This window comes from Eupeodes corollae, chromosome 3 (genome assembly GCF_945859685.1).
Source record: "Eupeodes corollae chromosome 3, idEupCoro1.1, whole genome shotgun sequence".
In the NCBI taxonomy this organism is placed as follows: domain Eukaryota; kingdom Metazoa; phylum Arthropoda; class Insecta; order Diptera; family Syrphidae; genus Eupeodes; species Eupeodes corollae.
The window spans coordinates 102,389,902-102,527,820 of record NC_079149.1 but is presented as its reverse complement, the minus strand read 5'-3'; the positions used below and the strand labels follow the sequence as shown (position 1 = coordinate 102,527,820).

The 137,919-nt window shown below is 33.9% G+C and overlaps 7 protein-coding genes across 8 annotated transcripts; 4 read left to right on the top strand and 3 right to left on the bottom strand.

The window, feature by feature from the left end:
- Positions 1 to 3,686: 3,686 nt before the first annotated feature.
- On the top strand, positions 3,687 to 9,612 carry LOC129949944 (malate dehydrogenase, cytoplasmic). Its single transcript, XM_056061692.1, has 2 exons — positions 3,687 to 3,836; positions 8,321 to 9,612. The coding sequence occupies exons 1-2, from the start codon at positions 3,834 to 3,836 to the stop codon at positions 9,317 to 9,319; spliced, it is 1,002 nt and encodes a 333-aa protein (XP_055917667.1). The 5' UTR covers positions 3,687 to 3,833; the 3' UTR covers positions 9,320 to 9,612.
- A 7,119-nt stretch (positions 9,613 to 16,731) lies between these two features.
- On the bottom strand, positions 16,732 to 17,898 carry LOC129950048 (ubiquitin thioesterase otubain-like). Its single transcript, XM_056061826.1, has 3 exons — positions 17,653 to 17,898; positions 17,273 to 17,572; positions 16,732 to 17,195 (listed from the first exon to the last, which is right to left on the bottom strand). Exons 1-3 carry the CDS (start codon positions 17,728 to 17,730, stop codon positions 16,779 to 16,781), a joined length of 795 nt encoding a protein of 264 aa, XP_055917801.1. The 5' UTR covers positions 17,731 to 17,898; the 3' UTR covers positions 16,732 to 16,778.
- Positions 17,899 to 21,496: 3,598 nt separating this feature from the next.
- On the top strand, positions 21,497 to 22,707 carry LOC129952123 (60S ribosomal protein L9). Its single transcript, XM_056064567.1, has 3 exons — positions 21,497 to 21,629; positions 22,019 to 22,266; positions 22,334 to 22,707. Exons 2-3 carry the CDS (start codon positions 22,026 to 22,028, stop codon positions 22,663 to 22,665), a joined length of 573 nt encoding a protein of 190 aa, XP_055920542.1. The 5' UTR covers positions 21,497 to 21,629; positions 22,019 to 22,025; the 3' UTR covers positions 22,666 to 22,707.
- A 4,805-nt stretch (positions 22,708 to 27,512) lies between these two features.
- Positions 27,513 to 30,681, top strand: LOC129949197 (26S proteasome non-ATPase regulatory subunit 9). Its single transcript, XM_056060487.1, has 2 exons — positions 27,513 to 27,651; positions 29,836 to 30,681. The coding sequence occupies exon 2, from the start codon at positions 29,844 to 29,846 to the stop codon at positions 30,492 to 30,494; it is 651 nt and encodes a 216-aa protein (XP_055916462.1). The 5' UTR covers positions 27,513 to 27,651; positions 29,836 to 29,843; the 3' UTR covers positions 30,495 to 30,681.
- Positions 27,517 to 57,014, top strand: LOC129949196 (protein aubergine). 2 transcript variants are annotated; one of them, XM_056060486.1, is made up of 11 exons: positions 27,517 to 27,651; positions 33,053 to 33,269; positions 48,030 to 48,462; positions 48,538 to 49,025; positions 49,097 to 49,289; positions 49,355 to 49,482; positions 49,556 to 49,710; positions 49,773 to 49,976; positions 50,048 to 50,233; positions 55,326 to 55,436; positions 55,527 to 57,014. In XM_056060486.1, exons 2-11 carry the CDS (start codon positions 33,135 to 33,137, stop codon positions 56,422 to 56,424), a joined length of 2,931 nt encoding a protein of 976 aa, XP_055916461.1. In that variant the 5' UTR covers positions 27,517 to 27,651; positions 33,053 to 33,134; the 3' UTR covers positions 56,425 to 57,014. The 2 variants fall into 2 exon arrangements, with proteins under 2 accessions (XP_055916461.1, XP_055916460.1); XM_056060485.1 differs by lacking the exon at positions 27,517 to 27,651 and adding an exon at positions 32,817 to 32,968.
- Positions 57,015 to 59,571: 2,557 nt separating this feature from the next.
- On the bottom strand, positions 59,572 to 60,211 carry LOC129950035 (uncharacterized). The gene is made up of 2 exons (XM_056061804.1): positions 60,055 to 60,211; positions 59,572 to 59,983 (listed from the first exon to the last, which is right to left on the bottom strand). The coding sequence occupies exons 1-2, from the start codon at positions 60,105 to 60,107 to the stop codon at positions 59,725 to 59,727; spliced, it is 312 nt and encodes a 103-aa protein (XP_055917779.1). The 5' UTR covers positions 60,108 to 60,211; the 3' UTR covers positions 59,572 to 59,724.
- A 7,281-nt stretch (positions 60,212 to 67,492) lies between these two features.
- LOC129951634 (dipeptidase 1-like) lies at positions 67,493 to 96,415 on the bottom strand. Its single transcript, XM_056063879.1, has 3 exons — positions 96,160 to 96,415; positions 95,500 to 95,575; positions 67,493 to 67,728 (listed from the first exon to the last, which is right to left on the bottom strand). The coding sequence occupies exons 1-3, from the start codon at positions 96,404 to 96,406 to the stop codon at positions 67,500 to 67,502; spliced, it is 552 nt and encodes a 183-aa protein (XP_055919854.1). The 5' UTR covers positions 96,407 to 96,415; the 3' UTR covers positions 67,493 to 67,499.
- Between the last annotated feature and the right edge of the window lie 41,504 nt (positions 96,416 to 137,919).

Here is a 137,919-nt window from a genome sequence, read left to right as displayed (position 1 = left end):
TTAGTAAAATCGTTGAGTATTCATAATTCGAAAAATTGGTTGGGTATTATATATTCTACAATTGGTGTTATATTTTGTTTTGAAGATACTTCATGTTTTGAAGTCAACTTTCTCAGAAATGAAACAATTTAAGAAAGTAATGAAGGATGAAAACATCGGTATTCAGTCCAAAGTAATGTAAAGGTCAAATATGTAAACAAAATTAAGGAAATATAAAGTAAAAATCACATTAACTCAGAATCAGATTTCACTTGCTTGTTCGAAAAATATGTTTGTTACGAAAATAACTCTTAATAAATATTCCCATCTTTTTAATAGATAGATTTTACGGATATACAAAATGTCCCTCTCCCTTTTAAATCAAGGTGTCCAGAAATTAATAAATTTATATAAAAATTAAATAAAATTTGTAATCTATTTTATGAGTTGCATTTCGCCCAAATTGATGCTCATAATAAGAGACATTTTCGAACATAAATTTTGTTCGGGTAGAACTTATAATAAGGGAAAATAAAAGAAAAACAGTAGGATTTTGAATAGCCTCCAAGAAACTAGGCAGACATTCCTCTTTTTCGAGTCAAACTAGTGGTAAAAAAAAAGTGAAATGAAATTTGTCAGTGAAATATTTTTTGGATCACTAAACTCAGAAATGTTGAATGTATTCGAATTTTATTATATTTTTTAAGACATTTTTTCGAACGAGCGATTTTGTCCAAGCCACCCTGAAATTTAGGATTTTGACCATCAAAATCCAATTTCCTCTTAATGATTCGATATAGTCCAATAACACTTGTCAAACTGGCTCATCAAACAATTTGGACGAAACCGTCTCGTGTGAAAGAGGCCTTAGGACATCTTGAATCTTAAACAGTGACTACGGGATACATTGTTCCGTTTTATAAATATTTGCAACAATAAAAGTGGAAACAGATGTGTTCGATAAAATAATTGCGTATACGCCAAAGTGCACACATCTGTTTGCTTTTGTGATACAATTTTTTCTTATCTTGCCTACCTCTTCAATGCGGAACGTTTTACACTACACGATTTTGACCGTACAGCAAAAAACCGGATGGCGTACACCGGCTGAATGGCTAATTACACATTATACCGTTTTAACTGTACGGTAAAACACGATATAATCAGGGTTCCTGTGAGTATCGTATGATGTGAAAACATGCATTTCGTCACGTATGCCACTAAGCTTTTTGCTCCGTCCGGATGCCGTATGCTGTAGTGGCAGCAGACGAGTGCTACATTTTGCCGTGACCGTATAATATGAAAGCGTATATGCTCTTCCTCGCGCCTCTAACAAAATGTCACCGTCCGATTTTTTGTCGTACTGTCAAAACCATGTAGTGTGAAACGAGCCTTAGGCTTGTTAAACACACCTAACAGAAACCCATGATAGGAAGGCGAAGACACGGTTGCAGTATGTAACAGTCGTTGTAGTAAACTTATAAAAACAACTGTATTGTTTACGTGATTTTACGGATTTTAATCGTACGGACTAAACCGTACTGTGCGTAGTTTGTTAAATTGTTCGTTATTAATTTACTACCAATTTCGAGTAAAACCGAACAACTGTTGGATGTTGATAAAATAATATTCAGGTCTATCACAAATTCCATCGTAATCAGAAACTTTTACGAATACCGAAAAACTGTATCCTGAAATCCGTTCGTAATGCAAAATAATTGTATGAGATTTTCCATTACGAACGTATTCGGTAATGGTTTTTTCGCGATTCGTTTAAGATTCCGATTGCTATTACTATAGAATTCATGATAGGGCTCATAAGCTATTGGTTTAAAGAGGTTTAAAAGAGAGTTTTAAAAAGAAAACAAATTATTAAGTTTATCTACAAAAAAAAAAATATTTAAAAAAAAACATAACTTACTATACAAAAAAAAAACAATAACTTATCTCTATTTTTCATCTGTGTGTACAAAGTATTACCTATGAATATTTTCAAACTAACACAATTTCCGACTTTTGTATGCAAAGTTCTGAAAGCGGCTACTTTTATAGTATACAAAACAACAATTTTTGCTAAATCTAAGGTTAATACTTAAATAGCAACCGGTTCAAAGAATACTCTCATAGTTAACACATTTTTGAAAAAAATAGGATGAAAGAGTTTTTAAACTATTTTCCTCATTTGTTACCGCATCTCATTATTGGTAGTCAAATTTGGTAACCACTAAACTCTCCGTCCTTTTGTGGCAGGCGTTTAATTCAATTCAAACATTGATTGCCACAGGAAATATTTTAAATAATTCAAAAAAGATATGGTAATCGAAGCACCAAATTAATTTCTTTTGTGATAATAACTCGATAAAAATGTCGACTTCGTTAAAATTGACTACGTTGCAGCAGCTGTTTAGATTTGCACTTATCCCGAAATGTGTTGAAACGATTCCACCCCTAAGCTCTTAACTAAAGCGCTAAGGCTCGTGAAGGACCAAGTACTAGTCACTTACAACACTTAACCATTCCTGTGAGGAAGTTGTGTCAGTGATGAAGGGGACTTACTGTGTTTATCCTGAATCCGAACGGCAATTTTAAGAAGCACTTTTTATGACCAGAATTATTAAAGAAGAATCTTACAATTTTTTTTTAAGAAACAATACACGGTAGTACCCGTGGCATGATGGTTAGTGCGTTGGACTGTCATGCAAGGGGTCTTGGGTTCAATCCCTACTTATGCCACCTTAATTTTTAAAAAATAATGTTAGCGGGTACTGCCTCTTGCGAGGAATTGACAAATCCTTTAAGAGTAATTCTTGTCATGAAAAAGTGCTTTCTCAAACTAGCCGTTCGGATTCGGCCCAAAATTGTAGGTCCCTTCCATTCCTGGCAACAGTACTCGCACACAGGAATGGTTGGGAGTTGTAAGTCACTAGGCCCTCGTTCACAACGGACCCCATTTGATTTGAATACACATGAAAAAAAATCTGTGAGTTTTTGAGTAATTTGATTAATTTATTTATCAATAATTTAAATTTTATTTATTTTGATCATGACTAACACTACTCGAACAAAAGGACATTTTATAGTTCTGTTTTAGTGAAATCTTTGTAAGTATATATTTAAATCTATAAGCAGAAGCAATTTTTTTTACTTTCGTCGTAGCCGCACTGTGGTTTTACATAGTTTACAAACAAAGGTTAACTTAACTGCCGATCTCGTAATATCCCGATGATAGTTTTTAAATGTTAAATTTAATTTGTATAGTTCTGGCAATGCTGATTTACGCACCTGTCGTCATGTCATTTTGAAATAAAGTACCAAAAGCTTTGAAAGTTTAGTGAAGATGAACCAGGCTAACAGGGCTGTCGTTGTAGAAGGTATTCTTTTTGTGACGTTTCATTTTTAAACCATTAACCACATAATATTTCATGAACTAGTGCAAAGTTGTGATCGCGTAGTGTTTTATGATAACCATAATTGCTCTTATTGGTGTACAGATATCAGAAATTCAAATCTTCGTCCCATAAATGGCTTTAGTTTATTATTTCCAAAAAAAAACGTACCTCACCCATGTTAAACTGTCAAAAATCCGGTTATTCCGTGAAAGCTGTCACCTGCTAGTTCCATGAAAAATAAAAAAACATACATAAAGCTTTCAAATCACCAGAGATAAGCTCAATTCATTTTAAGTTTTTGTTCAACTTTTCTTCTAGTTCCATTTTGAAAGTTGAGGCGTGTGGTGTGTGAGTGGAATACTTCTCCAACAATTGTCACAAAAATAAACTTACAACAAAGCAGTATTTCCCTTTTGCATTTATCACAAATTGTGAAGATATTATTCTATCATAAATAAAGTAAAAATGGTAAGTAAACTACTTCATATTTTCCTTCAAAAACAAAACCTTATTAATTCTATTTTGATTAAAATCAAAGCATTTTCATAACTTTCATTTGACCTTTCATAGTGAATAGAAAAATTAATATAAGAATAAGAAAGATGAAAAGGAAGGAATGACAAATCTGGAACATTTGTTTTGCTTCTGATCTGAGGTGACACGGACGGACACCGTGCCGCACTCAGCACCGACACGAATATGACAAAACAAAAAAGCTTTTATCGTCGTAAATTTGTTCATTGTTATTTTTTTTAATTCTGTTTCTGTATTGTGTTGCTGTTGAGATTTTTTTAACAATGTTTTTTCTTTTCTACCGGCCCGGCAATGGAATTGAAATAAAGGGACGTGGGGTGATTTTTGGAGACAAAAACAAAACACTGTTATGAGTTGCGTAACATGTTATCAGGATTAACGCGTTTATTTAGTAAAAACAATACTTTGTTAGCTATTGATTAAACATGTGACGTAGGTTAATTTACTTTACGCAATTCAATAAAATGTGTATGTACATCGTACAATAGATACACCATCATCGTAATCTTGGTCAAGTAGCTCAATTAAGTTCTCTTCATTCCTAAATACACAGTAGGTACACACTTGTTTAGAAGAGCAGGAATGCATTAACTTGATGCTACGATGCGAAACAGATCCAAATGGTTGTGTGGAATCAACTGGATAGTGACGTCTTTGGCATCCGGCCAATTGACAAGTGGGTTCTAGTTTTACATAAATATAGGTACATACTATTATTAATATTAAATAGGGGGGCTACCCCTGTTTATGCAGAGGGACACAATTCTGTATCGTGCTAATAAATTGCAATTCGATTTAGTGTGTTAGTAAATCACAAGTTTCCTGAATAGAAATAGAAAAACAATACGTATAGAAAGGTGCATATATGCTTTTATAGGAAGCACTTCTGCTAAGTTGGCGAAATATCAATTTCCATGACTGAACAAACAAAAAAAAACAATGAACTCTGATAAGGAAAGTCGAGATATTGAAATATACCTTTAAACCTACCCATAAACAGATTTGTTGACTCAACTTGAAACTTCAATCAGTGCAATGGGGAAAGTTCAATGTATGTTTGCTTTGATGATAGACAGGGCGGAATAAGTGCGTTCATTTTTAAGCGAAATGCAAACAAAAAGTAAATTAGATAAGAAACGAATGTTTGAATAAACTGTAATAATATTACAGTCACGATATATAGAGGCTGCGTAAGGCACCAGTTACAGCTATCATTGGTTTTCATCATTGAAAACAAACATTGTCATTGAACAAATTTTAAGGATTGAAATTCTCCGACAAATTTTTACTGACTGGAAAACACCGTCAAATATCGATTCAAATTTTGTCGGGATCGATTTCAATAAAAGCTAAAAGGGCCGGTTATAGCTATCAGTAAAATTTGAAACAGGGGGAATCTGTTTTACTGATGACCGTTTATGGCAATCAGTAAATTTACGTCATTAAATGTTGATTTCTTTTGATCATAACATCGAGCTTTGCGCCTCAGACAATTTTTTTTACTGTTGTAATATTTTTAATGATGTGATCGGAACAGTAAAAATTGGAACACCAACATTAATAGCCAGTTATAGCTTTCATTGGTTTCCATCATTGAAAAGAAACATTGGAATTTTTTTGGCATGTCGTTTATAGCTATCATTAAAAGTTTCTGTCATTGAAAAAAATTTCCGGATTGAAATGCACCGAAAAACTTTTACTGACAGAAATCTGCCATTGGAATTGTGTGAAATTGGAACACAAATCGGTGGAACGATTCGTTTCACTTTCGAACATAAAAGTATCATGGCTGAAACACATACGCGCTTCAGCTTCGTCTGCGTTACGTTAGGCCTGCTTGGTGGTTGCTTTTCTATTTCTATTATTTCATTCCTCCAAAGAGCAAATATTTTGTTTGTTGACATTTTTTTACAGCTGATGAGCTGTCAGACAAAGCAAATGTTCAGATAATTGAACTAGAGCTTCCGTTTGGAGTCACATTACGTTACATTACATTCTTTTCCTTACGATTGTCAAACGAAACGTGAGGTCGAAGCTCCATTGTGATAGCTTGCATTGAATTCCTATGGCTGAACTGAAGCGTGTTTGTGTTTCAGCCATAAAGGAACTTGGGAGAAAGGCAATTTCTAGTGTCGTAATTAATGGATAAAAAAAAAATTCGGTGGCGCAACAATCCGTTGAGGACTAGGGCTTAGTGACTTAAAACTCCAACCATTTCTGTGTGTGAGTACTGTTTTCAGGGATAAAAAGAACCTGCAGTTTTAAACCGGATCCGAACGGCTAATTTGAGAAAGCAGTTTTTATGACAAGAATTACTCTTCGAGAATTTGTCAAATCGAACCGAAGACCCATGACAGTCTAACGCACTAACCATCATGACACGGGTACTACACTTATTTAATGGAGAGCTTACAAAAAATTAGCTTCTATGATTTTTGAATACATAACAGTTTACTGAATCGGTTTTTTTTTTGGGTAAAATAAATTAATTTATTCTTTGTCTAGATCTGTCAAAACACACATTTTCCATGTAGTTTATTCCATGGGGCAAAAATGAATTGATTTATTTTTTTTTTAATTAAGATCAAATTTGCAGATCAGTCAATTTGACAGCTCTATTGCACATATACACTAAGTTTCACAAATACAATGATTAAAAAAAATCGTGTTCTAAAATCTGAAATCTGAATTTACCCATGCAAAACCCAATAAGGAATAATTTTCATAGCATGAGGATGTATCATTTCCCCTCAGACGAATAAAGAGAAAAAATGATAATAACTGTCAAATTAATTGGAAATTAATCATTCCAGATTATCTATCAAGTATACTCTGTCCGATAAAAATTGTCACCACCCGGAAAGATAGAGATGTTTGTCTTTGATTCGCAATCTGTTTGTAAGTGCTATGTTTACTAATACTGAGCATTTCGATTTAAACTCAAGCACATTTTTTCTACTGATTTTGAAAAAGCTGTGCTATAAGGCTTGTACTGCCTTATTCTTCAAACAGATTAAAGTTATCCGAACTGCAAGAACATGCTCTTTGTATTAAAAAAAGCACGTGTAACCTTAGCTTTTCCAAACTTAGCACGAAATTAATTCATCAAATTTCAAGGGATAACTCAAACTGAGTTTCGTTAGATAGAGCAAAAATGATCTTTGCCATATTTTAAGGCTCTAATTAAAAGTGCACAAACACATATTGGTTCACTCTGGCGTATAGGTTAGGTAATTATTTGAATAACAAAAAAACTTTGTATTTGTGCTACACTTGTTTATTGAGTTACTGCCTTTCCAGCTATTGTTTAATAGTTCAAATTAAATGTTTTCATTCGCTAAATTATTTGTCGGTGATTTTTATCACTTCTAAAAAAATAGATTATTTAGCATGCATAATATATGTTAAGGAGATATGGTAGCACAAAACAACTTTTAAACAAAGCTTTCATAACGCTGAAAACAGTGCAAATATATTTTAAAAGAAGATTGACTTCTAAAAAAATAATTCTTTGAAAAAAGTAATTTCAGAAAGACGACCTGTTGCTTTTGCCAAATTTCTACAATTTCTAGTTTATTGTACATACTTTATACAACATTCAATTAGTTTATTGAGGACATACATAATATACATGTTTTATGGTCATATAAATAACAGATCTTAAACAAATTATGTACTTTAAAAATGCAAACAATAAGATAATAATTAAACTAACAAGAAAGTTGTTTTTAAACGGCAAACATGAAGCATCTGAAAAATCTATAAAAAGCTGAGTGACAAATTATATCTTACTACTTTTAGTATTTGTTGGATGACATGACTCTAGAAATGTTCTTCCTTCTTATTGAATACATTCGGATTTCCTAACAAGGAATACTTCTTCAGGAATACTTCTTAATTATTATGTAACTTAAAAATTATGTAACTTCTGCAGAAATTATTGAGCATACGTCTAGACGCGTAGAAATCAAGCAGTTAAAAACAGTTAGGGATAGTCTGATAGTCTGAAAAAATGCATTTATCAGATGTTGAAAACGTAACCTTTTAGACAAAAGCATAGGGAATTAAATCAGAACTCTTAATGTAAAATAATTACAGTAGTCTCTCAATATACTTGAGAACTTTAAAATGCGCGAACCAAATGAAATATAAAGTAAAACCTAACACAAAAGCCTTAAGCACTATTAACGCTAACAGAACGTTCAAATAGATCGACAATACACATTTCATATTTGTTGCTTTTATTCACTAGCTCTATAAGAAACTTTCTTAAATAAACTCAATCATCTTTTCTATTTCAAAAACAAGTTTTCCACTTTTTCTTTTACACTTAAATCCTTTTTGGCTCAAAACAAATACGCAAGCTTTTTTCCATCATGAATGAAAACTTATTTATTTGTTTTAATTTTATTTTCCAGAGTGAACCAATTCGTGTTGTTGTTACTGGCGCTGCCGGTCAGATCGCCTATTCCCTGCTCTACATGGTTGCCCGTGGTGAAGTTTTTGGCAGGGAACAGCCCCTAATTTTGCATTTGTTAGACATTCCACCAATGGCTGGTGTCTTGCAGGGAGTTGTCATGGAATTGGCTGATTGTGCTCTTCCATTGGTGCGCGAAGTAATTCCCACAACAGATCCAGCTGTTGCATTCAAGGATGTATCGGCTGCATTCCTCGTTGGCTCAATGCCACGCAAAGAAGGAATGGAACGCAAAGACCTTCTCTCCGCCAACGTGAAGATCTTCAAAGTCCAGGGACAAGCCCTGGACCAGTATGCCCGTAAAGATATCAAGGTACTAGTTGTTGGTAACCCAGCCAACACGAATGCTCTGGTTTGCTCCCACTATGCCCCATCAATCCCAAAGGAGAACTTCAGTGCAATGACACGTTTGGATCAGAACCGTGGAACAGCACAAATTGCAGCTAAGCTGTCGGTGCCAATTAGTGCCGTAAGCAATGTCATCATCTGGGGTAACCACTCGGCCACACAATTCCCTGATGCCAGAAATGCTAAGGTAACAGTAGGTGGAGCTGAGAAGGCCGCCTGGGATGCTATCGGCGATACATCCTTCTTGGAGGGACCTTTCGTTGAGATTGTTCAGAAGCGTGGTGCTGCTGTTATTTCTGCACGCAAAATGTCTTCAGCGATGTCTGCTGCCAAGGCTGCCTGCGATCACATGCACGACTGGTGGAATGGAACTAAGCCCGGTCAATTTGTTTCAATGGGAGTTATTTCCGATGGCAGCTATGGTGCCCCCAAGGATGTCGTCTATTCATTCCCAGTTGAAATCAAGAACAAGCAATGGAGTATCGTTCAAGGATTAACTCTTGACGATTTTGCTAAATCAAAGCTGGCCATAACCAGCAAGGAATTGCTCGAAGAAAAGACAGAAGCTATGGCTGTTTGTAACGCAGATTGACTGCTCGGCGAGGCAAAATTGTAGTAAAATAGTTTTGTTTCCTCGGATTTTTCTTTCGCTTTTGTATTTTTTTTTTTGGTTCGTTAGAAAAGTTTATCGCACTATTTTATTTTAAAATAAATATAATTTCATTATGTACTTTTATTTTGTTTTTTGATACGAGGAAGTTGCATTGAAACTTTAAACTTAATGCGGATATTAGTTCTTAATGAATTGTTTGTTCTTATAATTAAAAAAAGTGGAATAATTGTTAAAATTATAATTGTAAATAAATTCAAATGCATTTTATAGAGCGTAATTTGTTTATATTAAATGATAAAGGGATACATTTTTAAGTTGAGAAGGAAGGAGACAATTTAATAACTTTCTAAATCAAAGATAAATTGTCGTTTGGATTCGGCTTAAATATTGTAGGTTCCCTCTATCCCTGACAAAATTACTCGCACAAAGGAATGGTCTAGAGTTGTAAGTCACTAGGACCTAGTTCTCAACGGACTGTAAAGACCTAATTTATTTTTAAAATGGTGAAAGTATTGTTATTTCAGATTTACAAACTTACAAACGAAACTCTTGATACTTCTGAAAAGTCATCGGTTGTATTATCACCAATGCTTTTCACTCCATACATACATTTAGGAGTATGATGAAAACCAACGTTTAGTAAGTCAGTTTAATAAGAGCATTAATTAGGTTAAAGGATCCTGCTTCGCAAATAATGTCATTTTAATTAATTCAAACCACCTTCATTTTTAAAGCCCCTTCCAACATTCTTATTCTTAACCGTTTAAACCATTCCCAAAGTGCAATATTGTTCTCGAATGTTTTAATGGTTAGATAGATTAGATAAAATTGCTTAATTTCGGAAGAAAAAAATTCAGTTAACTTTATTCATCTATTGGAGGGCTGTCATTACCGAGAGTCAGTAATTGGTAGGAGAACATTTGAATAGATCGTTCAGAATTAAGCTAAGCCACTCTCAAGTTTGATGCCGTTTGAAGTTTCTTCGATATATATTTTCTTTAAATTAAATAACGTTTATTCAAAAATCAACAAGAACAAATTGCTTATTGTTTTATTGATGTTTTGTGTGTCTCATTTGAACATAAATGCATTTTTCAAATAAAAATACTTCAAACGGGCACACGGCACAATCTTTACTACCTTTCTTACAAATGAAATCAAAAACAAAGTAGCTCCGCTAATTTCCAAGCCGAAATATAGAACCTTATAAATATGATGGTAGAAATGGCGATCTCAAGGCAACCTAGCCTGAGGTCGAATTAGCGTAGTAGTGCGCCGTTTTGATATATAAATATGAAACAAATACCTACAAATTTGTTAAACTTTGCGAATCAAATTGTTATTTTTATATTTTTGCCTTAAAACTTACCTATCTCGTCTCTATTGTTCTATCATCTAAGGATCAGCATCGTTATATATAATTTTTTATAAGGGACTTGAAAGTATAGCAAGTTCAATGGCGGATACAGGGGGGGGGGGGGGTCATAGGGGTCATGACCCCCCCTGGGAGATAATTTGTTTTGCTTTTTCGTAGGAATTCCCTTCAATTCAAAACTAATCGTATGAAACTATATGAAAACAACATTTGTATTTTACTTCATTAAACTTTGTTGCTTAAAGTACTATTTTTGACAGAAGATTGGACCAGAAAATAATATGAATCGAATATTCAGCCCTATTCCAAAAACACAGCACAAGTTTGGTTGGTCAAGTTTTGACCAATTGACGATCCGGGGGGGGGGTCATATGAGCCGAAAAGCTTATACAGTTAAGTTTGTTAAGTAAAGATTTATTAGTAATTTAACAAAATTGCTGTCAAAAACAACTCAAATTTTGATTTTCGCTCAATTTAGAACTTGAAAAAACTTTAAATTTAAATTATTTTTTAGGTTCTTAAGAAGAAACCTTGGATAAGAGATCATCAATTTTATATTAAGTTGCCTTTGAATTCCTTAAACTAGCCTTCAATTTTATTATTACATTTTTTTGACACACATAATTCCGACATTTTTACATATCAGATCCTCCATCATTTTCTGGATTTTTAAATTTTTGCAGCGGTCTTCGCATCAATAGAAATGAAAACAAGAAAAGTGTGTTTTGTTTTTGGAAAAAAGCAACGTTTCAAAACAATTTCCTACATTTCTGCGCGAAATGCACCAAAAACCCTATAAGCTATTGTATTTTAGCTTTTAAATATGGCATGTTTAGACAACTGTTCGAATTTTGGAGTGTTTTTATATGAGTCATCCAAATTAAATAGTTAGACCATAACTTGCTGGACAACAGTGTTCTAAATAATTTGATAACTAAAGTTGTCATTTTAGCAATTATAAATTTTTTTTACAATCTTTTACAAAACATTAAAGAAAATTTTTAAGCCGTGAGTCATCTAAGTGTGTGACAAACCCCCCCTCCCCCCTGATGAAAAGTCTGGATCCGCTCTTGGGCAAGTTTATAGCATCTAATTGGCCAGCTGTCAAAAAAATGTCTGGAAAGTAAGTCAAAAAATTTTTCTTACTATAAAGTCAAGTCAACTTATGTCAAAATGACAACTGATCATGTTTTTTCATTAAGGTGAAAGCTGAGCTTTATTACTCTATAATTTATTTATTTTCTGCACAATGCCATTTAATGTTTTCTGTAAAAGGACTAATTGTCAATTTAAAAAAGTAAATAAGTAATATTTCTCTACAATACAAAAGACAAATCGTAATGGACTTGTAGCTTGTCTGGGGAGTGTTTTGTAGACAATAATGTATTTGTTAGGTTTTGTAATATGAACTTAATGTAGAGGTTTGTGAAGTAAAGTTCTGAATTTGAAATTCATGCCCAATGTCCATTTTTTCGAACTTATCGCTAAGGATCCAAAAGAGTTAGATCGAAAAGTCTCTTGGGAGCTCCTATAGGAAATAAATATTACCGAAATATAAACTGGTCAAATGATTGTTAAAATTCCCATATGAAGCTATTGTAATCGACCCGACTTGTTGAATTGAAAATTTTAAAATTTCTCTACGTTTCAAAGTCGCTAGAATCCAAATCAAAGGTTCGAGGAGAGATATCTGTGTGCGCGTGCGAACATACGTTCGGAATGCATTTATTCGTCCTCGATATCTCAACAACTAATAGAGATATCTCAAAAATTTCATAGTTTTTCGTAAAAGAGAGCGCTCACGAGAGAGTAAAATATTTCTCCAACCTACGAATTTTAGCCCAAGAAATTTCTTTGGTCCGATTTGTGAAAAGTGTTAAATTTGATAGAACTTCAAGTAAATTACTCGCTTAGCTGTCACTCATAAAATTAAAAATTCTTTTCCCAAAGAACAGCAACAAGATTGCAATTTTTTCAATTTAATCAAGTTTTCTCATAACAAAAACAATGGGCCAGCACGATGTTGCTTGAAGTTCATGTTGTCTTAATTTATCCATTTACAAAAAAATAAATGCATTCTAAACACAAAATGAAATGAAGATGTTTCAAAATTTATAATTTTTTGACAGTTGTTTTGTTGTTTTCCCGTTCGCTTACTTTTTTGTAGCTTCATCTTTTTGTGAGAGAATGGGCGCATTCACAAAGCTAGTGGCTACGTAGTCAAAATTCAACTAGCGTTGTGAATGCAAAACTACACTACAAAGCTAGTCAATCTGGAGCTGTCATATTATTGGCAAATGCAAATATATAAAATAGGAAACATTTTTGATTTTATAACTTTAACTTATCTTTTGTGTTTTAAATTCAATAAAATCAAATTTAAGACACAATTTGAATGATTTATATTTGTATTTAAATACTGAACGATTTATTTTATTTTGAATTCCTGCGTTTTTACCGAGCAGCTGATTGTGAAACGTCAAAATTATCCTCCACTAACTTTGTAGCCGAATTTTTTACACTACGTCTGAGGGGAAATTTCAACTGCTTTTGTAGTTAGATTTAGCCAATCAGAATACCTTGACTACGTAGCCACTAGCTTTGTGAATGCGACCAATTTTGCCCCCAACTCTTTAAACTATTTCTTTTTACGAGTTTTAGTGCAGAAAGTAAGCGACCAGACTTATAGTTATCTAACAAATTCTGATTTTGTTGTTGCAAAACTTAACTTCTGTTTATGTTACCCATAGAAAATTAAAGCCACTTTTAGACGATAACCTTATGAATAGACAGAAATGTTGTTGTTGCAATTTTTAATTTTATAAAGCTATAAATATATAAAATAAACAGAGAAGAAATCGAATTTTTTGAGATGAGTGATTACACTTGATTTTAGTCTTAATGATTTAAATATTGATGAAGAAATTGACATGATTCCTTTCAGTTAAAAAAAACCGCATCGATCCCTTTAACATGGTCGAAAAGGACTTTTATGAGGATACTTTGTCATCTTCGACAACAATTTTCAAAAGCAACCCTTGGTCTGTTAAAATTTTTGTTTATATTAATCTGCTATTATGTATTTATATCACCAAAACAAGCATTTCTTTGGCTCATCTAAATATTTTCAACGGATGAAATAGAATAAGATTTATTTTACCCTTTTGTATTGTATGATTATTTAAGAGAAGTTAAAAATGAATGTTGCCACCTCTTTTTAATATAGCCTCGTAAATTCGATTTGGAATGGAACTATACAATGTTTCCAGGTATTGAAGCGAAATTTCTGACTAGGCTTTTTTAATAGCTGCGATTAAAGACTTTTTGCCTTCGAATTGCCTCCCTGACTCGTATACTTTACGTGAGAAAGTTCCAACACATTCTCTATTATATTTAGGTAAGGTGAGTACGGAGGCCACACCACCATCTCGCATTTTGACTCTCAATCCACTGCCTTACTATCCTCGCTGTATGGATAGGGCCATTATCATGTTGGAATGTTCACGATATTGATCCAAACAGGAAAAGTCTTTTCACTCACCTTTATAAGAATTTGCATTTATTCTCGATGTACAAAATTGAAGCTCCAAGGCTCCTTAGAAAAAAATCACATTTTGCCACTCTGAGTTCCACAAAATGTATTCGAATTTCTTACCCAGATTCGTAAAGTGGTGGTTTGTTCTGATTTGTTTCTCTTTTCAACTAAGAAGCACTATTAATTACGCGTATTACCTTAGCTAAACTGCAGTTGACACCGGTTTTTATTTTTATTTTTGACTCGGGATCATGAGATCCGATGATAGCACGTCTGTATAAGTTCCTCCTTTCATATTTTTTTTATAATTTTGGATATTTAGCAAGTAATTGCATACCAAATTTGTACTTCTTTAAATTTTCTTCGCTAAAAGTCGTTGGCTTAAGCCTAATTCCCGAAATGCTTTTATTTTGCCTTTTTCTTCCTCGCTTATAGATTTTCCGCGACCCATTTTTACTGTTAATAGGGAAAAACACTCTGACTTTATTGACAGATGAGATTTCAATTATAAAAAGAGGCTGGGATGCGACCCACACTGATAACTTCCCATCCTGTCTGTCGATTTGTCTTGCTTAAAAGTTTGCCTATATGTACTCGTATCAATTTTAACCAAATTTTTGTAGATTTTATTTTTTATGAAAAAACGGACTGTTGGATTTTTATATAAAAATCACTGAATATCGAAAACAATATTTTCTGTAAAATAAAATAAGTTTGAAGCCAATATTTTTAATTTTCGAAAAGCTATTTGAGTCGAAAGTAAATGTTTACCAAGTTTTAGTATTGTTTTTTTTTAGAGTTTTATTTTTTGTAAAAAACCCGTCAATTCGATTTTCTTCAAAATTCTACCGAATGTTGAAAACAATATTTTCTATAAGATAAAATTAGTTTGAAGCCAATATTTTATAGATTTGAAAAGATATTTGAGTCGAAAATCAATTTTTACCAACTTTTATAAATGTTGTTTTAAGGTTTTTTATTTTTTGTAAAAAAACTGTCAATTCGATTTTTCTCAACATCTTTCAGAATGCTTAAAACAATATTTCTTATAAGATAAAATAAGTTTAAAGTCTTACTTTCAAGTTTTTGAAAAGAATCCATATTCAATTTTTACCAACTTTTGTTAATTTTTGTTCGGTTTTTAATTTTTTATAAAAAAGACTATCAATTCGATTTTGTTAAAAATTTTACTGAATGTTGACAACAATATTTTTTGAAAGATAAAAGTAAATTAAAGGCAATATCTCAAAGTTTTGAAAAGATATTTGAGTCGAAAATCAATGTTTACCAACTTTTATTAATTTTTTTTTTGGTTTTTATTTTTTGTAAAAAAACTGTCAATTCGATTTTTCTCAAAATTTTATTGAATGTTGAAAACAATATTTCTTATAAGATAAAATAAGCTTGAAGCCTAAATTTTAAGTTTTTGAAAAGATATTTGAATCGATATTTAATTTTTACGAACTTTGAGTAATGTTTTTTTTAGATTTTTATTTTTTATAAAAAAAACTGTCAATTCGATTTTTCTCAAAATTTTATCACATTTTTAAAACATTATTCTCCGTTGCTCACAATTGTTTTGGAGATGAAATCATATGTTAGTCGTTAAATTTAGGAGGTGACAAATTTTTTTTTTTCAGTTCTTTTGATTTAGAAAAAAAAACCGTTAGATAGATTTTTTTCAAAAAATATATCTGTTTGGTATCACGTCGAGATATGTCAAAATTTTCAATTTGACAAATCGGACCCATTACAATAACTTCTTATGGGAAGTTAATTAACACGCAACTCAACGCGAACTACAATTTTTTCTGTTGAACCTATTCAGATGAGCAAAAAAGTGCTTTTTCTTATGAATACATTTAGTCTAACTATCGTGGGAGAATAACGGTAAGTTTTAGGACAATTTTTTTTTCCTCCAAAACAAGCACATATAAAAAAGATGTAACATTGCAATACATATAAAGAGAGGCCAACAGTGAGGTGAAAATATTTGTGAACCTATTCAGATGAGTGGCAGTGTATATAATGAAAAGTAAATTTGTTTGAATCAACAACATTATCTACCTTACAACATTATCTTACAAATGATATTGTTCAAATAGGAACTTTGTTTTAACAAATAATTCTTAAATCTGTTAAAAATTGATTTTAGACTCCAGTATCTTGAAAACAATAAAGGAAGTACTTTAAAGCTAACTCACACTATAGAAATATTATTGTTAATGTTTTTTTTTTTAACATTCAAAGAGTGTTTTTTCTTAGATAAAATAAATTCCTATCAAAATGTATCAATTTGACTTAAGACAGATTACTTACCCTATAATTCCTCTATATAATAAAAATAGCTCGTTACAAATCTCACTTGAAAAGTTTTATTGAGAACCAGTGGAAAGCTACTAATGTGGGTCGCATCCCAACCTCTTTAAAAAAAATAAATAAATAGTTTATAAAATCAACTGAACAGAAAGAAGAAAATAGTTCTGAAGTATTTTTTTTGATTTAATCGTTTTGTTTTTAATAATTATTCAATTGCTTGAGTATAAAATATCATAATGCCCCGGTCTATACAACAAGAACACTTTGGGATCAGTTCCTTCGGGAAAGTCGTGAGCCTTAACTTTCCCACCTTCGCCACGGTCCATATATTCGACCCGTACACCAACATTCAAGGCAGTGCATAATGCAATAATGTGTATATGGTCAGATTCTTTGTACATTGGCTCGACCTCCTGATGACGGAATTCTTCGATTGTGAAATTTCCCTCGATGAAATTCTGATAAAAGTCGGCGTCTTCTTGCAACTTGCCTGAGGTAATTAAACGCAAATATACAACGACATAGTCTGAGTATCCTTGCTCATTGAACACTGTGTGTAGTTCGTCTTTAATGTTGACATCTTTTGTAGTATCAATTGGATCTACACGTTTAATGACTTCCATAAACTATAAACAAAAATACAAAGTAAGCATTTGAATCATAGAGATGTTAAATGGGACAAATAACTTGCAAAAACACTTACAGTTTCGTGAAAATCTTCTAATGTGAAACTAGGGAATCCCAATTGCACCAATTTGTCTTTGGACTTTTGGGCGAGATCTTTAAATGCTAGATAATCTTCTTTGTTGGTAAGTAAGTACTCCAAATAGGCGTAGGCGAATGCACGAAAAAAGCAATTACCGTCGGGCCGGGTGCGACGCATAAATTTGTACTTCTCACTGAGATCTTCTATTTTGGATGTATAAACAGCGTCGCCGTTGTATTCCCGATTCAGGGTGGACAGAATCTGCAAATCACTCACCAGCGGAATGCTTTCTGAGATCTTTTTTTTTTTTAAATAATTTATAAGATTAAAATTAAACAACTTGAAATAATAGACTTTTGTGTGAAACGAAGATTAACCTCTTTTTCAATTTGCCGCTGCTGCTGCATAATGAGTTCATCTCTGTTAACAGTTTCGGGTGCTTCAGTCGAATCCATTTTGATTTTTAATTGACAAGATTTTAAAAGAGTGTTGCGAGTATTTTTCAAAATATTTTAAAACTAATTTCCTCTATTTCTATTTCCAATAAAAACAAAGTAAAGTTTGTTAAAATTTGCTTGTGAAGAATTGAGCTAACAAAAAAGTGAAGTTTGTTGTTTTTTTTGCAAAGTACTATTGCTCTCAAACTGTTGTTTTCGGGAAAGGGAAATTGTGAAGGACATATTTTTGATTATATTGAGATGCGTTGGTAGAGTGAGGAAAGCTAGTGCAAAGTACACACTGTTCAGCAAAAAAGCTTGTCGAAGATGTTCAAAGAAGCACAAGGTGTTGTATATAAAATCTGTAGTAACTCTGACAGGTGTTCTGGTGGCGCTAGTGATTTATGGTGAAATTACAACTTCACGAAAATTAATTTTGTGATAGCTGCCCCGATGTCACCTCTATAGTTCCTCTGAATAAAATCAGGAGAATGCTAGAGATTTTATATACAGAAAACGAATTAGTTCACCCTGTAAATTTCTTTTATATTTTGTATGAAGTAGCCTGGTAGTGGCAGGCATTAGCAGCCACTAGACACCTTAGCTCAAATTACTGCAAGTGAGCACGTTTAGTCCACTTAGGTGGATTATTATTTAGTCGCAGCTTTGTACATATATAATTTTAAGTTTTATCATGGAGTTTTATATACAAAGTTTCCTGTAGAGTGACACGATGAAAAACAATTTTTGTTATCCACCCTTCGTTATCTTCTATGGGATCCAGATAAAAGCCTTCCGTCCTATTGCACTCCATACACAATTCAATTTTATTTTCAATTTAGTTGTCAACTAAATTGATGCTTCGCCACACACTACATAAACGTTGTTGAAAGACTTCTGCTTCAACTGTCAAAACATCATTTTTTTCTCGTTAAAATACAAATACAAAACCACACCGAAACCAGAGAGACGAGACATCAGACATGACCACAGAGATAATTCTATTGAGATTATTCACGTCTCTGTTTTTTTATCTCATTTAATTTCTTGCTAAGAAAGAGATGGAATGCGTTTGGTTTGACAGTAAATCAAATGACTTGCCTACACACACCTCAACTAAGTTGGAAACATTCACATCAACTTGAACAAATTCAAAATCTTTTGATTTTCTTCCAACTCTATCGTCAACCTTCAAAAAAATCAAATTCAAGCCCACACACGAGTTGATTTGATGAAATTGATATTAAATTGAAAGACAAGTTGAACTGTGTATGGAGTGCTTATGACCATCAATTTTATTCGATGGTGAAAATAAGAAGGGAAGTATTTAACGTCCCATTCAATTTCAACTTTTATCTGAACCAATTTTTTCTACTTTTATCCTCAGTACGCTCAATATAAGTTATAGACTAAGATTAAATTGCAATTAGAGTTTTCTCTATACTTTTTATGCAAGATCGAATTATATTTAAAATGATCTTTAAAATTTCATGTGTATTAATTTTAATTCTTTAACTTTATTCAAAAAGTGAAAAATTGAAAAAATCACAAATATGGTAGCGCGCCTATCTCTGAAAATGAGTACCAATATTGTGTTTAGTGCTTTCAAATTATATGTCATTACCTTGCAAAAAAGGAGTGATCAACAAAAATGTTAGATCTGGGCGACATCTGTCACTCAATTGTTTCAACTTTTTTAACATGAATTTGTGTTTTAAAAGAGTGAAAAAGTAAAACCTAAGATCGTTTTAACTATTCACTTTTGTTGTATAGAGATAGAAATTTCCAGCGTGCTGGTAAAAGACAAAAGATTTGTTCAAGCTTACACTTTTTGAAGTTGAATGTAGTTAAGTCTTTAAGTAGTATTCACATGAGCGCGACCAACGAACGACGAATGAAATAAAAAATGCGAGTTTATATACGTTTGAAGACATATTTCCACACAAATTCTTAACAAAACTATAGCAATATAGTTTCCATTTGATTTATGATACATATTTTTACTTTTCATTATAATATATTAATAGATTTAAGAAAACAAATTTATTCGTCGCGAAAAAAATTATAGTTGATACGAGCTGTCAAACTTTATTCGCGTTCCACATTATCCACACCAGCAACGAATAAAATAATCGCGCGTACTTAACCTAAAAAATCATTCTTGTTTTGGTTTCGGTGGTGAATGATGTTCGTCTGTGGCTTCATTCGCGCGAATTAAAAACTCTCATGTGAAAGAAACGTCAAAATCGACGAATATTCGTTCATTCGTTGGTCGTGCTCATGTGAATAGTACTTTATTGTAACTCTATAGTACTGTAGGTTTAATATACAAAAAGTGACAGATATATCTGAAGATACAACTTTTTTTCAAAAAATATGTTAATATGGCATTATGCCTTTAATAGATGTCAATATGAACTTTCCGCACGTGGTTTTAATTTTCTTTTTGATAACATCAGTTTTTGTTAAATAACAAAACAATTACATTCATTTTACGATAGAAATTTGCATTTTATTTGTCGAAGAGCTGGTAGTAGCCAAATAGCCAAATATACTCGTACCATTGAAGACAAATTGTCTATGCACACAGTTGGAAGATATTCCAAGATTTTACAATTTCATTGTCAGACGATGAATGAATAGATTTTGCAATGACATTTATGGAAAAATTGTCACAGAAAACTGTAAGTTCGCACAACCTGGAGAACATTTGTTAGGATATTGTTTTTCTAAACTCTGACAGGTCTAATAATATTGTAAGCCAAAAAAAAGTTGCTAGATGCACCTTAAAAATCCGCTAGATATACTTAAATTTTGGAAAAAGTCCCTAGAAAAAATTTTCAGTACAAATATCACAAAAACATATTCAATTCATCATGCTAAAAATGCGTTCTATTTCGACATTTGAATGTGGAAGTGACATTACTGTTTTAGCAAGTTGTAATAATTCTTTATAACTATTGACCCCAGCTGCGTTTTTATAGCGTGAAACTTCTCCCCATAACTTAACGTTATTTTGAAGTTCTTGTCATTTTACGAAATTAATATTTGTCCATTAATTTAAATGTATTTCTATTTTGTCGTCCTGAAACCCTTATTTTTTGGCAAGATTAATGATAGAACGATCTTTTGCAAAAGAAGCTAGAATTTTTGAAAATTCCACTACGTATAGCGACAAAGTCGCTAAAACGGCAAAACTGTTGATTGAAAACAACTTTAGCTGCTATTCATTATTGTTGTAACTCAGACTAGCTCAAAGCATGGGACTACAGTTAAACTTTGTTTTGGTTGTTTTAAAAATATGTAACCATATTCTTTTATACATCCAACCCAAATTTGTCAATCGTGCTTGCTACAACAGAGGACTTTTGTTTCAAACAAGATTTATGGGATTCTATACAATATATTTGACTATGCCTTTTGTAGAGATTTTAAATTTTATCTCATAGATTTATTGGAAAGTTTAAATAATTTAAAACATAGCAGAAGGAACAGGATTATTTTATGCAAAATTTTAAGAATTATTGTGGAAAATGTTATCATAAAATAAAAAAATATTTTTGAACTAACACATATTTTTTCAGTCAGTTTTATTATTGAGAGCTGGTTAATTGCTTGTTATTCAAACAAAGGAAATATAACATTTATTACAGTATTATAAAATAAAATTTTAGTTTGTATCAAGCTTATAGTTTGATACAACAAAAATGTCAATTTTCCCACATTCATAACTGTGTTAACAGCTTAAGATTCAAACGATGTGAATCCGCCCTAAATAAAATAATCCCATCAATTGATTTTCGAAACACTTACACGACGGCCATCTTTTTAATTTTTTTATAAGGCAACGCTGTTTATGACAGACGTCAAAAATTTCCTTTTCTAAAAAATCCTCTTTTCCGGTCGGTCCGAAGCGTGTAAGTTCATCGAATTTTTTGTATGAAATTTTAATTTTTAAACATCCTAATATTGGTAAAATATCCAAAATATAAAATGTTATTCTTCGGTATATTAATGTTCAATAAAGTGAAAACTGTATGAATTTCTGAAGATTGAATTTAGGATGTGTCGTTAAATGGTGGCTAAATGTTTGACAGTTTCACTAGTTATTCGTGTTTACTAAGCGTTAAAGAATTACTAAAAAAATAAATGAAACCCCCATAAAATAATGAATTTAACGGTTCGAATAACTATTTTGGATATATTTATCTATATAGCAGGATTAAAATTTATAACTAACAAAACAAAACATTCTTCCCCTCCTATCAGTATAATTAATATCAGAGTTTTCTCTCTACTTTTGCAGTGTCAAAATGAGGACAATCAACTCAAACCAATGCGTGAAAATCCCCTCATACATTAAAGCCTCTGTGAAGGCTCGTGTGGTCACCATCACAGGACCCCGTGGTGTTTTGAAGCGCAGCTTCAAGCACTTGGCTCTTGACATGTACATGATCAACAAACGTACCCTCAAGGTCGAAAAATGGTTTGGAGCCAAGAAGGAACTGGCCGCCGTCCGCACTGTATGCAGTCACATTGAAAACATGATTAAGGGTAAGTTTAATTAATAATCAAAGGAAAAAGAAAAGCCATTCTAATCTCGTTGTCTGCTCTTTTCCAGGTGTCACTAAGGGATTCCAATACAAAATGCGTGCCGTATATGCCCATTTCCCCATTAACTGCGTTACATCTGAAAACAACACAGTTATTGAGATTCGTAACTTCTTGGGTGAGAAGTACATTCGTCGCGTTGCGATGGCACCCGGTGTGACTGTCGTTAACTCGACCGCGCAAAAAGACGAGCTCATTGTTGAAGGTAACGACATCGAAGCTGTTTCTGGTTCAGCAGCTTTGATCCAACAATCTACAACTGTGAAAAACAAGGATATCCGTAAGTTCTTGGATGGTCTGTACGTGTCTGAGAAGACAACAGTTGTTAAGGAAGCTAACTAAGTTAAAATAAAAACAAATTGATTTTTTATCTAAACAAAAGGATATTCACGTATTTTTTTTCTATCAAATGAAAAGAAGTCACAAACAACAATTCTTTAAATGACTTCGATTAACAAGTAATCAAATGGATACGATGGACTTTTTGTTGATAAACAAAAAAGTAGTGTTTTTGGTGTGCATAACCAAGAACAACAGTTAGTGTTTTACTTTCAAAGCGCATTATTATTTCTTTAAATTCTTGTTTTGAATTATTTTTTATTGAATTCTTGGAAGTATATTTTAGGACTTGGTTCGTTATTTATAATTGATCAAATCGGGGCAATTTGAAAAGAAGATACCGAATTTAATCTGTCTTTCGAATTAGCCCACCCTAGGAACGGTAACAGTTCACAAGCTTCAAAGTGGTTTTCTTTCTCAAAAGGCCATTTAATAAATAAATAAACTAAGTTTGAAGTAAGTACACTAAAGGCCTAGTATGTGTGCATTCTTCTATAACTGGATAAGGCTTTTAATTTCAAAGTGCTGACTATTAAGTTTATCTTTTTAAGAAACTTGGTCAGTTAATTTAACGCCCTAGAATGAAAGTCTTTGTTTCTTTTACATTGAAGTGTAACAAGTCTTTCCTCGTCTGGTGCATGAGTACTTCACATTTACCTAACATGTCATCATGTTTTTCCTAATGAATGTTACGAAACCTAAACTAATTAATTGTAGGTTCTTATTCATTGTACAATGGCTGGTTTAAAGGCCTGTTACTATTCCTAGATCATTTCTGCTTAAACTTATGCAGCATGTGAAATTTTGTCGGTTATAATTCAAAGTTTTAGATTTGAATTATTTTTTCCTCATCTCTTGATTTTGTTCTAAATCACGTTTTTCTTTATTTAACAGTAGAGTTTGAGTCCTATCAGTGGGACGAACTTTTGACAAGGAGTCAGTCTCTTTACTCCCCTTAACGCCAAATTAGTCAGATACCCAATGAGTTTCAATATTTTCCATTAGTTAATATCAAACAAAATGTGGCTCAGTAAAACTCAAGTTTTGTGTTTCAAAGACAAGGTTCTACAAGGGCCCTACTATCTAACTCGATTCTACAATGAAATTGCTCGTATTCAAAAAATTGGTACTGTGTATCTATTTGACTACTTTCGAACCAACGAGAATCGAATAGTTCTAGTAGTTCCAACTATATTCTATGAACTTTCGAATAAGCGAGGAACTACGTAACTCAAAAGTAGAAATCAAAACAAGACAAAATCGAAAATAATCACTACATCAAATGTGTTTGCGAGCGAAGTTTTTTTTTTTGTCAAAGTGTAAGTAAGATGTTGATTGAGTTCCATCTACCACCTGTTGTCAAAAAACTTCAATGCTGATAATAACTTAATGGTAATCGGATCAGCATTTTGTCTTCTGCTAATAGTCATGTCGGATGATATGGTGTTAAGTAAGAACATAAATCCGTCCTTAGAAAGACGATATTTGTTTATAAAACTACATAAATCAAAAGTACATACTTTTCATTAAGAAATATTTTTATATATGCACAAACTTTTTCTTACTCAGGTCCATTATGTTGGAATTATCTCTTGGATTGAATCAAAGTAGAATCGAGATGGATAGTAGAGGGCCAGGTGTAATAATTCAAGTCACTGATGCTCAAATACATCAAAAGTCCTATTTAAGAAAATCCAATTGGTTTCAAAATGATCAAAAATAATTCAATTCATGGATTAAATTTTTCTTTAAGAACCACTACCACCTTAACTAAAATACTGACCTTTTTTACAAATTTAATCCTAATCCCAAATTGAAGCAAAGATTTACAACCAAATCAGTTCGCTATGGTAGACTCGTGCAACTAACATTTCGAACGGGTTTGGCGATATTTCGGTTTTTGTAAAGGGCTTACCCTTTTAGTAGTTTACTGTTGATAAAATATTCATCTGAACGTGATTTGGCGTGACGTCTATTTTTTTTGTCTCTTTCGTTTCATACTACCAACTTGAATCTAGAAAAACTGCTAAATATCATATTAATTTAGTCTTTAAACAATAAAACGGAAAAATTCATATTTGTTTTCATCTATTAACGTCTTAAGTTTTTTGAGCCTGTATGACCAGTTTCTGACTTTAGTCCTTTTTTCCTAACGTCAAAGAATTTTTCTCTAAATTTTCGAACAGATGAGAATTCGAAACACGAATCCTTTTCTACAGATCCTTTTAAGCTGGAGTTCGGCATGGAAAAGTCCGCTTTAATCATACTTTCCAATCTACAGACTTATTTAAATGTAGCCAACATATTTAGAATAAATCATATAATGTGATATTTGTTAACTTATAATAAGTGTGTTTTTCTTCGCCTATTAGTTTTTGGGAGGGAATAATATAGAGCCCAATCTTACTGTTAAAATTTGTAATATTGGCATTGCCCGAGAGTTTATCAAGAAACTATAAATATCAATAAACTAAACATTTAAAAATATACCCCTTGGGATACTTTTGAAAGTACATATTTCTTATTTTTATGTTTAAGTTCAGAAAAAATCGTAAATTAATTATTTTATTCCTTTTAAGGCCTTTGTCAATCAGCCCTATCATGAATTCCATCGTAATCGGATATTTTTACGAATCCCGAAAAGCTGTATCATGAAATCCGTTCGTAATGCAAAATTGTATGAGATTTTCCACTACGAACGGATTTCATGATACAATTTTTCGGGATTCGTAAAATTTTCTGATTACGATGGAATTCATGATAGGGCTGAATATCTTAACTGCAAGTCGGATAGGTTTTCCTCTCAGATATAAATTCCTGAAATGCTGTTTCGTCATGAGATTTTAGGGCAATGTCGTTAAGTATGACTATAATAACTTTGCTCAAATATTATTACTAACAAACATTTTAGCAATCATTTTATTTTCTTCCAAAAAAATCACTAACAACAATTTAAAATTTTAAAATCAAAGGTCAAGTCGCGTCGTCGCCAAAAACACATTTTTTTAAATGACAATTTTAAAAAGAGCAGAATGGTCGAAATCTTATTGTCATGCTCCCCGAGATAACATAAATCCAACCATTATAACAAAAGCAAACAAATTTATTTCATCGTTCGCAAGAGATGTAAGATATTTTAAATTTATTGTTTTTTTCTTTTAATTTATGATAAATATATGTAGCCTTGTCCTCCTCAAATGAATTTACTTATTGGTTGGGAATATGGACGAAATTGGTTAAAAGAACGTGATACATTTGCAAAAAAAAGAGCCCTCATGAACAGACCAAAAATAATTCATAATGATTATAAAAAATGGATCGATAAAAGAAAGGTCCATAAACCTGTTGTAGATGGGATAAAATCAAAGTCTTCTTAAATTTTAAAAAATTATTTTTATTAGTTTTTTTTGGTATGAAATAATAAAGACAATTATGACCGCTAAATTTATAAAAGTGCTTATTGAAAGTACAATCATTCCTGATAATTATTTGTCAAGGGAATGCATTATCGTGTAAACGTGTAAGCTATATGTACCCATACTAAAACTTAAAGTTAACAGTGAAATTTGCATAAATTGTGAGTCTGACACACATTTAAATTTAACAAAGAGATTTTCAAACACCATTCAAGCTAAAAAAACATACATGAGAACCAAATGTTTCTAACAATTCTGCGTAGAAAAAGATTGTTGGTTTTAAATTTCAAAGCAGATATGAAGACTGATATGTTCATCATACATATTACAAGAAAAGTAAATTGAAATACACTACAGAACCGAAATATGTGGCTTTCACAAGATGAATATGCTCGCCTTCAAATATGCATTTACCAAGTTTATACCTATAAAGGTTTTAATTAAAAGGTTTCATTTTGAATAGCCCTCTATTTACACATTTTTTTGAAATTTGGAAGTAAAAACTAAGCCATAAAATTAAACGATGCATGCTTTAAAAACGCAAAGTTTCCATCGAGATCTTGTGATGTAACACTTTTTTCTTTGGAGCCACGTGAAATATAAGATCTTTGTGAAAGTGGTTCTCAGTCGATTTAAGATATTAACATAGAATTGGTAAAATTATCGAGGACATAAAGTCGCAAATATACGAATTTCCTTCTGACTTTTGTTTTACAGTTAGGTAGAGCACTCAATAGAACATGTTTTAAATATTAAGGCGAGGAAACAAAGTACTTTCTTTTTCGGACTTAACCCCACTTTTTGTGTTTAATTTTTTGAGACTAAAACAAGTGGCTTTGAATTGATAGCACGGCGTAATAACAGCTAGGTATGTAAGTGGTATGCAACCCCTGCTTGGGATGACTATAGGATTTGGGGTGGATGCGAGTTTGGGTACCTACATATATCATATGCAATGTACTTTTTGCATTTGAGCACTAAAATCAAAGAAATCCCCAACAAAAAAAGCATGTATGGCAATACTGAACAAAAAACAGGGAACAAATGTCAAAATCAACCATTTTTGCGTGTTTTGTATGTAACAAAAATGAACTTTGAAAATTAATTTAAAATAGAAATAAATGTTTCCTTGCTCTAAAATTGCTATAGTTATTAATTATTTGCACATATCTATCAAATAAAAAAAAAACGCGTGTCGAAATTCGTGCTGCACTAAAGGAAAGTTGAGCCTAAACATATATTAAGTATATTGGAAAACCTCGTATAGTTTTTTGCTTCATATTAATTAAATAGATGATACAAAATTGCAATTCGTTGCATTTTCTGTCCTTATAATTTCATCCTGGTAATACCTTATGCTTCAAAACATTTCTTTTTGTATTTGTAGTGCAGAAAGAGACAGATAGAAGAAACAAGTGCTATGCTTGTTTTTCTTTGAGATGTGTCGTGCGTGAAGAGTAGAGTAAAGTTTCAGTTTAGTATTTGTTTTTCTTTTCGTGTCGCCACTTGCATACTTTGTCTTAAAATTTATAAAAAACAATAAAAGAAAATAAATAAAAAGTGAAATTCAATTGTAAGTAAAATAAATTTCGAAAAGATAAGCATTTTAAGTAATTTCAAAATTCGTTTTACATTGTGTTGGTCTTAATTCAATGAGGAATGCTATGGAATTTTGTTCTTATCATTGAATTGGTTGTATTTGACATTTGGCATTCCATTAATAGGATTCTAAAAAGGAAATAGTCAAATGGAGTGTAGTGAATGAAACAAAACCATATGGAGTGTTTTTTGAGTGAATTTTTAAATGTTTTCTTCTCTTACTGTACATAAAATGTCTGCTTTATTATTGAACAGAATTGAATATGAAAGCAGGGATGACAATCAGTGAAAAACCAAGAATTGTTGTAGTTTTCTCTTCTAATGACGACTATGAACATTTAATTATAGTATATCAATTAAGAAACATTTTAAATTCAGTTTTTATATTTATAAAGAAAAAATTAACTAAGATTTAATAAATCAATAAAATAAATTCTGTTGCTACTAGAAACTTGCCGTGAAAAATCAAAGTATTTTGACAGACCATTATTTAAAAACAGAAACTAAATGCACTTACTGTTTCTTGCAGGTTTTTTATGGGTAAAATTAGTCAATTTATTATTTTGTTCTAGATCTGTTGAAACAGAAATTTTGCCGGTGTTTGCATTTCATAGGGTAAAATAAATTGATTTATTTTGTATTGAAGATCAAAACCATGGAAGAAGTAATAATGGAAGTAATAGAATAACGTTATCACCGTGTTCCTAAACTCTGTTGTTGAAGTGTCAAATAGTAACGAATTATAATGATCCACATTGGTCTGTTCTTTTTTTAACTATTGTTATGTCAAAAATAATGTTGCAAGTGTCATTAATGTTGTCACTACGTTGTCTAAATACAACGAGCTTGGTGAATGAAAAATTGACATTAATGACAAATGTTAGAATAATAATAAACCACTCACATAGATTTATAATTTAAATACTGAATTTTAAATTTGAATTTCTTGTGTCTTTAATTGAAACTGCTCTTAACTTGCTTGAAAAATTTGAATGCTCAACTTTCCGTTTTCTACGCAAAAATTCTTTATTTAGAAATATTTCACAGTTTTTATTTTTAGACTTATAGGAACTTTATGGCAAGTATTGCACTCGTAGAAAAATTGGAACTCAAGACTTAAATCAAACATGACATTACGATGGTAGAGAAGTCGAAAAAATGGGTCCCCCAGTTCGGTCCGTCTGTCTGTCTGTCCTCATCCCTACAGCATAAATCATTGGATCGATTGAGTTCAAACTTAAAAGTTAAAGTTTTCAGCAGATTCGAGTTAGGTGTTTTTTTAAGAGCAAAAATAACAGTGGTGCTCATGTATTTTTTTTGTCATAGATCGAAAATTCAGACTTAGATTTTTTCTAAAATTTTGTTTCTTAACTCACCGGCTTTCAATTAAAAAACATTTTTGTATTGCTCCAGAGAACGGTACCCCCATAGTACTATTAATTTGTTTTTAAGTTTTTTAAAGGACTAATGAATCGATTTCAATTATTTTTTCCTGCAAAAGCTCTTAACTGTCTTAATAATATTTGATGATCAAAAATTTCACTGTTGTTTTTTGGATTTAAAATTCGAAATCTCGAAAATGGGTTATCATTTTAAACAAAATTAAACGTAAAATATATATTTATTAATAAGCTCTAAATAATTGGAAACTAAAAATGTTTTGAGAAATGAAATGGCATTTAAATTTTTGAAGACACTTATTTTTAAGGTACATTTTTTTATTTGTTAACAGTGTCTTTGTTACAAATCGTAACTATTTGAAACTTTAAAAATGACTTAAGGAACGATGTAATGACGTCATATTGTTACAAATATTATAAATCACGACGTCAGAAAAGTTAAGTTTTTAATCACACAAAATTAGAGTAATCATTTTCAGAGAATTTAAATAGAATAGGCTTTTTGAAACCAATTTATGTAGGTACTTGATTTTAAAACTTCTAGACAATTATTTTAAATTTAGTTGAAAGTTGAAGCTGTAACGTTTAATTTGCATAACTTTCATAATATCTACATAACATAGAACATTTCTCAACACTAAAATAAAATATAAAATGTATTTCTATTTTCTTTAAAATTTTCGTGCAAACTTGTCATACAAAAGTGTTTACCAATCACTTATGGTATTTCTTCTTTTTGTTTCTTTTGTTACATAAAGTTCCAAAAATGGTCGTCCCTAAGACTACAGCAAAAGATGAAGTAATTCGTCTAATGGCTGACAAAGATAAAGTAGAAAAGTCAATATCTGACTATGGAGCTATCTTATCTTCAAATGATAATGTTGGCATGAAGGGTCCTCTCATAGATGCTGAAGGATACCCTCGTAACGATATTGATGTCTATCAGGTGCGACAGGCGAGACAACAAATTATGTGTCTACAAAACGATCACAAAAAATTAATGAGTGAAATTGAAAAACTTCTTCATCAAGTCCATAAGGAGGCTGCTGATGAAGAAAATAGTGCAGGAATTTCCAGCAAGGCTGCTGCAATCAGTTTAGAATCTCCATCCATGGAAGTTGCAGAACCATTGAATGTAATTGTAAATGTTAACTTAGTCAGCCCAGGTTCTCCTGCCGAAGATGCAGGCCTTCGGATTGGAGATGCTATTGTACAATTCGGTTCTATAAATTCAAAGAATTTCGAAAATAATCTTTTTCAAATTGGGGCTTTGGTGAATAATATGGAAAATCAACGTATTGCCCTTAAAGCTAAGCGGAATGAACAAATTTTGGATTTGATTCTTATTCCAAAGAAATGGAGTGGTCGTGGGTTGCTTGGATGTAATATTGTCCTTCCGGAAACAATTGAACGTTAGAATTTAATAGAGGATACAGCAACATAAATTATTCAACTATCATGGTTAAGGTTATTCTTCTTTTTGAAGTTTTTTTTTTCAAATTAATATAATGTTTAATAATTGGGAATCCATGCGTTTCTTCACAATAAATTTGTATTTCGAATATCTGTTCTGCAATTAATAATAAAAGCATTAATGAACAAAACTGTGATGTTGTATTTATTTATTAATTTAATATTGGACAAATAGAAGCAAGCCCCCAAAACTTTTACATGACGCTCCTTCCATACTCTGCTTTTTTTGATTTGATCAAAACTTTTTTATGGTCTTAAAAATGTTTTGTTTAAGTTCTTTCATTTTATTTTTAAACCTTTTGAGTTTAAATAGGATTTCCAGGTAATGTTGCTTTTGAAAACATAATTTTTTAAATTGATGGAATAAGAGAATAGACCACTTTGAAAATAACCATAAAATCAGTATAAAATTTGCGTTTTACCTGATTGAAAAAATTATCAAAAATATTTAAAACTTTTATAATATTTGCGTACAAAATTGTAGCTACTGCTCGCTTGCTTAACGTTTTAAAAAAAAACTGAAAAAGAATAGACAAATGTGACGAAAATAAATAGCTGCCTCTGTTTAATGCTTATCAACATTGCTGCATAATGGAATTTCTTAGGACTTTAAAGTTTTGAAACATAAAGGGCGACCTTTATGAAACAGCAGGAATCTGAAATGTTTTAATGATGAGTGTTTATAGCAATCAGTTATCTAAACCTCATTGAATTATAGAAGGGTTCGTGCCTTCTTTTTCCTGTTGTGGTGCTTTTACGAATCAATCCTTTTTTCTCCCTACTTTTTGCGAATTGCTCAAAAAAACCTATTTATTCAAAAAATTGAACTTTGATGTCTTCTACTGGCGAACCAGTGCGAGTTACACAAAAAAAACACCAAAGCAATTTTAAAGAGCGTGAAACTCCCTATAAGGTCCATTAAACCGGTTGACAATATTGTAAAAGGTGAGTGAGCATTAGAACTTTGAAAAAAAGCATTTTTTTACATTTATTTCAAATGGGATAACTCCAATTTTAAATTGTAAGTACTTGAAATTGATATAAAGAGCATTACTTTGGTGAGAATTTTTTTTTCTATAAGTAAATTAATATTTTGCTTGTGCACCGAGAAAACAATTTTTTTTTGCGGAAATGAAGCACCCAAATATATATATTATAGATTATACCTGAACGCGACTTAAATGATCTCGGAGCTCTCTTCTTTTTCTAACTATTGTTAACAATCGTTAATTATTGCCATTAATAGACATTAAAAATTGTTACGTTTTATAACAATATAACGTCATCGCATCGTTTCTAAATTTATTGTTCAAGTGCAAATTAGTTGCGAATCGCATCTCAGCTCTGAAGATAAGTTGAACGCGTTAAACTGTCAAAATGAATGATTTTCTTACAAACAAGCAATTGTTTAATTTTTTGGCCTCGGAAAAACAATATCGTAAAATTTGGAAAAACCTATTTGTAAGAACTTAAACTCTTACTAAGTATTAATTTTCTTAATATATAGCAATTTACTGAGTGACTTCAAAATTTTAAACCTTTCTTTTGGTTTTGCTAACTAGTAAATTGCTTATTAAAAAATGGGCATTTTAGAATGCCTAAACAATCACAGTTTATGAAAATAAACTAAGAAAACTAACTTAAACGGACCTATTAAATGTTATTGCCAACTTTAGACTGGGACATTCAATCCACTACTCTTATAAGATCAGACGCCATTTAAATTTAGCAAATTGCTTTTAGTTAAAATAGCCATTTCCTGGCTTTAATTTTAGCAAAATTGTGAAGCTAAGCTATATCATCCTTTAAGCTTATGTAATTGCTAAAACTAGCTAACATTTTACTAAATCGTTTAAAATTTTACCCTAATGAATTCAATGAAAGTAATTCCTCATCTGAATCGAACAACATTCATTATACAATAAATCAATATGTTTCGTTTATCTCGGAACACTATTTAAGTTATTAAGAGCAGCTTCAATTTTTTAATCGCTATGCATTTTCTAATTCAAAAGTTATAAAAACAATTTTATTTATATTTGATTTTGGTACTTTGACGGATCATCAATTTAAACAATTCAAATTCCAACAATTCTAAACTTTTTTGACATAAAAAAAAACTTAAAATCAAACAGTTCTTGTTTTTCTGAATTGAAACAAAATTGAAATTGAAACAACATACAAATTTGTATTCGTACTGTACATAAACCACTGAGCTAAACCAAACAAAACAACAGATGAAAGATGAAACAAAACGGTTTCAATTTTTGATACCTCCATATCCATAGACATAACTGGAGAATCGCAATCGCTTGGTTTAGTTTCAGTGCGCGTTATTTAGTCTGCTCAATTGTTGCACTTTTTTTGCAAATCTATTCAAATTATATATTTTCGTATTGAAACTTTAATAAATAAATTGTAAGTATTTTGTGAATAAATAAAAACATGCATATTCATTTGGTTGCATTCAGAATTCAATAATAAATAAACGAAACTTTTCAGCTATCGTAGATATTACACAAAGGCGGCTACGACGACGACGACGCTTCGTATTGCGATTTAGGTGATTGGATTTTTCTGCAACATGGAGGGTCAAAAAGGATCCGGTGCCGGAAGAGCACGTGGTCAAGGAAGAGCTTCACGCCAACAACAAGGTGGTGCAAATGGAAGCGGTGGAGGTGGAGGTGGTGGTCGACGGCCTCCTAATGCTCAAACTCCGGTAAGTGTTTTTTTGTTTGATTTAATTATAATCTCATGTTTATAAACGAATGAAGTAGATAATTAGCTAATTCTTGATGAAGTCAGATTTGTCTGCAAAAGACAATGAACGTACATATATTAGTTTTATGAACATTGTTATGCATTTGATGTATGCAACAATCGAAGCACCCCGTAGAACTTACTTTCTTTATATTATATAGATAAATGTCAGGAGTAGTGTGTTCGGGAATGCACATATATGCATACACATGTCATATCAGTTTATCATCCTCCTAATAATTAACTTGGATCTCTTATTTCGATTAGGTACATAATTGCATGTAGGTACTTTATACAAAATTGTGTAGGTTATCAGCATGTAGTCAATAAATTGCAGAAAGTTTCCTACTAAATCTGGGGCATTGCCCCGGTAAAAATTTAAAAATAATGATATGACTTGCTTTTTTCCAATGTCTACTTACTTCTTTCTAATAATGAGAGATGATGCTACTCCAAAAACAAAACAAAAAAAACACAATTTTTTGTATACCTGCTATTTTATTAAAAAAAAGTGGTTTAAGATAAACATGAGCATTCAAAACCGGATTTGAGACATATTTTTTTTTATTGCGTTTTAACTAATTTGCTTAGTTGATTTGGTTTCCTTCGGGATTTTATTTTTCTATCTTATACTTTGCTCCCTCTTCATAGCCATACACATTGACATACATTTTATGGAAGATATGGTAAAACATCGTTATTTTAAAATTAGACCATGAGGTGCGTTGTTAAATAAAAAAAGATACATCGAATTTGCATCCTTTTTACTTCGTTCTTATGGTTGAAAGCTGTTCTTTTAAAATATTTCTTTTTCTTATTTATTTCAAGTTTCCAATGCTTTCAGCTTAAAAAAGTCCTATCATCAATTACGAAATTTTAATCAGTTCTCATAAATAAAAGAATAAAATAAAAATTTAGTAGTTTGCTGACTTATTTAATCTTTTTGAATACTAAAGTCCAAAGATTTTTCAATAAGGACTTGGCAGATTTAAGAATTGATATGGGCTTGAAATGCATCCAAAACATTTATGAATGGAACTCAACTTCATTCATAGGCATTTAATCATACAAACGATAAATCTTCTGGCCCATTTCTTCAGATAACACACTCATCGAACTTACTCTTCAATAAATTGATTGCAAGGTATGCTGTGTGGCACCATCCTGTTGAAACTACATATTGTCCAAGTTCATGTCTTCCAGTTCAGGTAAAATATAATCGGTAGTGATGGCGCGATAATGCTGGTCATTCACAGTATCGAGACCAAGGGCGGATCCAGATTTTTAATCAGAGGGGGGTCACGCATTTAACATATAGACGAGTTTCTACTTACCGCTTAAAAATGTTCTTTAAAGAATGCTAAACAAATTTAAATACCATAATGTGCGTCTAAACCTTAAAGGTACACTTTTCAAGGGCTAAAGAGACAACTTTACTAAAGTGACAACTTAAGTTATTAAATTATTTTAAAACGCTTTAATCCAGCTAGTTATAGTCTATTTATTTAATTTAGTAGATTTTCTTCGTACGAAAGCATTCCAAGATTTTAACAGTTTTCTAAATATGCCATGTTTAAGAGGAAAACAATAGTTTTTGATTTCTTCAAAAAAAAAATATATATTCCTTTTTGTTGCGATGTTAATAAGAAAAACGTTACAAAAAGTTCAAAAATCCAAAAAATGAGAAAGAATCTGATATCAAAAAATGTTCTGTTTTTTTTTTTTTGACTTGGTTTTTTCGGACTCAACTTACTGGAGACTATAATTACTATCGCTACCAGTCTGCTTACTCGTAGATTGGAGCTGATGCTTCATGCTTCATCAAAGAAACTTTAAAATTGTAGAGAGAAAAATGTTGTATTCTTGAATTTAGGGAAATAAGTGCATTAAAGTAAATAATTTCTCTGAATATAAAATACAAACAAACTAGGCAGTCACAAATCACTCGTTTTAGAATCGCTTTTCAGTTCAGTTCTCAAGAGATTTGAAGCTTTTATATTAATACATATGAAACGTGTATTGTTTTTAAATTAGCAATTAGTTTAACAAAAGTGTCACTTTTGCTGTTTATGGGCATTTATATTCTTTAAATTCGTGTTTAAATCTCAGTTCTAGAACATTCAACGCAAATTCCCTACAAAATGCAGATTTCTTTAATTAGTTACGACCCTAAAAGTTTTATTCAACAAAAGAAATATATTTTATCCGGCTACAATACCTGAAAAAAAAAATGTTCTCAAAAATTCAAATGCCATTAAAAAAAAGTAATGATATTTTCGATCATCAAAAATTATCATCAATTTGAAAATTTGACCATCGACAAGAGCTTGCATTGAAAGACAAGTTTATTGAAATCTGATTAAGTTCTTGAGAAAATTTGAAAACAAAATAACGGTTTTATGAGGGGTTCCTTTCTGGAGCAATACCAAAACATGTTTTTCTTGTAAAAACAAGCCGAATTAAGAAAAAAATTGTAGAGAAAAAAAATCTAACGGTTCATTTCCGAAAAAAATCGAATTTCGAATTTACACCAAAAAATTTGTATGGGACCTGCTGTTATTTTTAGAATTAAAACATGGAAAAAAAACGCCTTAAGCTTATCGGCTTAGTTTCAACCGGCACAGTGGTTTATGCTTTACCGAAAGACAGACGGATGGAATTGGGGACCCACTTTTTTTTTTACTTTTCTAACATCTTAATGTCATGTATGATTCGAAATTTTTTACGAACGCAATACTTGCCATATAGTTCCTATGTGTCGCAACTCGCAAGTAAAAATCACTTCAATGTTCACTATTTATGTGCATACAAAAAATAAGATCTTTTATTCAAGGTTTCTTCTTAAAAACTTGAATTTTTGTTCTTTTTCTTTGAAACAAATTTTATGAAAATAATTCGAAGCATTGGTCAAGTTACAAAAATTTTAAATGTTTTTGACAACAAATCACTTTTTGGTGAATATCGTTAAATTACTAACTAATCTTTACTTACACAACTAAACTGCATAAGCGTTATGGCTCATATGACCTCCCCTGGATCGTCCATTGGTCATTGGTCAAAATTTGATGAATTTGTGCTAAGTCTGCTGAATGCCAGATTAATATTATGTTATTGGTTCAGGCCTCAGTTAAAAGTGGTACTTTTTGCAACAAAGTTTAGAAAGTAAAATACAAATTTTGTTTTCATATACAAAAATAAATAATTCAAAATATAATAGGGGTCATATCCATTGACTCAATACGATTAGTTTTGGAATTAAAGGGAATTCCTACAAAAATACAAACAAACTATCTCCCAGGGGGGTCTCATGACTCCTACGATCCCCTCTGCATTCGCCATTGAACGTGATGAGCGTTATCGTTGAAAAAATATGGCTTTCACCAAACAATTATTGTTGTTGATGAAGTTGTAATTCATGAAGCAGATTTTGATTTTTACCCGGCCAATAACGCATATTTTGGTCACGGACGAACCCAGAGAGATAAAAATGAGTTTGCCATGAAATTCGTCATCTTGGCGAACTTTTCCAGTTCTCATTCGGAGATCGTACGTCACTTCAAATGGTCCATCGGCTTCAATTCTTATGGATGTTAACTAAGATCCTTACGCAAGATACGCCGTCATTTGGTTTGAGCGGTGCCCAATTCTTGAGAGCGCCATGAAATTGACTAATTTAGCTCATTTGCTAAGGCCAGTGATATTTTTGACACTTCGACTAATCCGTTGCCTCACTGACACGGCAACATCACACAACGAATGTATGTACTTGTTATTGTCTGTATACTAGGGTGAGAATTTTTGACCGAAAATTCGAGTTAACGCTCTTGAAGATGCGAATTTTTGTTCGTGTACTTTACCATGAAGAAAATGTTGGAGTTTACTAAACAATTGACAATGACACTTCGTTTAATTTCAAAGATGTCAAGTCTGTATTGGAAAACCGAATACAAATGTTGGACAATATTTTTGTCAATCCTAGTAAGAATTTCCTACTCTACTTTACATTGAAATTATGAAAATAATTGTAAGTTGCTACATTTAATTTCATACAAATTTATAGGACTTGTACTTGACTTTCGTTTCCCAAAGGCGATATCGAAACATTTTCTTTGAACGTTTATCAGAATATAAGTAATATTTTTCAAGTGGATAATACCAATCTAATTGTTATTATATGTATGTATAAAGTTGCATAGATTTTGATTCGAGATAAACATTTAAAGTAACAACTACAAAAGGACGGAAAAGATATACAGTATATATATATTTTTTTTATTATAAACACGACCTTTTCTTTTTTGATGTTCTCAGCTCTTATCAACACATAGTTTTTGTAATAGGAAACCAAAAATCATAATATACTTTGAAACCACAAAAAGGTTTCAATTCAACAATACAAAAAAAGGTTACGTACAACATTCATTACATACAGATTTATTCTTCATTAATTCATCTGGGGTCACGTTCTTTAAATAAGTTATGGATGGTGTTTTTATTTTATTTGTTCGTTCATAAAATAGTATTCGATTTTAAGAAAAATAGCTCATGAGGGATATTTATATATTCCATATACAGTGTTGGAAAATATAATAGAAACAAGTGTCTTTATCATTTTCGATACACACTTTTAAGTGTTTTGTCGTTAGTCTTTCTATATTTTATTCGTACCTAAAAATGCTTTTAAATGGCAAAATTGTTTTGTGGACACAACTTTTTGTTTTCACTTAACGGTAAAAAGTTTGAGGCCAATAATGATTTCGCCTGGAAAATAATAATAGAAACAACCACCTACTTTAACTGATATTACATAAACCTTAAACTGTTCGAAGAAAAAAGTATTTAAAACTTTACATTCACGCCTAAAGAAGAAACAAGATGAAGAAAAAAATAAAATTCTTCGCGTTTTGATACACTATTGGTAAGAAGAATATGTAAGAGGAATCCATTTCTTTCTTTAAGAGAACTTAAAAACGAATTAAACGGATCAGTCAGAGATAGAACAATAAGAAACCAACTTTTAAAAACTATTCTTCCTGGTAGAAGTCCAAGAAAAGTTGCATTTTTCAAACAAGGAAATAATTATACAAAATAAATAAACAAACACTTACACCCTTCTTTTTGGAATAAAGTTTTGTGGTCGGATGAAACGACGATTAATTTGTTTACTTCCGATGGAAAAATGTATGTGAGAAGGGGAAAAGATAAGAAATTCAACTCAAAATACGAAAAGAATACAGTGAAGCACGGTGGTGGAGTATAATGATTTGAGGGTACTTTTCAGCATATGTTGTGGGTCCAATATTTAGGATCAAAGATAAGATGTGCGATGCAGATTACGTCCACGTCTTAAATTCAGCTACGCTAACATTAACTGAGGAGGAGGTGCTAATCAAATGGGATTTCATGCTCTTAAAATTGGCTAACAAATACTTACAAAAAAAACAAAATCAATATTATGGAACGCCCATCACAATCTCCCTAAACTAAACCCAATTGAAAACTTAGGGAGCATCCTAAAGCAAAGGATCGAAGATGGTGAAACCAAAAAAAAAAAGACGAGTTGTGATCAAAGGGAATGGTACTCCATAACTGTACCATTTGCCGTGTGCTGAATTGGAGAATTCGATGGGGCGAACAGTGGAGGCAGGTTGAGCTCAAAAATGCAAGTAGTTGCACAAGTCATACCGACAAAATCTATGCAATGCATTTATGAACAGAAAAACTCCGTTTATTTGTATGAAGTGAAAATATTATATTTCAACTTATTAATAACAAATCATTTTATTTTTTGCAAAAAAAATTATTAATATTCATTTTTTTTACCTACACACCATGTTCTGACATTTTCCTGCAGAGTGGCAACAGAAAATGACTGCAGGTTTGATGCATTTCAGCTGTCAGGCTGTTTTTTTTAAACAGAGTTACCGACTGCAGTAATGCAGTGTATTTACATTTATGAACGCAAATCTTGCATTACTGCTGCATTTTTATATTAATGAACTTACCCGCAGTTATTAATAATAAAGAGCCACTACAAAACACTTTTTGTAGAATTTAAAATACTTTTACCGTCAAGTTACTTTCTCGGTACAAAAACAGTACCATTTTAATTTTGTTTCTATTATTTTTTCCAAAAGGAAGCAACATAATAATCAAAAGTTTATTTTTTATCAGTATTGTTGTATTTAAGCAACAAATTGTTAAAAATCTATCTGTGTAGTTTTTATTTTCCCACTCTTCACAAATACCATTTGATGTGTTCAAAAGAATAAGCACCAACCTTGTTTCTATTATTTCTTCCAACGCTGTATGTTCCCTTTATCTGATGTAGGTATGAAACATGAAGAGGGCTCTTACAGAGGTCTAAGGAAGGCAGACATAAAAAAAAATATATACCAACGGCAAATCTTTTATCTTTTTTGCAGGTATTAAAAACATAATCAGAAAATATGTTCTTATTATAATTTTCAAAAGAAATGATGTTCAAGAAATAAGAGACAGACATTTTTTGAACCTTTACTTATTGCCATAAGTGAGCACTTGATCTCATTTTTTGTAAAGATTAAAACTTGGGTATGGTATTGGTTTAAGGGGAATTACGTTGATCTCTACAATTTGTAGTGTATAAAATAAATAGTTTTTGCTACAAGCATGTGTGTCTCGGTGTAAGTTGAGTACATTTTGTTATTTTTCTTTATAATTATGCTTCCATTTCAAAATATAAAAAATACATACATATTTTGTTATAAAATAATATTTCCTAACTAAACGTGCATCTTCAAACATCAAAGTATGACCTACGCATATTAATAGATAACTCATAACAGATTGCCTGCCTACCTGCGTAAAAACTTATTAAAAACAGGGTGCGTAAGAAAGAACCCTTTTCTTTGTTTTATTTTCAGTTTTTGTTTTACTGCCTGATTGGATTTTGTTTCATTAAAAACCAATTTGGTTCCATTTCGGCAGCATTTTCATTCATAGCACTTAAAGCATAGGTGGTAGAAAATTATTTAAAAACGATTTTTTATTTTGTTATTTCAAAATGGTTATATTGATGTATTCCTTTATGTAGGTAAAAATATATTTTTTTTCAAATAATAAAATATTTACAAATTTACCGAGTTTTTCAATTTGAAACGTTAGTACTTAGGTCGGGAAACCATCATCTTAATAACGGCTGCACAGCGCCTTCTAACGACTCGCGTACACCTAATCCGTCATCGGCCGAATTTTGCTCGGCCGTTGTTAGCCGATCGAACCAAACACATAGAAAGGAAAGAGAGCGCGTACACCACTGAAAGCGGCATTGTCCGATGACGGCCGATAGTAACCGATCAACCGACATAATCCAAACATGTTTGAATTTTTCGTCAGTTGTCGGGTCAATTCGTGCCATAATTGCTATTGCGAGTCTTTCCATGGGAGGTATACATTCCAAATAGTTTGTGTTCTGCTTTGTTATCAATGCTTCCACTGAGTTTAAAATATATTGAAATGTCCTAAAAGACATTCTTAAATACTCGAAAAATTTTATGGGTTGTAATTTCAAATCTTCAAAAAGATGGTGGTATTCACCAAGTTGTTTTCTTTGCATAAATATTTCATTAATCCATACACATCAACGACGTCTTCTACGTTGACGCATTAAATGACGGTATGAATTTTCTAAAATACATATACATTTCTTCGAAATCTTCCATTGAAAAAATTTATTATTTTCACAAGTTTCACAAATTCGGACTCCAAACCGGTATCGTCCGCGGTCGGAAGCAGTGTATGCAGTCGAACGCCCGAAATGCTCGTCCGAATTGTTCCGATCCGATATCGACCGATAAATCGGTTTTAGTGTACGCGAGCCCTTAGGCTGGCTACCCAATCAAGAAACTTTTTGACGGAAGCTTTTGTCCATGGGTGTTATCCAATTGTGTTAACTTTTGATTCATCACATCATCATTTGTGGTTTTCAAATGATAATTTTTCTAAATCAGTCGTTTAGATTTTAGAACATTATTTGCAGATAATTAACAACATGAGTCGTTTCTAATCATTCTTCCGAGAAAGGAAATCGAATATTTGTTTTCAAAAAAAACTTACAAACTTTTATTATTTATTTATTTATTTATTTATCAAAAAATAACTTACAAAAATAAATTTATAAAATTATTTATATTGAAGACATCAGGGCGGCAAGACCATAGATGTCGTATTTAATTTGTTTTTTTTTTTTATGTAAAAATATTAATATGTAATTTATGAAAACATTAACATCGAAAAGAAAAATATGATGTAATGTTATGTTATTTATTTACGGAAAAAAAAATATAACTAATATTAAAGTTCAAATATCTTTAAATTTGTTGTGTAGGGTTGTTGTTGATTTTATGCGTTGATAAGTATTAATGTCAGATGGGTTTAGTATTTCACCCATCTGTTTCTGCTTGTCTTCCAATGGGATTGTATTTTTGATTAGACGAGAAATCGGACATTCTGCAAAAATATGCCAGATTGAGAGAACTTCTTTACAACTTTCGCGCTCCTCTGGGGGATCGTTTGTGAAGAAGTGGCGACTCGTAAACAAAGTTTTTCCAACTCTGATCCGAAATAGAGAAATACATTCTTCTCTGGTTAGGTTTTTGTTGTATGGAGTTCTGAGGTGTGTTGAGTGGTGTTTACGAAGAAAGTTCTCCTCTTTTAGCCAAGAGCTTTTGAGTTCTTCTTGCTCATTAGCCATGAACATTTTGCGGATAAGCTGAGATATAGGTGGCAGTTCTTTTAAATATGGATGGTTAGTGGCGTCTTTTGCTGCAGTATCTGCTAGCTCATTTCCTCTTATACCAGCGTGGCCTGGTATCCAAGCTAGGATTATGTTGGTTTTGTCAAATAGGATGCAGTTGTTAGTTGCACTTTTGATTCCGGTAAGGATACTTAAGCTGTCAGTGAGTATCAATGTCCTTTCTGTCCATGTTTTTGCCACGGACAGTGCTTTCAATATTGCTGTTAATTCTGCTAGATAGCTGCCAGCCGCGTCTGGAAGGAGTCCTTGAAAAGTGAGGATTTCTTCGTGGTTCGCTTTGAGCTCGATGACGGCGTATGTTGAGATTTTATTCCTATAGGATCCATCTGTGTACAAAATTCTCACTGGTTTGATGTTTTTGATCAGCTCACGGTGAAGCATAAGGAAGTGTTCATTTGGAGTGTTTTCTTTCCTGTGACTAGAGAGGCTGGTGTCGATTGGCAGTAAGTGTCTTTTCCATGGAGGGGGGGACGAATAGTTGAGCTTCAAAGACGTTTCTAAAGGCATACTTCCATGAGCTGAGACAAGGCTTAATATTTTACTAAGGGAAGATATTGAATTCTTCCTGTTTTGTTTTGGTCTTTTATTATTATTATGTATTCTTCTTCTTGCTTCTAGCTTCAAAGGTCTACCGCTCTATAATTAATTTTATACATATACATTTATATAATGGTTTCACTTTCTAAGAGAATATCATTGATATTAATTATATTTGACAAACTTGGGTATCTCAACGTTTCGATGATATCGTTTCCATTTAGGATTTTCTCAATGATTGGCCTAGTTCTGTTGCAGTTTTGGAACAGGGGTTGAAGGTCAGATGTAGTATTGAGGAGGTTTTTTTTGAGGAGCTGGAGATGGGTGGCAGAGGTATGGCCAATTCGGAGTCGGATAAAGTTTTATTTTCGATTTTTCGCTGTTTTTGGGTTATATAGGTTTTGATTTGGTTGGATTCACTCCTACATAGTGGTGATATGTATATTCTCCATTCGTTTCTTGAGGGCTAGTCAGTTTTCTTGTAAGGTTCTTCACAAGGTCATTCTTGGTGTAAATATTCTAGTGGTAGGTTGGTGACTTGCTTGCAAGGCTTGTGCTTTATCTGCGAACTCACTGCCACGGATGCCAATGTGTCCAGGGGTGCACATTAGTTCTATGTGCTTGTTTGAATTTACCAATTGGGAGCTGATGTTGTTAATGATATTGGTGGAGTTCTTGCTGGTATTTTTGACAGCTTTGATCGTAGAGACACTGTCTGTAAATATAATCTGCTTATTTCCTTCTTTTAAAGCCTCTTCAATGACAGTAAAGATGGCAAAGGCCAAGTAAGTAATATAAAAAAGTATCGTGCTACCGTCTTCATTTGTGATTGCAAAAGTTGAAATCTCTGAGTTTTTGGACCCATCCGTAAAAGTGAATTTCCAGTTTTTGGAATTGAGCTCACATGAAATCCTTAGATAAAACTTGCGATTGTATCTCAACGTTTGTATGGGTTTTCCTTTGAGATGAGTGGATGAATGAAGAAGGTTCCAGTAGAGCACAATTTTTGTTTTTAACAACTCTTGTTTTGGTAATTCAGAGTTACCTGATTGAAGGATGGTGAAAATGGCTGATGGTGTCTTGTAATTTCTTTCCTTGTTCAGTGTTAAGTTGACTTCTTTGTGGATTATTGTGCTCGACGGAAATATCAGTTTAGCATATAGTTTATATATGATTTTTTCTCTTCGATCTTCAAAAATAGGGAGGCCAACCTCTGCATTTTTAACCTTGGGGTAGTCGGAAAGCGCCAACACTACATCTTGCTGTAGATTGGTTTTATGATCCCGAGTGTGGATTTTGGAGCGTTGTCATAAATAAAAATATCATCTATTTTACTTAATATAAGTTGCGACAAATGTTTCCGATATACATATTTGCAAAACTTTGCGTTTTGGTAACGAAAGTTTAAATAAAGAAGAAATTGTCCATTCTAAAATGTCATTAAGAGCATTTTTGATTTCTGTTACATTTTGAATTATAGAGAGAATTGTTCTTTTTTCTTTTCTATAAATTAAAAAAAAATATCCGTCCAAGAAGAGACTAATAATAGTTACATATGTTTAGCTAAGTACATTTATGAATAGAAAACAATCCTTTCTTATTATATTTCCACCACTGTAATTGTATCTTTTTAACAAAAATGATGATGTATATATGTATATGAAAATATAAAAGTCGTAACCTTGTGAGTGGTTAAAATGTGAGTTGTCGGTTTTAAAAGATTTTGTAGCTTCCAAATTGTTTAGATAATATTGGCCGTAAGAGCTTAAATCATTTCGGGATTTTTAGCAAACATCAATATTCTTCTTCACTTTTCTACACAACAACACAAACGCGTAAAATCGCAGTTCCGAGCGAGAAATTAACATCGCCAAGACGACTGAGAAAATGATTTGATTTTCCTTGGTGCGCCGCCGCCATTCTGCGAGATCCAGTGGTCGTCTAAAACCTGATATTCACGCCCATTTTCCGAATTTCGATCGAAAGTGAATTGAAATCACTTTTCAATTTCACGTCAGAAATCGCATGTTTTTCAATTCCATCGATTTCGAGAGCTTCGAAACTGCTTCGAACTGTCAGAACTGAAGGATCATCCATTTTTGTTTTGTTTCTGAAGTAAAATCTTCGCTGTTTTAAAGATGGATGCAATATTATTCAAGAGAAAAATTAGAAGACGAATGTTGCGAGAATTGTTCAATAAATAAAGGAATTTCCTCTTTTAAGCTTTAATTGCAATTTAAGATTAAGCAAAGACGCATTTTTATATGTTCTAAGGGAAAGAGAACCTTTTATAATACTTTGATCGATTCCTTCAATTCAAAAACCTGCTTCAACCGTCCGATTCCTAGCAGAATGAAGCTATCAAAGATCAATTCAGAGAAATAAAAACTGTGATTTAAATGCGTTCAAAAAATGGAACAAACCCCGAAAAACAGAACATCCATTTGCATGTTCGAAAATCCAATTCACATTAACGAATTGTGGAACACCCAATTCACTTTCGCAAAGTGTATTCACAAGAAGTGAAATGCAAAACATGGACATCAATTTAAATCAAGAAAAAAGTCAGTTTACATTGATCTTTAACGCCCACCATTGATGAAGCGTTCCAATTTCTAATAAATCGCACAAAATCCTTGAACAATTCAAGTTCTCAAGTGATAACGGAACAGAGGGTTGGAAACCCTCATTTGCTGGAGATTTTTGCCAGAGCTACTGCATGAAATGTTGAGTATCAGCACGAAAAGTTAGTCGAACTGATGGAATCGAACCCGACTGTAGCAAGAGGTGTTGGAGAGTTTGGTTCCTAAAAAAAACCAAAAGGAATATTGAGACCAATTTGCTGCAACTCTCAACTTACTTGGGCCACCTACTCGCGATGGAAAAGAAAAATTATTGAACGACGAAATAAAAATATAAATATGTACTACCAAGGAACATTGAACGTTCTCCTCTTTGGTACGACATTTCAAGAACTGACTTAAGATTACTGGAGTTCCATACAAACGAATCATGGGTTGACCCAGGATATCTTGAGTCAACATAACGAATACACATTTTATGGTCACACGCCTTAAAAACTTGCGCTAAAAACCAAAAGCTACTCTTGGGGGAAAAAAACTTACTATCATTGCTTTTAATTGTAATATCCTTGATAACGCAACTCAATCAAAGCAACTATTCCTATATAGGTTCCGTCAACTGATTCTATTACGGTAACCTGGCCGTTAAAAAAACAGTAGTTTCGTGCGTTTTGTTTCTCATCGGATGACATGTTGAGACTGATCCAGGTTGGGCATAATTTGTCTTCAATTGCACACACAACTTCTTTTAAGAAGCTAATTTTAGTATAGCAGGGATTAAGGAGGTGTTTGCTATTTTAAATTTTCCTTCCAAATTGTTAAATACGAATACAAATTCGTTATTCAGTCAAAAATATGATCTGAAACTTAAGGAAGTAATTAGAATTAAAAGAACTTCCAGTTGGTACAAAATATTTGTTCTACATAAAGATGATTAGGGAGTTTTAAGAAATTAGAGTGGTCTCGAATATTCTCACGCAGTCGAATCAATATATGTTGCTTATCATTTTGGTTATTTTGCATTTTTATTAAATATGAAAATTATCAATTAATGAACACAACAGTTTTTTTAAATTTTCATAAGTATATTTATGCCTGTTATTTTTTCGTTCGCCAACCGTGGTATGTCGGATGTGTTAGTTCCCTAATGAAAATATCTCACTATGAACGTTTGATTCGCCAAACATAATAGGGGTATTAGTCAAAATTTTGAAATTCAAAAAAATCCGTCAATAGATGTTTACCCAAGAGTAATAACGTCTCAATTTTGTTGCACTGTGTTATTGGTTTTGTTTATTTTTCTCTTAGTAAGCGATCAGGAAGAACCATTTTCAAAATAAATAGTTGCCAATAAATGTTGTGCATCGGTATGAAAACTTTTCATATCGACTGTATTTATGGTTGCTGAAATCTAACACTCATATTCATTTGAAGATTAAAAATAAACCAAGCGAAGATTATTCTCTTCTTGGATTGAAACCACTTGGTTCTTCAATAAAAAAAAAAATATGCTGACTTATACCCTCCCTGTCCATCTATAAGTTAGTTTCTGCATTGAAATAAGAAGAAAGATCAAATTAAAAAAAATATACATAAACACAATGCAGGGGTAGATGGGACTTTTTTGTATGGATCAGTGCAACGTGAGTTTCAATTCCTAATAAAGATATCCAAATAAAATATGTTGAGGTCCATTGCAACGGGCAGAGTATATTGATAATAAAATGTGTTATGTTTTTTTATAGAGTAGCGATCATGAGATTTTTTATGAATCAACATATTTAAGTCTCCTCTTTCTCGCTTTAATTTCAGCATCAAAATCTCGAACCTAGCAGTAAGTCTTTTTTGTATGATGCGCTTAGTTATGTATAGATTTTGCTGAGTTAAAATTTTCCTCATACAATTTATGTAGGGGGTCAGACAGCTTCTATAAAAAAAAGTTTATTGGGGACTGGAAACGTTCAATGATGTGAAATAAATAATAATGGCCAATGTTTTTGTGGTTTTATAAAATACTAACATTTAACATTCGACCAAGAAAACATTTTAAAACGAATAAATGAAATTCATATTTAAAAATAATGAAGCAACAAACGTTTTTACTTAAAGTTCTTAAGTTCTATGGTTGCCAGTTAGTTAGCGTTGCCAACTTAAAAAACAAAAAAAACCGGTTACACGAGATCAAGCATAACAAATTCTAAATCCTTGCTTTAACAACAAAGATGAATTCAATTGTTGCAGGTTTTATTTATGCCTTATGTGCTCCCTTTTTTCTTTCCTTTTGTCTACATTAAGGACTAAAACCCTACGACTCGTCTGTTTCATTGTGGGGCTTCATTTCTGAGCTTCATCGGGTAGTCGAAACAAAAAATGCGGATACTTTTTAATTCAGGAGTACTTGTTCTTGGCTTTCTTTCGCGAAACTGTTGGAATATTACCAATCCTCTCTAGAACATCCACCCATATACTGTATAAATTCAGCAAAGAATAACTAATTAATCCGTCCGTCAGTTTATCCTCAAAAAGAAATTCAAGGACTATAATATTTGATACAAAAGTATTAAGACGCCTCTTTGGTGCACACCAATTTTAATTGGGAACCCTCTTGGGTAATTTCTGGGGAACATCCGCACGTAGACTCAATGAAGAATGCTCATCTTATTTCATTCTGATTCTCGTACTTTGGAATGCATCTGCTTTTGAGCTTATTGAGCGGTAGCTGTGGCCCTTAAATTTGTAGACTAGACAGAACAAATCTATTTGTTATTTTTACCCGCTTCTATAAGTAACATACATTTTTCAGGGTCAGAATTCCAACTGGAGGCAAGGTGGTGGAGGAGGAGGAGGTGGCGGCGGCGGAGGTTATGGAGGAGGTGGCGGCGGCGCAGGTTATGGAGGAGGTGGTAATGGTTATGGAGGAGGTGGAAATGGTCGTGGTGGAGGTGGTGGTGGAAACGGTCGTGGTGGTGGTGGTGGTGATCACCATCAGCAGTCAGGTTGGAGTGGACAAAGAGGTGGACAACAGCAAGGAGCATGGGGTGGTGGCCAACAGCAACAACAACCACCACACCGGCAACCTCAACAATCTGGTCCAGCACCACAACAACAACCTGCTTGGGGTGGTGGCCAAGGTGCTCGTCAACCACATCCATCAACATCAGCACCAACTTCCGCTCCACAACAACGTGCTCCAGCACCTTTAATTCAGGGCAGAGCCACTACTCATGGAACAGAAGGTATTTAAATGCAATGGTGATGGTTATTTCTTCATCTAAATTACCCATTTTTTTCCGTCTCAATTTGTGTTTTAGTTGCCAAGGAAGAAGGACGTGGATCAGTTCGTGGAAGACGTGTTATCAGCGAATTCATTGCTACCCGTCCAAAAGAATGCGTCTCAAAGTGCGGCAAAACCGGTCAACCTGTCACCGTTCAGGCTAACTACTATCGCGTCCTCAAAAAACCCAAATGGTCCATATTCCAATATCGCATTGATTTCTCACCCGATGTTGATTTGATTCGGGCTCGTCGTACTTATATCTACGAACATCGTGAACTATTTGGTGGTTATTTGTTTGATGGCGCCATGCTCTTCACAAGTACCAATTTAAATGCACCAATCAAGGAATTGTACTGCAAAAATAAGGAAGGTGAACCAATACAAATAAAAGTAAAAAATGTCGGTGAAATTAAAGTTACCGACATTCAATTGTTGCAAGTATTGAATTTGATTTTGAGACGTTCGATGGAAGGATTAAATCTTCAATTAGTTGGCAGAAACTTTTTTGATCCTGTTGCTAAGGTAAAAATATGATTAACCTAAAAAAGTATGCCTCATGATAATTTCGATGTGTGCTTTTTTGTTCTTTAAAGATTTGTGTACCAAATCACAAATTGGAGATCTGGCCAGGTTACACAACTTCCATTCGTCAACACGAACAAGATATTCTGCTTTGCGCTGAAATTACGCACAAAATTATGCGAACTGATACACTTTTACAGATTTTGATCAAATGCGCCCAAGAAAGTGGCGATTATCAAAATATATTTAAAAAAGAAGTTGTCGGTTAGTTGTTGTTTAATTTAAATAGTTTTTTTTTTGTCATTATAATGAGTGTGTTTTTTCTATAGGAATGGTGGTCTTGACTGACTACAACAACAAGACCTATCGCATTGATGATGTTGACTTTAATCAGACACCAATGTCAACATTCAACACCAAAGATGGTGATGTCTCTTATCTTGATTATTATCAGAAGGTAAAATAGCTTGAAACAAATCGTATGCATTATTTTAAATGGTATTTAATTTATGTTTATTTGGAAAATGTAGCGTTATAAGCTTCAAATTCGAGACCGCAAACAACCGCTGTTAGTTTCTCGTCCAACCGAGAAGAATATTCGTGGAGGACAAAATGAATTCATAATGCTTATTCCTGAGCTTTCAAGAGCAACTGGCTTGAATGACGAAATGAAGAACAACAGAAAGTAAGTTTTGAACTTTAACAAAAATGTTAAATTCTTATATTTCTTTGCTTTTACCCCTTTAGTCTCATGAGAGCAATTGCTGATCATACTCGTTTAGCTCCAGAGCCCCGTATTGAACGATTAAGAATGTTCCACAAACGTTTGGATGGAGCAGAATCGTCTAAAGAAGTATTAAAATCATGGGATTTGCAGTTAGATTCAAAACTTGTTGAATTGCCAGGTCGTATTCTTCGTCCTGAGAACATTTTGTTTGCCAACAATCGAAAGTAAGTACAGTTAAAACAAACAGACATTTAAAAACAACTAACTCAATATTTTGTTTTCAAATTTATTTTAGGTACACTTGCGACAAGAATGCTGATTGGAATAGAGAATTCCGTAACAATAGTATGTTCGTTCAAAAGGAAGTCAAGAGATGGTATTTGATTGTTCCACAACGTTTTAGTCGTGAGGGTAATGATTTTGTGAGGCTTATGCGTCAAGCAGCAAATGGAATGAAGATGAACATAGCCGAACCACGCATGTAAGTAATAGTTGGATATATATATATATATATTTTTTTTTTTGGAAACAACTTTTGAACTAATTTTGATAATAGGGGTGATTGTCGAATTCCAGAAGAACTGGCTTTCAAGAATCTGTTCTCTCACTTAAGTAGCTTTTCCTTAAAATCCTTTTTAGCATACTTTATTTTAGCTTAGGAACGATTTTTGAAAGCATTGAAATAATATTTCTATCTGTCATCATTTCTACTCTCATTTATGTTGAAATAAAACATAAACTTTTTTTTTGCGCCGCAGGATATGATGCTGAAATCAATATCGAAACAAGGCTAATTTTATCGTCAGTGAGGATAGTCGAAGGCTATTGGACTTGGTTATGCTTACATTTCGATACGAACTTGTAACTTTTAACATTCACTCTTATGTGTTTTTAAGATCATGGTGATGCAAATCAAAGGAGTTACGAGATGACCAAACAAGGCTGACCTTGAGAGTTAGCAATCCCTTTTGTTACTGAAGGGCAGAATTTTCCCGGTTTTTCTTACAAGACCCAATTTTCACCTGGAGCAGCTAACACTATCTATATAGATACGTGTATTAAACTATGTTGTAATGGTCTTTTTCGCAGACGAAGGTGCGGTATAGCCCTAACGACTGCAATTTGTCCTGGGCATTGTGCTTGGCAAGAATCTCATTCCTTTACCATCTATTTTAATGAGCTTTACAAAAATCAAAGAGCTGATCTCCTTTCACAACACGAAGAAACGGCGATATAATGATATTCTATTTTCAATCATTATTTCAAACGAGTTTATTACCTTACGCTTGTGAGCTGACTGTGTTAATTTTTTGTTTACCTCGCCCTCACAACTACGATTCATTTGTTATCCTCCCTCTATAAGTCTACACCTTTCCGATCGCAAAGATATTCATTATTTGCGTATCCTAAGGCGGGCATCCTGATCCTGTTTTATCTCCCTTGCACCTTTTATCAAATTGTACTAAAAACATTTTTCCGAGTCGGTTCTCCTATTTTTCGTTCATGCAAATTTGGGCTTGTCGGAACCTATCAAGCTTACTAGCATCATCGAACATATTATCTGCTCGATATTGACTGGTTACATGTTATCCTCGTCCTTAATCTCAATAATTGAGCAATAATTTTTCGATAGGCTTTCTCTTGGCTACTTATTATTTGCCTTTTATTAAGCAGTCTCGTTTTTTGTACTTCGGTTTTGCTTTGTACTTTTGTCAGATCCAGATGGTAATGGATTCATGGACATTTTGTATGATGATTTGCAAAGTACAATCATCTTATAGATGCAGTTTAAATTATTTTACTATCGTAACTTCTCATTAGCTCTGAGATTCTTACGAGTCTTCATTTGACTATATCTGAAGTTTTGATAACCTTAAATGTAGCTTATTTTTATTGATGATTCCTAATCCAAAATCCAAGATATTAACCTTGTGCTTAAACTCAGAAGTACACGTTTTTCACATTTTTTTTCAATATTTTCCAAAACCATTATTATAACCTTAAAGCCACGAATTCGTAATAAGATCACAAATTTGTTTCATACCGTTTTCCGATTGTTTTGTTTAGAATCGTTTTATCATACATTATTCAGTATTGTTTTAAGGTTAATGCAGGTGAAGACTTACAACTAATGAGGATTTTTTGAAAAATAGGTACGATAGTTAAAATTCTTAAACGGTATATCGAAGCAAGAGATTGTCGATTTGTATAGCCTCAAAAAGTCTAATTAATCAAAAATCTTAAAAAAGCATAATTTGATTGCCAACTACATAACTTGTTGACCAGTGTCACCTATTACAGAGTCGTTCGTTGTTCGTCTTTTTGGTTTTAAATGTATTGGTCATTAAAAGAGCATACCGTTCGGTTTGCAATAAAAAGAAAAATATGCGAAGACGACCAATAAGTAATAGTTTAAGGGATGCATTAGTTGAGAAAAAGTTTTGACCGAGCTAAAAAAAACGAAAATCAAAGTTTATAAGGAGAAATGTAGCTATTTCCAAAATAGCTAATAAAAAGATATAAGCCGAAACGACGTTGCATACAATTTTTTAAGTAATGAATCCAATATTGGAAAATCATAAAAATGAAACGTGTCTCATATACAGTCTGTTAACTGAAAACTAATGCAGAAAGGCGGCTTATATAATAGAACGCGTCAAATTTTCACCGCTTTTTGGCAAAGAGCCAAAATTTAAAGTTATCAAAACGGCCGCCATACTGATCTGGTTAAAGCATCGTTTGTAGATGGCTCACACTTAAAGTAACCAAGCCATAGAATTAGACGGGAGCTCGATTTCGCTATAGTTTCCTATTCAAGTGATATGAGGCGTATTAGCTACTTAACTTTCTATTCATTTCGGCTACGTCAACCGCTTTTCACGACGGAAATAACGATACTTTTTTTTGAGGTTCATGCTACGAATCTTTTACAACGAGGCCTTTAAGGCTGATTTTCACACAAGCTTAACCATGGAAATTTTACTTTTAACTGATAAGAATTAGCAAAATTTGAGCTGAGATCGAATATTCTGTCTGTATAGATCCACATTAATTCTAACAGACCAACTGTTTTGGCATTGAGTGAAACCCATTAACGAATTTTTTATTCATGGGTATTGAATGGTCTCGCCATATATATTAGGAATGATGTTGGATATCAACTTTTACCACAATACGGTCATTGTACCACCTCCCTTTTTAATTTCATGTAGCTAAAACTTTCCATGAATAAGCACATCATTCACTATTGTTTTTTTTATCGGAGCGTAAACCTAAACAGAGTTTCAACTTCTCAGGAATTTGATGCTCTGTCTGACTCCATACAAAGAATTGTCTCTGTATCCTCACACTGAAATCGTTTTTACGGGTGATTTCAATGATCACAATTCTTCGTGGCTTCGCCATTCGGGTCAGACAACGCCCCAAGGAATGTGTGCTGAGATTTTCGCTGAGTTTTATCCATCTTACTTGTCAATGAGCCTACTCGTATATCAGACGTTAACGGCCGAGCAAAAAATACACTTGACTTGTTTCTCACTTCTGATACTGATAAGTACACAATCAGTGTATTGACGCCTCTAGGCACATCGGACCACAGTGTCACATCTGCTAATTTCTCGTGTCAAACAAATCCAATTAAAGAAAGAGCTCCAAAGAGAACCGTTTGGCAGTACGAGAAAGCCAACTGGGACGGTCTCTATGACTCATCTGGGAATTAAAATTTTTATCCCGAATAGGGTTAAAAGTTTTAAACTAAAGACTAAATCATGGTTCGATTCAAATTGCAAAGAGGTTATCAAGGAGAAAGAGGTGAGCTTCCGGTGTTTAGAGCCAACCCAACTGAGGAAAACCGGAAAAGGTTTAAACAATCCAGGAAGGCCTGCAATATTTGCAAGGCCAATATTTGAATTTTGCATGACCAAAAATTACTGCAAAAAATACTGCAATGTCCCAAAGGCAGAAAGTTTTTGGTCATTTGTAAAAAAAACTTGGAGAATTCTTCCTCTTCCTCGGCAAGGCAGTTCGCCGAAAATGCCACCTTACCAGATAGTGTCATGACTCCCCCAGTTTTTGAACGCGTAAATGATTCTATGGGACCAATCTATTTTCGTACTCGTACTGTGGCGAGAGGTCTTAAAGATCTTAACATTCATAAATCCGTGGTCTAAAGAGGTGTCCTTCAACGCTAGCAAATCCAGTGCTTGAGCCTTTCCATCTATCTTATTCTTCTGGGCTCGTTTCGGGTAGTTGGAAAACTCAATTTAAAACTCAAACAGCTCAAGAAATATCTCGAAGATCGAAAGCTTCTTAATGACCGACAATACGGCTTTCGTAGCAATAGGTCCACTGGTGATCTCATGGTTTATCTCACCGAACAGTGGAAGAAATCTTCACATAGAAATCTTCAAAGTAACCTTTGACTTGATATTTCAAAGGCATTTGATAAAGTCTGACATCTTCATCGTTTATTTAAAATGCGTGCTTTGGTATTGACGAACCTCTTCTTCGTTAGATTAGTAATTATCTTTTGAATCGTTTAATACAAGTTTTATTGGATGGATTCAAGTCTGAAAACCACTAAATAAATGCTGGTGTGCCCCAGGGCTCTGTTCTATCTCCAACACTTGTTCTCATTTTTATTAAAGATCTCCTCTCTGCTACTTCTGATCCAATACATTGTTTTGCTGACAATAGCACTCTTAGCTTTTCATATCCGTTTCCAGACTCACAACCCTTCTCTTCGGATGTGGAACTGTAACGGCAAAATATGATCAGCTTATTAAATTCCTACCTACACAACATTGTACAATGGGGATAAACCCCTTTTTGCCACTATCTATGAGTGACACTTGCTTCAACGAAACGGAAAATCTCGACATCCTCGGAATGGGTATTAGCAACCGCCTTTTGAGGAGCGATCACTACGCGATGTCGCCGAAAATGCCACAAGATGTCTAGGTTTTTTGAGACGTTGCAAGAAATATCTCTCTCCATCTGATCTGGCTACAATCTACAAAACCTATATACTACGTCCGAAACTTAAATATAATTCATCTCTGAGCTGGCGCTCCAGTAACTTAGTTATGCCTCTTGGACAGTATTTAAAGAAGAGCTTTTTAATTGATTGGTGACATGAACATCATCAACTCGATTACCTCACTGGAACATAGTCGTAAAGTTTCTTGTCTCACGCTTTTTTACCGTTATTTTAATGGACTATGCTCTCGTATAATAGCCAGCTGCATTCCTCCCCAATTAACAATTTAACTGTAATGCCCGTGCTTCTAGGATTGCCCATCAGTTTACACTTGAGCCCAACTTCGGCCGTACTATAAAGTACAGAATGTGGAACGCCTTGCCACGCTCTATCTTTCCCAAATCAATGTGCACCGACTCCTATTCAACCCTTCCCTCTTTTCCTAATGCCCACACTGTGTCTTTGGCATATTAAAGGTATACAAAACCCTTTTAATGTTAGATAATTATTAAAATTGTTATTACTTTAATCTATGGTAATATGCTTGGATCATCAATTTTATTAATTTAATATTATTTATTTTTACTTTTTTTAGTATGGAAATGCCGGATGACAGGAATCCATCGTATGCCTCAGCTATTGAGACGGCTTGCAACAGCGATCCACAAATCTTGGTTATCGTTGTGTCCAATGACAACGCTGAAAGGTAATTTAAAATACAAAAGAAAAAAAATATTACTAAAACACATTTATTCATACCGTTCTTTTATTTTTATTTATTGATTGCCCCAAACAGATATAGTTGCATTAAAAAGAAATGTATTGTCGATCGTGCCATTCCTTCGCAAGTACTTAATTTGCGCACCATTGCTCCTCGTGGCAAGACCTCAGGCTTAATGTCTGTCGCAACCAAAGTTGTAATTCAGGTTAACGCCAAATTACTTGGAGCTCCATGGATGATCGAACTGCCAATGCAAGGTCTAATGACAGTTGGATTTGATGTATGTCACAGCGCAAGAGATTCTCTGAAGTCCTATGGAGCACTAGTCGCCACTATGGATATGCGAGCATCTACCAGCTACTTCAGTGCAGTCACTGAACATATGAAGGGCCAGGAGCTTTCTAATGAAATTGTAATTAATATGAACAAAGCCCTTAAAAGTTATCGCGATACTCACGGGGCGTTACCTGAAAGGATTCTCTTTTTCCGCGATGGTGTCGGTGATGGACAACTCCAAGAGGTTGTCGACAACGAGATAACACATCTCAAAACCAAACTTGATCAAATATACAAAGATGCCGGAATTGAGAGAGGCTGTCGATTGGCGTTTATTGTTGTGTCTAAACGAATTAACACGCGTCTATTCGTCAAAGCCCAGAATCCACAGCCTGGGTTAGTTGTGGATGATGTGGTTACACTGCCAGAGCGCTATGACTTCTTCTTAGTGTCGCAGAGCGTTCGCCAGGGAACTGTGTCGCCGACCAGTTACAATGTTATACACGATTCAATGGGTCTCGAAGCCGACCGCCTTCAAATACTATCGTACAAAATGACCCACATGTACTTCAATTGGTCAGGTACTTGTCGTGTTCCCGCTGTATGCCAGTATGCCCATAAATTGGCATTCATGGTGGCACAATATTTACATAGGGCACCATCGAATGCTCTTGAGAATCAACTATATTTCTTGTAGATAGTTGGCGACTGGACTCTGTTAAACAGGTGTTCCTATTTTTCTTTTTTTATTGTTAATGACAAACATACTATTTTTTATATACATTTAATATATATATATATAAGTGACATTCGACAATTTAAGAAGAAAAAAAGAAAAAGTTTAAGATAGGTGATAACTTTTTTAGTTGAAAGCAGACTGCCATCAGCATGACGCATGTTAATGGAAGTTTACTATTGTTACTCTTATAATTAGTTTTTTTATTTTTATTTCTTTGGAATTCTTTTCTTACCTTGAAAAAACATGATAAATTGCTGAAACGTATTGATCATAATCATTGAGACGAAAAGAAAACCCACACAATCTTTACATGATAATTTGTAAGTTTTCAAATGAATGAATTTTTGTTTTACCAGAGCTCTGCATTTTTCAATAAGTTTCTTTTTCTGTAAAAAAAATAGTGTTTCAATGAAAAAAGTCGCGATTCTCGATTTGTGATAGTTTTCTTTTTGGCGGCCGATTAAATTTTGATCTGTAATAAAAACATCCCTCCAATGTTTCCATTAAAAATAAGAAAAAAATAAAAAATAATTGTATTCCTCCACGCATCCATTTATTACTTGATTCAATTTTAATTAAAGACACAAAACATCGAATATATAACATAACCCTTAGGTCACTTTGTTTTTTAAGAAACATACGAGAGTATGGAAATGAATTTCAATTTTGTAGAAATATCTGTTTTGTATCTTTTCCAATATTATAACAAAAAACACACGAAACTCGAAAATTAACAAAACAACAACAAAAATAAAGCTCGATATTCCTTGAAAGAGAAGTTCAATTCCCTATGAAATGATAATGTGCCAGTTTAAGTTTCTGGCATCTCAGAGTGTTGCTTCATCAATTCCTTGGCAAAATTTCTAGGTTTTGCTACTAAATAATTATATACAAATAATATTGAATTCATTTTTTTAAATTTCTACCTTAGGAAAAATAAAGAAAATAATATGATTGAGCGCGCTCAGAAATATAAACTGACCAAAAATAATAAAAATAAAAAAAAACTAAAGATTATAATATACATAAGTAAATACCTACATTATATTTACTAAGTTTCAAAAAATAAAATACAGATGAATTTAATTCCAAATAACTATTTACTGTATGTACATTAAATAATGTATGATTATGGCTTTTTTATTTACAAAGAGAAACTTTCTAGAATTAAAAAAAGATTATTTTTTCGTTTTTTTTTTAATACTATACAAAAAATAAAAAAAGATATTTTTTTATATAAATTTATAAAACTGTTATAAGAATAAATATTTAATTTTTTTTCTTTGGAATGACAAGTGATGGATTTTGTTTTATTAATTTTGTTTTGTTAAAGAATTCCTTTTTTAGTTATGATTGCCGAGGGGTGATCTTGTAATAAATTTCTTTGGAAGTAAGTATGAATTTTTTTGGTCTTGGAATTAAAGGGAGACTAGGCAGTTGCATGACATAAAACCAGTTCCAAAATAGGGCAAGATTGAAGTACATATTGCCAAAATCATGGTGGGGATCGTTTACACCAACAGAAAAAGGATGCACTGGAGATGATAGTTAACTTTTTAGTAAAACTAATTTCACTGTGATTTAAAGAAGGATGAATGGCGAATGGAACACCAACTTTCTTGTTTATAGTTGTGTTAATTTGCTCTCACGAACCAAAATTTTGTAAGCACTGTTTCAGCACAAAGAAAACTCTAAAGCATGTGGGTGTACTACAGCTTGTGTATCATAAATAGATTAGATTCGTTACTTACTTTTTCAGCATGGCCAAATAACTGACAACTCTGTGCTTCTCTGGAGTCTGGACATGCTTGTCTTGTTATTAAACGACGCTATCGACGCGAAACACAATGCTTCGGACGTTGTGGTCTACGTCATACGTACGTATGCGCTCTACCGCGCCACATGATCGTTTAAAAATCACTTGACATTTAATTTGAAAGTGGATGAATTTTTCGATCTCAAGATTAAAAACATACCCTCATTATTATTTTTCTGCCCTAAAATGATGCCAAATAGTAATTCGAAGAAAAAAGTAAGATTTGATTTAAAAAACAAAAAAAAAAAATTAAAAAAAAATCCTGGGTAAATGCATGAAAAATTTCAAAAATATCTTTCAAGTGAAACTTAAACGGTTATAAAATGAAAACTATTGAACCGATTTTAATAAACGATATGTTATTAGAAAGCTACATTGGTTCCTAATATTATTAATCAAAAAAAATGAATGTACCGTTAAAATTACATGAATAAAACGGTAAAATGTAAAAAAATTACATTTTTTTACAAATACGCTTATAACGTTTCTATTTTCCAACCGATTTTCAAAATTCAAATTTTATTAAATTCTTGACAAGTTCACGAAGATTTTGGTGTATAAAAAATTTCGATACGTTGACTACAAGCTTAAATATAGTGTTTTGAAAATGAGCCAAACGACAATCGAGCGAATTTCTGGGCTATTGGTCGTTGAATTTTTTGTTTGGAAAAAAACAACAAAAATTGTTCATAACCTCAAAAATCTTTATTCGAACTTCATAAAAGAAAGACATCAAATGAAAGGTGTTGAAATAAAGCCTTTTTTATTTAAAACAAATGTTAAACGCATACTTTGAATAGAATTTTTATTGGATTGGGGAGAGGAACATCGTTCAACCCCTCAACTTGGTTTTCCTAGAAAATCAAGAGCGAATTTGTAAAAACAATCTTTTTTATTATGAAACGAAAGTTCACACATTTGATAAAATAAAAAACAGCAGTTCATTATAAATATAAATATTTTTATTAGTTAAACAAACTTAAGTCTTATTATAAAGTACTCTAGACACATGACTTAGATCAACATCTACGGCAAATGAAGTTGATGTTGAAAGATAATCCTTCTCACAAGACCCATCCTCCTCATCTTCTGAATCTGAATAATTTGAATCGTTATCATTGTTACTCCAGCCCGAACACTTGCATCCTTCTTTGGTGTCTTTGAATGTTAGTGAACTTTCAACATCAGCGGTTTGTGCCATATTAATTGACAAATAGAAGAACAAAAAGAAAACGATCCCGCACAAAACAAAAACTGGCAAACTAAAAGCAAAATATGTATCAGGAACAAAGTAGAAATGTTTGGAAAACCCGAGAGCTTGATAGGGAAGCACCCAGATGACGTAGAGGGCAAATAAGCTTGTGAAAAATAAATTAAAAGAAAATCCATAGATTGCTCGATGTGGTTCTGGTCCGGGTGTGTTTTTAACCATTTCGATTTAATTAGTTTGTTGCCGTTGCCTGAGCAGGGGAAAATTCCTTCATCAAATCGGTAATCAGAATAAGCTTATCATAGAACGACGAGGCACAAGAACGTAGGGACTTTGGAGTCTCGGCAGTGTATTGAGCATGCAAGGTATTATCTGCTACATAGATATGCTCCTTTGAGTGATGATCTGAGTCTGGATCGGCTGAGTCTACTTTGAGGACGTCCAACACAATTTTTGCTTTTTCTTCCGATTCAAATGGAATGTCAATTTTCCTATGAAATGAAAATGGAAACATTTTGAAAACAGTTTTAGTTTTTAGGTGGATTTCTTATCGTTCGCCTACATCTTACAGAGGTTCTCGACTTCTGTCTTTGAATCTAATATGGATTGCTTCATTATTGAAATATAAAAATGTTTTTAAAGTTTCTAAAATGATTATTCAAAACAATTTTATAAATGTCAAGTGCGCCATGGTCCATTTGGTATTCCATGATGGCGGCAAAATTCAATGAAAATCTAAACGTCAAATCGTTGTTCAGGTGTTTAATGGCAAATGATTTTTTTCCAAAATGGATGTATTCAGTCGCATACGGACTGCGATTGAAAAAATATGAAACCGAATTTTTAGGAATATACATACACCATATACTGAATTCGATGAATAAATATAAATTTTGACATTGTTATCGTAGTAAAAGTGTCAAAAATTTACTCTGAATCTGTTCGCAACTCAATCAATTGAAACTATTATTATTCCAACAAAAGAATATAAATTCACTTGCAAGTTTATGATAAATTATTGATTGGGAAGTAAAGCACTATACTTCTTAATAAATAAATAAATAAATAATAATTAGTGTTGACAACATTTTTATCAATTTTATTGTTGAACAAAGTAATGAAGCTGCTATCGCCACTTCGATAAATTAAAACAATATTAAAATGTTTACTTAAATTCGTTAGGTATGAAAATAGTAATCCCAAATTAAGGAAAATTAGAGGAATTTAGTGTATTAGAAGCTTACTCTGAGGCTCCACAAGAGTATAATCCAATCAAACTCTCTTCAGCAATCTCTTTCGCAATCAAGTGTTTCTTTTGACTGGGCATATTACGTTTTTCCATTAGCAACCTCAGATGTCATACTTGACACAACGGTTAATCTGTTGTTTACATTTTTGTTGATTTAACTTTTGTGTCGGTATCCGACACATCTGGATCATGGACTGGATGTTGGATTGTTGGTCTCTATTGAATTATCTGATGACAGGCCGATATTCCTGTCATCAGAAATGTTCAATGGAGACTCCAATCCCATGAATGAGCTATTGGTGGAAAGGATTCGGAGTAGTATTTTGACACTTAAACTATGGTATAAATGACAAATTTGACGTAGGAACCATTTAATCCCAGTAAAAATCTAAAGTGAACTTTAGCTTACAAATTGATGTAATTTTAATGGCTTTGATTTACAAAGAAATCCACTTGAAAACTTTTTCCAAGATCTATGAATCAACTGAAAGGCATATGTTCATGTTCAATAAAGCAGTGAAAGCCACATTCTTTTCGGAATCGAGAGCTCAAAGAAACTTTTGGTTTGAAGGTATGGATTAACAGACCTTTCATTAAATGTGTATCTCGATAAGTTCCGAAATAGTATTGAAAAAATTGTTCTTTTTTGACAAGAAGTCCAAGTTTTATTTTGAAAAAACTGAAGAATCGTTTTGGGGATGTATGCAATGTCAAAATATTGTAAACTTCACTCTAACACCAACATTTCGGAAGCTAAACCTTCTTTGCCTTGTAGTTCTCTAACTCTTAAAATATGGATATTTCTTTTGATGTGTCCCTCGATAATGTCAACAGAGGTTCTATATGTCTGGTTGACAGTTATATGTATCTGTCTTCAAAGCAAAAATTATTATAATTGCATTGTTCCGAAAAAAAATTAAAAATGCAATACTTTTAAATTTTCTAAATCATTCATTTTATTATTTTACTCTTTTCGTTTTAAAATTATTATTTTTATATTTATCCTTTTTTTCATTGTTCAGTATATTTAATTTCATTATAAAAAAACAAAATATTTTGGAAATATTATTTTAGCTATACATTCTTTGTGTAAATACACAATTTTATTTTATATATAAACATTAACTAGAATCTTTCATTTATAATATATATGCAATAGATAATATTTAAAATTCTTACAATCGTCCATAATTATAGCGATTTTATTATTTCACTCTAATCTTATCGATATTAAATATCTTATTTTTTTAAAATTAAATTTACTATAAGTAGTAAAATTATACTTTATACGTCAGCAATTTTTACTATTTTCCTTGTATTCATTTAAAATGTATATTTTTTTTTATTTAATAATTGATTTCTTATTGTTAAAATTTTATTTATGTTTCGTGCGATTTATAGTTTATTTTTTTTTTTAAAATTTAAATTCAAACCCGTTCAATTTTTCAGTATAAGTATAAAGTTTAAGAATTCTATTTTCAGTGAAACTTAAAACTTCCTTAATTTTAAACTTATACTGAAAAAAACAACACCTATTTAATAATTTTGTAAAATAAAAAGGTACATAATTATACTAAATATAAATTTTAATTATCCTAGCTTACCTAGATATTTTTATAATTTACATTCTAAGCTATTTACATCGTCATCAGCATTTTTATAAATAGGGTTACCAACCATTCATCTAATATTTTTCTTTTAATCTACATCACTTAAACATAAATTCGTTAGTTTAGCGAAATGTACAAAAGTCGCTAAACTCTTATTTCCTTATAGTCTAAAGATTTTAGTTGCAAATACGCATTTAGTAGATTTTCTACGTTGATTCAAATATTTTCAAAAACATACTGAAGTAATTTTTTTACCAAATAAATTTTATGCTACAATTTTTTTTAAAATGTTTATATTTAAAAACATTTTTTTTGTTTTTATTGACTAGGTATGTGAGTTTTATTTTTATATTTAATGTTTTTATTAAGTATTTTTATATTTTTAACAATAATTTATGAGGAAAATATTTAAAAAAAAAAGATTATTATAATTACTCTAGTATTTATAAAAATAATAAAAGGTATGTATAATAGTTTAAACAAAACTTCACACAAATGAATTAATAAAACTGGAAGACGTATTGATTTATTCGAGCGACTTTTTTTCTATTATTAAGGATGTTGTCAAAAATCATGTCTTACAAATTTATTAATATTATGATTTTTACAACTAGCGGTAAAATCTATTTTTGAAATGAAATGTCATACACAAAACTTATTGTTATTATTCTAAGGTTCGTTAAAGAATAAGAAAATTATAATTTTGTTTGTCAAATTTTGTTTAGGAGGCCCTTAAAATTCTTTGAAAATAAAAATAAATAAACCTTGTTAAATTTTAAGTTAGTTTGATCTCTCATTGGCAGCTTTGTTGTTAAGTCAATAGGAACATGGTATTATCTTTTGAAGGTTTAACGCCCGTCAAGACAAGTTAGGTTTTTATATATTACTGGTTTGCATACCCGTGTTCCTTTGGGATTGCTCATGAGTAAATCAGAAACAATATTCTAGTACTTAGACAATAATACAAGTTGAGTACGTCCATTGCGAAAGACATCTTGCAACAGTCAATTTTGAAAATTGTTCTCTGTCAAAATCGAAAGAAAGTGAAAAATCAAGTGACATTTGTGGTTTGTATCACTTTTTATTAAGACAGTAAAACTGCCATTTCCAATTCCTGTCATTCTCAATTATGATATATATTAAATTATAAAGCATTATTCTTTCCTAGTTTATTTTTAAAATACTTCTAAGATCTGATTCAGTATATCAAATGGATCAGATCACAAAGTGAGAAAAGAACCGTTAAGGTAGAAAGATTTGAAGTCTTGAATATCTGTAAAGCATCTTGCACATTAGCTACGAACTGCGAACTGTGGATGTTCGCATATTTTGACGTTTCTTTCACATGAGCTTTATTTCTATTCGCAGACAGCAACGAATTGGCAATTTATAATTACCCTTTTCAACAAACAAAACAAGAGTTGTATAATTTTGAGGTTAAATTGAGCACGAACAATTTATTCGTTGCAGTGTGGATGGTATGTGGAGCGCGAATAGAGTTTGACAATTCCTAGCAACCACACTACAATTCGTTACTACCAAACTGTTTTTAAAAAATTGTCTTGTTTTAGGGAACAAAATGCAAATTTTATTATCCTAACATAAGTGTCAATTGGATTCTTATAATTTAAATGTATTTTTCTTTGAAATTGACGTTTCGAAATGTGTAAAATCACGTTTGTTCGTCCATTCGTTATTCGGTCCCATGTGTAAGTCCCTTAAGAGTTAATTTTGTAAAACACAGATGAATTTTACTTGAGACCTTAATTAATCCTGGAAATCTTGATAAATTCAAGTTTTCTTAATTTTGATATCATTGACACGCTTGTAAAAGAGAAGTGAAAATGCTGTGTTTTATATTAGTGCAGTAGCAAACGTACATAAATGTCAAAATGAATTGATGTTGGCTTAAGCAAAATCTTTGCACCATACATTTTGTATATAATAGATGTCATATGAATTCTGAGATGGAAAAGTAACTACATGTCACTTCAGTTGAATCATTTCATATTTTATGACAGCTTATTTTTTTAGAAATGAAACGTCAATTTTATCATGTCATGTTTTGAAAGTTCAATTTAATACAATTTAGAAGCTATAGGTACTTATTTATATTTTGTTATGTTATTTGGATAAAGTTGCCGGCAGCGAAAAATGTTTGTAGGGTAAAGGGAAACACCAAACAAACTTTCGCAGGCAACTCAAAGCATCTTTGCGGAGCAACTCTTATTATCTTAAATTTGAAGGCAACTAGGTTGCCAATTGGGCTTTTATAATTCTTAAGTCTGCTATTACACGATGCCTCACGACTAACATGAGTGCAAAAAAGAAAGCACATATAAGAAAATGAAATGCAAACAAAAATTTTCGGTGAGTCTCGGGGAAATTGTTATTAGACATGTGAGTCGAGTGACGTTTCTTTTTTCTCATATTCGTTTTATGCTGTTCTTTTTTATTCAATTTTCTTGTTGCTGGAATTTGTTTGAAAACTAGAAAAATGTGTAACTTTAACAGCTTTAATACATTTTCGGAATCCATTTCCAAAATCCTATTTATTTTGTTTTATAAATTTACTCAACTTCAAAAACTGAGTATTCAAAACAAAACAAACTATAATTGTCAAATTTGAGGCATGGGGCACGAGTCAACGTGTTAAAGCGCTTGCCTTACCGAATACAAATTTATAAGGAAAGTCAAAAGTAAGTCGTGGGTCAACGTGTAATAGGGGACTAAGAGAACATAAACTCTTGTTGTCACGTTGATGACATCTCATTTAATTTGCACTTTGTTTAGAAAAAAAAATACATAAGGCCGAGGACCTACGTCGCATATTTTTGACATTTTTAAGTTGAGAATGGATTTAAGTTTAATATACATTGGTACATTCGGAAAAGTGTGAACTAAACAAATTCTGCAAAAGTTTGATAAAGAACTTATTTTAAACGAATATTATAATTAGATACAATACAAAATTATAACTTATACATTTAATAAAATAATAATAATAGGTATTTACAGATGAAATTAATTTATATTATTTTTTTAATTTCATTTGATGAAAGTTTGTGTTTATAAGTGTAATATTTTCCCTCTAAAAACATTTTCTTTTTAAATATTTCATTAATTAAGTTGATTTTAATCTTTTTTATTTGTTGTCTTGTGATATGTTTCATTTCAAGAATCCATAGAAGCAAATTATAATCACAAATTATTAATTGATAAATTAAAAATGAGAAATTACACAAAATAAGAGTATTTTAAGAAGAAAATAAATGTTAGTTTTGGTCCTATCCATGGATGTTTTATTTTATTTGTATTTATATTTTTATTTTCTTATTTATAATAATTTATATCTATTTTTTTTATATGTACTTTTAAACAATTTAATCAGTATAAACTCTCTTTTATGCTAAATAAATAAACAAAAAACACATCGACAGGTTTAAAGTAAAGTAAATTAATATTTTTATTTTTTCTTGTCAAAACTTCATAATTTTCTTTTTTTTTTAATGAAATAACATATTTTTATAATTTACATAAGTTATATTTATTTACACATACATACATTATAATAACGAAAACCAATTTCTTTTGTTCAATTTGTATGCTTACAAATTTGGATTAATTTTATCTATCTATCTATAATTTGTACATTCACACAACTTAATGCTTAGATATATTTTAATTACTTGGATATTTTTAATTTTGAAATACCTTATTTAGTATTACTAGAATAGATTTTTACAGACATTTTAAAATTTAATAAAAAGTCTTTTATAAACTTCAGATTCATATTTTGTAAAACAAAATCGAAAGTTTTGTATTCTATTTACAGTTGTGAAAGGTACAAAAGCATACATAAAAAATGTACAGTCTTTTTTAAAATGAAACAAATTTTCCAAAGAAAATAAAAGATTGGTATTTTAATAAATACTGGTAATTAACGTAAGAAAGTGGTCGTGGAAAAATTGTCACTTGACGTGGATGTCATCATTCTTTCGGAAGTTGCAGCAATGGTGGCAAATGTCATTCTGTTAATGACATTTCGGGAGTAAAAATTTAAATAAACATAAACAAGACATGACATTTGCTAACAGAATAATTATTTAAGTGAAACGCAACAAGAAATCAGCATTTTGACAGTTTTAGATAGAAACAATTAGATTTATTTTACCAATAAATATATAAATTGTTCAAAATTCTAGAAAATTGCACGTATAGAATAAAAATGCCGAACAAAAATACAGATTCGCGTGCTTCAAAATGTGATTGGGCTATTGTCCAGGTGTAAGCTCACAGAAAAATAATATGGCTTTGATTAAAATTGATTGTAAAGGTCGCAAAGATATCAAAATTATTTGTAAGTCCATACAAAATAAAAATAAAGTAAATCGGTGGTTTTGTTAGAACTAGTAATGGACAGTTGTTGGCAAAATAGTTTTTGTATTTTCTCTATCAGAAGGTACACAGTTTGTCCTTGAAAGAACATATGAACAGGCTAAATGTCAAAATAAGTGACAGCTTGAAAATGTGACAGTGTAACAAGAATGTAAAAGTGTTATAATAAGACAAAGAGAAAATTGTTTGACAGGGAATTGTGAAGCGTAAAATACGACCAAATTTTCAAGTAGATTATAGAATCTCATGGTTGAGTTGTGGATAGATTCGGAATGATTTTTTATCATTTTTGCAATGGTACAAATGTCAAAATTGACATTTCATACTTTTCGAAAGCTATTCAGAGATTCCTTAATCGAAAAGATTTATAAGATGTTTTTGGAATTATTAGTAAGAGATAAGATAAATAAAATAAGTTTGATAAAATTGTAAATTATAATAACTAATAAAAGGTATTTCAATATAATAATAATTTCTTTGTTCTTATTTTAATTTAGTTTTATTCTTTTTTATTCCAAATTGATAGAGGCACTGGAATTGGGTATTATATCTAAAAGTACTCATTACATTCGTACATTTCATTATTTTATATTATATTATATACGTTATGTTTAAACATAAAAAAATCTTAATTTTACATTGTTTTATTTTTATAAATTCTTAAACTAACTACATTAATATTATTATTATTTAAATTATTTTTTTATTCTGCAATTATTATTTTCCCAATTCTGATTGGGTAGTAATTAATTAGCTAGATGTACAATTATAAGGATCGTCAGTGCGGAAATTGGGATGATCTTCAAATGGTTTAACACCATTTGTTTTTTTAATGTCACGTATTTTTTCAACTTGTAACATTACACGAATAAAATTTCCACCAGCTAATTTAGTTAAATCTTCAATAGACCATCCTTCGCCTAGTAATTCAGCAAATAATGTTGGATATGATGAAACATCTTCGAGTCCTTTGGGAGTGCTATAAATATCAAATAAAATTGTTTTCGTTAAGTTTTTATTTTATTTCAAAAAAGATTTTACTAAAACTTTAAGGTTTTAAGAACAAAAAAGATATTTAAACGCAACATAATTCTAAGAATTACCTTACAAAAATTTCGAATACATACAAATAAATCTTCATTACACGTGTACAAAAGAACTCTAAAGCTGGTTATTATGGAAAGGGCCAAATGGTTCACTGAATCAATTTGAAAAAGAACGCGAACGTTTTTATTTATTTACATAAATCAGAAACAAATTCTGAACAAATTCGCAGTATGATCTAAGCAAAGTGTGTTTCGATCCCTCAGAATAGGAAACACACATGAACAGTCAGCTTATTTTCAATTAAAATAAATAAGTTGGCCCAACAGTCTATAGAGAACCAGGGCCTAGTGACTTACAACTCTCAACCATTCCTGTGTGCGAGTAATTGCAGGAATGAAAGGGACCTACAGTTTATATGTCGAATCCGAACGGCAAATTTGAGAAAGCACTTTTTCATGACCAGAATTACTCTTGGAGAATTTGTCAATTCCTCGCAAGAGGCAGTACAAGTAAATAAAACTTTAGGTAGTACAGGTAGGGATCGAACCCAAGACCTCTCGCACGACAGTTCAACGCACTAACCATCATGCCACGGGTACTAAGCTTATTTTCAATTGCATCTGTCAAATGTTTGCGTTCAGTATTCAATCCTGTCAACTCAAGGCTTTTATTCATAGCTTATAATGTGAACACCGAACAAGCCCAGAACCAGACATTCTCCATTTACCAAGATGGGAATCTTTTGTACGTTTCACTCTCCAAAACCCATTTGTTTACATTGTAGTATTTGTAATTTTGACATAAAATTAAAATTTAATTTTTCGGTGAAAAAGTCAGTTTTAAGATTTAATTTTGCATTCATTTTGTTGATAGCGAACCAATGTACATTTTTGTCTTTAAAAAAAGCATGTTCAACAACAGTTTATTATAATTTTTCACTAATTTACAGTAATCAATACGAGATTCTTTAAATTTGATAATTAACCTCGGATTATTGAATCAAAGATACGTTCGAAGAACCATCAAGTTAAGGGTGCGTGCGCAATTTATTATTAAATTTACTTATTAAATATACAAAGAGGTCATGAAACATCCAATATGAAGCATTTAAATGGGCCCTAGGACTTAAATGAAGCATTTGATGGGCCTGAACACTAAATGTGAGAATGTGTTTAGTTTTTCACACACACTTTCTCACATTTAGTTTAAAGTAGCTTGTAGGCAAACCCAAATGTCAGTCTGAGATTCCCATCTTGTTAAATGGAGTATTTTTGCTCAGAACACTTTTAGAACGAAAGAAGAAACGCAAATTTAAAACTCTGAACGTTCAGAAGCTAGCACTTTGGGTTTCCAGACCCAAGGCAAAACAGGGAGGTGCTGGCAGAAGGTACAACGTCGAACGGCTACAATCGCCAGAGATCGCCAAATCCTTTTCCGACCGAGCTACAAGTAACCTCTCTCGAAGTTCTCTGCCGCCAACACAATGTATCGAAAACCAGTGGCAACATTTCCAAGATGCAATCAGAGAAACCGCCTCTGATGTGCTGGGTTTCAAACAGCCACCAATAAGGAATCCCTGGTTTGATGAGGAATGTCGGCAGGCAAATGCAGCCAAGCTACAGGCACGCAAACGGTGCTGCATAAAAGGACGAGAGCTGTTCATGAGCTCTATGAGCAGAAAAGGCGAGAGGAACGCCGACTTCTCAGAAGGAAAAAGAGAGAGCATGAGAAGCCTGCGGTCGAAGATGTTGAGAGGTTTAAAAGCAGGAATGAAGTTCGAAAGTTTTATGAACAGGTGAAACGAAATTAAAACCTAGAACCGAAGACTGTAAAGACGAAAGTGGAAACATCATAGTGGAACCGCAGTCAATGCTGAGGATATGGAAGGACTACTTCTGCAGACTGTATAACGGCGACGACGAACTGAATTCCGCTGTCAGGCAGGATGACCCGTTCGACATAGACGAAAAGCCAACAATCATCCCGTCCTCCCGACTTAGACGAAGTAAAGATTGTCATATCTAAGCTGAAGTCTAATAAAGCCGCTGGAGCGGATGGCTTGAATACCGAGCTCTTTAAAGCAGCTAGAGATAAGTTGGTTAGGAGCATGCACCAACTTATCTGTAAGATATGGTCGGAAGAAAGCATGCCCGATGAATGGGACCTCAGTATCCTAAAAAAAGGAGACCCTCAAACTGCACCAACTATAAAGCAATCAGTCTATTGAACATCGCCTATAAAATCTTCTCTGCCGTAATATGTGAACGTCTAAAGCCCATCGTCAACAACCTGATAGGTCCTTATCAGTGTGGTCTTATACCAGGAAAGTCCACAGTTGATCAGATATTCACATTACGGCAGGTCCTGGAAAAAAAAACCAAGAACAACGAATCGACATCCACCATCTTTTCATCGATTTCAAGGCCGCATATGACAGCATCTACAGGGACGAGCTGTATAGAGCCATGTCTAGTTTTGGCATCCCTGCCAAACTCGTCGTTTGTGCAGGATGACCATGGAGCATTCACGCTCCTCCATAAAGGTTGGAAACAACTTAACAGATGTCAAAAAAGGTTTTAGACAAAGTAATGCGCTGTCATGTGATATTGCTTAAAAGAATAGTGCAGAGCTCACACGTCAACACTAGAGGCACTATCTTTCAAAAGTCTGTCCAATTACTAGCATATGCTGATGATATTGACATATTTGGAAGAACTTAGCGTGATGTCAATGGGGCTTTTGTGAGTATAACGGTTTAACGGTTAATGAGGGCAAAAAAAAAGTACATGCTTTCGTCAAAAAAGGACATACAACACCGATGTCTTGGTCAAAACGTCACCATTGACAGACGTAACTTTGAGGTAGTCAAGGACTTCATCCACCTCGGCTCCGCTGTAAACGCAGAAAACAACACCAGCACTGAGATCAAACGCAAAATAACTCTTACTAAGCGCTGTTTCTTTGGACTAAGAAAGCAATTGAGTGGTAAAGTCCTCTCTGGACGGACCAAAGTGTTGCTATATAAGACCCTTATCATTCCCGTCCTGCTATACGGTGCAGAAGCATGGACTATGACAAAAGCGGATGAAAGCACCTTGGGTCGTTTCGAGAGAAAAGTTCTTCGTGTGATCTACGGTCCCGTATGCATCGAAGGAGTGGAGGCGAAGATGGAACGACGAGCTGTACGGGCTGTACAGCAACGTAGACAGCAAGAAAGGTGTGGAGGCGAAGATGGAACGACGAGCTGTACGGGCTGTACAGCAACGTAGACAGCAAGAAGGGTCCAGCGACTAAGATGGCTGGGTCACGTAGAGTGCATGGAAACCAATGCTCCGGCCCGGAAAGTCTTCAAATCCACACCCACACTACAGCGAAGTAGAAGAAGACCGCGGATTAAGTGGCGCGCACAAGTGGAAGGTGACCTCACCCAACTTAGAGCGCGAAACTGGAGACATTTAGCTAGGGACCGAGCTAGATGGAGAAGTTTGTTGGGTGAGGCCCTAGTTCACACAGGACTGTAGCGCCACTTTAAATAAGTAAGTAAGAACGTTCAGGAGCAAAAACGAAACAAAATGTTTTGTTTGACAGTACAGACACTGCTCTGAAGTAAAATAGAGCCTTGGCTACGTTCTTTGTCATGTTGGATAGCCTTCCCTGAATTTGTGAACTTTAAGATATTTTATTGAACGAGTTTGAAAGCTTAATTTATACGAACAACCTCAATCATAAATTAACACGTCTGAGTTATTTAAATATGAAGAAAATGTACACGATTCTCTATTACTATTGATTCTCTCCAAGATATCAAATTAGCTTTGCATTTTTTTTCATCTTTTTTTGAATTAGAGAATTTTTGAGAAATTTAATCATAAAAATTCTATTCTCAGAATGAGAAAGTTCGTTTACATTTCTCAGAATACAGAAATCTCTTTATAGATTTTAGAAAATAAAAAAAGGAAGTTGAAAGTGTGGGCTGTCACTTTTGCTATTGATAGATTAGTGAGAACAGTTTTTAATTGACAGATAGTAGGTTATGTCAAGCTATTATAAGGGGACAACTTTTTAAACTACATGCTTTTGGAATTCCTAGGGATACCTTATTTTGAATTGAATTTAGATGACAAAAATTACGCTGCTAGTAGCATTTGGAAATCGGCTAGATTAAGAATAAAATAATAGATGGTAACATTTCTTTCGCAATCAAAACTTGAAACCATTTTATTTTTGTAATTTCATTAATATTTGATTAACTGGAAAAAATATAATAAACACCTTGTGCCAAACTTCAAAATTAATATATGTACCTAAATATGTACATATGTATTTACTTATTTGATTTGCATGCATGCTTTAGTTTAATTTAATGGTATGTACATATATATTTTAGTTTTTTAAGGGTACCTTTGCATGAACATTTTTCGATTAAAACTGCATATTGACAAAACATCTCTCTACCAATTTGTGCATTGTTGACACAGATGCTTGGTTTTACCTGAATTATGATCTAAATGCGGTGATACTAGAAAAAAACAAACCCTGAACATAACCACAGAAACACATGCCAAAATATTGTTTGTCCAGCGTTGATGTGTGATGACCCTAACTTATGTTCCATCCAATATCAATATTTTGACGGCTGCAGTTTTATTTTTTTGTACAAATACACATACATATATGTATGTACATAAATGAAAACTGACGCACACGTTTCCATCGCGCAATAATTTAAACAACTTTGTTAATTTACCCAAAGCTTTGGTCATCTTTGTCAAGCGAGTGAGTGGGTGTTGGGTCTGGGCTGGGTGTGTCAGGTTCTGTATAAAGCATTGTCCAACACCGAATGTGCCTCGAATTTGGTGCATTCCATGGGTATATTGTGGTGAGATGCATTTTGTAGTTTTTGATCAAATCAATGAAAACATCACGAACGACTGAGGCGGAACACGCGTAAATTAAAATATTTCACATTGACTGTTGTTCATTTTTATTTTGCAGTTTTTATCCCAAACCATCAAGCTGATGGAATATTGCGGTAATTTGAAAACGAAATATTAGGATTCTCCATTTGTAAAAAACAGAAAGTGCAATTTTCTGACGTCCGCGTCCGTAGTGGCTTACGGCGCGTTATGACCATTCTATTCACGTATGTACATAATTTACGCGCTATAGTGTCACTCGCTTGTGGGAATTGCAATGAGGAGACTTAATTGAATTTGTGTTTGTTTGGAGAGAATGCTATTAGTGGGCATTTGTGGAAATGCCAAATGACAACATTGTATTGTTGATGAATAACGGTGATGATGATGATGATGGCCACTTTGTCCGATGATGAAATTTTAAAAATCTTGTTTATACTTTAAACTAAATATTTATTTTATTTTGTATTTGCATTTACTAAATTAAATCGTATTTTAAAGTACAGCTCATGATGTAGTTATGGCTTAACATAGGTATGTTTGTTTCAAGAAAAATAAATCATAAAATTACGTTGTTTGGGCTATCAACTGTCAAAATAGATACAAATTAAACGACTTGGTAAAGCATGTGTTTTGCAGTTTCACGAGTGATTTAGTTCAAGATATATTGTCAATTTAATAGATTTACCCAATGGAGACCAATCTGCTGCTGCAGATATAAGAAAATGTCAAAATTAATTTAACTTTGACGTTTCGAGTTAATCATTTTGACATATCAGTTAAAAAAACGCTTATATCAACTTGACTTGAAATCAATTAAGTTTTAAAATTGATTAAAACTATTATATTAGGTGTGGAAATATTAACATTTAATATGTTGAAGAGAAAATACAGAAATTAATATTATCAGGCAAAAAGAAGTCGGCACTAATTTTGTATTTTCATAAAAAATAATAAGGTCGTGTACTCTCTCGTTTCGGTGATCAAAATTGGCCTCCTAGATCGTGTGATTTAACACCATTAGACTTCTTTTTATGGGGTTATTTGAAATCACAAGTCTTTGTCAACAAGCCCACAACCACCCATGCATTAAAGGAGGAGATTCAACGCTGCATCAAAGAAATTCAGCCACATTTATGCAGAATGGTCATGGAAAATTTCAACAAAAGAGTGCGCATGTGCATGCAAAGCCGTGGAGGCCATTTGTCCGATGTGTTATTCCATACATTACCCTATCCTATGTACTTGACGAGTCAATAAAAATATAACTATCAAAAGACTAAAAACGGCGTTTTCTATTTAATTCAAATCTTGCGTTAATTTTGGGACACCCTTTAGTTTTTGCAGCTGTCTTTAGGAAGTAAGGAGTCAGCACTTTTTTTTATTTTTATAAAAAAAATTATGCGAATGGTTTCGTTGTTTTATGTCAAGTATTATGTTATGCAATTATAATGAAATATTACTTTCGGAGAAATTTGTAATTGAAATTCAACCAGAAATATTTTATAATCGCTATAACCAACCTGATTGGTTCAATGACGAAAAGTAAAAACAAGTGTAACTGGCCCCTTAAAAAGTTTCTATATTAGGGGCCTGTTATACAACCGAGTTCAACAGTTGATCCATATAGTTCAACAATTTTAAGGCCTGGTCCAACAGAACGCGGTCTGACATTACAGTCCGAACATACCTTTGCCCTCCGCATTCTGATACGTCAAACAGAAGCCAGCCAACTTTCGGCGTTCTCTTGACCCAGTTCTAATGGCTGAAACACAAACACGCTTCAGCTTTCGCCTGACGTTTACGAGTTCAGCCATAGGAATTCAATGCATGCTATCACAATGGAGCTTCGACCTCACGTTTCGTTTGACAATCGTAAGGAAAAGAACGTAATGTAACGTAATGTGACTCCAAACGGAAGCTCTAGTTCAATTATCTGAACATTTGCTTTGTCTGACAGCTCATCAGCTGATAAAAAATGTCAACAAACAAAATATTTGCTCTTTGGAGGGATGAAATAATAGAAATGTCATTCAAAGCAACCTCAAAGCAGGCCTAACGTAACGCAGACGAAGCCGAAGCTGAAGCGTGTATGTGTTTCAGCCATAAAAGTCAAGGCAATTCTTTTTTTCTTTGCTTTTGTCGTGAACAGCGACAGTATGAAGAGCAGCTGACATTCGAAAAATAACTTTGTTTTTGTTTTCTGTTTTGACGTTTGATCGTCGCGTTCAAATCTGCAACTCAAATTTGACTGTCGCGTTCTATTTTTTACCGCAATACCAATTCTAAAAAGTAAAAATGACCACTGATCTTTATTGAGTTGAATTATTGGAAATGGTTGCATTGCAATTGGTAAAGACTTAAATGAAAACTCTTTAAAATGACGCAAACACTCTTTTATATTTAAAACAATCATGCTCAGAATTAGTCATCTTTTGACCTAAAATGTTTCTATCCCATGCGTTACCCTTCGTCATCAGTCATCACTTAAGACTACCAACAAACTCTTTAGAAACACACAATTCCTCTTAAAACCATAACAAAGTAAAGAATAATTTACTATTTCAATTGGAAGCTATTAAGTTTAGTAAATGCGGAACTTTGCCTACTCATTCATGATGAGCTATGCGGCTATGCCGCAATGCCAACTCAATGACACTCCCCATGATGTTGGTTAGTTATGGTTCTCGGTCTATACGTCTACGTTACTTGGCATTCAAATAGCAAAAGGAATCTTTCTCATGCCACGTAATGTAATAAATTGTTTTTTTTTGTCTTCTCTCAGAGGTTCTGTATTACATATACATGATTTCCAAGCCCTAGATTCTGTTGTTGCAGTAATCAATTTGAGAATTAGTGTGTATAGTATAGTGCCTATATTATGGGCCACAACCAAGAACAAGGACGACGAGGAAGACTAGAATATCGGAAGTCTGTTGGCACCTGTCATTCTGTTAAGATGGAGAGTTAATAATGCCCTCGAGGTGACTTTCATCAGCATCATGACTCTGAAATATGGACACAAATAAATTTAAGTGCACACCACATGCTACTATACATACGTATCTATACATAAAAGTTGGTACATAGTAGGTATACTGCCTTAAGAGAAATACAAACTCGTATAATGGCCTACTTGGCAAAGCTCTGAGTTATTTCGCAAAAGCACCTTAACCAAACAGATCGCATCGTTTTAAATAATTAAATACATAAAAGGATAAACTGTTCGTTTTACGAATTTTCTTAATAGCAAACAAAAAGAGAGAACAACCATAAAAGTTGATGTAGAGGTTTAGTTTTGGTTTTCATATCCATACATATGTGTAGTTCTACAATCTACCGTAGCGCTCGTATCTGGTTCTGGTTTAAGTGTTAAATAAATGTTTGTGGCCAGGCCTGTGTGCAAGATAGTTTTAAAAGTGTTAAAAAGTAATTGGAAAAAGCAATCGGACAGTGAAAAGTAAAATGGCAGCTATAACTTTGCACCAATTTGTATTATGTTTCTTAATGAGACTTCTTAAACTCATATGACCTACCAATAAACTGACGAGTTTGAAATCATAAAGATGTCCTGGCCAAGTTTTAGTGCAAACCTTCATTTTAGATTTTAACGATTGCTTTGCTTTTAGTTAATTCAAGGTTATTTTTCAGACACAAAGGAATAACTTTTAAGTTAACTGGGGCCAGGGATAACGTAATTTCTGATAAATGACTATAAGAAAAAAAGCAAAATTGCCTCTTTTAAGATGATTTGACTAGTTTATATTTCTAGGATTTCTGAGAATTTTCTCAGGCGGAATGACAGAGCAGAAAAATGAGACCCAATTTACTATTCATTTTTTCTCACCTAGCCATCAAATTAGCTTGGCATTTATTCTCTCCCATTTTGCATCGTGCGATATGGAATTCTTAAGAAATTAAATTATATAAATTCAGTTTTCTTACATTTCTGACATCAAAAGATATAAATTTGTTAGAGAAATGTTGTTTTTGTTTCTAAGAAAAGGGAAATCTCTGACATCATAAAAATATAAACTGGCCAATTATCATACATGACAATCACTTTATGTGAAAGCTATTTTAGGTTTTCCTTTTGTTTCTCTTGTTGTTGTTTATTGCTTGACAGTTGAGAATGTCAAATTGTGTGGACATTTCTATCTTTCTATGTTTAGTAACTTTTGCAAATTTAAAATAGATCCAAATTATGAAAATTTCCTTAAAAAAACAGTTCGTTCACGTCGTAAAGCATTTCTTCCAGAAATTTCTTTTAAATTTAAAGCCAGCTCATCACAGGAAGTTTTGTTTTTTTAAACATACGATTATATTTCAAGTTAACAATAAAACCGTAACAAAGCCCACATTTTTAATTTGTTTGCAACATCAAATCCTTGAAATAAAATCATTGCAATTTGTCTAGATTTTTGTGGAACATCATATAACACATCAAAGTACTAAATCTGAACGAGCCTCACTAAATTCAGAAAAATTGAAGAATTGAAATTTGGAAAATTGTAAACAAAAAGGGAATTGCAATTCGATTTTAACGAACTGTCAAATACAATTGGCGTTCCACATGCGTCTTAACCTTAAAATTTCATTGTAAATGTTATAACGAATAAAAACAATTCATATGAAAGAAATGTCATAATGGACGAATTTTCGTTGATTCGAGGCGCTATCATGTGAATAGTTCTTTAAGGGCCTTGTTCATGAGAGCGAACAACGAATGGGCGAACAAATGTGATTTTACACATTTCAAAAAGTCAATTTCAAACAAAAAAAACATTTAAATTATAATAAAGGGTGATTTTTTTGAGGTTAGGATTTTCATGCATTAGTATTTGACAGATCACGCGGGATTTCAGACATGGTGTCAAAGAGAAAGATGCTCAGTATGCTTTGACATTTCATCATAAATAGACTTACTAACGAGCAACGCTTGCAAATCATTGAATTTTATTACCAAAATCAGTGTTCGGTTCGAAATGTGTTTCGCGCTTTACGTCCGATTTATGGTCTACATAATCGACCAAGTGAGCAAACAATTAATGCGATTGTGACCAAGTTTCGCACTCAGTTTACTTTATTGGACATTAAACCAACCACACGAATGCGTACAGTGCGTACAGAAGAGAATATTGCGTCTGTTTCTGAGAGTGTTGCTGAAGACCGTGAAATGTCGATTCGTCGCCGTTCGCAGCAATTGGGTTTGTGTTATTCGACCACATGGAAGATTTTACGCAAAGATCTTGGTGTAAAACCGTATAAAATACAGCTCGTGCAAGAACTGAAGCCGAACGATCTGCCACAACGTCGAATTTTCAGTGAATGGGCCCTAGAAAAGTTGGCAGAAAATCCGCTTTTTTATCGACAAATTTTGTTCAGCGATGAGGCTCATTTCTGGTTGAATGGCTACGTAAATAAGCAAAATTGCCGCATTTGGAGTGAAGAGCAACCAGAAGCCGTTCAACAACTGCCCATGCATCCCGAAAAACGCACTGTTTGGTGTGGTTTGTACGCTGGTGGAATCATTGGACCGTATTTTTTCAAAGATGTTGTTGGACGCAACGTTACGGTGAATGGCGATCGCTATCGTTCAATGCTAACAAACTTTTTCTTGCCAAAAATGGAAGAACTGAACTTGGTTGACATGTGGTTTCAACAAGATGGCGCTACATGCCACACAGCTCGCGATTCTATGGCCATTTTGAGGGAAAACTTCGGAGAACAATTCATCTCAAGGAATGGACCGGTAAGTTGGCCACCAAAATCATGCGATTTGACGCCTTAAGACTATTTTTTGTGGGGCTACGTCAAGTCTAAAGTCTACACAAATAAGCCAGCAACTATTCCAGCTTTGGAAGACAACATTTCCGAAGAAATTCGGGCAATTCCGGCCGAAATGCTCGAAAAAGTTACCCAAAATTGGACTTTCCGAATGGACCACCTAAGACGCAGCCGCGGTCAACATTTAAATGAAATTATCTTCAAAAAGTAAATGTAATGGACCAATCTAACGTTTCAAATAAAGAATCGATGAGATTTTGCAAATTTTATGCGTTTTAAAAAAAAAAAAAAATTATCAAGCTCTTAAAAAATCACCGTTTATATAAAAACAAAAGAAGTTTAGTTGCTTAACACGTTTATTAAACTGGGTTTTTTATAATTTAGTTTTTTTTTTCTCAGGAAAATATCTTACAAAAAAATATGGCGTCAATGCCGGTTGGCTTCTAGAATTCGAATGAATTCATCTTCGTTTTTTAGCCTGAAGTTGGCTGCGGTTATTTTATTTTTACAATGACGTTGGCTACAGTTTTATAAAGTAAGGCGTAGTTGCCATCGTTGAAGTGGAGACCAAGTGTAATGGTCTTCTCACACTTGGTCTCGTCAAACTATACTACAAAATTATAAGAAAATAATTAACATTTATGTTAGGATAGTAAAATTTGCATTTTGTTTTCTAAAACAAGACAATTTTGTAAACAAAATTGGTAGTAACGAATTGCAGTGTGATTGCTACGAACTGTCAAACTCTATTCGCGTTCCACATACCATCCATACTTCAACGAATAAATTGTTCGGACTCAACTTAAACTCAAAATTATATCAATCTTGTTTTTTTTCTTGTTATTATAAATTGACAATTCGTCGCTGTCTGCAAATAGAAATAAAGCTCATGTGAAAGAAAAGTCAAAATATGCTAACATCCACAGTTCGCAGTTCGTAGATCAGGTGCAAGATGCTTTAATGTTATTGGACTTCAACGTAACTTAATACTACGTTTACACCAAACATAATCCTGTAGTAATGGTACGAATGTAGGAACTTTTCAAGACCAGCTTTTCGTTCAATATTTTCGCATGCAGAGTGAGTGAAGCAGAAAGCTTTGGATTCCTTTTCATATGGATATACATTTGGATGCGTTTAAGTTTTTGTTGTGAGGGGTTTATTAACATTTAAGATTTTTATTAAAACTACCTACAAGATTTATAAAATAAATTTACATTGTATTTGTTCAAAAATTAAGATGACAAGGTTGAAATAATGAAGCGGTCGCTGTCTAGTACAAGTAAAAAGGTAAAATAGAAGTTTCGACAATAAGTTATTTATATTGAACGTATGACAACTCCTCTTTACAAACTTTGGAACTCTATTTAAACATTTTTTCTTAAATAAATCTTTTTTAAAATCAACATAATGAATTGAATTCTTTACTTCCACAAAATTAAATATTCACTATTATTTATTCAAATTCATTTATCTTCACTTATTTAATTAGCAAATTACAAAAAAAATCACAATCATTGGTGTCTGACAAATCATGCCTTAATTTTTTTGTACTCAATTTGTGTGTGTGTAATTTTAAAGCTGTCATTATTGTTATCCGTCACCTTCACGCACGAATGTTAATTTTAATTGAATAAATTAGAAATCAAGGATAATGATCATGAATTAAAAGAAAAAAAATGGCGCACGCTTTTATTTTTTTCCTTTGATAAAAAAAAAACGAGACTAAACGACAACTTATTGTTATCCCACCCGTAAATGCATTAATTCAATTTCTTTTTTCAAGAACGTGACTTAAACTTCCGAGAAGCATCATCTTTTTTTTTGGTGTTTCCTTTGTTTGATTTGAGTCAAGGACAACACGAACAACGGTATAACGACATCAACTCAACCCACCACATTTATGGGAAGTTTACATCGTGAACCTGAACTCACGAACGGAACAGTATTGTTGTTCATGTCGCAGTTCAAATATTTTTCATCTAAACGAATTAATACTTTCAATTTGATGTTATAACAGAGAATCCCAATGAATGGTGGATGAGGAGGGGGGATGATGGTAAGAAGATGAAATAAATTTGACAAATCGAATTCAACATGGAGAGGATATAGAAAATATTCACGTAAAAGTCATTTGTTTGGTCGTAAAGGCGCAATGCAAAATCACAAAATTGCCTATTCATGCTATGGATGTACTGTACATAGATAGATGGCAGACTTCATGGAGAAAAGTCAAGGAAAATCAAACGATTCGAGTGATGATGATGCGCCATCGCCATTGCTATTTCCAGCACGAGAACGAGCGACAACAACTGACGTGAACGGCGCGACGAGACAATGAAGGTGATGGCAACGATCAAATTGTCATCGTAGCTTTTGCTATTTCCCGCAGGGATTTAAATTGTGCAATCAATATTGTTTCATGAGTGACTGGGCCTAAATTCCAATCCAACCTGCTAGAAAATCAATATTCATGTACATCAGGGCTATAAAAAAGTGATAAACTGCGTGATAATCAACAGTTGATTTGAATATAAAGACTTGAATTATATTTTTGAAAGGCGAAGCACATGCAAAAGTTTGTCTAACTTATCAAAATCAAAAAAAGGAATGAACAATAATTCAATCGATAAACAGACCCTCTAACTTTTTAAAATTGAATCGAAATTTAATTGTTAGTAGGAAAGCCTTAACATTTTGTTTTAATAAAATTTTAATGAATTAACGTTACTACAGAATGAAAGTTAAACTTTGGATTAAAATATTCATATAATAAAAACAAAATGTTTGTGGAACAGTAACGATTGTTTCTTAAAGCTGGCAATACTTTTTTCGGAGTTGTCCTTTTTGACAGCTATCACTTCATTTATGGTCAGTTTGGTAATGTGTTTACCGTTTCATAATGAATAAACTCCGGAAAAACGTTTCCAAATCGTAAAAATGTATTATCAAAATAATGGTTCGGTTTCCGCTGAGTTTTAAGACCTTAATTGAAATCCGAAAGTAAATTTTTACCAAGTTTTAGTATTGTTTTTTGTTTGAAAGTTGTTGGGAGCAGCAAACGAGAGAGGGGGGGGGGGAGGTGTTTCTACTAAGGCACCTCTCCTTATCCAGACGGCAGCGGACAAATTCTCGAGATGGAATCAATGGTGGCGTCTACAGTTCCGGTAAGGTTGAACTACTAAGTGAACACCGTTGTGCCGTCCGTCGGGGTGACTTCTTGGCCACATACAATAATACCTATGTTGCGAAGCACCAACAAGCCTCGGATACGGACAGATTCACTGTTGACAACACACGCAAACGAAATAACAACAACGAACTTCGGATATGTACGTGAAATGTTAGGTCCCTTAACAGACCACCGAACAATTAGAGGAAGCCCTAACCTGCTGCAAGGCAGATATTACAGCCATCCAAGAAGTGCGATGGGATGGACCGGGCAAACGCAAACTAAAAGACTGCGATATCTACTACGGCGACTGCTACCGAGAACAAAGACAGCGTCTATTTGGGTGTGGATTTGTTGTTGGAACTAGGCTCAGGCAAAAAGTCTTGAGTTTCAACAGTGTGAGCGAGCGGATCACGACAATCCGCATCAAGGCTAAATTCGCCAAGAAAAGCCTAATATGCACGCATGCCCCAACAGGGGAGAAAGATGAAGACACCAAAGACATATTCTTCAAGCTCTTGGACAAGACATATGAGCAGTGCCTGGGAGTGCCGTGCCGGAGGAGACATCTTTGGTGGCACAATCGGGAGATACAGCCTGCCCGACACCACCTCCGACAACGGATTTAGGCTGATTGATTTCGCTGTGGGGCGAGACGTTCTGGTAGCTAGTACGCAGTTTACACATCTCAATATCCACAAGGGGACATGAAAATCTCCTGATCGATCAACTTGCAACCAGATTGACAACATTGCGATCGACGACGCACGACTCTTTACAAGTATACAGGATGTCCGAACATTTCGAGGGGCCAACATTGACTCGGACCACTACCTCGTTGTAGCCAAGATACGCCTATGTATATCCCGAGAAGTTTCGACATTAGACGGCTACAATCGCAAGAGATTGCCATGTCCTTTTCTGATCGAGTCTCTAATAACCTCGTAAAGTTATTAGATTGCAGGAGGCTGCCTGCATTAAGCATTGAAAACCAGTGGCAACATTGCCTTGAGCCATCAGAGATGCCACCTCTTAAGTGCTCGGTTTCACACGGCCACCAAAGCGAAACAACAGGCATACGAAACCTGCAAAGAAGAACCAGAGCTGCTCCTGAGCTCTACGAGCAGAAGAAGAGAGAAGAACACCGGCTTCTTACGATCGAGGAGATAGACGGATGTCACAACAGGAATGAGGTTCGTACATTTTACCAAAAAGTTAAAAAAAACCTCCAAAGGGTACAAGCCACGAACCGAAGCCTGTAAGGACGATCAGGGGAACATTGTAGTAGAACCGCAGTCTATGTTGAGAATATAGAAAGACCACTTCTCCAAATTATGTAACGGTGATGACGAACCGAACTCCGCTGTAAGGGAGATAGAACAACTCAACCTAGGCGACGCAGATCAATAATTCCGCCTAGACGACCTTGACGAAGTGAAGATAGCTATATCTAAACTTAAGTCAAACAAAGCTGCTAGAGTGCAGTTATCGCTGCCGAACTATTTAAAACGAACTATTTGGTAGGGAGTATGCACAAACTCGTCTACAAAATATGGTCGGAAGAAAGCATGCCCGATGAGTGGAATCTCAGCATAGTGTGCCCGATACATAAGAAAGGAGACCCTCTAAACTGCGCCAACTACAGAGGCATCAGTCTCCTTAACATTGCGTATAAGATCTTCTCTGCCGTATTATGTGAACATCTGAAGCCGTTCGTCAACAACCTGATAGGTCCTAATCAGTGTGGCTTCAGACCAGGAAAGCCCACTACTACACACTATAGCAGATCTTGGAAAAAACCTAGGAGCTTCAAGTCGATACCCACCATCTCTTTATCGATTTTAGAGCCGCGTATGACAGCATCCATAGGGAAGAGGTCTACAGAGCAATGTCTAATTTTGGCATCCCTGTCAAACTTATCGGTTTGTGCAGAATGACGATGGAGAATGCACGCTGCTCTATCAAGGTCGGAAAAGATTTTACCGATGCATTTGATGTCAAAAAAGGTTTTAGACAAGCCGAGGCACTGTCATGCGACTTCTTCAACATCGTTCTGGAAAGAATTGTAAAAAACTCAACCATCAACACTAGAGGCACAATCTTCCAAAGATCCATCCAACTACTCGGATACGCAGATGATATTGACATAATTGGAAGATTAAAGAGTGATGTCAGTGGAGCGTTTTTAAGCATTGTGACGGAAGCGAAGAAGATGGGTTTAGTGGTCAATGAGGGCAAGACCAAGTATATGCTGTTATCAAAAAAGGGCACTGAACAACGACGTGTTGGACAAAATGTCATCATGCACAGCTTTAATTTTGAGGTAGTTAAGGACTTTGTCTATCAGGCACCGCTGTAAACACAGACAACGACACCAGCGCTGAAATAAAACGGAGAATAACTCTTGCAAATCGCAGCTTCTTGCTGAGTGATGAGGCCTGAACCCTGTTAAAGAAAGATGAGAGCGTCTAAGGATGCTTCGAGAGAAAAATTCTTCGGATGATTTTTGGTCCCGTACACATAGATGGAGAATGGAGGAGATGATATAACGACAAACTGTACGGGCTGTACAGCGACACTGACCTGGTTAGCAGAATTAAAGTCCCATCGCTTAGATGGCTAGGTCATGTAGAGCGAATGGATATCAACGCTCCAACCCGGAAGGTCTTCGAATCCAATCCCGAGGTACGGCGAAGTAGAGGAAGACCGCGACTCAGGGGTGTGAAGACCCCAACAAACTTGGCGTGCGAAGCTAGAGACAGCTAACTAGGGACCGAGCTGGTTGGAGACGCATGTTGGTCGAGACCCAGGTCCGCCTGGACTGTAGCGCCACCTTGAGTAAGTAAGTAAGTTTTATTTTTTGTAAACAAAACTGTCAATCGATTTTTCTCAAAATTTGTCCGAATGTTAAAAACAATATGTCTTATAAGATAAAATAAGTTTGAAGCCATAATTTCAAGTTTTTGAAAAGATATTTGAGTTCGAAATTCCATTTTTACCAACTTAGAGTAATTGGTATTTCGTGTAAACCAATATTTTCACATTTTTTTTTTGAAATTGTTATAGTAAAAAAACACGTATTTAATTTTCTTGAGAGTACTTTCTACATCTTTCCGCTTTATTATCTTAGTAACAAAATTTATTTGAACTCGATATCTCTACTAGTTCTTGAGCTATGCACGACAAAAAAACTTCCTGAACGTACGGATGTACGAAAACACGCTCGAACAGACATCTCTCTAAAAATCTTTTATTTAGACTCTTCGGACCTTGAAACGTAGAGAAATGTCAAAATTTTCAATTCGATAAATCGGACCGCTTACAATAACTTCCTATGGGATGTTTAAAACACTTAATGCGAATCTGCTTCAAACCTTATTTTCCAAATTTGACAGACGGATATAATCGGGGGACCCACTGTTTTCAACTTTTCTACCATTGCAATCCAAGTTCAAAATTTCTTACGACCGCAAAACTTGCCATAAAGTACCTATATGTCTCAAGTAAAATATCAGAAAACAAAAAATTTCAACGAACTTGGTTTGAAATTTCAACGAAAGTTGATTAAAAAATTTAATTCGGATTTTGTTGTTTCCATTCCAATGGAAGCAATCATCTTGATTAAAAAAATAACTCATTTAAGTTTTCACTAAACACATAACCATCTAAATAATTACATTTCTGACTTTGCATTTAATCAACCACTAAATAAAACATTTTATTCGAACAATTCGAAATATCCTCCTCCACAAACCGGAAAATCCATTTAACACCATCATTCAATGAGTTATCAAATTTAATTTCGTTCATCCCTTAATCAAAGTCCTTAATCCCCTGACCAACTTGAAGAAACCAAATAATAATGTATAGAAGCATGAACAAGACCAAGAGTAAGAGCTGGAGCAAGGACAACGTGTAAACTAACTTAACACGGTTCTGTAACTATCTACACGTTTTTGTTGTCCGTAAACAATTGCTGATGTACATTTTCGTACAAATATAACTCAAAATTAATTCAATAGAATCTCCCAAAGCCTCTTGTTTCCCTGACCACTCAACGGAAGCACTTAGCCAATTCGATATTATCTGGCATTTGGTGTATCTTCTATGCCATCATAGCTGAACAAACTTTATATTCTTAACTTTCATTGATTGTCTGGTTTGGTAGGTGGAATGTTGGGTGTGTTGAAAAGCGGTGGCGGCGCGGCGGAGGTGGAGCGTCAATATGCGGTTGAAGTTGAAACATCCACAAGAATACAATTAATTCAACAGGAAAATATCCTGAGGATTTGATGATATTGATCTCTTGCTCACAACGAACTGCCCCCCTTCCGAAATTCTCTGTGTCGAAAAGGAAAATTGAATCAAACAGCAAAAGGCGAACTTCATTTCGATACACCGGAAATTATGCAATGGAATTTGTGTTTCTGTGGTATATGAAAATGGTCTTTTCCAGTTTCCACACTGAGGCCGAATCATTTCTCAAAAACAAATAAAATCAATCGGTTTTTATTAACTCTCTAATTAATCAATCGGGAAAACTGAAAATCCAATAAGATTCATGATGATGAAGCACAAGAGGAGCCTTAATTATCTTGAAATCGAACTTTGGGTTTCATGATGGTTTTTATCAAGTGGAGTCAGAATATTAAATCAATTTTTTTTAAATGTTTCAGGCTTTATTCAAATGTTTAGTGTTTACAAAAACAACGAGATGTTTCAATTACAATTTCTAAGGACCATTTATAAATTGAACCAAATAAAGGGTGTCCCAAAATCAACGCAAGATTTGAATTTGCCGCCATTTGTGCAGTGAAGTGTTGGCAACCATGAAAAAAAGCAATTTCACAGCTAACAGTATAGGGTTATTAAAAATGGAGCCTTACACGATAGAACAACGTGTCTTCATTATTAAAGAATATTTCAAAAAAAGTGAAAGCTTGGCGGCTGCAGTTCGAAAATTTCATACAAAATATGGTCGGAATAGTGTTTTAACTTCGTCAACTGTGAAGAGATTAATTGAAAAATCCATGGAGACTGGATCCGTTGGAGACGCCAAACACACTGGTCGTCCAAAAACAAGCCGTTCAAATGTGAATGTCGAAGCAGTGCGTGAGAGTGTTGCTGACAATCCAGGAACCTCAATTAGACGTCGTGGACAAGAATTGCAAATTTCAAGAACCTCTCTACAGCGTACACTCACCAAAGATCTGTGTCTTCATGCTTACAAAATTCAATTAACACAACAATTGAAGCCTAATGACCATGGACAGAGAAGAGAGTTCGTTGAATGGATTATTGAACATCAACAAATGGACCCTGATTTTTCGAGCAAAATCATCCTAAGCGATGAAGCACGTTTTCATCTTGATGGCTTTGTCAATCGCCAAAATTGCCGTATTTGGGGTTCGGGGAACCCACATGTGATTGTCGAAAAACAAATGCATCCACAACGCGTGGCTGTATGGTGTGGATTTTGGGCTGGAGGCATAATTGGGCCATATTTTTTTGAAAATGATGCTGGTCAAGCAGTGACTGTTACTGGTGCTCGATATTGCGAGATGATTACACAGTTCTTTCTGCCAAAATTGGATGATATTGATGTGTCCAATATGTGGTTTCAACAAGACGGTGCCACATGTCATACAACCCGTGAAACAATTCAATTCCGGCATGAGACATTTCCAGGTCGTGTACTCTCTCGTTTCGGTGATCAAAATTGGCCTCCTAGATCGTGTGATTTAACACCATTAGACTTCTTTTTATGGGGTTATTTGAAATCACAAGTCTATGTCAACAAACCCACAACCACCCGTGCATTAAAGGAGGAGATTCAACGCTGCATCAACGAAATTCAGCCACATTTATGCAGAATGGTCATGGAAAATTTCAACAAAAGAGTGCGCATGTGGATGCAAAGCCGTGGAGGCCATTTGCCCGATGTGTCCTATTTTGGGACACTCTTTATATGCAAACAGACCCAGATGTCAAACGTAAAATTAAGGTCTTGCTTTCAACTTTCTTTTCTCATTCTTTTAAACCCTAAACAGTAATACTTTCGTCTTTATGAATACTCATCAGATTACCCACGAAACTGTCGTACTGTCAAGTACAGAGTTTCGTTCATTAGCCGTACTCCGAGAATGTGGAATATTTTACCACACTCTGTCTTTCATAGTCTGTTATTGCAATATTCAGAAATTTAAAACCAATATGCACTGACACCTAATTCTTTTGCCTTTATTAAAAAATTAACACTTATTGCCTTAACTTAAACTACAAATTTGACGTACATACATTTGTAAGAATTAACGAAACTTGACAAAACAAAACAACATCTATCGTTAATGACACATAAAACTTTAAGGTGTACTTCCTCTGCCAATGCGAACGCTGTTGTGCAAACCAATGCTTAGTGTGTGTGTTCCAGCTCTGATAGTAGAACATATAACACTTACGATTACGACATTAAAAAAGATTTTTTCCATGTGAATTGTTGCTGATTATTGACAGTTGCCATATTTTAACATTTGACAAGTAAAAACTAAAAAATTACTGGATGTTGAGCAATACACTCTTCAATGAAGCATTTCAATTGTAAAAATTTCTTACAAGCGACTTTATGATAGTTATTGCTGATTGTTGACATTTAAATTGTCATTTAAAAGCTGTCATATTTTGAGATTTGACAAGTAAAAACTTATAATTTCAATACACGCTTCAACGACGCATTAAAATTGTTAAAATTTCCTACAAGCTTCCTTATGTCCATTATTGGTGCTTATTTTCAGCTGTCACTTTTAAAGCTGTCATGTTTTGAAATTTGACAAGTAAAAAATAAAAAATTACTGGATGTGAGCAATACATGCTACGACGACGTATTCAAATTGTTAAAATTTCTTACAAGCGACTTTATGAAAATTATTGCTGATTATTGACAGCTGTCACTTTTAAAGCTGTCATATTTTGAAATTTGACAAGCAAAAACTTATAATTGTAATACACGCTTCAACGACTCATTAAAATTGTTGAAATTTCCTACAAGCTTCTTTATGTCAATTATTGATGCTTATTTTCAGCTGTCACTTTTAAAGCTTTCATGTTTTGAAATTTGACAAGTAAAAGCTATAAAATAACTGAATGTGAGCAATACATGCTTCGACGACGTATTCAAATTGTTAAAATTTCTTACAAGCGACTTTACGATAATTATTGCTGATTATTGACAGCTGTCACTTTTAAAGCTGTCATATTCTGAACTTTGCGAAGTGAAAACTTATAATTGCAATACACGCTTCAACGATTCATTGAAATTGTTGAAATTTCCTACAAGCTGCTTTATGTAAATTATTGGTACTTATTTTCAGCTGTCACTGTTAAAGCTAGCATATTTTGAAATTTGACAAGTAAAAACTAAAAAATAACTGAATTTGAGCAATACGTGCTTCAACGATGTATTCGTATTCTTAAAATTTCTTACAAACGACTTTACGATAATTGACAGCTGTCACTTTTAAAGCTGTCATATTTTGAGATTTGACAAGTAAAAACTTAACTGCAATACACGCTTCAGCGATTCATTAAAATTGTTGAAATTTCCTACAAGCTTCTTTATGTCCATTATTGGTGCTTATTTTCAGCTGTCACTTTTAAAGCTAGAATGTTTTGAAATTTGACAAGTAAAAGCTACAAAATAACTGAATGTGAGCAATACATGCTTCGATGACGTATGCAAATTCTTAAATTTTTTTTCAAGCGACTTTATGATAATTATTGCTGATTATTGACAGCTGTCACTTTTAAAGCTTTCATATTGTGAAATTTGCGAAGTGAAAACTTATAATTGCAATACACGCTTCAACGATTCATTAAAATTGTTGAAATTTCCTACAAGCTGCTTTATGTCAATTATTGATGCTTATTTTCAGCTGTCACTTTTAAAGCTTTCATGTTTTAAAATTTGACAAGTAAAACTACAAAATAACTGAGTGTGAGCAATCGACTTTAAGATAATTGTTGTCAATATTTTGATATTTGTCAAGTAAAAACTAACTAATGACTTAATGTGCAGCAATGAACGTTTGAACGACGCGGCTTCTTAACATGAGACTATAAGTTTTTTGGTATTTCATATATAGTACAGCGTGAAATTGCCAACAAAACAATTCACAGTAGCCAGATTTTTGTATTTGAAAATTGGTACAGCTGAAAGAAGATCTGTCAGAATAACAATAAACAAACACAGATAACACTATTTGCAATCTAGAAAGTGCTGTTTTAAAATCTTGTTGTGCGGTAGAAACACCATGAAGATTTATTTAATTTAAACTGTGATAAACGTTTGGTGGAAACATAGCAAAACATAAATATCTTTTCTATTGCTTTCTCTTTTAAAATAAGCTCTTAGTCCATTTTCAATAACAAAACTAAATAATAATAACAGTAATAGATTGATTTTTTCCCCAATGGAAAACACATGATTATAAATGCAGAACCACTCAACGAAATACAAATTCAATATCAATCCGAAAAGGCCCAACTATAATAGACTTAAGTAATTTAATGTCTAAACCGAACGAAAAGTTATCAGAAGTTATCGTCAAAACTAAAAGTAACCATAATGGATTCAAGTAACTTAAGCAAATTTGACATTTGCTTAAGATCCAGCCATTTAAATGGCTCTTGCGTAATTGCGCGAAAGTTAGCGAAATTTAACGAAACTGAGCAGAACGTCTATTATGGTTAGTGACATATAAGGCTGCGTATTGGTTCGTTCCCTTAAGCTGGCTTAAGCTCAGTTAAGTCAATTATAGTTGGGCCTTAAGATATTACTCTTACTTTTATCGGTGTTATTCATACTATTGTTATTTGTTTGATATTGTTTTTGTTATTCGTGTAAAATAAAACTATACTATGGATAGATAGTACAACAAAACACGAGTTATGCAGTTACCAAACGTTTTCTTTTATACATTTTTTGTGTAATGAATTGTCCATAGCCGTCTGTGGATTTTCTAAAGCCCTAACAAATTATTTAAAAGGCCGAAAATTGTATCCTGAACGTACGAACAAAAATGCGTCGTGGACACATACATCACTCTGAAAATCTTTGATTTAAATTCTAAGGACCTTGAAATGCCGAAAAATTTCAAAATTTTCAATTCCATTAACTTCTATGGAAAATTAATTAATCACTTGACAGCTGACAAAATGGCTGACAAAATGGCTGCTAAATTATTGTTGTCAACTTAAAGTTATTTACCTTTAAAAAAACCACGTTTTACATTTCAATTTTGTAAAAAAATGATGACCCGTTTTTGAGGTGTTGAATTTCGAAAAAAATGTTTAATATTTTTTTTTAAATCAAAAATAAAAACAATTACTTTTTTGATCATCAAATATTATTGAAGCAGGGGTGGAATTGGCTAAGGTGATAGTTGACTATCATTTTCATTCCGTCTGTGTAAGATGATTCAACTCAATTCAATCCGATTGAACAATTTCAGATTCAAATTGTCAAAATTCGTTGTTGCTTTGGTGAAATTTTAAATCGAGACAATATTTTTAATTTTTGAAAAGCTATTTGAGTCGAAAGTAAATTTTTACCAAGTTTTAGTATTGTTTTTTTGTTAAGTTTTTATTTTATGTAAGAAAACTGTCTATTCATTTTTTCTCAACATTTTACCAGATGTTAAAAACGTTATTGTTCGTTGCACAAAATTGTTTTTGAGATGAAATCAATTTTCATTCGTTTTCATTTTTGAGGTGACAAATTCAGTTTTTTTAATTTTTTTGATTACAAAAAACGTGGATTTGATTTTTTTTTCCAAAAATATATTTGTTTGGTATCACGTTTTCCAATTGCACATGATTTTGGTGTCTGATTGACGTCGCCAAAGCTTAAAATTGAGTGACCAGGAAACTTTTCACATAAATTAGCCATAATTGGTCATATTGGTTGACTTGCTGAAACCACAATTTTCTGTCATATAGGAGTTATATGACACTTTCAATTGCTGTCAAGGTTGGGGGGAAATCAATTAATTCGTATCATCAAGAGCACTTGCAATTACGGTAGCAATATTTTGGCTGAGCGTGCATGATGCCCAGGCCTTCAAACATCAGTAACGCCTTAACTCTGCTCAAAAAGTTTCATTATTTTAGCAATGCTTGCTTAGTCTCTCTATAATGACGACCATGATCATAAACAAAAACTAGTTACAATCGAATCTTCTCTTTTATAGTAGTTAGCTGTAATAATGTTAAAAAGATTCTTTTGTTAAATATATCCATTTCCATTACCATAAATGGCAAACATTCAAGTATTATCATGACACTTCAAATGACAGCTGAAATTGTCAGGTGTCAAATGTTAGCGAAAGCTAACTGAAGGTATGTATGACCCTATAATTTAAAGATCCCATGGGCAGGTTTAGCCAACATAATGGACTTCATTTGCAGTCAATTTCATTCTTTGAACGTACATTTTGACCGAAGCAACTATAGTTACTTTATCCAGAGTCATGAATTTCAAGTTCAGAACTTTACTTCGCAAATCTCTACTTTAAGTTCATAGTACAAAAAGTACCAACAAAATTTCTGCTTTCAAAACACTCCTCAAGCAAGCTTCAATACCACCACGATTTGTATTTTGTATTGTAGAGAAACAATAGTTTTTTCCTTTTCAAATTGATAAGGAACTCTTTTACAGAAAACATTAAATAAAGTTGTGTAGAAAATAAATAAATCATAGAGAAATAAAGTTCAGCTTTCAGTTGAATGAAAAAAACATTATCAACTGTCATTTTGATAGAAAAAGATTTGACTTGATAGTTAGGAAGATTTTCTTTTACTAACTTTCCAGTCTACTTTCCATTAAAGTTGCCTTAATTGGAAGGTATTTTTTTGGCAGCTTGCCAATCAAATACCCGAAACTGGCCTTACTTATGTCGCCTGAACCTGCCCAATATCATTTCATATTGTCAAATTATTTAAATGCTTTAACAAAAAATAACGTTTAATTTAAAGAAAAAGTATCTACGATTCGCTTCAGAAGCCAAAAGTAATTTAGAACAAAAACCCACATAAAAAACAGAGCTTTCCAGTGCAGTGGGGGCCTGGGCCTCATACTTTATTATTACCATCAAAACTAAGGTAGACAAAATTATCCATGCACACTTACGCAGTCTGACGCGTCGGTTATTATATTTTTCTACGTATTCTACGAGCACGATAATAATGAACGAAAGTAAAATTTTATTTTTTTCAATATAAATTCATGAGGAAAATTCACGTGGGTATATTACATGTAGATATAAAAATGAAAGACGGTATCATGAATAAGAAATGACAATATTCTAAGAACCTAGAGCTGATGATGGTCCTTGATGTCCTGACATGGGTTACGTAACTTATATACTTATTCATTAGAAACTCAAATTGAATAAAGGAACATTTTCCTTAGCTTCGTATTACTTAGAAATTCACATAAACATTTTTTTTTGTCTCTTTTCGGTATTTTTCAAAACTCCAAGAATTCAAACACTAAGTTAAATAAAATAAAGGGAAAGAGAAAACGATGTTGAATTTTAATATTAAACCATTTTTGGGCCAAAAAGTTTATGCATGTATTTGAATGATGGTTTGAAATAAAACAAAACGACGACTTTTGAAGTTAGTATAGGTAGGTAGGTAATGACCGAAGGCTTTTTGCTTTATCACCTCTATCATTTTGCGGTCCTTAGCTTACAGAAAGTTGGTATAAGTTTTTGCATGCAGACAAGTGGGAAAGAGATGATTTAAAACGTGTGAGGGTTAAAATAAATGAGAATACCTTTAATCAAATATTCTCAAGTTAAAACCTTTTATGGGGCTTTTTTTGTTTTTGGTTTTTTGGTGAGATTGAAAAACTTAACTCATTACTATTTGTCTAGAGATAAATCATTTTAAAAGTAATGTACGTGAGGTGTTGAGAATTTTGTGGATTTGAGATGATAAATTATTCTAAGGGTTTTATCGAAAACTGAAGATTGATAATGTCTAGAGTATTCGACAGGGTCATCAATATTTTGATTTGATCGGAGGTTTGAGATTGTGTCCGGCTTTTGTTTATAATTTGTACCATAAGATTAACAATTTTCATTTGTAGTGAATTTTAAAAGCATCGCCGCTTCAATATTTTCTGCGGGAATATGTTACGTCAATAGAGTCTTGCTTGCATTAAGGACTATTCACATGGCAGCGACCAACGATAGAACGAATAATCGTCCATTATGACATTTCTAGAATTAAATTTTTCGTTAAGACGCTAGCGAAGTGTGAAGTGTAGATTGCATGTGGAACGCAAATTGAGTTTGACAGTTCGATACAATAAGATAGCAATTCGCATTTTTGGGTTAAAGCAGTATTCACATGAGCGCAACCAACGAACGACAAATGAATTACAAAATGTGAGTTTATATATTTACGTTTCAAGACATATTTCCACACAAATTCTTAACAAAACGATAGCAATATAGTTTTTATTTGATGTATGGTGCATACTTTCACTTTTCAATATCATATATTAATAAATTTAAGAAAACAAACTTATTCGTCGCAAAAAAAAATTTAAGTTGATACGAACTGTCAAAGTTTATTCGCGTTCCACATTATCCACACTCGCAACGAATAAAATAATCGCACGTATTTAACCTTAAAAAATAATTCTGGTTTTGGTTTCAGTGGTGAATGGTGTTTGGCTGTGGCTCCTTGTCAAACTTCATTCGCGACGAATTAAAAACTCTCATGTGAAAGAAATGTCAAAATCGACGAATATTCGTTCATTCGTTGGTCGTTGGTCGTGCTCATATGAATAGTGCTTTAGATGCTAGGGAAGTGTGGATTGCTTGTGGAACGCGAATTGAGTTTGACAGTTCGATACAAACAGATTACAATTCGCGGAGTATAATGGGCAGGTTCAGGCAACATAAGGGACTTCATTTACAGTCATTTATTCATTCTTTGAAAGTACATTTTGACCAAGGCAACTAGTTAATTTTCCAAGTGTCATGAATTTTAAATTCAGAACTTTACTTCACAAATATTAATATAATATTACTTATTTCTTTTTTAAATTGAGAAGGAACCCTTTTAGAGAAAACCTTAAATGGAATTGTGCAAAAAGTAAATAAATTAAAGAATAGTTAAGCTTAGCTTGCAGACAACTTTCGTATAAAGTTGTCTTTATTGGAAGGCATTGTTTTGGCAGCTTTCCAATCAGATACTAGAAACTTGCCTTAGTGTCAAGTCACTTAAGTCACCTGAACCTGCAAAATAATTTGTGTGGATTGCATGTGGAACGCGAATTGCGTTTGACAGTTCGGTGCAATCCGATTGTAATTCGCGGAGTATTATTTTGTTTTCTTTAATTTCTTTTATTTTGGGAATTAAAAATCTAATTTTATTACTTTAAGCTTAAACTATGTCCGAGCCAACCGTTATAAATAAAACATCAATAACTTTAAACGTATACTCTCGTATAGGTTTGAACTTTTAATTCACCAAGTTTAGGCTTGTACTTTTTCCTAGATTACACAATTCACCATGTGTATTGTATTGCAAAATATTCATTTAGCGAGATACGAGCAATATACACCCTCAAGGTCATGTAAATTGTTATAGCACATCTGTCTAACGGAATATACATAAATTACGACCTTAAACATAAGCTAGATATAATGTTATTGCGGTATACGTAACGTAGTAGGTACCTACCCTTAAACCAAAATATTATAGCAATACAGAAATATGCATTTATATGTATGTATGTATGTATCAATGTACTTACTGATTGATTCCATCAAATCCAGCTCCCAGCCCAACATGATCAATGCCAGCTACTTGCTTAATGTGATTTATGTGCGCTGCACCCAAGGATATTTGTAAGGATATGTGTTTGTATTTAGTTTCCAGCCAGCACCATTTTCCACCACCATCCAATTCCAATTCCAATTCCAATTGTGTGTATCGTTATACCCAAGACGAATGTTGTTAATTGTGATTTTGCACAAAACGAGAAATTCAGCAGAAATGGATGCCACACATCAGCCGAGCAAGCCAAGAGCCAAGCCAAGCCGTACGATTTCGTTCGTTTGAAATCATCGATGGTGAAAATCGCCCACAGGAAATCGTTGGTATGTAAATTCAGGGAAATCATCACCATGTGAACGCAATGAATAGGGTACACACGCCAACGCCACCAGCAGCAGCACCAGCAACAAAATGAGGCACGAGCAGGAGCACAAGCCCAGGCACGAGTAGAAGCACCATCCAGCAAAGAAAAATCGAGCGACGAGGAATGAAAATGAAAATGAAAGAGAAAACATCAACTTAAATTAGCATGTAATTTTCAGAAGTGCAGAAAGAGAGAAAGCAAAATAATGTACGAGGAGGAGCTGATGGAAAATAGGAAAACGATATATGGGAGCAGGAGGAACACATTACTCACCGACAGCATCCTGTACGGTAGAATTATCACTGCACGATAGGAATCTCGAGTAGAAATTCACCATCACCATGCCGCCATTTTTGGCCAGCGACTGAAGAATGTCATCCTGAACGTTACGACTGGAATTGCACAGTTCATAGGCTGACGAATGAGAGAATATCACAGGAGCTTCGCTGGTTTCAAGCGCGTCACGCATTGTGCCAACAGACACGTGTGACAGGTCGACCATCATTCCGAGGCGATTCATTTCGCGTATGATTGTCTGAAAGTATAGAGATACAAAAGATAATTAGATTAATTAACTGAAAGACCATGAAATGACTGTGAGACATAAAGAGGGAACAATAATAATTATCAATGAAATTGGATGAGGAAGGTTTTGGATTGATGGTGTGTTCTTTACAGCAAATGACCAAAATGCCTATCAAGCTAAATCAAAAGGCGAACCTTTATCATGTCGATGGAGGATTGGACGATTGGACGAACGGGACCGGATGCACGTCCAGGACAAAATATTCAACACAAAGAGAATAGGTAAGAGGTAACCGTAATACAAAAGGTAAATTTTCTGTAGATATTGATAAAAGCCGAAGGTGTTTGAAAATAGGGTAGATCTTCTAAGGCTATGGCTATACTTCATGGGATAGAACAACAGAGGATCTACAAAATCCCTTCTTTTGTATGTTTTTTGAAAGCTAATTGATTCGGATGTCAAGGTTTATGCGAAATGGAAAATGTTTAACATTGGAGGCTTAGTATATTCCTTAGGCTATCTGCTTACGAAGTGCTTCGTCATAGACATGACAGTTCGAAACTATTCATTGTTTGCTGCAATACGTCACGGATTTAATTTATTTACGTAAAAGTTCACAATGGCACAGCCTTTAAAGTGCTTAAAGCATTCAATGGACATCTGTATTAAATATTATAAAAGTTTGTCAAATTGATAAAAATACATAGATGTTTCAATTTTGTTTTAATGACGTTTTTTTTTAGATGCCACTGTCAGTTTGCAAAACTTTGTAAATGGCGGCCATTTTGTCAGCTGTCAAGTGATTCTTAGTTTCGTTAAGCTTTTCAATTCGAATAGACTGACACCTGATTACCGATTTCAAATTGAATCAAAAACGGGATTGCATATGATCCCATTTTTCATAAGTGACTTTTGTTTACCGATAAACCTCACTTTCGAGACAAGTCACTGTTCGATGCTAGTGAGAGATAAGAAATATTTTTTAACGAAACTTTCATTCGATCAAAGCTGGAGAGAAAATTAGAGAACAAGTCAATTTGAAAGAACTTTTAAGCCCCAACTATGTATAATAGACTTAACCGAAAATAAGCTTATGTCAAAAGTGAACGAAAAGTTATCAGAAGTGATCGTCAAAACAAAAAGTAACCATAATGGATTCAAGTAACTTAAGCAAATGTCAAACGAAATGCGTTTCAAATTTGACATTTGCTTAAGCTCGAGCCATTTAAATGGCTCTTGCGTAATTGCGCGAAAGTTAGCGAAATTTAACGAAACTGAGCAGAGCGTCTATTATGGTTAGTGACATATAAGGCTGTGTGGCAGTGGAAAGTTGTTGGGGGCAGCAAACGAGAGAGGGGGGGAGAGGTGTTTCCACTAAGGCACCTCTCCTTATCCAGGCGGCAGCGGACGAATTCTCGAGATAGAATCAACGGTGGCGTCTACAGTTCCAGTAAGGTTGAACTACTTAGTGAACACCTTATAGGGCTTCTTCGACATATTCGGAGGCCAGGCCTGTAAGGAGTGGTTTATCCGGCTCCCCTTCCTTGGAGTTATACTAAGGATATGGCCCTCCAGGTTGGGGGTTGTGCCGTCAGGGTGACTTCCTGGCCACGTAAAAATACCTTAAGTTTCGAAGCACCAACAAGCCTCGGATACGGACGGATTCACTGTTGACAACCCACGCAAACGAAATAAGGACAACGAATTTCGGATATGTACGTGGAATGTTAGGTCCCTTAACAGACCACGTGCAGCCGAACAATTATCAGAAGCCCTAAACTGCTGCAAGGCAGATATTACAGCCATCCAAGAAGTGCGATGGGATGGACCGGGCAAACGCAAACTAAAAGACTGCGATATCTACTACGGCGACTGCTACCGTGAACAAAGACAGCGTCTATTTGGGTGTGGATTTGTTGTTGAAACTAGGCTCAGGCAAAAAGTCTTGAGTTTCAACAGTGTGAGCGAGCGCATCACGACAATCCGCATCAAGGCTAAATTCGCCAACATAAGCCTAATATGCGCGCATGCCCCAACAGAGGAGAAAGATGAAGACACCAAAGATATGTTCTTCGAGCTCTTGGACAAGACATATGAGCAGTGCCCTGGCTATGGCATTAAAATTGTCTTAGGAGATTTTAATGCCAAGCTAGGAAGAGAAGACATCTTTGGTGGCATAATCGGGAGATACAGTCTGCACGACACTACCTCCGACAACGGATTCAGGCTGGTCGATTTCGCTGCGGGGCGAGACGTTCTGGTAGCTAGTACGCAGTTCACGCATCTTAATATCCACAAGGGGACATGGAAATCTCCTGATCAATCAACCGTCAACCAGATTGACCACATTGCGATCGACGCACGACACTTCTCCAGTATCCAGGATATCCGAACATTCCGAGAGGCCAATATTGACTCGGACCACTACCTCGTTGTAGGCAAGGTACGGCTACGGATATCCCGATCCAAGCCAAAACAAGGAAGTACTGTGAGAAGATTCGACGTTAGACGGCTACAATCGCAAGAGATTGCCATGTCCTTTTCCGATCGAGTCTCTAATAACCTCTTAAGGAGTCCTATGCTGCCTGCATTAAGCATTGAAAACCAGTGGCAACATTGCCTCGCAGCCATCAGAGATGCCGCCTCTGAAGTGCTAGGTTTCACCCGGCCACCACAGCGAAACCCCTGGTTTGACGACGAATGCCGGCAAGCGCACGCAGCGAAACAAGACGCATACAAAACGGCGCTGCACAAAAGGACTAGAGCTGCTCTACGAGCAGAAGAGGAAAGAGGAGCACCGACTTCTTAGACGGAAAAAAGAGAGCATGAGAAGCACGCGATTGAGGAGATAGAGGGATGTCACAAAAAAAAGAGGTTCGGAAATTCAACCAAAAGGTAAAAAAAACCTCTCAAGGGTACCAGCCACTGAACCGAAGCCTGTAAAGACGATCAAAGGAACATCGCAGTAGAACCGCAGTCGATGCTGAGAATATGGAAAGATCACTTCTCCAAATTATATAACGGCGATGACGAACCGAATTCGGCTGTAAGGGACAGTGACGCAGTTCAACAATTCCGCCTACACGACCTTGACGAAGTGAAGATAGCTATATCTAAACTTAAGACAAACAAATCTGCTGGAGCTGACGGCATCGGTGCCGAACTATTCAAAGCAGCAGGCGATGACTTAGTAGGGAGCATGCACCAACTTATCTGCAAAATATGGTCGGAAGGAAGCATGCTTGATGAGTGGAATCTCAGCTTAGTGAGCCCGATATATAAGAAAGGAGACCTTCTAAACTGCGCCAACTACAGAGGCATCAGGCCCTTAACATTGCGTATAAGATCCTCTCTGCCGTATTATGTGAACGTCTGAAGCCATTCGTCAACAACCTGATTGGTCCTTATCAGTGTGGCTTCAGACCAGCAAAGTCCACTATCGACCAAATATTCACACTACGGCAGATCTTGGAAAAAACCCAGGAGCTGATACCCACCATCTCTTTATCGATTTTAAAGCCGCGTATAACAGCATCTATAGGGAAGAGTTCTACCGAGCAATGTCTAGTTTTGGCATCCCTGTCAAACTTATCCGTTTGTGCATAATGACGATAGAGAATGCACGCTGCTCTATCAAGGTCGGAAAAGATCTTACCGATGCATTTGATGTCAAAAAAGGTTTTAGAAAAGGCGATGCACTGTCATGCGACTTTTTCAACTTCATTCTGGAAAGAATTGTGCAAAACTCAACCGTCAACACAAGAGGCACAATCTCCAATTACTCGGATACGCAGATGATATTGACATAATTGGAAGATCAAAGCGTGATGTCAATGGAGCGTTTTTGATCATTGCGACGGTAGCGAAGAAGATGGGTTTAGTGGTCAATGATGGCAAGACCAAGTATATGCTGTCATCAAAAAAGGACACTGAACAACGACGTGTTGGACAAAACGTCACCATGGACAGCTATAACTTTGAGGTAGTTAAGGACTTTGTCTACCTAGGCACCGCTATTAATGCAGACAACGACACCAGCGCTGAAATCAAACGAAGAATAACTCTTGCAAATCGCTGCTTCTTTGGACTTAGAAGGCAATTGAGAAGTAAAGTCCTCTCTCGAGCATCTAAAATCGCTATCTATAAGACACTCATCATCCCGGTTCTCATTTATGGCGCTGAGGCCTGGACCCTGTCAAAGAAAGATGAGAGCGTCTTAGGATGCTTCGAGAGAAAAATTCTTCGGGTGATTTTTGGTCCCATACGCATAGATGGAGAATGGAGGAGAAGATATAACGACATCATCGGATGGACATCAACGCTCCAGCCTGGAAGGTCCTCTAATCCAATCCCGAGGGACCGCGCAGTAAAGGAAGACTGTGACTTAGGTGGGTGAAGACCTCAACCAACTTGGCGTGCAAAACGGGAGATAGCTAGCTAGGGACCGAGCTGGCTGGAGACGCTTGTTGGTTGAGGCCCAGGTCCGCCCCGGACTGTAGTGCCACCTTAAGTAAGTAAGTAAGCTATTCATAATGGGGGCCATATAGTGCTTAAAACTCAAGCGAAGATTTAATTCGTTGAAGTTTGGATCATATATGGAACGCTAATCGAGTTTGAAGCGGATATTTTATTCGTTGAAGTTTGGATCGTATGTGAAATGCAGATTGAGTTTGACAGTTCAGTACAACCAGATTACAATTCGCGATGAACAATTTGTTTTCTTAAATTTGTCTTTTTTACGCAATGAAAAAGCTAATTTTATTACCTTAAGATTAACTAAAGCTATATTTCTACTTTTTTTGTTTACAAAACGCACAGAATTAGCTTTATACATTTTTTAAAATCACATTTATTTATTCATTCGTCGGACGTTGGTAGATTTCATGTGAACAGTCCCTTAATTGTAAATCAATTTCTTGCAGCTAGCCAATCAGATATAATAGAATGCAAGGCAAGTATTGAAGTCCCTTTTATGACGTCGGAACTTGCCCGTGTTTTTGTTATTCATGATTCCAATACCCTCCACTTAGTTTGCTTTTTCTTAAAAGGTTGTTAAATCTTAAAAAAACTGATCCAAGCCATTCAAAAACTACCTTCGCTTACAATTAATCCAAGAGGTTTGAAGAATTCCTATGCATCAAAAGCAAGTTTCGATAAAAGGAATTAACCTTTTAAAGAAACGTTTCCTTCTCCTTCTTTGATGTTTTATTATTTTGAATAAAACTTATTTCTCTAAATAAATTCAATATTGAAAACTTCAAAAGCTTAAAGAAGAATCTATTACCTAAAATTCAAATGAAAAATCTCATCATCCATAAGAACTTCAAATAAGTAAGATTCAGTGGTTCTATAGTATAAATTCACTAAACAAAATACAACTTCTTTTAAAGGAAGTTCTAAAAATTACTTAACAGTCTTACAAGAAATAAAGTGTTTTCCTGAAAATGATTTTTATTGTAAAGGAATCTTGGGATTTACATTCAAAGGAAGGGAACTGAAAATACGAGTACACTATTGGAAGCCAATATTGAAGAATTTGTATCCTTTTTAAAAATCCTTTATGTTTTGTATTTACCAACAGAATCCTTTTCGCACACAATTTCTAAGTGGATAAAACTGATTTTGTTTAAATAAAATTTATGTATGTATGTATTGCATTTGTAAATATTTTTTTTTATATTGATTTATTCAAAGTAAATAAAAATCTTACAGATGGATTCGCGTATTTCTTTTGAATATTTCAATACCTCGAATGCAAATATTTTGTTTGTCCTTAATGCAGATGCAAGCACTTTGGAACAACTTGTTACTGTATTTCTTTTCTATACATAAACAAAATTGTTAAATATTTATTTTATAGTTTTATCTGAATAATATTTTAAATATTCGATGATGGATTTTTAAAAGAAACAAAGATTCAGATCCTTTTGTAAATATAGAGAATGCAAATGCAATTTCATGATTGGACGACGTAACATAAAAATAAATATGCATTTAAAATTGAAAAAAAGCAAAAATAAGAGAAGTTTTTATTCTTTCAAAATTTGTCTAACATCTTCAGATATATTTATGTACTCAACAAAAGTAAAGCTTTTGAAGGAAATACACTCCAAGTCATTTGATTGTTCTTGTTATTTTTTTGTTTTTTAAATGTTAATGTATAAATGAGTATAACCTTAGTCTTAACTTCTAAGTCTAACATATAGAGATACGAGAATCCGTATTATCTAGAGACCTGACGTCTGCCTACCTGAAACACTCTTTAGAATTAAAAGTCTTTAAATTTACTCGCTCAATATCAATGTGTCAAAAGTTTTTAAACGAAATCCGACTTTGCGCACTTTAATTCGGTTATAAGACTTGTCAACAGGGTTTTCTTTCTGGGGATTTTTTCATTAACATTGAAAATTGGTACAAGTGACGTATATTGCTAATATACGAGGGTCGTTTGAAAAGTCCGTGCGAACATAAAAACTGCTTAATTTTTTTGGATTAACCTTTTTTATTTTTCAACCTTTCTCCTTTCAGGCTTATACACTTTGTCCAACGCAGCTATAGTCCGAATGATAGGATTTGTCTAAACCTGTAAAGAAGCCATTGGTTACTGCAATGACCTCCTCGTTTGAATGGAATTTTTATTCCGCCAGCCATTTCTTCATATTGGGGAATAAATAATAGTCCGACGGAGCCAAGTCTGGAGAATAGGGGGGATGTGGAACGATTTGGAATCCTAATTCTAATAGTTTTGTTGTTGTAACTGCTGAGGTATGAGCTGGTGCCTTGTCGTGATGGTAAAGAACTTTTTTGTGGGCCACTCGTGGACGTTTCTCTTTCAGGTCGGTTTTCAAACGGTCCAATAGCAATGAATAATATTCACCTTTAATGGTTTTATCCTTTTCCAGATAGTTGATGAAGATTATTCCTTGCGAATCCCAAAAGACAGTCGCCATAACCTTCCCAGCCGACGTCTAGAACGTCCAAAGTCTGTTGTGCTAATATGGCCACTCCGTAAATTTTTAAACCACTTGTTAACTGTTCTACCAGAAGGTGGGCAGTCACCATAATGTTTATCAACCTCTGTTTAGTCTCCTGAGGAGTTTTGCCTTTCATAAGGTAATGTTTAATCAACACACGAAATTCTTTTTCGTTCATTTTTTTGACATCCTCAATTCAAACGAATATTAAACACATACCAATAGACCCACCTGGCTACTAACTGTAAATTACCTCGATATGCACCAGTAGTGCCATCTGTCTGACTTTGCACGGACTTTTCAAACGACCCTCGTACAACTTGACAATTGTCAAAATGTATTCCATAGGAATTGGAGTAAAATACCTGACAGTTGTCATCTTTTCGTTTCATAAAGAAACTGTCATGACAATGAATTGTCATTTATTTTTTGACAATTGTCAAGAAGAATACAACAATTTTTTATTGATAATTATTTTATGAAATTTTAAAAATAATAATTTAGAAATTTTTCAGTATTTAATTGACAATTGCGATAGGAATCTCAGTAACATTCAAATATTTACAGTGAAAAGACCTAAACTGATTAACGATATGTTTCCAAGTGACAGTAAAAGAAATGGGGATTCTCAGTTGGATTTCCGTGGAATACGTCGCCGGCACCCTTGGAATTTTAAACAAAGAATAAATAATGATTTTGAATCGTTGAATGACCTAAAATAAAAAAAATCATATTGGAAAAAGAGCCTTGGAATATGTTTTATCGAAAATTGGGCCATGTTTACAGAAATTACTTTCTTGAAACTAAAACCCAAATTATATTATATGCATTACATTGGCTTGGAAGTGGAACTCCGTACAATGTAGTTGGCGATGAACAGGGTTTTTCTAAATTATCAATGCATCGGTGTGAAAGGGAAAAGAAATTCACTGACCGCAGAAAACGTTTCAGGAGTTTTGCATATTTTTCTTATTTTATAAAAACCCTGTCAAATTTTATGAAATTATGCCCTGGAAATCATTTTTCCAATAGGTTGCGATCAGGCCCGAGTTAATACGAATAAGAAATTTATTTAGTTGACTCCACAAACTCGAAAGCTATATACCCGAAAAATGTTTACCACATATAGCCCAACTCACAATAAATCCCATAAACTTTAAGCCCACATAGCTCAACTTGCTAGTATCTCCAAAAAGTCAAACCCATATAGCCTAAGTTGCTATTAACCCAAAAATATTAAATCCATGCAGCCTAACTCAGCAAAGGGTTTTCTGATTGAAAAAAATTTAATTCTATGCCACGTATTTTTTTTTTATTTTTGCGAGGTGTGGAAATATGCTGGACTAATTAGTAATTATCTTGAGTACCTTATTTATTTTTGATGGAGAGAGATGCGCGAATTGAGCGTTAAAGTACATTTCGATACTAGTGCGGTAAAATTTTGAATTGTTAATTTCCACGAGTCCGTTTTGAGTTTAACAAGCGAAAAATGGCGAAATAAATTTTGCAGCAGAAGTATTGAATCATATTTTTCGACACAACAGACGTAAAGTTGAATTTTCCGAAACCCTCCCGTGTGCAAAATTTAGCCTTACGCGAATTACGCATATCTAAAAACTAATAATTGACTTAAAGGTGTTCGAGTTGAAATATTTTACTACTAGTTTTTTTTTAAAGAGGCACTAAAAAGCAATGTATTTGTTTTAATAAAACATCGACACTCGAGATACATTGACACTCTATGGATCTGATAAGTTTGGAATTGGCACTTTTTATGTAATAAGAGATAAATTGCTCACAGAAATGCACAAGAGGATTGAAGCTTACACTAACATCACTGATATCTCGGGTTTTGTTTGCAATATTTTAAGTATGAGCAAAAAATTTAGTCGAAATTTATCATGAAGCAGCTTATTCAAATGATGAAATTGCAGCCACAAGTGTTTTCTTTTCAAGTTCAAAAAGAAAAAAGTGAACTTATTTCACCATTTAAAATACTTTACTGGATCGTTGAAAAACAGATGATTGACGTTCTTCCAAATGTTTATATAGCCCTTAGAATATTCGTAACAATACCTATAGCTAATTGTGATGCAGAAAGATCTTTTTCAGTCCTTAAAAGAATAAAAATTTGTACCGATCTTCGATTTTGGATGAAAGATTATCATCCTTAACTCGTTTTCCAATCGAATCAGAATTATTAAGATCGATTGAAATTGAGAAAAAAAATTTGTTCAATAGTTATTATTTACAATGAATATTTAAAAATAATAAATTAGGTGGCGCAACAGTCCACGAAGAACCAGAGCCTATTGACTTACAACTCTCAACCATTCCTGTGTGCGAGTAATGTTGTCAGAGATGGAAGGGACCTAGAATTTATGTGCCGAATCCGAACGGGTGAATAAAGAAAGCACATTTCATGACAAGAATTACTCTTGGAGGATTTGTCAATTCCTCGCAAGAGGCAGTTAGGTGGCACAGGCAGGGATCGAACCCAAGGCCCCTTGCATGACAGTCTAACGTACTAACTATCATGCTACGGGTACTTCTTATGGATACTTACTCTTTCTTAGAAATCCTAATTACTACATAATTTGTTACTTTTGATTTTTAGAGTTTTGAATAATCAAAAAGAAATGGTCTGACGGTTTGAGTTCATGGTTTTTGGATTAACTAAAATTGGGTTATGTGGGCTTTTGGGTTTGAGATTTTTTATTTCCGATTGATTTAATTTTTCAAAAACCTTTAAAAAAACCCCTAATGAATAAATTAGCGCCGGGTATTAAAAATTCGTAATATTATCCTGGGTTGGAGCACTTGGTGGATAGCTTCTTGGATTTTCGAAGCGTCAACTCCTCGGCACATTGTCTTTGAGGGCTGGGAATTCTAGCAGATTATTGTGTTTTGACGCGCTTGGGGTTTAAGATGATCCGAGTAATGAGGGACTGGCTTGCTTGGGTTTTATATCTTTTTAGGGGACTCAAATTTGAAATAGCCCCGGCCCAAATTTTCTTTAAACCGGGCCTGTTTGCGATGGCCTTTCTTCAAATCATACTACAAAATCACTCTGATCATATCAAGTTTTTGAGATATTAGACTTGAAAATATTTGTTTTTATTTAGGGTTTTTCTTTCTTGTAAAAAAGCGGTCACTTTTTCTAATAAAATACCAGCTTTCAAAACCGTTATTCTTCGATCGGTTCAATTATTTTAGATGGTTTCGGAATCTGTATGTTTGATTTTATTTGATATCAACAACGTTTAGATTTTAGGGTTTTAGAACCCTCGAGAAATGTGAAACTTTTTAATTCGACAAAGCTAACTGATAATAGTAATTGGAGCTAAAATCGAAGATGTGACTCGAAATCAGCACTTAAAATCAACTCCAAAACATTAAATACAAGGTTTACCCAAACTTCTTAAAGAGTTCACTAAAGACTCAACATTAATGAGAATTTTTAGGAAATAATTAAGAAGACATGGATTTATAAAACCGTCATACAATTTATTATTGAAAAACATACTGTTTTACATTAACCTTAAAAACACGGTTTTTGGTTCTCTTTAAGTTTTTTTTTTTTAACAACTTAGACAAGATTCGAACTTAAAACAACAGACTTACAACTCTCAACAATTTCTACAGTTTTATGATCAATCGTTTTTATGACATGGGTTATTATTTTTGGAGGATTTTTCAATTCTCATTTCATGTGTTTCCTTGTACAAAGGTAAAGATTTTAAATATTTGACATAACAATTTCAAAACGTTTCTATTTGGCCAGTTTATGTTGTTTCTAAGATTTCTGAGAATATTCTCACATGTATTGAAAGATCAAGAGAATAAAATATAAACACAAAATAGGTCCGTTCGTTTACTTTCAGCACTTAAATTCGTTAAAAGAGATATTTTAAAGGTTGGGGGTAAAATTCTCTCACAAAGAGACAAAACTACAAACAAGTAAGCGAACGGTAAAACAACAAACTTTTCCTACAATTTGACTGTCAAAAAAATATAAATTTTGAAACATCATTGTTTCATCGTATTTTTTTGTAAATGGATAAATTAAGACAACATGATGTTCAGCAACATTATGCTGGTCCATTGTTTTTTTTTATGAAATTGAAACTTGAAAATATCAATCCTGTTGCTGTTCTTTGGGAAAAGAATTTTTAATTTTATAAGTGACAGCAAAATCGAGCAATTTATTTGAAATTCTATCAAATTTGACACTTTTCATAAATTAATTCGTAGGTTGGGGAAATATTTTACTCTCTCTTTTAAGAAAAACTACAAAATTTTTGAGTACGCGAACAGAATTTAATTAAATTTTTCGTAAAAATAGACTGTTTTAGGAAGGTACGCGAACGGACCTAATATAAACTATTCATTCTTGCTTAGAAATGAAATAAGCTTATCATTTCTTTTCTTCCTTTTTGAATTGTGTGATAAAGAATTCTTGAGAAATCGAATCATGAACACTCTATTATCAGATTTCTGTCAGCAAAATTGAAAATTGATTTTGAAAATATGGAAATCTCTCAGGTCTAAGAAATATAAACTAGACAGTTAATGGCTGCGTTCAATCTCAAACAGATAAGGTACTCGGATACCTTTCTGTCAAAGTTTTACGTGTAGAATAACAGCTGATCAAAAACAGCTGAGATGTCAAAAAAGGAATTCAAAGGTATCCAAGAATTTTTGGGGTATTTAAGTATTTGACAGAACAGATGATTTAAACATGGTTGAATTTCAAGAAACTTGAAAATTAATTGCAGCTTTTTGTATTTTTTCATAAACAAAAGATACAAAATGTTAGTTGAAGTTGTGTTTGAGGTTGTTCTGTACATAATAGACGATGAAGAAGGTAATTATGATCTATTTTTTTAAACTTCAAAATTGACTTATTTCGCTCTCGTTTTGTAGATGACCAATCTGCTAGGTCTTACCTAAAGTCTAGTGTCCAGCATTCTGAAGTTGAAGAACCTCATCCTGTTCCACGGGTAGAAGAAAAAAAAAATCTAACTTTTTATTTTCTATGTATAAAAGCAGACAGAGGCGGAATGCTTGTGGAGCTACAAGCATATAAGGTCGCTAAAAGAAAAAGGTAAGTTATTCTTTTAAATGTTTCAAAACCCCAAAGAAGAACCCTTCTATTCCGTCTTTTTAAGGTTGGGAACATAAATCCATTCTACTCTTCTTGGGGAGTACAGAAAGAGAAAGGACCAGCTCTGAGACCCGAAAACCCGGCGAAGAACAACTTTTCAAGAAATTATAAAAGTTCTTGAAGAACACGGGTCAATTATCGATAAGAAGGAATTAGAAATAAAATTAAAAAAATTCCTGAAAGTTGTTTTTGTTTTTTTGACAGCTATCTCCATACAGCTATTCAACTCGTTGAACATTGTAACACGAGAATGAACGCACCCAATGGCGTAGTTTTTATTTGTCAAATGTCAAGTGATGACAGTTACAAAATGTTAAAACTTACGTTTGTCCAAATAGTAGGCTATCCAAATAAAATCCGATTACAATAAGTCGCAAAAAATGATTAAGTCTCAATCGAAGAATGCGGAAAGTATAAAAGACATTTCAAATGCAGGTGGTTCCCATATTTTTGGTGTACCACCCTTTTCCCTGTTTTTTCTTTTAAAGTTTACCTTAAAATAAAATACGAGAAAACAATGGAAAATAAAAGTTGAAAAAAAAAAAACAATAAAAAGAACGTATTTTTCTCTTGAATAGTTGCTGAGTAGTTTTGATGTTTATTTTTGGTAATAAAATACATGACTGCGACTACTTGCAATAAAATGCATCATCTGCAGTCAATACCCGTTTTGGCATCTCAAATCAAAATCACTGAGGTGCAGGCATTGTTTGCTGAAGCATATTATAGTACCCAACTACTTCTATTTTTTAAATCAGGAAAATAGGAAAAACGGAAACAAAATATTTCAATTTTATTTGTTTCCGATATTTCAAATTGTGCAAGTTTCAAAATATGTTCATACCTAACCTACTCATATTTAGGTGTACATAAAATTTTATATGCTGGGAATTTTCATGATGTTAAAATAATATTTGATTTGTTGATGGTAAAAATTGTTGGATTTTTTGTTGTTGTTTAAAATTGTATTTCATTCGGATTTTTCTATAATTTATAGGAAAATATACAAAATTAAATAAACATTTATGAAATTTATGATATTTGAAAAGTTCAATTGGAATATTTTGTTTTCATTCTTCTCCTCAATGATGTACTTATTGGAAAAATTGATTTTCTGCATGGCCTAATCAATTGAGATTCTGGTTTTAAGTTTCAATTTTGATTAACATACGAGTACACCTACACATAGCTCTCTGAAAGTGTTCATTAATAATGTATGTGGGTCAAGTTGAAGCACTTGGAATTGAATGGTTTTTGAAATTTTCCATAATTTATTCTAGACGTGCTCTCCTGATCGATTTATTGGCTTTAAAGCAGTAAGACCGTACTTGAAGGGAAACACATTGCATTGGAGCTTCATACATTTTTTTTAAATGAAATTATATTTGAAGGGCAAAGGAGAGAATGGGTAGTTTAATGTCTAGAGATTTTTTCACAAGCGATTTGACCAAAAATATTCAATTACGGAGATGAAATCCGATGGACGTTTCAATCTCCAAAGCCGTTTTTATTGCTGTATTGTAAGATCCCAGCCTAAAGCCATAGAGCTAGTGCTGTTAGCTTTTAAGATTAATCTGTACATTTATGTTTTTGGATTAATAAATAATAATAAAATAATAATAATAATAATATTGCTGTATTTGTAATTTTGACATTTTAATCATAAAAAGATGTCAACAGGTTTTTCTCAAAACCCACCGCTGTCTATAAACTCCTACTCTCACCTCCCCATGGTGAACATCGCGTGCCTAGTACCTCAACTGGAGATTGGGTTCCAACGCCAGTGGAAAGTTGTTGGGGGCAGCAAACGAGAGAGGGGGGGGAGAGGTGTTTCCACTGAGGCACCTCTCCTTCCAGGCGGCAGCGGACGAATTCTCGAGATGGAATCAACGGTGGCGTCTACAGTTCCAGTAAGGTTGAACTACTTAGTGAACACCTTATAGGGCTTCTTCGACACATTCGGAGCCCAGGCCTGTAAGGAGCGGTTTATCCGGCTCCCCTTCCTTGGAGTTATACTAAGGATCTGGCCCTCCAAATTGGGTGTTGTGCCGTCGGGGTGACTTCCTGGCCACGTAAAAAATACCATTAGTTGCGAAGCACCAACAAGCCTCGTATACGGACGGATCTACTGTTGACAACCCACGCAAACTAGACTCAGGCTAAAAGTCTTGAGTTTCAACAGTGTGAGCGAGCGTATCACGACAATCCGCATCAAGGCTGAATTCGCCAACATAAGCCAAATATGCGCGCATGCCCCAACAGAGGAGAAAGATGAAGACACCAAAGACATATTCTTCGAGCTCTTGGACAAGACATATGAGCAGTGCCCTGGCTATGACATTAAAATTGTCTTAGGAGATTTTAATGCCAAGCTATGAAGAGAAGACATCTTTGGTGGGATAATCGGGAGATACAGCCTGCACGACATTACCTCCGACAACGGATTCAGGCTGGTCGATTTCGCTGCGGGGCTAGACGTTCTGGTAGCTAGTACGCAGTTCACGCATCTCAATATCCACAAGGGGACATGGAAATCTCCTGATCAATCAACCGTCAACCAGATTGACCACATTGCGATCGACGCACGACACTTCTCTACTATACATGATATCTGAACATTCCGAGAGGCCAACATTGACTCGGACCACTACCTCGTTGTAGCCAAGATACGCCTACGGATATCCAGAGAAGCTTCGACGTTAGACAGCTACAATCGCAAGAGATTGCCATGTCCTTTTCTGATCTAGTGTTTAATAACCTCTTAAGGCGTCCTGTGCTGGCTGCATTAAGCATTGAAAACCAGCGGCAACATTGCCTTGCAGCTATCAGGGATGCCGCCTCTAAAGTGCTAGGTTCCACCGGCCACCAAAGCGAAACAACAGGCATACGAAACGGCGGCGCTGCAAAGATAGACCAGAGCTACTAGCGAGCTCTACGAACAGAAGAGGAGAGGGGAACACCGGCTTCTTAGATGGAAAAAAGCATGAGAAGCGCACGATCGAGGAGATAGAGGGATGTCACAACAGGAATGATGTTCGGTAATTTTACCAAAAGGTACAAAAAACTCTCAAGGGTACTAGCGAACCGAAGCCTGTAAAGACGATCAGGGGAACATCGTAGTAGAACCGCAGTCGATGCGAAATTGCGCAAACTACAGAGGCATCAGTGTCCTTAACATTGCGTATAAGATCCTCTCTGCCGTATTATGTGAACGTTTGAAGCCGTTCGTCAACAACCTGATTGGTCCTTATCAGTGTGGCTTCAGACCAGGAAAGTCCACTATCGACCAAATATTCACACTATGGCAGATCTTGGAAAAAACCCAGGAGCTTCAAGTCGATACCCACCATCTCTTTATCGATTTTAGAGCCGCGTATGACAGCATCTATAGGGAAGAGCTCTACCGAGCAATATCTAGTTTTGGCATCCCTGTCAAACTTATCCGTTTGTGCAGAATGACGATGTAGGATGCACGCTGCTCTATCAAGGTCGGAAAAGATCTCACCGATGCATTTGATGTCAAAAAAGGTTTTAGACAAGGCGATGCACTGTCATGCGACTTCTTCAATATCGTTCTGCAAAGAATTGTACAAAACTCAACCGTCAACACTAGAGGCACAATCTTCCAAAGGTCCATCCAACTACTCGGATACGCAGATGATATTGACATAACTGGAAGATTAAAGAGTGATGTCAGTGGAGCGTTTTTAAGCATTGTGACAGAAGCGAAGAAGATGTTTAGTGTTTAGTGGTTTAGTGGTCAATGAGGGCAAGACCAAATATATGCTGTCATCAAAAAAGGACACTGAACGACGACGTTTTGGACAAAACGTCACCATGGACAGCTATATCTATAAGGTAGTTAAGGACTTTGCCTACCTAGGCATCGCTATTAATACAAACAAGGACACCAGCGCTGAGATCAAACGCAGAATAACTCATGCTAACCGCTGTTTCTTTGGACTAAGAAAGCAATTGAGTGGTAAAGTCCTCTCTCGAGGGACCAAAGTGTTGCTATATAAGACCCTTATCATCCCCGTCCTGCTATACGGTGCAGAAGCATGGACTATGACAAAAGCGGATGAAAGCACCTTGGGTCGCTTCGAGAGAAATGTTCTTCGTGTGATCTTCAATCCCGTATGCATCGAAGGGGAGTGGGAGAGAAGATGGAACGACGAGCTTTACGGGCTGTACAGCGACATAGACTTAGTCAGAAGGGTAAAAGTCCAACGACTTAGATGGCTGGGTCACGTAGAGCGCATTGAAACCAATGCTCCGGTCTGGAAAGTCTTCGAATCCACACCCACAGGACAGTGCAGTAGAGGAAGACCGCGGATCAGGTGGCGCGCACAAGTAGAAAGTGACCTCACCCAACTTGGAGCGCGAAACTGGAGACATCTAGCTAGGGACCGAGGTAGATGGAGAAGTTTGTTGGGTGAGGCCCTAGTTCACACAGGACTGTAGCGCCACCTTAAGTAAATAAGTAAGTAAGGCAGAAATATTATTTTAATTCATTCCTTAAACATTTTAAGTTTCTAAACAGTGTTTTTTTATTGTTTTAAGAAATTGTTTAAATGCACAAAAGGAGTCAAAAGCTTAAAATAAAAGCAAATTTTGTTCCTTAAGATTTTTAAATTATAAAGTGCAAAATATTTGTTTTAACAAGTCTGCTTTATTCGGTTAGAAGTTTTGTGTCCTTTACACATTTGCCGCATTGTAATTTAAATATGGCAATTTAATGTGTTTTTCTTCAACGCTATTAAATTAAATATGCACTAAAAATCTTTATTTTGGCTGAAATAAAAAATCTATTAAAAAGAGCACTTAAAAATTTAAAATTGCATCATTTTTGAACGCTTTTATGACACTTTCAAAATGAAGCAATTTGATTGGTCTGAGGGCTTAATACGAGAATGTGTTTTGTTTTTGCATTTTTTACACACACTTCCTCACATTTAGTTTTCCGCAGCTTGTAGGCAAACAGAAATGTCAATTTAAAAATCGCTTCTTGATAATTTAGTATTTTTGGCTTTAACACTTTGAGACCTTTATGGCTGAATCACAAACAAGCTTCAGCTTCGGCTTCACCTGACGTTTATGAGTCCAGCCATAGGATTTTATTGCATGCTATCACGATGGAGCTTTGATCTCACGTTTCGTTTGACAATCGTAAGAAAAAGAACGTGATGTTACGTAATGTGACTTAAACCGGAAGCTCTGGATCAAATTTGTTGAACATTAGCTTTGTCTGACAGCTCAATAGCTATAAACAAAAGTCAACAAACAAAACACATTTATGCATTTGGAGGGATAACCATTGATTAGTAGAAAAAGTTGAAAGGTAGGTTATTGAAATATTAAAAAGGTTTTATTAACTTTTACAAATGTATTTGTAGAACAGAAAAAGATTTTCGAAGAAATCCTTAAAGATTGAAGAACTCCGTAGATTGAGCTCCTGGACCCACCAACGTCTTTTAGTCTGCGCTTCTCCTTGCTTCATGAGCTGAACATATCCACGATAAGCTTTGTAAGCTACATCCGCGATAAATCCAATTTTTCGATTTAAAAATTTATATCTTCCACTGCTCAAAAAATCAAAACAAACTTTTCAGAAAAAATAACAGCTGCTAAAGACAAAAGTGTCATATTAGAATTGTCATTCAAAGCATCCCCGAAGCAGGCCCATCGTAACGCAGGCGAAGAGGATGCATGTTTGTGTTTCAGCTATCATCAAGTAAATGGTCTCGATAGTTGAAAAGTAGATTTTAATATTTTCTTCGCGACAAACAATGCAAAATCATACAAAACCATAAAAATTACTAAGTTTTGAAAGTAAGAAAGCGTAAGTCAATAAAAATTCACATTTAGTTTTGTGAACTGTCAATACGCATCGATCCGCATTCCTTTATAACACAAAACGTTACGTAAACTGACAAATTTTGCTAACATGTCTCCTCTCCTAAGGGTTATGTGGTATCATTTTTGAACATACCCCTATTTCCTCAGCTGTCACATTTGAAGCTTTCATTTTTTGACATTTGAGTTCTCAACCAAGTTGAACTATACCTAACTATTAACTTAACTCCAATCCTTGATGATGATATTCATTTGAATCTTGCATACGTGTACAAGGAGTTGAAGTTAGCTTGAAACATATATTAAAGTTTAACCCGAAAATGTATATTCCCTGTTCACTTCTGTTCACTTCTGTTCACTTCTGTTTTTTTTTTGTTTTCTAATTTAATAAAAATAATATTCTAATTCAATTTAAAACATGAACAAATTAAAAAACTAATATTCAACAAGTACCAACATACACAAAGAATTCTAAGTTTTCGTGTCCTTAAACCAAAAATCTAATGAAACGAACAAAAATCATTTGCATTTTCTAACCCAACGAAAGATCCTTCGAGATAAAGTAATCAACTGGTGCATTGCATTGTTTAAGTGAGCGTTCCATTCAACTTGACAATTCCATTCCCTGTCTTATGAATTCTTGGTCGAAGCTGACTGACAATGACGTGGGTCGATGCACTATGGGTTGACTTAGGATTAAGTTGACATTTTTCAATACTTTACTTATAAATATTCAATGTTCATTTATATTTCAAAGTTTAAAAGGAAAAATATGGTTAAGTTGAAGTTTCAAACCATGTTTGTATTAAGAAAGATACTATGTGTAATTTCTTCTTAAAAGTAGACGTGTGGGCGGTTCTTAAGAGAAAGCCCACAAGATTGCATTCGAATCAAGCAAACCTTAAAATGAATTAAAACAAATTTCCTTTAGTTCAGTAAATGTTTAAAAAATATTTGAGTTTGAAACATAAAAATCCCAATTGCAAGGCTATTCTACTCCACTGTATTATGTCGCTGTCGTTCGTTGTCACGTTCACGTTCACCGTCAAAGTTTGTATGTTAAACATTTCACTAAAGAAAAACTTCTTTGAATGAAAGAAAATTAAAATTAAAATTGCGTACTCTAGAGGGTGCACTTGTGAATGTTCCAAAGAGGAAAATTTGTGTTTGGTATGTTGTTCGCCTCCGCTTTATTTCTATGTCTTGAAATGCAAGCATTTTAAAAATTATGCTCTAAGGAATCATTCCAATTAAAGTTCACTTAAGTTCCACTTTGCTCGTGTGAATTTCGTGCCATAGTCATCTGCATTTCCATCCTCATCCTTATTGCCGTCACCGTCACCATCCCCGTTACCGTTATATGTCATTATGTCAAACAGGTGGTATAATTGTTAAGAGGTTTAAGGAAAATATAAGAAAAGAATTTTATAATAAAAAATGGCACAATAGTTCATTGTACTGTTGATGGTGTGTTAGGTGTTTTTATGTATTATGTATTTCACCTACATACATATTTTAACGAAAGAAAACCAAAACTATTTAATATGTCTTCCTGCACACAGAAAAAACTACACTTTTTCAAATGGATCATGGTATATACAAAACTGAACGAATCTGTCAACTAAAAAAAATAAAGAACTTGACAGATACTAACCATTTTTATTTAAATCCAAACAGGTAAAATTATTTTTGATAGAACTGTATATTAACCTTAACAACCGTTACTTTAATGAATCTGACATTAGAAAGTTGTCAGTAAGAACATTGGAGAATGTGACAAGAAAGTCATTAAGAATTTGACAGATTCTGAGTTATTTCAATTGAGGTAACTTAACGAATCTGAATTAAGAACCATAGGTAAGATGAATATGACAGTTGTTCACTTTTGTGCTTGTGTCTCTTTTAACGAATATCAATACATTTTTGTCTGAAAAAAACAATTTAACGAAAAAACTGTCAAACACTACTTTTGCTAATAGAGAACTTGAAAAATCTTTGAAATTTAAACATTACCTCGAAATATTGCTATTGATCTATACATTTGTTAAAATTATAGTGAAAGTGACTGATTAAAAACAAACCAAAATTAAACATATCGACAGTTGCTGTCAGCAACTGGAGAGGCCGCAAAAGTTTATGGTGAGGTACGTCTTGAGATCCAGTTGGCAGAGTTGGAATTCTCTCACCTGTTCGTGGTAGCAGATATATGCGAAGAGTGCATTGTCGGCGCCGATTTCATGAAAGATCACGGGGTGATATTGGACATCGGGAACCAAGTCCAGAAATATCGAAACATCGAGATTCCGATGATCTATGGCACTAACTCGTATGAGACTTCGTCATCTGTAAAAACCGTCATCAAAGAAGATCTCACTTTGCCTGCTTCTTCAGAAGTATTAGTGTGGACGAAATTAAAGGGTAAGCCTGGGAGCCATCGATACCTCATGGTGGAACCACATCTGCAAAGTCTTCCCAAAACGTCACCATTGGGAAGACTCTTGTGAGACCTTTAAAGAACATGGTTCCGGTATGAATACTAAACATCAAGCCGTATGAAGTTAAGCTTAGAAAAGGTGAGATTGTCGGACAGTGCGAATCTGTATCAGCGATAACAAGGATCAACGAAGAAGAGGCAAGGCAATCCTAGAAGTCCGAAGAGCTGAATTCCATAAAGACGAACATTCTCAAGTCATCTTATCTTGGCCACTAACAACCAAGAATTGCAGAAGGTCTCCTCGAAGAATTTGCAGACATCTTTTCGTCATCGAAAGGGAAATATGGCAGAACGCAACTGGTGCAACATCGAATCAATACCGGGGATGCAAGGCCGATTCGTCAACCTGCAAGACGCCTACCACTAGACAAACAAGGTGGGGTTGAAGAACTGATAACCATTATGAAGGAAGAAGGTCTGATCGAAAACTCTAAAAGCCCTTGGGCGTCTCCAGTGGTTCTGGTAAAGAAGAAAGACGGATCAACACGCTTTTGCGTGGACTATCGAAGGTTGAATGATGTGACCAAGAAGGATAGCTACCCTCTGCCTAGGATCAGTGATACTCTGGACTTGAAAAGTGGTTACTGGCATAAGTCGAAATCCATCCTGAAGACAAAGAAAAGACAGCATTCTCAACAGGAAACGGATTGTGGCAGTTCAAAGTTATGCCTTTTGGACTTTACAATTCTCCAGCGACTTTTGAGCGCCTAATGGAATGCATCCTACAAGGACTCACATGGAAATCTTGCCTGGTCTATTTGGATGACGTCATATTATACGGGAAAACATATGACGAACACTGTAAAAATCTGAGAGCCGTGTTTCAAAGACTTCGAGAAGCCCACCTAAAGCTTAACCCAGAAAAGTTTACTTTTACAATTAATTAAAATTGAATTACAAGGAAACGTAAAAACGCAAAGATTTATAGTTTATGCTAAGTTACGTTTAAAATTGTAATGAGATGTCAGATTTAAAATTTGTATTAATATTTTCTTTTTTAAGAATTGACAGAATAGATACTTTTTAAGTTTTATTCTGTTATAGTTACAAATTAAAGGTTAAACAAAAGTTGGCCTGTCATCTCATAGGAAGAAGTATTTAAAGTGATTAAAATAGCAAACATTGAAAAGAACTTCTGTCAAATTATCAGAGTTCATCTTAAGTGACGTTAAAGTGCTTTGTATGTTGGACACAACTCTACGAACACATCCATCAAGTGTCAAACATACCAGCGTCTTACAATGAGAACCTCGAAAATTGGTTTCGATACTCGAATAAACGAATAGTACCCGTAGCGTGATGGTTAGTGCGTTGGACTGTCATGCAAGGGGCCTTGGGTTCAATCCCTGCGTGTGCCACCTAAGTTTTTTCACGGGTACTGCCTCTTGCGAGGAATTGACAAATCCTACAAGAGTATATTCTTGTCATGAAAAAGTGCTTTTTCAAATTAGCCCCTTAGTCCCTTCCATCTCCTGCAACATTACTCGCACACAAGAGTGGTTGAGAGTTGTAAGTCACTAGGCCCTTGTTCTTCATGGACTGTTGCGCCACCTTATTTAATTTTATTTACTGGAATAAACGTCAAACTGCTATCCACAGGGATTCTAATGCGGATGTTGTATCTATTCATATACATTTTTATTGCACTACTTATGACTTTTCCAAAAACACGGGTATTGTTTTGAAAAATACATTTATTGAAGTGTTGACAGTTGTCATAGACAAAATTGAAAACCGTTACTTTGATGAATTTTGACTGTAGCTGCGTTGTTTTCCTTTTTATGCAATGAGTCTACAAAACCATTGACATTACAAACTTTCAAAAATCTATAAACGTCAAACACTGTAAGCAATTTGGTTACTCTTGTGAACATGACAGTTGCTTACGACTGTCAAACTTAATGTTTTATAAGTGAAATAACTTTTTCCCTTAAAAAAGGAGCTTTTCACGAACATTTTTCAACTTAAATGTAAAATGAATAAAACAAAGACTGTAAGGCTTTTGAATTGTTTCAACTAAAAAGGGGCTTTTATTTTATTTGGCAATAAAAAGTGGCAATCTAGACAGTTTGACTTAAAAACTTCTGCCAGACTTTTGGAGTTGAAGTTAATTTAAGTCATTAATTTCATTTGCATTCTTTTATAGCAAACCGCACAATTTCTAAACAGACACAAAACTCTTCTTAAAAAAAGGAAGGATGAAATCCTAAAATGGTGGATTTTTGGAGAGATGTAGTCATAGGAATGTTATGTATACGTTGGAACGTAGGCTAACTGTCTCCATTTTTTGGCAAACATGAACGTTTCACATTTAGCTTAGCATTATTTCGCTTAACTCGCTTTTTTTTTCGTTGGCGCAATCCGTCCGTCACGTATAATAATTGTTTGTTGTTGTGCTTGTGACGCTCGAAAAGGAATTCAACCCCCCTCCAAATAATTTCAAGGGATACGAATGTAATATAACAACTGTAATCTTTACAAGCACTTTATGTATCAAGGATATACATTTCCGCTGTTTTGGAAAAAAAAGAAACAAAATACAAAAAAGGAAGAAAAACTATACCAACTTTTGCACGCTATAACGTTTATCATCGTCCTCGTTGGAGACTGAGATGGAGATGGAGAGTGGCTTTTGCTTTTCGCTCTACTTCGTTCCTTGTAGGAGCTGTGGTAGCGGTAGTAAAGTGGATAGGACAACTTTCCACTATACTTTCACAAAGGCAGCCTCTCGTTTTAGCTTCAGCTGATGTAACTCACTATAAATGAATTAAACTATTGCGGTTAGGCCAAGCCGAACCGAACCAAACCAAACTCCAAACCAAACCAGACCAACAGCAGTGTATATATACATAACAAGGATAAAAAGAATGCTTTACTATTACAGAAGAAGTCCTGATATGCAACAAAATGAAAAAAAGGAAGAATAAAATCAGTCAAAAAAAAAAGAAAAGAAAAGAAAAGGGAAAAGAATTATCCCGCTGAGGATAGCACTTAAATGATTTTATCCATCCTGTACACGCCATTTAGATCCTTCAGAGGATAATTCAAATCAGAGACGAGTTACTTTTAGCTGATGAGCTTTATACACTGTCTTGTCCCGTTTGTTTTTGTTGTTGTCTCTTCTTTTTTTTTGTTATTTAAATTTATTTTATATTTGAAAAAAGGATACAAAAAAACGGGGGAAGGAAATCCTTTCGTCCTATGTTGTGTTGTGTTGGTATTTTTGTTTTTGGTTTCGTGGAGAGAAAATCTGACTAAAATAAAAAAAGCTTTAGAAGCCTGAATAGTGAGTGAACCTAGAAGTATCCAGAGGCAACGATGTGGCTTGTCGTGATGTCCTTATGTGACTGCTATATAAATTTTATATTCATTTTAAAGTGATACAAATCCTTGAGCTTAGCAGAGGAAACTCATTAAAACTTTAAATTAATATTGGAATGAAATCTTTTTTTCGTTTTTTCTTTTTTATTTTTTTCTATCTTGTATGAGGTTGCGAGGTTTTTTGGGTCTCGTACTCGTACTTCTAAATAAAGCCTGACACAAGGTTAGTTAATTGTCAGTGGCAATGACACATGGATTAGCACAGAAAGAACAAACACTTTTATAACTTTGGTAGGTACATTTTGTTTATATGGAAATGGTGTTAAGCAAAGTTATGTTTTGGACTCTTTATCTACATACACACATTTATTTATTTGAGCCTAATTCTGTGTCTTTGACACGCTGCTGTGGGTTTGTTTAGTTTTGGGGAATTTCAAATTTCATTCGTCTAAAATGACACAATTTCTATTTAATTTAATTATGAAAGTTTATGAGAATCAAAAAGAAAGAAGAATTTGTGCAGTTTTATGGCTTTGAGTTTTGTAGAAGATGGAGAAAGAGAAGTGAAAATGTTGACAGTTTATGGTGTTTTTCTTTTGAAAGCTTTAATTTTGTTACGAATACGTCCGGTTTTTGTATTTCAAAAGTTGACACTATTGAACATTTTTCAGAATAATTTTTAACACAATTGTACAAAATTAAGCGAAATTCAGACCAGACCTAATTTTAACGAAATAAAATGGAAAATTTAAAAGAGGTTATGTTTTCATGTTTTCCATTTTGTAAATGAGAATTGATAGAAAAGGGGTTCGTTCGTAAATTATGGTCTAACTATGTGTTGAACTTTGCGTCTAACAGATGGCGCTGAATTTTTTGATACTACAGTTTTGCGAAATATTACAGCGTATTTACAGGGTAATCCATTTTGCGGTTTTAAAAGTAAACGCAAATAAAACACATATAAAATATTTGTGTTTATGATATTTCTTTTGTATTTTAAAGTCTGAACGTTGACATTATGTGTGAAATACTACATCATTTAAATGACTACCAATTGAGGTAATTTTCGACTACTTTTAGACATATACTGAGCGGTATCTCAGCCATAACTTGACGAACCTTTGTTTTTAAGTGCTCGAGAGTTAAATTTAAAAAAAAGTTCAGCTGTGTCAAATCACATGATCTTGTTGACCAGTTGATATCGCCGTGACGAGAAATTACGCAGGCAGGAAATGCATCTCGCAATGAAGCCATATTCGCTCGATATGTGTGGCATATGACATTATCTTGTTGAAACCACATTTTTTCCAAGTGCTATTCTTTAATAGCAGATAAAAAAAGTTCGTTAACATATGACCATAACGCTCCGAATTAACGGTGACAGTCGTTCTATCGTCGTTTTCGAAGAAGTAGAATTCTAATCACACCTCCGGACTAAAGAACGCACTAAATAGTGACTTTTTGTTGATGTAGTAGCCTCTCTTCTTCGTAAATTTTACCAAAAGGTAAAAAGAAGCTCCCAAGGGTACCAGCCACCAACTGAAGCCTGTAAAGACGATCAGGGGAACATCGTAGTAGAACCGCAGTCTAAGTTGAGAATATTGAAAGACCACTTCTCCAAATTGTGTAACGGCGATGATGAACCGAATTCCGCTTTAAGGGAGATAGAAGCACTCAACCTAGGCGACGCAGATCAACAATTCCGCCTACCCGACCTTGACGAAGTGAAGATAGGTATATCTAAACTGAATTCAAACAAAGCTGCTGGAGCTAACGGCATCACTGCCGAACTATTTATTTTGTCCAATACATAAAAAAGGAGACCCTCTAAATTGCGCCAACTATAGAGGCATCAGTCTCCTTAACATTGCATATAGGATCCTTTCTGTCATTTTATGTAAACGTCTGAAGCCATTTGTCAACAACCTGATTGGTCTTTATCAGTGTGGCTTCAGACCAGGAAAGTCCACTATCGACCAAATATTCACACTACGGCAGATCTTGGAAAAAACCCAGGAGCTTCAAATCGATATCCACCATCTCTTTATCGATTTTAAAGCCGCGTATGACAGCATCTATAGGGAAGAGCTCTACAGAGCAATGTCTAGTTTTGGCATCCCTGTCAAACTTATCCCTTTGTGCATAGTGACGATGGAGAATGCACGCTGCTCTATCAAGGTCTGAAAAGATCTTACCGATGCATTTGATGTCAAAAAAGGTTTTAGAAAAGGCAATGCACTGTCATGCGACTTTTTCAACTTCATTCTGGAAAGAATTGTGCAAAACTCAACCGTCAACACAAGAGGCACAATCTTCCGAAATTCCATTCAATTACTCGGATACGCAGATGATATTGACATAATTGGAAGATCAAAGCGTGATGTCAGTGGAGCGTTTTTGAGCATTGCGACGGAAGCGAAGAAGATGGGTTTAGTGGTCAATGAGGGCAAGACCAAGTATATGTTGTCATCAAAAAAAGACATTGAACAACGACGTAAAAACTTTACTTCGAGGTAGTGAAGGACTTTGTCTACTTAGACACCACAGCGCTGAAATCCAACGAAGAACAACTCTTGTAAATCGCTGCATCTTTGGACTTAGAAGGCAATTGAGAAGTAAAGTCCTCTCTCTAGCATCTAAAATCACCATCTATAAGACACTCATCATCCCGGTTCTCATTTTTGTCGCTGAGGCCAGGACCCTGTCAAAGAAAGATGAGAGCGTCTTAGGATGCTTCGAGAGAAATATTCTTCGGGTGATTTTCGGTCTCGTACACATAGATGTAGAATGAAGGAGAAGATTTAACGACGAACTGTTCAGGCTGTACAGCGACACTGACCTAGTTAGCAGAATTAAAGTCCAACGGCTTAGATGGCTGGGTCAGTAGAGCGAAAGGACATCAACGCTCCAGCCCGGAAGGTCTTCGAATCCAATCCCGAGGGACGGCGCAGTAGAAGAAGACGGCGACTCAGGTGGCGCACCCAGGTGGGAGAGGAGCTCAACCAACTTGGCTTGCGAAACTGGGGACAGCTAGCTAGGGACCTAGGTGGTCAACCAATGCATATTGGTTGAGGCCCAGACTGTAGCGCCACCTTAAGTAAGTAGGTAAGTGGCCTCTCTTCAATTACTTGAGGATTCTCTACCGCCTGTTGTTTAAGCACCCATTCGACGTATCTACGACGTTGTAAATGGTCAGCTGCCTTCAGATGACGTGTGAGCTGGACTTTATATGGATGTAAGATACGCCATAATGTGCCCTAAGACAACCCTAATTCTTGAGAACTACGAAGAATTGACGCATTCGGGTCTTCGGCAAAACTTTTATTTACAGCAGCGAAATTTTCAGCGGTAAGAGTGAAACGATGATGCACAGGCCTACCAATATCTGCAATCAATCCAGTCCGTTCAAATTTCTTCACAATTTTGCCTAATTGAACCATAACCTCCTCTTAAGGCAAGATTTATGGCTGTGGCAAAATCACCATTTTGTAGCAATTTGTTGTACGATAGTTAAGCGATCCATCTTCGTTTTGTTTGAATATCTATCAATAGTATAGTAGGATTTTATACGAATAACAAAAACAATATCCGCAGTATGAATACTACCGATAAGAATTAAATTAGAATCTTACTACGGATGGGTTTGTGACATTTATACGAGTCTCGAATGGATCTTATGTAATTTTGTTCTCAAATGTTGGTACGATTGATATTGCATTTGTATCTCGATGGCTGTGTTCGTTGAGTAGTTGTACATTTCGAATCATGTGTTTTCCATCGGAGAAAAAATAAATCTATCACTGTTGATATTATTTAGTTTTGTTAGTGAAAATGGACTAACTGGGCTTATTTTGCAGGAAAAAACTATAGAAAAGATATTTATGTTTTGCTAAGTTTCCACCAAAGGTTTAATTTAGTTTAGAATAAATAAATCTCAACTCGATTCAGATAGATAAAGAATTGAGGCTTGCTTCAAGCTCGCTCGTTAGTGTAATGGTCTACGAACAAACCCCCTTCTTGAAGTTTTTATTTTATGTCAAATTGTTTGGTTAAAACTTTGAAATCGACCACCAAGTGTGAAATGGAAAACACAATTTTTTTTTGCTAAGTTAATTTTAATTTTCAATTTTTACAAAATTTTCTTCTATTTGTGTGTTTTTTTTTTAAATTATTATTCTGACAGATCTTCTTTCAGTGGTACCAACTTTTAAATACAAAAATCTGTCTACTGCCGATGCGTTTCCTTGGGAATTATCTACTATACTATCTATAGAATGTCAAAAAGAAACACAAGTAACGTCAGACTTTCAGCTGAACAAAAAAACTGGATTAACAACTTAGTTTGACATAAGTCGAATTCCAGCCCTATACTTTTTATAAAAAAAAATAGTTGAAATAATTTAAAAAGAACTTATGTCAAAATATCAGAGCTCATCGTGAGTTTTGAAATGACGTCTTAGTGTTTTATATGTTGGGCACTACTCTACGAACGCATCCATAGAGTCTCAAACGGGGTATCAAACGTACTAACACACGAACATACCATAGAAATAAAAAATTACAGTAATTAAATAATGTTTGTATTGACTTCACCCAATTAATAATTGTTCAATATTTGCAATTACCCTACTTTGACAAATATGTCACGTTATCTCTTTTGTTTTTGCATTAAATTTGTTTTTCAATGTCTAATTAAGGCGTTTAATGGGCGTGTCAGTTATTTATTGCAGTGGTTTCTCATTAAACTATTTTATTTGACTGAACTTCAGTCACTTAGAAAAACGTGTACAAAGATTTATGCAGAATTCGGTGTTGTGTTGCCAACCCTCAAAAACAATTTGACAGCTGACAGCTTGGTGTTTTTTAAAGGTGCACTACTTATGATTTCTTTAATCAGATGTTTTTACTTGGCAACTGGCTAAGATCTAAGATATCTAAGATCAATATTTTTTTAAAAACAAATGTCATACTTTGTCGAAAATCTTGTTTAAATTTAATTTTTCTGCTCTGTCAATCTGGTTGTGAAAATTCTCAGAACTCAGAAAGTAAAACCCCTACATTTTTATGATTTGTTTGAACTTTTTCTAAAACCGTTTCAACCAATATGAGAATTTTGACAGTTAAACGTCTTCTTTCTGACAATCCCAGTAATCACCAATACTTGATTTTTTCCTTACTTTACTTTAGTTGGAGCTATAGCGCATTGTGCTCCTGGGCCTCAAGTAATAATTTTTGCCAGCTTACTCGATGTCTAGCTTGCTGCCTCCAGTTTCGAATACCAAGTTGACGTGCGTCAGCCTCAGCTTAATCACTCCACTGGAGATAAGGCCTGCCTCTGCTTCTTATTCCCTCAGGCTTGGCGTTGAATACCTTACGGGCTGGAGCTTCGATGTTCATTATCTATACATGCCCTAGCCATCTTAATCGCTGTACAGCTCGTATAACTCATAATTATACTTTCTCCACCGAATGTTACTTTGCCTGTCGACACAAACCGGATCATAGATCTTTCTCTCGAAGATACAAAGAGATCCTTCACCCGCCTGGGAGAGGGTTCATGCTTCTGCACCATACAGCAAGACTGGGATGATCAACGTTTTTGTACAGTGTCTCTTTGGTATTTCTCGATAGGGCCTTTTCCTCAACCTCTTGCTTAGGCCAAAGAAACATCGATTAGCAAGTCTAATTATACGTTTGATCCCCGCTCTGATGTCATTTGCAGAATTAACAGCAGTGCCCAGGTAAACAAATTCGTTTACCACCTCGAAGTTATATCTGTCAGCTGTCACGTTTTGACCAAGTCTACGGTGTGAATCGACTCTATTTGACGAAAGTAAAACTTCGTTTTGTCCTCGTTAATGACACCTATTTTCTTCACCTTAGACTCGATATTATAGAAAGCACCTGTCACTGCTCGTTTGGTTCTTCCCATAATGTCGCTGTCATCTGGATGGATATTCAAGATATTGTGTGGCTTTTTGAAAGATAGTGCCACTTTTATTGGCGTTGGTGTTGCGCACCACTCTTTCAAGAACACTATTGAAGCAGCTACATGACAGCGCATCGCCTTGTCGAAGTCCTCTGGTGGTTTCGAAGGTATTGGTTGAGTCTCTTCCAATTTTGACGCAGCAACGAGCAAACTTGATTTTATCTTTCTTATTTTTTTGAATCAATGTTTTTTTTTAAATGAAAATACTTAATCAATATTTTAATCATAGTTTTAATTTTAAAAGTATAACCTCAACAAAATTTCGATACATACAAATTTGTTGTACTCTCATTTAAGCTCCGATTCCACTTCCTCCATTATGACAGCTGTCAAAATGTGTTTTTTTCTTGTTTTTCCTTATGATTGAATTGTTAATTTAAAGTCACCAACAAAGCAAAAATTGTGGGTGTTTTCTTTCAAGCTAAATTTCTACCATTTTTTAGAACTTGTTAAGTGCTTTAACATATTTAAACTTCAATTCAAAACAAATTTACAACCTGTCAATAGATGTAGCTTGAGACAACTAAGCCTAATTGTTCTAGATTATATTTCTTTGATGAGATAAAGTTCAAGTATTTAGTGCAGATAAAATGTTAATGACTATACACAAATTAAGAAAGGACATGCTGCATTTGTTAGCAAGATTGTTATAAGGAAACTCCTCGAAGTGTAACAAACTTAATGCAATACAAAACACACTGCATTCTGGAATTCATGTTTACCAGAAATATTGCGTATACGAATATTCTGTTGGTTGTGTCGGAATGCAATTTATGCTTCTTATGGAAGGAAACACGACCAACAAGAGGAACAAAAGCAGGATATGTTTCTTTGTAGAAAGATACCTAAGAAGGAATCCTTGGAATGCGAATCTTCCTTGCTCTTTCAAATTGACATAGACCAGTCATACAAGACAATAGAAATGGTCAGGGAAACGAGAGTACATTCCTTCCGAAACAATTACACTGAAGCATCCCTTAGCTCCTTGCACACTTCAAAGTCTAGGTTGTTTGGTCTTTATCCTTTTCCCTATAAACGAAATCGATACGTCCTGCCTGGATGTCGTTTTGTGCGTTCTGGCCAAGCCAACAGAGTGTGATCCCTCATTTGGAAATAATTATTTTGTTGGTTAACTGAACTCGTTTAAGTTAAGTTGAATTGAGCTGAGAAACAGCATCAAGCATATGAATATCTAGAATGATTATTTTGTTAGAGAACAAGTTGCAAGGATATACAAGGTACACATCCTTGGAAATATCCCTTAAAAGCAAGTATGATTAATTCATTGACGATTGTGTGAGCAGCAAATTCGCCACAAAACCTATTGACCCGTATAAGATGTGATGAGTATTCGACTTCGATTCGGATTCCGACAAAAGATCTCTTTTACCCAATTTAATCGATATTATTTGTCCAATTAAAAGCGATAAAAGGTTTGCGCATTTGAAAGGATATTCGTCTATCAAACTTCTGTAATATTAATATATGAGCATAATAGTAATTATGTAATTATATTTCCATCTCCAGAATTGTATCTGATCGAGTGTATTAAAGTGGATATCAAATGGAGCATCGCAGCAAGTAAACTATTCATCCAATCGAGTATAGAATTTCGAGATATTCAATTCCAATAATAATTGAGATGTTAATATCAAATTATCCACCTTCAGATTGATACGAGTTTGTATTGGTATGCAGATTGCTTTGGTTTCTGGAAATGCCGGATATATGAGCATATGATTAAAATATTATTAATATATGTAAAAGCTTATTGCTGTGGGGGATGTATTGTCACTTCATATCAATATGTAGGATGATACCTTTGCCCAATAATATTAATTAGCTTAGTATTTGTGTCACTCATTCATACGTTGATGACAGATGGACAGGACATTTAATAGCATTGCCTTGTCTTGCTTTGAGTTGTCTTGCCTTACAATAAAATGTTAATTATTCAAATTTTCAATAAATAATTAATAAACCTTAAGATATTTATACATTATGGAATGTAAGGATTTCTGCAAAGTATTTATGGACATTTTGAGGGAATAATTTAATCGTCAGATGGTTTTAATTGGTATTTGGAGATTAAATAAATTACTATGGTTATTTTTATTGTTTCTATGAATTATTTAATTATTAATTTTGTATTATTGATAATCGAGTGAAGGTTTCTTAATTCAATGAAATTTCGGTTTGATTGTCAGATTAAGACTTTTGGCATGTTAATGTCTTTTAAAAACAATAAGCTGGGATGCTACCTTCACTGATATCTGCTCTTAAGGGCCATTTAAAACTATTTTTAACTTCCCCATAACTTCCCATAGGAAGTTATTGTAATGGTTCCGATTTGTCAAATTGAAAATTTTGACATTTCTCGACGTTTCAAGGTCCCTAGAGTCTAAATAATATATTTTTAGAAGGATGTCTGTGCGTGCGTAAATACGTTGGTACGTCCAAACGTTCGCGAGATTTTTTTCGTCTTTTAAGCTCAAGAAAAAAGGAGACCCTCTAAACTGCACCAACTATAGAGAAATCAGTCTACTTAACATCGCCTATAGAATCTTCTCTGCCGTAATATGTGAACGTCTAAAGCCCATCGTCAACAACCTGATAGGTCCTTATAAGTGTGGTTTTTTTTCATCGAATTCAAGGCCGCATATGACAGTATCTACAGGGACGAGTTGTATAGAGCCATGTCTAGTTTCGGTATCCCTGCCAAACTCGTCGGTTTGTGCAGGATGACCTTGGAGAATTCACGCTGCTCCATAAAGGTTGGAAACAACTTAACAGAACCTTTTGATGCCAAAAAAGGTTATAGACAAGGTAATGCGTTGTCATGCGATTTTTTAACATCGTGCTTGAAAGAATAGTGCAGAGCTCAAACGTCAACACTAGAGGAACTTTCTTTCAAAAGTCTGTTCAATTACTAGCATATGCTGATGACATTTACATAATCGAAGAAATTCAGCGTGGTATCAATGGAGCTTTTGTGAGTATTGAGGCAGAGGCGGCAAAAATGGGTTTAAAGGTTCGAGAGAAAAGTTCTTCGTGTGATCTACGGTCCCGTATGCATCGAAGGGGAGTGGAGGAGAAGATGGAATGACGAGCTGTATGGGCTGTACAGCGACGTAGACTTAGCCAGAAGGGTAAAAGTCCAACGACTAAGATGGCTGGTAACGTAGGTCGCATGGAAACCAATGCTCCAATGTTGGGTGATGCCCTAGTTCACACAGGAATTAAGCGCCATCTTGAGTAAGTAAGTATAGCTCAAGAACCAGAAGAGATATCGACTTCAAATAAATTTTTTTATACAGAAAGATGTAAAAAGGGCTCTCAAGAATATTGCGTGGGTGGTTTTTTTACTATAGCAGTTTGAAAAAAAGGTGAAAATTTTGGTTAACCCTAAATATCTTAAGAACCAAAAACGCTAGAGACTTGAATTAAATTTTATATAATATATTGTAACATGATACCAAACAGGTATATTTTTTGAAAAAAATCAATAATACTGTTTTTTTTTTAAAAATCAATAAAACTGAAAAAAAAATTTGTCACCTCCAAAATTTTACGACTGAAATATAATTTCATCTCTAAAACAATTTTGTGCAACGAAAAATAATGTTTTTGACATCTGATAAAATTTTGAGAAAAATCTAATTAACAGTTTTTTTATAAAAAATAAAAATCTAAAAAAAAACATTACTCAAAGTTGGTAAAAATTGAATGTCAATTCAAATATCTTTTCAAAAACTTGAAATTTAGGCTTCAAACTTATTTTATCTTATAAGAAATATTGTTTTCAACATTTTGAAGAATGTTGAGAAAAATCGAATTGACAGTTTTTTTACAAAAAATAAAAACCTAAAAAAAAATTTATAAAAGTTGGTAAAAATTGATTTTCGACTCAAATATCTTTTCAAAACTTTGAGATATTTTCTTTAATTTACTTTTATCTTTCGAAAAATCTTGTTGTCAACATTTAGTTAAAGTTTTAAAAAAATCGAATTGACAGTTTTTTTACAAAAAATAAAAACCTAAAAAAAAATTTATAAAAGTGGGTAAAAATTGATTTTCGACTCAAATATCTTTTAAAAAATTTTAAATATTGGCTTCAAAGTAATTTTATCTCATAAGAAATATTGTTTTCAACATTTGGTAAAATTTTTAAAAACTCGAATTGACAGTTTTTTTTACAAAAAATAAAACTCTAAAAAAAAACATTACTAAAACTTGGTAAAAATTTACTTTCGACTAAAATAGCTTTTCAAAACTTAAAAATATTGGCTCGAAACTTATTATTTTTCACAGAAAATATTGTTTTCAATATTAAGTAATTTGTATATAAAAATCTAACAGTCCGTTATTTCATAAAAAATAAAATCTACTAAAAATAGTACGCAAATTTGGTAAAAATTGATACTAGTACATATTTACAAACTTTTAAGCAAGCCAATTCGACAGACGGGATGGGAAGTTATCAGTGTGGGTCGCATCCCAGCCTCTTTTTTTAATGAAATAGTTTTTAAATTTTTGAAGGGAAACTTATTTTATATGTGAATTTTAAAATTTTTTAAAGCTCGTTTGTGCTACCCCCCTGTGAACTTTATTTTAATAGAAATCCTTATAAAGGGTTTTCCATTAAAGGCCGATAGCATTTAAATCAGACTGCATTTGATCGATCACATCAATAGACCTGTGACTTAAAAAGGGCCGCGAAGAGAAAGAGTCTTAAAGTTCAATTCACACTCGGCGCTAGATAACCATGCCATGAAACCCACGTAGATTATCGATAGTTTCTTGAGCTATTTGGCACGCAGCACCATCCTGTTAAATCCTTATGTCTTCGGTGTTCATATCATCTTTGAAAGTATATGTTTTCAGTGTCCATATCGTCCGATTCAGGCCATAAAAAGTTGGTGTGATTATTGACCTACAGCGATTGCCGTTGACGGTGATGACGCCAAATCTACACCAAGAAATAACTTTATTTGGATGAATTGGCACCTCGTGAATTTCAGGTCGATTGGTGTCGTTGCAAATTCGCGAATTTTGATTATTTACGTACCCATTCACCCAAAAATAGGTCTCATTACTCAAGACGATTTTTTGATCAAAATTGGGATCAACTGATTCAAATCCAAGATCCAATAATAGCAAACACATAACTGCGGAGCTGCGTATTGTGGTTTTTTTTCAGCTTCTGAGTCAGTTAGATTTTGTATGAGTGCCCCTAATCTGGGTCCAAATCTGGCTATCACAAGCTGACAAAATTAGCTCGTTCCGTTCCCATGTGTCGCAAGAAAATCTCAATTTAAAACAAATAAAACTCTACCCCTATTCGTTTGACGTCCAGAATATCCCGAAAAATAGCTTAAAGGTTAATTATTGATTGAATACTCTTCAAAGTAAAACAAATTACAATTTTCCATTTCGGAAAAAAAGAGGCTGGGATGCGACCCACACTGATAACTTGCCATCACATCTGTCGTTTTGTCTTACTTAAAAGGTTTGTAGGTTTTTGTATTAAGTTAAAAAAGTTGTCAGTTGAATTATTCTTAGAAAAATTTAAACTACCAACAATATTTTTCATATCAAGAAACAGTTTAGTTTGAAAATCTAGTTTTGTTATGAATAAAATTAATTTACGAGATATCAAGAACCGAACATCAAATTTTACCAAATTTGCTAACTATTTTTTCGAAGATTTTATTTCTTATGAAAAAACGAACTGTTGGATTTTTATATAAAACTATTGAATATCGAAAACAATATTTTCTGTGAAATAAAAAAAGCTTGAAGCCAATATTTCTAATTTTTGAAAAACTATTTGAGTCGAAAGTAAATTTTTACCGTCAATTAGATTTTCTCAAAGTTTTACTGAACGGAACAAACAATATTTCTTAAAAGATAAAAGTAGTTTAAAGCCAATATCACAAGGTTTTGAAAATATAATATTTGAGTCGAAAATTAATTTTTACCAACTTTTATTAATTTTTTTGTTTAGGTTTTTATTGTTTGTAAAAAACTGTAAATTTAATTTTTTCCAAAATTGTAAATAAGTTTGAAGGAATAATTTCAAGCATTTGGAAAGCTATTTGAGTCGAAATTCAATTTTTACCAACTTTGACTAATGTTTTTTTAGTATTTATTTTTTTCAAAAAAAAACCGTCAATTTGATTTTTCTCAAAATTTTACCAGATGTTAAAAACTTTATTTTGCGTTGCACAAAATTTTTTTAAAATGAAATAATTTTTTATTCGTAAAATTTTGGAGGTGCCAAATTTTTTTTTCAGTTTTTTTGATTTATAAAAAAACGGTTAATGGATTTTTTTCTAAAAATATACTTTTTTGATATCATGTTACAATATATAATATAAAATTGAATTCAAGTCTCTAGCTTCATTGGTTCGTAAGATATTTAGGGTTAACAAAAATGTTCACCTTTTTTTAAACTGCTATGGTAAAAAAACCACCCACGCAATTTTCTTGAGACCCCTTTCTGCATCTTTCTAAAGGGTGATTTTTTTGAGGTTAGGATTTTCATGCATTAGTATTTGACAAATCACGCGAGATTTCAGACATGGTGTCAAAGAGAAAGATGCTCAGTATGCTTTGACATTTCATCATGAATAGACTTACTAACGAGCAACGCTTGAAAATCATTGAATTTTATTACCAAAATCAGTGTTCGGTTCGAAATGTGTTTCGCGCTTTACGTCCGATTTATGGTCTACATAATCGACCAAGTGAGCAAACAATTAATGCGATTGTGACCAAGTTTCGCACTCAGTTTACTTTTCGAATGCGTACAGTGCGTACAGAAGAGAATATTGCGTCTGTTTCTGAGAGTGTTGCTGAAGACGGTGAAATGTCGATTCGTCGCCGTTCGCAGCAATTGGGTTTGTGTTATTCGACCACATGGAAGATTTTACGCAAAGATCTTGGTGTAAAACCGTATAAAATACAGCTCGTGCAAGAACTGAAGCCGAACGATCTGCCACAACGTCGAATTTTCAGTGAATGGGCCCTAAAAAAGTTGGCAGAAAATCCGCTTTTTTATCGACAAATTTTGTTCAGCGATGAGGCTCATTTCTGGTTGAATGACTACGTAAATAAGCAAAATTGCCGCATTTGGAGTGAAGAGCAACCAGACCCCGTTCAAGAACTGCCCATGCATCCCGAAAAATGCACTGTTTGGTGTCATTTGTACGCTGGTGGAATCATTGGACCGTATTTTTTCAAAGATGCTGTTGGACGCAACGTTACGGTGAATGGCGATCGCTATCGTTCAATGCTAACAAACTTTTTGTTGCCAAAAATGGAAGAACTGAACTTGGTTGACATGTGGTTTCAACAAGATGGCGCTACATGCCACACAGCTCGCGATTCTATGGCCATTTTGAGGGAAAACTTCGGAGAACAATTCATCTCAAGGAATGGACCGGTAAGTTGGCCACCAAGATCATGCGATTTGACGCCTTTAGACTATTTTTTGTGGGGCTACGTCAAGTCTAAAGTCTACACAAATAAGCCAGCAACTATTCCAGCTTTGGAAGACAAAATTTCCGAAGAAATTCGGGCTATTCGGGCCGAAATGCTCGAAAAAGTTACCCAAAATTGGACTTTCCGAATGGACCACCTAAGACGCAGCCGCGGTCAACATTTAAATGAAATTATCTTTAAAAAGTAAATGTCATAGACCAATCTAACGTTTCAAATAAAGAATCGATGAGATTTTGCAAATTTTATGCGTTTTTTTAAAAAAAAAGTTTTTAAGCTCTTAAAAAAGTATCTGTATAAAAAAATTTGTTTGAAGTCGATATCTCTTCTGCTTCTTGAGCTATGAACGACGAAAAAACGTCGCGAAACGCGCAGGCATCTTTCTAAAAATCTTTTATTTCAACTCTAGGGACCTTGTAGTACCCGTGGCATGATAGTTAGTGCGTTGGACTGTCATGCAAGGGGTCTTGGGTTCAATCCCTGCCTGTGCCACCTTAGTTAAAAAAATTCGTGGGTACTGCCTCTTGCGAGGAATTGACAAATCCTTCAAGAGTATTTCTTGTCATGAAAAAGTGCTTTCTCAAATTAGCCGTTCGTATTCGGCCGAAAATTGTAGGTCCCTTCCATTCCTGAGAACAGTACTTGCACACAGGAATGGTTGAGGGTTGTAAATCACTAGGCCCTGGTTCACAACAGACTGTTGTGCCACCCATTTTTTTCTAGGGACCTTGAAATGTCGAAAAATGTCAAAATTTTCAATTTGACAAATCGGACCGATTACAATAACTTCCTATATGGGAAGTTTTTAGGAAGAATTATACAATAAATACCGCTGTATCATTTTTACCTAATATCACAATGTCATAAAGAAAACAGTCTTGAGTTGATTAAGGGTTGATATTTTCAACTAATCTGTAAGTACTTAGTACACATTTTGAACCAAAACTTTTGATGTGACCAATCGTCCAGAAAATCGCAAATTGTTGATTTGAGTGAAATTCTGTGTTTTTAGAAAACATTTTCAAAGCTAACATAATAATGTTCGCTCCATTCATCAATGTTTTGAATAGTCTTTAGGTGAGGTCTGCATTTGTATGCAATTCAATTCAATCATTGGCCCTATTTACATTTATTCCCAACAACAAAAAGGAAAACCTAACCCTATTTTCTAAATGTACTGTTCCCATTATAATTTACAGAAAGGTAAAACTAGGTTAGATATTTTTGTATCTATGAGATAACGATTTTGATATCTAAGCAATTTAGTCAATAAAAATTGTTTATCTTTAACATTACATTGCATGACTTTTGGATCAAACAAAACACACCGTACAACAATAAAAACAACAACAAAAACTACAAACATACAAACAACAGCAAGGATCACAAACACAGATACAGTTACAGAACAGAACACAATTTATTTATTATCGTTCTCATTTTCCATTTGATGTTAAACAATAATTTCATAGATAGAGTGTTTGCGTTCAACAACATCACAAAATATAGTCCTGATAAATTAATATTGTATCCTTGTTTTCTCAATATACAAACATGCATAGATCTATATTCATATGTATAAATAGGATAGATAGATTTAATGTATCTGAAACTATTCCATAAAGGATATAGATAGATTTGTGTCTGCGTGTGTCTTCATAGATACATTTATATAAGTTTGTGTGTAGAAAATGTGCAAATTTATTGTTAGCCCAAAACTCAGACATATGAAAGTGATTTATCTGCATTCCTAGAAGGGATTTTCATTTGGCTAACAGATTTGATCTTAACTATCATCACATTTTGAGGATAAGATAAGAGGATGTGGTTTTGTGGTTGGGATAAAATAATAGTGCGGCAATTGGGTAGGTATGGGTTGGGTTGGGGTGGTGTGGTGGGAAGAAGAGAAGAGATAGAGTAAAACCAAAAGATAGCTTTTAATTTATGGAAATTGTTTGCACACATAAAGACAAAATTAATTAAACATACATATTTCGTCGTAATCGATTGGCATTCTGTAATATCTATCTTTCCACCTACACATTAGGTTTTAGGTAGATACACAAATACACCTTTGTATAAGACGGACTAGATACAAATTCGAAAACAGATAGATAAATTTTCCCACTCTCTTTGAATTTTATTCACAATACCCCAAAATCCCACGCCCAATTGCCCATTTTCACAACCGCCTGTCAATACCGCCGCCGCCACACCGCCGTCATGGTCCGTGTCGTAGAACATATTGAGTTATTGGTGCGTGTTTTTGCAGATTCATTGATTTATATGCCAATGTCACGGTTTGGTGATATGATGCTTTTGTTGTGAGAACATTAGACACATAATACCTATCCTACATATATAACATGTATAGTACATCCATATACATCTTCTATAGATATGTTTATACAGAGTTACGTATACTTAAAGATATTATAAGGACTAAAAACATATTTTCAATTCTGTGATGCTTTTGTGTGTTGGCTCAGGCATAATATGGTTTAAGGTTATTAATTTCCATTAATGATGGTGTAAAATAAATTCACACAAATTTATATTAATGATGCTTATTTTACATTTACCATTCCGTTATTATTCCACCATTATTCTAACACGCTACTGCACCTCGTCTCATGAAAATATGGGGGGGGGGGAGGCATGCTTCATGCGATGTAGGGTATATTTGTTAAGAAAATGCGTATCTAAGTTAAAGGTTTTTTTTTTCATACTAACTAAGTGATAATTACATCTACAATCGTTTTCATTAATCAAAGTAGATAACTAATTAAAAATTTACGAGAAAATGTTTCATTAAAAATAAGAAATAAAAATGGACAATGAGAAGAAAACATTCTCATTTAAGAACAACGTTTTTTTAATATTTAAAATAATGTTTATAGACATTAAAGGTTTGTCTGTTTGTTTGCTTGCTTGTTTGTTTGTTTGTTTGGACGTGCTTATCTCAAGAACTACTGGTCCGATTAGAAAAAATCTTTGAGTTTGAGATAGCCCATTTATTGAAGAAGACTATAGGTTGTAAACCATTTCGGTAAGACTAATACGTAGTACCAGTGGCGTGGTGGTTAGTCTTGGATCCATTTCTTGCCAAACATTTTTTTTCATGGGTACTACCATTTGCGAGGAATTGAGAAATTCTTCATGAGTAGTTCTTGTCATAAAAAGTGCTCTCTTAAATAAGCCATTTGGATTCGACAACTCCATTCCTGACTGACTGGCAGTGTGCCAGTTGCGAGTTGTAAGGCCACGGTTCAATAAAGAATGTTTCAACTTTTAGTATTTTTGTCCCCTTTAAAGAGCTTGCATAGCGTGCTATGCAAAAACGGTTAAGGTTTTGCTAAACTAAGGTATGACAGAATTATTCCCTATTAATAGTTCTGAAAAATATCTGCAACAGTAGGGAGTAAAAGGTAAATAGTTTCTCATAATTTTTTAATATTTGTAATGGGTTCGATTTGTCGAATTGAAAATTTTGTCATTTCTCGACGTTTCAAGGTCTCTAGAGTCGAAATAAAAGATTTTTTAGAAATACGTCTGTGCGTGCGTGTGTACGTACGTTTGTGAGTTGGTACGTCCGTACGTTCCCAACGTTTTTCGTCATTCATAGCTCAAGAAGCAGAAGAGATATCGACTTCAAACAAATTTTTTATACAGATAATAATACAGAAAAAGCTCTCAAAAAATTGCGTGGGTGGTTTTTTTTTACCATAGCAGTTTTAAAAAAAGATGAACATTTTGGTTAACCCTAAATATCTCACGAACCAATAAAGCTAGAGACTTGAATTAAATTTTATGTTATATATTGCACCGTAATACCAAGCAAGCATATTTTTGTAAAAAATTCCAAATAACGGTTGTTTTTATAAATCAACAAAAACTGAAAAAAAAAACAATTAAAACCTAAACAAAAAAAATAATAAAAGTTGTTAAAAATTGATTTTTAACTCAAATATTATCTTTTCAAAACCTTGTGATATTAGCTTTAAACTACTTTTATCTTTTAAGAAATTTTGTTTTTTCCGTTCAGTAAAATTTTGGAAAAAATATAATTGACAGTTTTCTTACAAAAAATAAAAATTAAAAAAAAGCAATTGGTAAAAATTTACTTTCGACTCAAATAGCTTTTCAAAAATTAGAAATATTGGCTTCAAAATTTTTTAATTTCACAGTAAATATTGTTTTCGA

Coding starts and splice junctions, on each gene's coding strand:
- LOC129950048 (XM_056061826.1), bottom strand. CDS start 17,730: ATGGATTCGACTGAAGCACCCGAAACTGTTAACAGAGATGAACTCATT. Junction 17,573..17,652: donor AGCGGCAAATTGAAAAAGAG/GTTAATCTTCGT, acceptor AAAAAAAAAAAG/ATCTCAGAAAGCATTCCGCT. Junction 17,196..17,272: donor TAGAAGATTTTCACGAAACT/GTAAGTGTTTTT, acceptor TTTTGTTTATAG/TTTATGGAAGTCATTAAACG.
- LOC129952123 (XM_056064567.1), top strand. CDS start 22,026: ATGAGGACAATCAACTCAAACCAATGCGTGAAAATCCCCTCATACATT. Junction 22,267..22,333: donor CATTGAAAACATGATTAAGG/GTAAGTTTAATT, acceptor GCTCTTTTCCAG/GTGTCACTAAGGGATTCCAA.
- LOC129949197 (XM_056060487.1), top strand. CDS start 29,844: ATGGTCGTCCCTAAGACTACAGCAAAAGATGAAGTAATTCGTCTAATG.
- LOC129949196 (XM_056060486.1), top strand. CDS start 33,135: ATGGAGGGTCAAAAAGGATCCGGTGCCGGAAGAGCACGTGGTCAAGGA. Junction 48,463..48,537: donor CACTACTCATGGAACAGAAG/GTATTTAAATGC, acceptor TTTGTGTTTTAG/TTGCCAAGGAAGAAGGACGT. Junction 49,290..49,354: donor ATTTAAAAAAGAAGTTGTCG/GTTAGTTGTTGT, acceptor TTTTTTCTATAG/GAATGGTGGTCTTGACTGAC.
- LOC129950035 (XM_056061804.1), bottom strand. CDS start 60,107: ATGAAGCAATCCATATTAGATTCAAAGACAGAAGTCGAGAACCTCTGT. Junction 59,984..60,054: donor GTCGAGAACCTCTGTAAGAT/GTAGGCGAACGA, acceptor TTCATTTCATAG/GAAAATTGACATTCCATTTG.
- LOC129951634 (XM_056063879.1), bottom strand. CDS start 96,406: ATGAATCGCCTCGGAATGATGGTCGACCTGTCACACGTGTCTGTTGGC. Junction 95,576..96,159: donor TACCGTACAGGATGCTGTCG/GTGAGTAATGTG, acceptor CCTTGGGTGCAG/CGCACATAAATCACATTAAG. Junction 67,729..95,499: donor GGATTTGATGGAATCAATCA/GTAAGTACATTG, acceptor TGATATTTATAG/CACTCCCAAAGGACTCGAAG.